The 144,179-nt window shown below is 31.3% G+C and overlaps 12 protein-coding genes across 21 annotated transcripts in view; 7 read left to right on the forward strand and 5 right to left on the reverse strand.

The window, feature by feature from the left end:
• The window catches only part of LOC115879660 (period circadian protein-like), a 36,867-nt gene extending 29,695 nt beyond the window's left edge, over positions 1–7,172 (forward strand). The window contains 5 exon segments of the mRNA XM_030896575.1: positions 432–464; positions 3,440–3,583; positions 3,585–3,608; positions 3,699–3,836; positions 6,967–7,172. Of these exon segments, the coding sequence (XP_030752435.1) occupies positions 432–464; positions 3,440–3,583; positions 3,585–3,608; positions 3,699–3,836; positions 6,967–7,053 (426 nt within the window). The 3' untranslated portion in view covers positions 7,054–7,172.
• A 3,518-nt stretch (positions 7,173–10,690) lies between these two features.
• On the reverse strand, positions 10,691–17,300 carry LOC115879664 (RE1-silencing transcription factor-like). Its single transcript, XM_030896582.1, has 4 exons — positions 16,917–17,300; positions 16,624–16,864; positions 12,827–13,061; positions 10,691–11,226 (listed from the first exon to the last, which is right to left on the reverse strand). Exons 1-4 carry the CDS (start codon positions 17,184–17,186, stop codon positions 10,851–10,853), a joined length of 1,122 nt encoding a protein of 373 aa, XP_030752442.1. The 5' UTR covers positions 17,187–17,300; the 3' UTR covers positions 10,691–10,850.
• Positions 17,301–17,454: 154 nt separating this feature from the next.
• On the forward strand, positions 17,455–29,202 carry LOC115879663 (zinc finger protein 260-like). 3 transcript variants are annotated; one of them, XM_030896581.1, is made up of 8 exons: positions 17,470–17,749; positions 17,801–17,908; positions 18,982–19,230; positions 23,946–24,679; positions 24,733–24,929; positions 28,389–28,487; positions 28,543–28,659; positions 28,716–29,202. In XM_030896581.1, exons 3-8 carry the CDS (start codon positions 19,084–19,086, stop codon positions 29,165–29,167), a joined length of 1,746 nt encoding a protein of 581 aa, XP_030752441.1. In that variant the 5' UTR covers positions 17,470–17,749; positions 17,801–17,908; positions 18,982–19,083; the 3' UTR covers positions 29,168–29,202. The 3 variants fall into 3 exon arrangements, with proteins under 3 accessions (XP_030752437.1, XP_030752441.1, XP_030752438.1); XM_030896577.1 differs by lacking the exon at positions 17,801–17,908 and having other exon boundaries at positions 17,455–17,749; XM_030896578.1 differs by lacking the exons at positions 17,470–17,749; positions 17,801–17,908 and adding an exon at positions 18,742–18,923.
• A 4,466-nt stretch (positions 29,203–33,668) lies between these two features.
• LOC115879669 (chromatin complexes subunit BAP18) lies at positions 33,669–34,603 on the reverse strand. Its single transcript, XM_030896594.1, has 4 exons — positions 34,461–34,603; positions 34,309–34,400; positions 34,138–34,236; positions 33,669–34,067 (listed from the first exon to the last, which is right to left on the reverse strand). The coding sequence occupies exons 1-4, from the start codon at positions 34,533–34,535 to the stop codon at positions 33,845–33,847; spliced, it is 489 nt and encodes a 162-aa protein (XP_030752454.1). The 5' UTR covers positions 34,536–34,603; the 3' UTR covers positions 33,669–33,844.
• Positions 34,604–35,272: 669 nt separating this feature from the next.
• Positions 35,273–53,433, forward strand: LOC115879658 (manganese-transporting ATPase 13A1). The gene is made up of 11 exons (XM_030896572.1): positions 35,273–35,649; positions 35,744–35,833; positions 35,897–36,563; positions 36,616–37,454; positions 41,984–42,305; positions 44,437–45,027; positions 49,179–49,375; positions 49,435–49,574; positions 52,738–52,885; positions 52,958–53,101; positions 53,187–53,433. The coding sequence occupies exons 1-11, from the start codon at positions 35,389–35,391 to the stop codon at positions 53,292–53,294; spliced, it is 3,507 nt and encodes a 1,168-aa protein (XP_030752432.1). The 5' UTR covers positions 35,273–35,388; the 3' UTR covers positions 53,295–53,433.
• A 3,197-nt stretch (positions 53,434–56,630) lies between these two features.
• On the forward strand, positions 56,631–65,263 carry LOC115879681 (meiosis-specific with OB domain-containing protein). Its single transcript, XM_030896610.1, has 6 exons — positions 56,631–57,282; positions 59,300–59,524; positions 59,723–59,876; positions 59,938–60,158; positions 61,300–61,640; positions 64,543–65,263. Exons 1-6 carry the CDS (start codon positions 57,006–57,008, stop codon positions 64,723–64,725), a joined length of 1,401 nt encoding a protein of 466 aa, XP_030752470.1. The 5' UTR covers positions 56,631–57,005; the 3' UTR covers positions 64,726–65,263.
• Positions 65,264–68,176: 2,913 nt separating this feature from the next.
• On the forward strand, positions 68,177–84,927 carry LOC115879688 (mRNA-capping enzyme). The gene is made up of 7 exons (XM_030896622.1): positions 68,177–68,617; positions 68,675–68,979; positions 70,517–70,693; positions 75,585–75,939; positions 77,048–77,359; positions 81,617–81,908; positions 84,700–84,927. Exons 1-7 carry the CDS (start codon positions 68,426–68,428, stop codon positions 84,819–84,821), a joined length of 1,755 nt encoding a protein of 584 aa, XP_030752482.1. The 5' UTR covers positions 68,177–68,425; the 3' UTR covers positions 84,822–84,927.
• LOC115879689 (endoribonuclease LACTB2) lies at positions 84,864–89,970 on the reverse strand. Of its 2 annotated transcripts, none has more exons than XM_030896624.1 (5): positions 89,850–89,970; positions 86,104–86,258; positions 85,877–86,046; positions 85,330–85,637; positions 84,864–85,271 (listed from the first exon to the last, which is right to left on the reverse strand). In XM_030896624.1, the coding sequence occupies exons 2-5, from the start codon at positions 86,223–86,225 to the stop codon at positions 85,011–85,013; spliced, it is 861 nt and encodes a 286-aa protein (XP_030752484.1). In that variant the 5' UTR covers positions 86,226–86,258; positions 89,850–89,970; the 3' UTR covers positions 84,864–85,010. The 2 variants fall into 2 exon arrangements, with proteins under 2 accessions (XP_030752484.1, XP_030752483.1); XM_030896623.1 differs by lacking the exon at positions 89,850–89,970 and adding an exon at positions 86,334–86,414.
• On the forward strand, positions 87,022–94,110 carry LOC115879690 (protein D3-like). Of its 2 annotated transcripts, none has more exons than XM_030896626.1 (2): positions 87,022–87,339; positions 93,455–94,110. In XM_030896626.1, the coding sequence occupies exons 1-2, from the start codon at positions 87,262–87,264 to the stop codon at positions 94,010–94,012; spliced, it is 636 nt and encodes a 211-aa protein (XP_030752486.1). In that variant the 5' UTR covers positions 87,022–87,261; the 3' UTR covers positions 94,013–94,110. The 2 variants fall into 2 exon arrangements, with proteins under 2 accessions (XP_030752486.1, XP_030752487.1); XM_030896627.1 differs by lacking the exon at positions 87,022–87,339 and adding an exon at positions 89,963–90,094.
• A 7,007-nt stretch (positions 94,111–101,117) lies between these two features.
• Positions 101,118–105,451, reverse strand: LOC115879673 (protein D2-like). Of its 3 annotated transcripts, none has more exons than XM_030896600.1 (3): positions 105,287–105,451; positions 104,988–105,224; positions 101,118–101,507 (listed from the first exon to the last, which is right to left on the reverse strand). In XM_030896600.1, the coding sequence occupies exons 2-3, from the start codon at positions 105,206–105,208 to the stop codon at positions 101,219–101,221; spliced, it is 510 nt and encodes a 169-aa protein (XP_030752460.1). In that variant the 5' UTR covers positions 105,209–105,224; positions 105,287–105,451; the 3' UTR covers positions 101,118–101,218. The 3 variants fall into 3 exon arrangements, with proteins under 3 accessions (XP_030752460.1, XP_030752461.1, XP_030752463.1); XM_030896601.1 differs by having other exon boundaries at positions 105,283–105,439; XM_030896603.1 differs by having other exon boundaries at positions 105,416–105,434.
• A 33-nt stretch (positions 105,452–105,484) lies between these two features.
• LOC115879672 (protein D2-like) lies at positions 105,485–110,232 on the reverse strand. Of its 3 annotated transcripts, none has more exons than XM_030896599.1 (4): positions 110,110–110,232; positions 109,811–110,039; positions 107,818–108,097; positions 105,485–105,541 (listed from the first exon to the last, which is right to left on the reverse strand). In XM_030896599.1, exons 2-4 carry the CDS (start codon positions 110,029–110,031, stop codon positions 105,491–105,493), a joined length of 552 nt encoding a protein of 183 aa, XP_030752459.1. In that variant the 5' UTR covers positions 110,032–110,039; positions 110,110–110,232; the 3' UTR covers positions 105,485–105,490. The 3 variants fall into 3 exon arrangements, with proteins under 3 accessions (XP_030752459.1, XP_030752457.1, XP_030752458.1); XM_030896597.1 differs by having other exon boundaries at positions 110,106–110,232; XM_030896598.1 differs by having other exon boundaries at positions 109,811–110,047; positions 110,106–110,232.
• A 2,913-nt stretch (positions 110,233–113,145) lies between these two features.
• The window catches only part of LOC115879684 (centrosomin-like), a 65,814-nt gene continuing 34,780 nt past the window's right edge, over positions 113,146–144,179 (forward strand). The window contains exons 1-2 of one of the 2 annotated variants that reach the window (XM_030896617.1): positions 113,146–113,325; positions 138,613–138,668. In XM_030896617.1, the coding sequence (XP_030752477.1) occupies positions 113,267–113,325; positions 138,613–138,668 (115 nt within the window). In that variant the 5' untranslated portion in view covers positions 113,146–113,266. Of the gene's footprint in view, positions 113,326–114,070; positions 114,548–138,612; positions 138,669–144,179 lie in introns of those variants that run through there. The other variant, XM_030896614.1, reaches the window with a different exon arrangement.

Here is a 144,179-nt window from a genome sequence, read left to right on the forward strand (position 1 = left end):
TATATATATATATATATATATATATATATATATATAGCGCATTACCCTTGTATATAAGGCTATTATCATCAAATAATGCACATTTTAAATATTACCAAAATATAATACAAAAAGTATCTTCCATAATGAGAACGATATCTTTAAACATGTTTATCCATTAGACTTAATAACTTATACGTGTACATCTTCCTTTTTGCTTACATGGCGATACTAAAGAAAACTAACAAGAGGTGCAAATCCAAAATTGGAAGGAAATGTACCTAAAAATATCGCCTTGTAAATTTGGCTTTTAAATTAGAATTAAATGTTTTTTACTCGTCAAATTAAATAAAACTACTAAAGATTATTTTGACTGTCCAAGTTTAAAATGATTGTTCCTACATATTTTATTTATTTCCTATATAAAGCATGTCTATCTTATTTATTTTCAGATGCAGGAAATTCCTAAACCTAAACTAGAATTAGCTACAGAAAAAATAACAACTTGATGAAGAGAGCAGTTGTTACTCTTCCTCGTACTCCTCGTTTCTGAAAACTGACACTGTCTGGATCAAATGACGATACCACATCACAGAACAGGACTAGTCAAATTGACGATGTGAGTATATGTAAAAACAGACGTAGTTATAGACTCTGGTATAACTCTCTATCTACCATGTTCTACTCCATATACAGTATCGTATCGTTTTATTGTCTTTATTGAGGAGAAAACTCTATCTAGAATCTAGTACCATACGATGGAAAAAAAATAATAATTTTGGCAAGATCAAGCCCTAGACGTCATTACTACTACGGCCCGAACTCTTCTTTAATTTTTAATGGCGCTTACTGCCAGTTGTTCTTAATAATGTTGTAATTTATTTTTATATTGAGAAAAGTGATTTTTAAAATAGTGTAGTTTCAAATTCGAGAAAAAATATTTTTTTGGAAATAGATTTGTGTGTCTGGAAACGTTCTATCCTTTTTTAACCTTTCTATAATTAGTGAATTTTAAGTTTTATATCAATTTTTAGTAAATGACGTCTAGAGATTGACCTCGACAAAATTATCATGTATTGTCATTCCCCAGCCGTTTGAAGCTTTTTTTCAATCATATTTCATTATCATTTCTGTTTCAAATTTGGCATAAAATTTCCAAACTGTAAAAATATAAAAATAGCAACAAAAAGTAATTTTAACTTCCCGTGCCTTTGGAGCATATACAGGGTGTATAGAATAAATGCTAAATAAATGCTAAAAATTCTGGCCGTGATTGCTTTTTAGTAACAGAAAAATTCTGTATATGAAACAAACTTTTTCTTTTTACGTTTCCCTAAAAACTTATTTGCTTATACCGGGTGCGTCTCAAAAGAGGCTCACTTTATAACTTTATTTTTTTCACATAAAAACGAGATTTGGATGTTAGTATATGACGTAAAATAGAATTGATTGACGTATTCAATTGTTTCTGGTCACTTCCTGTTTCACCGGAAATTACTACAACTTTTGATTTTTAAATGGCACCCTCGGTATTTTTTTACTTTGTTCATTTAATGACATTGGGAATAGAATGACATATCATATGTCAACTTTTGACATTTTCGCTTTAAAACAAATCGTATTTTAAATTTCAATCTAGAGTTCCATGGCTATGTTAAAAACACTAATTTTTAATCAAGAAGCCTTGGAAAAATAGATTTCAGTGTCTAATGTTTTTCGTGTATTGTCCTGGTCGGTTTAAAGATGCTCAAATCGTATTTTTAATCATATCTTAATTTTTTCAAATGGAACGAGAGTGGCTCATTAGCTTATTTGGAAAAAGCATTTTTTTACGAATAATTTGGTACCACACACTTGCCATTTCGAGTCGAATTGTCGTTATGAACTGCATTTTACAATTTTAAATAAACCGTATGAGAAAATGTCAAAAGTTGACATATGATATGTCATTCTATTCAGGGTGTCATTTTCTATCGAATAAAGTAAACAAAAAATGAGGGTGCTATTTAAAATTCAAAAGTTGTAGTCATTTCCGGTGAAACAGGAAGTGACCAAAAACAATTGAATACGTCAATCAATTTCAATTTATGTCATATACTAACATACTAAATCTCGTTTTTTATCTGAAAAATAAAAAGTTATAGGGGTTTTGAGACGCACCCGGTATAATGTGAACCAAGATCAGTTTTTAAAATAGTTCAAAAAAGTAAGGAAAAAAGTTCAAAATAAGTATTTCAAAAACGGTTCAAGTTAAAAAATTGAAATCTGATGTATGGATCAAGTAAGTTATTTATTATTGATGTTATTTATCAAGTCGTGTTTTTGTGTGGAATAATACTTACAGCTATAAATATTTTGTTATCATATAGAGTGTTCAAACAGCTAGTCCTTTTTCAATGTTTCACTATAAATTTTACTCCTGTCTAATTTTGAAATAAAAATGTTTCTAGTTAAAAGTCAATTTAGGAACTTTTTTGCCTCTACAAATTTTTCTGCATAAACCAGTTTACAAGAAAAAAAGACAAGTTATATTGTGATTTTGGTTCACCCTGTATAAATAACATTTTAGAGAAACGTCAAATTAAAAATTTTTATATGAAAATCGCCTAATATTTTTTAAACGTCATCCCGATTTTTTTTTCGCTCACCCTGTGTATGTTTTATATAATAACTCCATTAAATTATTTATTCATAAATTATCATTAAAGAAATAAAATCTGAATGAAATTTAAGTTTTAAATTATTGATGGTGGCGCCTCCCATACGACGCGACGCAGAGGCTTAGGCAGAGGAACGATAGTTTATATCGAAATGAACTTTAGGGAGTATATGTAGGTTAAATGAAATCATTTTATAAAAAATATATACTAGAAGTTCTACAGCGTGTTCCCAAAATAAGTTACACATCAAAGTTGTTTTTTTTTCTAATGGAACGCTTCGTCATTTCTCGGAACACTCGGAATTTTACGTCCGTAGATATTTATTATTTGATAAAATCTAGGTAGCTGCAATATACTCTTGTTAATTTAACAAAAATAAAAGGATATTGATTGTAATATTCAACGGTAATAAAATATACACGTTTAAAATATATTTTTACTTTATTACAGAATTAAAACTAAATATACACGTATTGTGTGACAAAATTACCTAGATGACATAAAATCAAAAGATTTTTAGTGTTCAGAGGATATGTGGGATTCTACTTCGAAAAGCAGCCACAATCATTTCCCTCATATTGTCGACAATAGTTGGTCGAGTGGTGTAAACACTGTCTTTAACATATCCCACCAAGATCGTTCTCCTTTGACCCTCCGTGTCATATATTATGAGATGCGCCATTTTTAAAAAATGAATAAAATCAGATGTTTTTAACTGTGGACATAAACAAGACATTGATAAACTTTTTGTTCCTTCAGTATTGACGATTAAAATATTCAAATACTAGTTTTCCTTAAAGGACATATTACGACAACACCAAAAATCATACCCTATGAGGAAAAAAGAACCGCCATGGTTGGAATCTGTATCCATGTCTCCAGAACTAATTTATCGATACCAAGTATCCGTCAAAGATCTAGAAGATATACTTAAAAAATCGATTTAAATGTCCTAAAAATGTCAATCAGGTTAGTATTATATAAAATATTTAAGCTTATTTCATCGTTTCTTAACATTTCTAAATAAAATTAGGGGTTCAATTGAATTTATTTTTTTAGCCAATGATGGTCAACGATCAACTGCATCAACTTTATATAGAAATGGAATTGGAAGGTTTATCTAAAGCACTAACACTAGAGGAAGGGTTTATGTCGAGCAGCAGTAGTGGCGATGACACATCTGCGAATGGCGCTGAAGTAAGTACTTAACCTTACATTAATGAAAAATTATAATAATAATATAAAGATAATATATACAGGGTGCTACAAATTCGAGGTACGAGCATTGGTATCTCGGTAACCGTAATAGATACGAACATGGTTAAATTGGGGCGAAGTTCCGCTTTGGAATGTTCACAAAGATGACGGAATGTTCACAAAGTTTTAAAAATATCAAGGATTGCTGAGTTTTTTGGAAAAAACGGATTTTTTTGAAAATCAATTTTATTTTCTCCTGTCGTTACTTTTAAAAATCAAAAACTAATTGCACTTTCTCCACTAGCCACTTTATTAGGGCTATCTGATAGTATTTTTAAATTTCCAAATTAACTGACTGATAATTTATGAGATACAGAGGCCAACTTTAATTTTTTAAATATGGACCTGCACTTTTTATTTCAGGTTTTGAAAGAACTCGATCTCCTGAGTACAACGATATGCCACACTTAATTTTTTTTTGTTTTGGACATTTAAAACACACAATTTATTTAAACTAATTTCAAGTCCGCCCCTGTTTTTTTTAATATTTAATCTATTCATCGTTACAATATTAATAAGCTTTCAAACTTAACAATGACGTGGCGTAAAACATTGAATACAGAAAATCAAATGCAATAATAAAAATAATATAAAAAATAATTTCCCCGGAAGATGGATTGGCAATGGTAGGGCAGTATAATGCCCAGCGAGGGTTCCTTTAGACCTGTCGCCAAGGGGCGAGGAGGACATTACTTGACATCATTTTTAAAAGTGAAATCAATACATCTCACTATTTACAATAAAGAGTACAAAAATACATTCTTGGAAGTATAAGAAGAAAGTTCAAAGAGCTATAAATAAAAATTGAACGAAAAATAAATTTGTGCAAAAGGGTAATCCTTTCGAACATGTAGAGCATTAGAAACTACTACTATTAAAAATAACTACGATTAATATTATGCATATTATTAGATCACACACTGAGATATCAAATTCACAGTAAAAGTTTAAAAATAATATCTTATTGAAATTGCTGACCTGGATATTATTTATTTGAATCTTCCAATTGGCTCAATTTTCCTTATTCAATGTTAATTAGCGCTGATCAATATTGTTGCGATGAATATAATTAGATTAAATAATTTAAAAAACCAAAGTCGGGCTTGAAATTATTTTAAATAATTATTGAATAGTTTTGTTGTTGTTCAGGTACCCAAAACAAAAAAAAAGTATAAAGTGTGGCATATCATTGTACCTCAGTAGACCGAGTTCTTTCAAAATCTGAAATAAAAAAATGCAGGTCCGTATTTAAAAAATATTAAGTTGGCCTCTGTATCACATAAATTATCAGCTAAATTGAAAATCTAAAAATACTAGCAGATAGCCATAATAAAGTGGCTATGAGAAAGTGCAATTAGTTTTTTGATTTTCTAAAAAATAATGACAGGAAAAAATAAAATTGATTTTCATAAAAATCCGTTTTTTCCAAAAAAACTCATCCTTGAAATTTTTAAAACTTTTTTGATGGCATCTTGGTGAACATCACAAAGCTCAACTTTGCCCCAATTTAACCATGTTCGTATCTATTATACGGTTACTGAGATACCAATGCTCGTACCTCGAATTTGTAGCACCCTGTATAGATATTCATACTTAAATCGTCCATTTAAGACCGATTCTCACCTAAACATCGGCAAGTTATTAGCACAGTTAGCCTAGTGATGTAAAATTATCGGTAATTTATAAAAAAAACAGCTTTTTAAATATTATTTCTTTTTCAAAACTGTAAAAACATTACACAAAAAGGCAAGAACGTTTTTTTAAACTAGTCAGAGTGGTAGAGATCTACCAGCCCTGAAAATATTTGTTTATTTAAGACTCGCCCTGTATATTATTACATTTTAGGATATTATTATCAAATCAAATCAAATCAAATCTTTTTATTAGGCCCCAATATAAAAAATATATAAAATACAAACCATACTTTGGCTGACTAATAGCCTAATAACCTAATAAGGAGTGCACCGCGATTATAAAACCGATTCACTGATTGCCAAAGGCATCAGTGTGGCACACTCCCTGTAAAAAATAACTAAACAGAATTTCATTTTCAATACAATAATATACCAACAACAAACAAACCCGTAAGAAAAAACAGAGGACCACCGGCAAAGCAAAAAGAAACCCCGAACGCACAGAACAAAGCGTCTGCAAGACAATTTAGCAAGTTAAAAAGTATATAAATACAATTTCAACACATACACAAATATTTTCCAAAATTGTAAAGCTGAGCAGTGAGCCAGTCAAAACCGTATCAAATTAAAGGCCCGTTCACCACAGTTTGCCAAAATAACAAAAGATAAAAGAAAAATTTAGAAATACGTTCTCTATTATATTCGATTGTAAAACCAGCAAATTATTCTTAACATATTTATTAAAATAATGTGATTTATAGCATTTAACACTGATTGGAAGAGAATTCCATAATTGCGGCGCAAGAAAAGAAAACGATTTCTGAAAGCCATCCGTTCTATGTTGAGGTATTCTGAAACGATGTAAGTTTCTTGTTACATGAGTGTGGTCAAAAGGTATAAACAATGATTTTAAATAAGGCGGTTGGCCAGTTTGTAAGATACGGTAGATAAATGGTAACATATGAAGTTTTCGCCTATTTACGATAGACAGAATATTAAATTGATTTAAATATGGCGTAACATGTGTACGAAATGAGATATACGAAAATCTCATGCAGGAATTTTGAAGTTTTTGAATGGATCTGGCAACCATTTGAGTCAATGAAGAGCCGTATACCAGATCTCCGTAATCAAACAAGGACAAAATTAGCGAATTGCACAGATAATATTTTGTATTCTGAGGAAGATGTTTCTTAAAATAAACCAAACCTTTTAGTCGCATATATGCAATTTTCAATTTATTTTTTACATGTATATCAAATTTTAAATTAGAGTCAAAATATATGCCGAGATTTCTAGCGTCCTTAACTATTATGTAGCATTATACTTTGTCTAATGTTATATAACTAAAATTTAAGTGTACAGATCATTATTTATTAATATATAATTTTTACAAACCTATGAAAATATGTAATTAATAAAAGATTTTTTTCTAGGGAACAAAAAAAAGACGTTCTTATAGTTCACTGATGATGATATATGAAGAAAATGCACCGTTACCACCTCCAGAAGCCAATTGTTGAGTACTCAAAACATAGCACAGCTTTACATCGTTTTATAAAATCGACATAAAATTTTATTTATAACAATTGTATTTTTATACGAGTATATTATATAAAAGTTCTTATCTTTTCTACTTATTTTGGTGGTTTTATGTGTATATTTTTATACAACTAATCTGTAAATTTGATACATTTTTATATATTAGAAATCAATGTTCTCATAAAATTTTATTGTGGTATTTTTACTATGCCTATTTATTTTATTTTAGATGGCAACTAGAATTAACTAATCAACTAGAATTAAGCTAATTTTTAAATGTTTATATAGAAATATACTTATTTCTTAAGAGTTTTATCTTTATTTTTCAACCTCCAAATTTGTTTCTGATATGTTTGCAACCATAAAACCCGGATCCCATTAGCCAACACGCTACGCCACGTGATGCCATGCTACCCCATGTCATGAAGATCTGTGCATATGTTTTTCCATTTAATTACATGTATTGCGTACACACTAGGCAACACGCGACGCCATCCGACGGGTATAACCCGCTATGACACGTGTGATAGTTGATTCGTCGGTCCCAGAACTCACCGACGTGTGTCACGGCGTGTTGTTCCCCTCGCTTGCCTCTAGTCCCCTGGACTAGAGAGGCAGTCCCGCAGCTATCTACTTTTGTAGTTGAAGTAGAGATGCCCCAAAAATAAAATAAATCGATATTTTGAATCGATTCAACATCGGATATAACAAGATAGATCCAGAAAAAATCGGCAACAAAAGATTGATCCCCAAAAGATTGATTTAATAATATCGATATTCGATTCTGAATATATTGGTGTACTGGTATTATGATTATAATCTAATATCGGTATGGGTATCGATACTTCTAGTATTTTCGTAACCCTACTGATAACTTTTTTAACTCCAATAAAAATTTCAGGCGTGTTAACACGTGTTATCTAATGTGTATACCCATTCCCACGTCGCAACATGTGGGATAGCGTGGCATCACGTCAGGTGTTGGCTAATGGGGTCCCGGCTTTAACCTCTTATTTTAATACATACAAGGTGTTTCAAAAAACATGTGCCATCTCTTATGGGGTTGATTCCTCACGTAAAAATAAGATTTATTTTTCATATCAACATAGGTCCGATTCTGCTTTGTTTCGTATCTACAGGGCGTTAAAGTCTTAATATTTTTTCGATTTATTATAATTTTCTTGCGAGTACTTTTAGCGTTTCTAATGAAATTTTGAGGTTAAAAGTAAAGGCGACATATTTTAAAGCTAAAAAAGTGTAGACATATTCACCAGGGACGTGCATATGGGTTATCACTGGAATATTTTTGTAAAAATAGCATGTACGCCACTGACTTTTTTTCACTTGTTAGCGAGATAATGTAAGCAGTTTAATGCCGATTTTGTTTTTTTGTTTTGAAGTTGTGTCTTGATATTCTGCCGATTTCGGCCTCCTAGATGAGATAAACGCAATTTTATTAATTTGCCTTGATCCAAGTCAATAGCAACCTTTAAAAAATTTAATATCATTAACTCGCGAAAGTTTTAAATAAGTACTAATTGATTCCTCACCAAAAAAATGAAAACAGTTCCCATAAACATGGGTATGGAAATGCATAGTTGTAGAGTTACAGGATGTTAAAAATTTTTAAAATTAGTTTTTTTGTAATTATCTTAAATACATTTATTTTTGTATTTGAAATTGCTGTAGGTTGCAGTAATAGTAATAATAACTAGTATTAGGAATATTTAATGATAAATTAGGTAAAATCTAATTTTATTAATTGTGATTAATAAAATTGCGTTTATCTCATCAAGGAGGCCGAATTCGACAAAATATCAAGAGATAACTTTTAAATGGCAATAAACGGCCTACACAATTTTGATATCAAAAGAAAAAAAGTCAGTGGCGCACATGTTTTTGTTTGAAAAAGATTCCAGTGATGACCCATATGCACGTCCCTGATGTATTTATCGACACTTTTTTAGCATTAAAATATGTAGCATTTATAGTAACTTTTACCCTCAAAAGTTCATTCGAATCACTAATAGTACTTTAAGAAGAAAATTATAATAAATCGAAAGATTATTAAGATTTAACACTCTGTAGCTACGAAACAAAGCAGAATCGGACCTATGTTGATATAAAAAATAAATCTTATTTTTACATGAAGAATATCGCCACGAGAGATGGCACATGTTTTATGAAACACCCTGTAAAGTCGGATTCACGAAAGATTATTGCAACACACTCGATATTAACTGACTCGATTAATCTGAATTATTGAATAAAAAAAGTAAGTATTTCAAGTTAAACGTTTCCATTTTGCTGCTAATGCTAGTCAGGACGGGGCCTACTTGGGCGAGTGTCTAAATCGACTCTTATTCGTGAGATATCCGATCTCATCCGACCTCGAACCGGCCTGAATGAGCAGTGTGTGTCAATAGACTTGGTGCATTTCAGTTGATTTCAAAAAATTCTGACCGCAGCGCTGTATACGGCAGAAATCAGAAATTTTCGCTATGTGTTTCACGCCGTCCCGGTTACAGTTCATGTTGATCGCATTAAAATAATATTGAAATCGTGGCTTTGTCACAATATTTAAGTATTTCAGTTTTTTGCTAGTACAATTATTGAGACTATAAAACACTTAGGTAGGAGGTTTGTTGGTTTGTGTGATATAACACTGTTTCAGGTAGTAAAAAATAAGTGAAAAAGAATTCGAACTAGGCGTCGGCGTCGTGTTGTGTTGTGACAATTTAAAATGTTAATAACATTGCCAAAAAAATGTTAACGTGTAAAGGAGAGCGTAAGTAGGGCGTTGTTCGAAGAAAAATTTATGATTAATTTAAAAAACAAAGTTCCCAAATTTATAATTTCAGTCAAATAATTATCTACTCACCATATTTTTTTTGTCAATAATGACATGTATTAACTGTTTCCATTCTAAATATCTTAATAACGGTTGCTCGTAGCGATTTTTACCAAGACATATTTTTTACGTAGAAATGTATATTTTTTCACTCGGTACACATGTAGGTGGCGCCCCTTACAAATAGGAGTCATATTGACATCAAAATCAAATTTTTCAATGTCAAAAAACTCAATGCAGACACCAATTTTCATCCAAATATTGATGTTACTTGAGAAATTATTTGGAAAAAATCGAAATAAAATTGAAACTTCTACACCCTGTATCTCTGAAACAAAGCATTTTAGGACATACATTTATAAGAACATTTTTACTTATTTTTACCTGCAGAATATGCTGCCGAAGTTTCCGGAATACAGTTCGGACCACCCTCTATAATGATTTACGTTTCGGTTTGAAATATGGCAAATATGAAGATATATGGCTTAGAATAAACCGAAACGCAATTCATTATGAAATAATCTTTTATTTTATACGATACCAGGGATTATTTTTTGACAAGATTTAATTTTTGCTTTGAGGCAATATTAAAAAAGAAACAAAATGCAATAAATTATTCTAAATTAAAAAGAATTATAATTCCGTTACTAAATTTGATTAATCTTTATTTGACCCCATATTTTACGTTTTTCAGCTAATATTTCTTAGTTCGTTATAATTTATTAATAATTAATTTCTTAGAAATAAGAAAATGAAACTACTTAAAATCTGTTTCTCTTTGAGAAATATTTAATTTTTAAGCTTTACTTTTGTATGCTATAATATATACACCATGATAATGATACTCGATAATAATTAATTTTAATACACTACATTTTACATCCATGGTAACTAAAGAAAGTGCAATTTTTTTAAAGTGACATTTCACTAAGACGATTGTTCAGGTTCTTCATATCCGCCCAAAACAACCACCTTACTACGTTTCTTATAGTTTCTATCAACCAAAAAATCCTCCTGCTCCTCTTCGTCTGAATCTGCGACAGCTGCTGCCTTTTCTCTTTTCCTCTTAACCACTCCTTTCTTATTGAGCTTATAGATACCCATGTCTGCCCCCTCTAATACAATATAACTCTGACTCCTGTTCGAGACTGTATTACTTCTTTCCTGAGACTGACAGCTGGTCAACACGTGCTTGGCAAAATGGTTACTAACAGAAGTGGAGTAATCGCATTTAGTGCATTTAAAAAAGTCAGTTTCAAATTTATCGCGATGTAGAACAACGTGTTTGTGGAGATCGTTTAATCTGAAAGAAAAACATGTTATTAGACCAGTAAGCGAGGGTTTTGGGGTCCGAATTCTGAACACCTGCACCGATTGACGTGAAATTTTAACAGTGAATACAGATATATGTAAGAAGCAAAAGTTACATAGTAGCGATGTGTGCTTTCACCCTGGGGGCGACTGCCACCCCTTCTCGGGGGTGAAAAATAAATCAACCATTTTAATAGAAAAAATCAATAAAGGGATGAATTCTATAACATTTTTTCAGAAAATTAATATTTTCCTAGTTATTTAGGATTGAAATTTTTCATTGATTTGATTTTTGTTCATGATTGATTTTTCATCTAAAAACTGCATATTTTTCTGCCATTTTTTATAAATCACACGAAAACCTTGCGTTTTATCGCAAAACTCACATAAAGCAAAAATGAAGCATTTGGAATAACTAAACGATTCATTTTTTGCTGATTACCGTAGGTGTAATAATAGCCGAGTTATCACTCTGTGTGATTTCTTATTTTTCGAAAACTAAATTGCAACCTTTTACCGTAAAATAATGGCGAAAAACACATTTTTCGAAGAAAATGATTATGACCGTTTTTAAAGTGCTTGAAAAGACCTTTTGAATGTTTTTTTTAAGTTCATAACTCAAAAACTCGACATAATGTGGATCAACCTGCTCTCACTACCGGTTTCGGGGCCCTACCCCATCATCAGGTGAGCTTGGGTCGTTTCCACAATATGTCGAGCACAGCGCAGAGTATATAAACACGACTTGTCGTAAACTAGCGGTAAGATATTAAGTCCCGCATCGCGAGATAGCGGCCTGTGTGCAATGGTAGTACTTTCGTACCACCGAGGCACAACTATCGATAGTAAATAAAGGCCAAAATATATAATGGAAAATAAATTTCTTGCAGTTTTTAGGTATATAATAAAATTATATAAGAGTTTCTTGACGTGAATAGACGCGTTTTCAGAATGAATAACCTGATGAATGGTTGCCTGACTTATGTTGACCTCGGTATATTGATTTGTTGTTGAAGATGTTGATTTTTTAGCTTACGTTATTTATTATGTTACTCACAGGCACGAAAAACGGGCACCTTAAATTTTTGCTGGATTTTAAAGTTTAATATATTGCGTTTTAGTCGACCGATTTTGATGATCTTTTCAGCAATTTGTAGCTAAATTATTTGACTTTTTCATATCTCTTTCTAAATTAAAAATGAAAATTCCCATCTGTCAATTATATGAGATGAGGGAACATAACATGTTGTTTTGGTGAAAGTTTGGTTTGGTTGTGTGGGATATGTTAAAAACAACACCCTGTGGGATATGTTAAAAAAGCAATGAATTTGAAAATAATTTTATCATCTAGGTGCATCTCTTTTCGCTAGTTTATTTTATGATTCATCTCAATAGCTTTATCATTTTTGAAGATATTGGCTTTTGAAGAAGACACTAACATTTTTTCGTAATTTTTACACTAAAACCTTGCTTTTATTTTCAGTTGTGTTCACGTTACTATTGTCTGTGTATATTTACTTTGTCAATATAAAATTAAAAACAACAAAAAAAATCTTAAACATTTTAAAAATCTATCAGTAAACTGTACTAACCTCTTTGAAGTATAACCACATTCAGTGCAATTATAAATTGATCCATCTTTAATGTAAGGTTCTGCCTCATGAGACATTACATGTTTTTTTAAATCGCCTTTCCGTCTGGTTACGTATGGACATAGATGACAGGTAAATTGATTATCTCCATAACTCTGGTGACCAAGTAAATGTTTAGGCAAATCTCCTTTCCTTTTAGTCGAATAAGAACAGTGAGGACATGGATACATCGTAACTAAAAAAATTAAACAAAAATTTATTATGAAAAGAAAATTGGTGTATTTTTAAGTATAAGTAAAAAATAAGCTATTTTGAAGTCTCTTTACTGCCAGTGCTAATATGCAAAGGAATTACTTTATTTACGGAAACTCCCAACCGCATTCATCAGCCATATAATGTCATATCTCCCATCCACCCTCTAACTGGGGTCTATTCCTAAAGGGCCTCTCAGTAGATTTTTCACTTTTACATACGGGTTTGGCAAATTATTATTAGCAATAAATTTTCAATACGATAAAAAAAGATGACACGGTTGCAGTCCAACCCGCAGTGTAACAAAGACAGATAACTCTGTTTTCCCTTCTAGAAGTGACACGATGAGTGAGAAGATCGCATCTGGGAGAGGGGGCGGGGCTAAAAGCGGCTGCCGTGCGTCGGCGGAGGAACTTCGACGAAAGAAAAAAATCGGGAAAAAAATTTGGTAGAGTGGCCTCAAGGTTGCTAGATTTGTTAGATAGTAAATTTATTTCTTACCTATTTGATGATCTTTTAAAAGCTTTATTAAATAAAATAATTAGATAATTTTTCACGACTTTCTTTTACTAACAAATATCGATATTTCATCAAATAATCAAACAAAATCAAAAGTATAATAAACTGCACAAACAAAATAAAATAAAATATTTAAGTACAAAATTAGCATTTCTATGTGTTTATAGAATTGAACACGCAAATAAAATATAAACAAAAGAAATATAACAAGAATTAGAAATAACCAGGTATAATATTATTTAATATCAAAAAATCTTATTAACTTAAATAATATTAATATATTAATAAAAACATTTAAAACTAATAAGTAGGGGTACCAGTCACTTTTTACCTTTGTACAAATTTGTTCGCTCATATGTAGAATTAATTTCATGTCAATGGACAAGCTTTTCTTTTTATTAAAATATTTTTTAGACAGAAGAAGCACAAAAATATTTATCTGTGTTTAGTTTGTTTCTTAACTTATTTGTTCTTTAACTCGTTATTAACTTGTTCTTTGTTTATTTTTTTTTTGGAGACAAATGCGGGTTCAACTTTAGTAGATGAATGAGACAAAATATTTTCTAGAGATACCATCTTCGGAAATGCCGGCAATACAACACATAATAAGGGATAATAAAGATTTTTGAGAATGTCTCCGTAATACTGCGACCAGATAGAACGATGACCTATAATTTCTAAACAAAAGTTAATAAACTATAATATTTGCGAATGTCAGATTATACGGTTTACGACGCGATGGTCGCTTAATTTTTAGTCCAAATGTGTCAGATTTTTAAAAGTGCTTCAATTGTAAAGACTAAAGACGCAGTTGAACAAATCGTTGGATTTTTATTTAAATTGGTAGATCGTTAGCTTACTGACGGAAATCGGTAAATCCGGCAACACTGTGATGGACTGACGCGCTGGCGCGACGCGGAGGCGCAAAAAGAGAGATAATATTAACGGCGATAAAGGGCAGGTGGATGGGAGGCGGCGTCATTTCCAAAATTTGTTATCTTATTGGAGTTTGTCTAACTCGACAGTCGTTTTGGAAGTGGAAACGGGGAAGTTGTCCATCTCTGTTTAAGCTTAGACTTTTTATAGGTGTTTCATTCCAATGCACGTAAACTGATTCACTTTAATAAATGCCAAATATTTATGACTGGGATAATAAGTGGACTTTTTTCTTTTTCTTATTTCAGACTTACAATTTATCATATAATGTCACTATTCAAACATACTATTTATATAAACCCACTGGGAAAATAAGTACAAAAAAAAATCATTGCCTCCTGAACTATGATGTTCCCTTTTTGCCGCTAAGGCTAATCTGGATGGGGCCCACTTTATTTACGCGGACAAAGAAATAAAAAATTAGGTTAAGATTGAGTTTATAAGTTTACAGATTGTCAGACTTCAAAAATCGCTAAAGCCCCGTTCTCAGAACTTCGTATTGTCGAGCGACACGTCAAAAGAACCAATAAAATTTGCACAAAATTCAAAATTGAAAGCTGTTTGACTTTTGTAACAAATCTCATTGGTTAATTTGACGTGTCGCTGGCGACAATACAAAGTTCTGAGAACGGGGCTTAAGGCGTGCAGACAGCATCTTGCGCCGCGGTATTTGAAAAATGCGCATACGCAAAAACCCAAATGATACTCGGTTGCATTTCAAATGCAATCTAAACAAAAAAAAATAACCCCAGAGATTAACCAATGCAGTCACCTAGACCAACCTTTCGCTACACCTCGACAACCTCCACACCAATGTAAAAAAAATGAAAAAAATTCTATATTTGTAGGATCCGAACTCAGTACATCTCGATCCAAAAGCGACCATCTTAGCAATGGAGCCACAGCTGCTTTTGTAACTAGACTATAGTTAGGCATTACCTACTTAGTTCCACTGTTTCACTGAAAACAAATATGCAAATACCGCGGCACAAGATGCTATCGGCATGCCCTGATCAAAAATTAATCAACTATGTTTAAATGTAAATGTAATAATAACTTCTGCAGCAAAAGTCTGGGTAATTATTGGAAAAACTGGAAATCGTCCGATTTTCACCAAAATTGGTATCCACCCTATTTTGAGGTCGTAGATTACAAATCTGATTTTTTTTTCTCTGGCGGTCTCTTACCGTTTTTCAGAAAAACGAAAAATTATTTCGCCATCGAATTTTTCTTAATTTCTCATATTTTTAAGGTTTTCTAGCACATATTTTGTTAGGTATTCGATAAACAATGAGGTTTTTGCTATTTTCTGTTATTTTTTTAACCAATTCTATGCATAATAGAGAAATATTTGCTAAAATAAATTTGTAAACAATCTGAAAATGTTGGGTTATGTGTTTCTGACATTTAAAGCAACGTTGCCAACGCTAAACCTAAATTTAGTGCGTTTTTTTCGCTCATTCTGGGATTACAAAAGGCGGTTGCCGGAGGAACGGCTCCTTCCCATAACTGCTATTTTACTAACGTGATCTAACTATTATTAAAGTTAGACAGAGTTTGATTGCATTGGTTACATCTTCTATGCGGTGGGGTTAATCTTTTTTTTGTTATATTATATCAAAAAAGATTAAACCCTCCGCAGCAAAGAAGTTGAAACCAATGCAATCAAAACTCTTTCGTGCAACTTCGTGGTTATAAGTAGTCTTTATATAACTCCTTTGCAGAGGGGGTTAATCTTTTTTTAATACAACAAAGATTAACCCCCTCCGCATAGTTGAAACCAAAATGTGGCTTTTAGATAAACTATAATATAATGAAAATATAGTAAAATTATTACTTTATAGGGCCGAAATAAAGAAAAATTAAATGTTGAAATTATTTTCCGTTTTTCTGAAAAACGGAAAGAGACCGCCAGGAAAAAAGTTCAGATTCTTAATCTAGGACCTCAAAATAGGGTGTATACCAATTTTGGTAAAAATCGGACGATTTACAGTTTTCCCAATAATTACCAAAGTCTGTGATAATAACAGAATTATGACAGTATTGGACTTTACTCATATTTCTATTAATATTTTTAAATTTAGTGTTACCATTTCCATCCTTGCAATGTGTAAGTAAATGCTTAGGCATATCGCACTTTCTTCTCGTAGCATAAGAACATTCAGAACAGCTATATATTGGTACTTCTACAGGTAATGTATGAGTCTCCAAATGTTTATTCATTTCACCTTTTCTAGTTGTTTGTAAAGAACAATAAGGACAAACAAAAACTGTTCTGCTTACTGGACTTTTACTAATACCAAGAAATGTATTAGGTCTTACTCTCAGAGGCTAGAATAATAAATATCTGAATAACTAATTTAAAATTAAGTTGTATAATCACCTTCACAGAAAATTCAACTTCCTTTTTTATGTTTGCCTTTGAATTTTCTAATTTGGCGTTTGTGGTTTGGGCTTGAACTTGGACATTATCTTCTTGTCCACTCTCGTCTTCGATATTTTCTTCAAGTACAGCCTCATCGTGAATAATAATATGCTCATCTAATTCATCAATATTTTTAGTTTGAAATTCGCAATATTTACAAGTGAACAACTCTTCGACGTCTTCCTCCTCTTCATGATTTAAAAAGTCTTCGTCTTTTTCAGCACTCATTTTTAAGAAGAAATTATGGAAGAAGAAATATATAAAACGTGACTAAAAATTCATGGCGCCAAGGAAAAAGCAATCAAATCAAAGGAAGATATCACAGAAGATATATTTTACATCTCATGTCTCATGCTGTCATACAGAAGACAACGACCAAGTAGACCACAGAATATAAGCAGATATTCTTTCTGTGGGTGCATCCATACCAGATCCATGGGAACGACGGATTGGCGTATGGACTATAACTTATATATGATTTTATTTGGGATTGTATATGATTCGCTTTGGTATAATGGTATAGACCTCTGGTTTTGCCTCTGGTATAGATTTTGATTATATTATTATTTTAAATTTAAAAAATAGATAAAAAATTAAGAATATTGTGTCTATCTACCTATTCTCTGGTGTCCATTAAAAGAAATTCAATTCTATGTATATTCCTATACTCGTATTATATTATAATATATTATCATTGTTTAAAAATGATATTATGCCCATCTAGAATCTAGAATAGGCTACAAACTTTTCTATCTGCTCCTAGCTACAAGTCTTTAAAAAAAAGGTCTTTGGTAAGTATAATTAGTATAATTATAAGTACAGTTATAGTTTTATCAATATAGGTATATGGATCAATATGAAATGGATGTAAATAACTTTTTTCCATAATCAAGATTGTGTAGCTGTATGGTGGCTGTGACAATAAATATACTTTATTATATACTTTTGTTGTAATATAATCATCCTAATAGATATAGTGGGTGGTGCATCGGCTTTAGAAACAGGAAATCCCATGCAAATTTTGAACTATCCAAATATTGGCTCACCTATTGATTTTATAGCGTAATAGATTTTTTGAAGGTCTGGGTATGCTTGAATACTCGTGCCAACTTTTAACTATTTTGAATAAGCCTTTTTTAACTAATTACTGCGTCTATTTTTTAATTAAAACTGAACAAGTAACTATGCAAAACCAGGCAAATGCCATCGTACCTTAAGTTGTCAACTTATAATTTTTTCCAAAGATTTTGTCATTGTCAAATTATATTTCCTAAATCTTAAGCTTTTGTCTAATTTGAACAACTTTTAAATTATTTATTAAGGGACTTAAATCTAAATTAATTAACTTAACAAAACCAAAACTACTGTACAATGAATGCAATAAGTAAAAAAAAATTGGTTGAATTGAAACTAAAATATACAAAGTAAAAAAACAAAAATGTGCAGATATCTCAGTTCACTGTGATGAAGGAGGTATGATTTAGGATCTTATTTATTTATTTTACATTTGTATGGAAAATATCTATATTAAACTGACTTAACACTGCATCACATTCGTCCGGTATGTAAAAATTAATAATTAATTATAAAAATGCATATCAGGCACATAACTGTAGATACCTACTATAGCATAGTAGCGTGACTAGCATAGACAGCACAGCAAATTGCATTCAATCATAGATTTACAACTTAAGGCAGCTTAAAGTATGTTGATATTTGCTGGATTCACATTGTTACTTCATCAGTTGTTATTTAAAAAAAATGTAGTTTTTCTTAAATTAATTAAAAATGGCTTGTCCAAAATTTTTAAATTTGATATGTGTATTCAGCGTGCGAAGGAAGATAGATAAACCTTTAATAAATCTATTTATGACTTTGCTGTAAAATCGACAAGGAGGCCAATATTTGGACAGTTCAAAATTTGCAAAGGATTTCCTATGTTTGCAACCACCAATGCACCACCCGGTATATAATATCATCAAACAAGAATTTTGTTTATAGAAAGCTTGTATTTTAATTCTAGTTTCAATAGACAAATGTATGGACACGGCTATGTCAGCTTATAAATGGTAAATTATTCAACATACCCTTTGGATCTGATGTGATTTTGAGTTCCAAAATAAAAATGGAATGGGATGGTAAGCAGCCAATATGTAGAGTCTGTCTAAAAGTTACTGGAGAGTTTCAAACAATTTTCACTTCAATAAATACTGACCTTTTGTGTGATAAAAAACATATTTCTGAAATGATCTGTTCTTTCAGTAACATACAGGTAAGGCTGAATTACATTTGGGCTCAAGTTTCGTTTAGCCGAAATCAGTTACATAGAATATCGGTTTACAGGATGATTCTATACAAGAAAACTAGCATTACATAATTTGATCTTTGCCGCGGAAATTCTTTGTTTTGAGAAAACTCGAATTTTTAATTTTTCTATTATTAACTAAAATTTAAAACTTTACAGTGTTTTTAATAGTTTTTCATTATAGAATGACGTAAAAACATTTAATATAACGATGTGAACTAATTTTTATTAGAAAATATATTTTTATCACAATAATTTTCATTGATTTTTCCGGGTTTAGAAGCGCCGAAATGTGATAGGAAGATAAAAACTACATATTTTTGTTTGATTAATAATTTGCTATAACTTTTGTATATAACTTTTTCCGCGGAAATTTATCATAAGGGCGGTGTAATGGAAAATCTTCAATATTTCGAAGTTTACCATCTTTGAATAAAAAGTTTACCATAGTATTCTCAACTTTTTACATACTCTCGGCTTTCGGTTTGGTTTTTTAGTTGTTTTGGTTTGGTTGTTTTTTTAGGGTTTCGTTTGGTTTAGTTGTCGTTTTTATGCTTTATTGACAATTTTTTTTTAAATCTTCGCATTTATTGACCATAGCGATATTAATTTGATAAGAATAGATATTATTCATTGATCTCTGTCAAAGGTCGGGAAGAAGATCACTGCATAATGGTAAAACAACGCATTTCCGCGGATTTTCAGTTTTGTATTGGTACTTAAAAATAAGTCAACAATATAAAATAATAATTTTTTATATATCTCATTTCGTTACTTCTAAACCATATTCAAAAAAAATGGCAACAGCGCATTTTCATTTTCGTATTAGTAGTTACAAAGATGTCTAAAGGAGGGTCCACATTTAGCAACATGTTATATAACATTGCTATTTAACAAGCTACATATCACATGCTAAAAAACCGGGTGCCGTCCACATTATAATTTTCGTAATCATGAATCGTTTTGGCGAGAAAGAGCTTCTGCTAGCAGCAGCGGCGTGCGTAATTATTTTTGAAGAAAGAAAAAGAAAGTCGAGAAAAAAAGCAGTTTTGAGTCCGCCATAGCCTACAAGATAGATCTATATATAGTTGAACTCAATTAGCTTTCCTTTTCAATACCTGCCTCGGCTGTTTCTCGTGGTGTGTTTCTGTCTTTTAAAAACATTAATAACTTAAGAGCAAACCATTTTGAATTATCCACTTCGTCTAAACCAGTACCTGATTTGCATTTCTTTTGTTCCCTCTGGAACTGCCCTATTAGATAACGCATTTTTTTCTCAACTTTTTCTCTTTCCAAATACATACTTTTTGCAATTTTTAACCATGCATCATGCTTTTTTTTATTTCACTTTAAATAAGGGACTACTGATATGCCATAACACTGTATGATCTCTATACAACTTAATCATTTGACAAGTCTGCTCTTGGCTCTACTCCATTAACAATATACGAACACAGAGAAAGTAATAAAAGGTTTTACTTTACTATAAGTTCAAGCTTTTTACTATCTTTCTCTATGTATAAGAACCATACAATCGAAAAAAATGGCCTCAGCGATGGGTATGAAATGAAGATCGCTGTCATTTTATATGAAAAATTATATTGGGAATGTCATCGATCGTCATGTCCAAGCCAACTGGACGGGAGGCCGACTGGACGCAGTTTTTTTTTTCGATTATACGGTATTATTGACCAGTAAATAAACAAACCCAATATCAGCTCACCATACTAAGATTCTGTCGCGCACGTCCCTGAAAATATGAGCGGCTAAACTAACAATTTAGCAAGTCTGGACGCATTGTTTCATGTTACAATAGCAGTGTTGAGCAACATCTTTTGATCTTTACCGACTACAAATGGATGACATCTGGCAAGTTATATAGCAGCGAAATTTGCTACTTCAACTATATCTAGATCTTAGGGCTTATCTAGATCGTAGGCTATTTATTTTTAGATTATAAAAATGCATATCAGGCACACTAACCGTAGATACCTACTATAACGTAGTAACATGACTAGCATAGACAGCATAGCAAATTGGAGCGAGATTTAGTTTCATATATTAGACCGTTTTTTTCTCGACTTTCTTTCTCTTTCTTCAAAAAAAATTACGCACGCCGCTGATGCAAGCTGAACCTCTTTCTTGCCAAAACGATTCATGTTTACGAAAACTATAATGTGGACGGCTCCCGGTTTTTTAACATGTTACATGTAGCTTGTTAAATAGCAATGTTATATAACATGTTACTAAATGTGGTCCACATTTAGAATGTAGTCTGTTTTCGTAGTCATGAATGGTTTTGGCGAGAAAGAGGTTCAGCTCGCAGCAGCGGCGTGCGTAATTATTTTTGAACTAAGGGAAAGAAAGTCGAGAAAAAAAGCGGTTTTGAGTCCGCCATAGCCTACCAGCAAGATCTAGATACAGTTGAACTCAATTAGCTTATCTTTTCAATACTTGCCTCGGCTGTTTCTCGTGGTGTGTTTCTGTCTTTTAAAAACATTAATAATTTACAGTACGTCTCATCTGCTAGATCTGTGTCTATGAAAGGAATGCGGACAAAAAACATTTAAATAAACAGCAATATATTCTATACGTCGATTTGACGAGTGCGTCACCGCAAATCGCTCCGCCCACTCATTTTATTGGCTACTTGCAAATTTGTCGAATTTTTATTGATGGGACGCGTCGTCTATTTTTTACGAAAAACATCGAGAGAATATCGTTTCCTCTCACGGATACCCCGTAGCTACAGAACGGACAGAGGTACTGTAAAAGCAAAAGCAAACCATTTTGAATTATCCACTTCATCTAAACCATGCAGTTCCTGATTTGCATTTCTTTTGTTCCCGCTGGAACTGGCTTATTAGATTACGCATTTTTTCTCAACTTTTTCTGTTTCCAAATACATACTATGAAATCATTTTATATGGGGAATGTCATCGATCGTCATGTCCAAGCCAACTGGACGGGAGGCCGACGGGACGCAGTTTTTATTTCGATCATACGGTATTATTGACCAGTAAATAAACAAACCAATATCAGCTCACCACACTAAGATTCTGTCGCGCACGTCCCTGAAAATATGAGCGGCTAAACTAGAAATTTAGCAAGTGTGGACGCGTTGTTTCATGTTACAATAACAATGTTGCACAACATCTTTTGATCTTTACCGACTACAAATGGATAACATCTAGCAAGTTATATAGCATCGAAATTTGCTAAATATAACTAAAAAATATGTAACATGTTATATAACTTTGCTATATAGCAGTATTATATAGCAAGTGTGGACCGTCCTTTATATAGCAAGTGTGGATCGTCCTTTAAATATAAAATAACGTTAATTTTTCATGTATGTCATTTCGTTACTTTTAAACCGCATTCAAAAAATGGTGACGCATTTCCGCGGCAAATTTTTTTCAGTAATATCACAGAATATCTAGCTACGCAACAGAAGCCTCGTTACATGTAAAAAATCGTAGGTCTCAAAAGGAGACAGGCTTTTAAAGCCTGTCTCCAAATCAGATATTTTGATGCGGTAGTTTCACTACTACATAACAGAGGGCGATAAATTTAAAAGTAAACAGTTTTCTACAAACGAAATTTAAAAGAATTTTATGCAGTGTTGCCATTGTGTAATTTATATTGTAATATTTCCTGATAAAGCCTAGCTTCACATTTTCTACATCATTTAAACATATTAAGAGCTCTTTTTTGAAACGTTTAAGTATTTAACTTGCCATGTTAGTTGGAGTTAAATCTTACGAGCTGAATTAAAATCACTTCCTGACGTTTGATTCTAACTGAATCCTGAATTTTGATTGTAATTCGGCGACAATATAATAAGTATTGTTCTACTATTATGACACCACTTCCTGACGTTCGATTGTGTTCATACCGTATGATCGGGAAAAAACGGCTATGAAATGAAAATCGCTGTCATTTTATGTGTAAATTTATATGGGAAATGTCATCGATCGTCTTTTCCCAGCCAACTAGACGCCGCTTTTAAAATCTACCTAGGTATACATAAATAACATGGAAAACAGAAAAAAATTGTTATTATAGTATTTTTTTAGTCAATTAACATTTTTTGTACTGCATTTTAATAAATCATTTCCATTATTATTAAACGTATATTTCATTACTAACGTTTCAGCATTAATAAATATCACTATCAATCGCCCTGTATATTATTAATTTTAAAGGTAATTAAAGTTATTTTCTTAGTTAACATAATAAAGTAGTGTATATTAAAAATGTATTTTGAGAGCATATGTTTTCTAATTTATTTTTTATTTTTTTATTAATTTATTCTAATTTTAAAAAGCCAAACGAATAATTAATATAAGTGTATCTGCCAAGAAACGAAGAATAGAAAGAAATTATTATACACCAGAAAAACGTGCCGTCGATCTACGTCGATCCAAAACCGAAAGTTGAAAATTTCCAATTATATTCTGATTATGATATTGTCGCGCCATCTAGTATTTTATTTGTGCAATTTTAGCTCTTTCATTTCGAGTATTTTTCTGTTGCGTAGCTAGATATTCTGTGGTAATATACTCCCTGAGGTTACCTAAATGACAAAAAAATTATTTTCTTTTTTAACAGATTTCGTCTAAATGAAACTTGACCCGATATTTGAGACTGAAATTCTGAATAAATAATGAATGTTTTAGATTACTCTAGGGGATGGTTTACCAGAGCAAATTTGTTATTCATGTGTAACTGAAACACTAAAAGTATATGTCTTTAAGAAGCGTTGTGAAGAGAGTGACAAGTTCCTTCGACAAAGAATTTTGCAGCATTTAGAAAATAATGTAACTAAATGTCATTCTAAAGATTATAGTGCACAACATTTCAATGACAATGATTTTGATACTGCAGTGAATTTAAGTGATGATAATAGTGAAACGGGAAATGAAGATTTGGTAACATATTTATATCCTATACAAAATTCAGAGCTAGCGACTACACAACTTGAATGTGATCCATTAGATGCTACTCTAGAAATACAAAACAAACCTTCTAATAATGAAAAATCAAATATTACCATCGTTAAAAGTGCACTGCTTATTGGCAATTTCTCATGTAATTTGTGTAAGTGTGATTTTGTAAACGAGGCAGATTTGGAAAAGCACTTGGAAGGGCATTACAACTCATTAAATACTAATAATTATAGATCTGGAATTGTGGTATTAAATCCAGAAAACTGTCCACCACTATTTTCATGTAGTTTATGTGAAAGCATATTTGTTGCTGAAATTAATTTCGACAAACATTTAAAGGAACATTTACACACTTTGAATAAGAACGAAGTCAATAGCTTTATTTGTAAGTTTTGCGGAAAACCGATAGAGAGCATTGAGATTTTTAAAAAACATATTAAATTTGAGCATACTAGGCCCAAAACGTAATATTATCCTAGAAATGTTTAAACGCTATTATTTTAAATGATATTTTTAGACCTACGGAAACTCCAGTGCCTCTAAAATATCCCAATGATGTATTAAACATTAACCAATCAAAACATTTATCCAGTGTTTCAAGTAAAACAAGTTCGAGTAAACGAGAACTTAAATCTAACAGTAAGAAAAAGAACAGTAATAATAAGAAAAAATCATCAAAGAGGAAGCCCCATGTTTGTGAAATATGTTTAAAAGGTATAAATTGATTCAAAATATTGATATACCTACTATACTCTTTGAATAAGAAGACTAAGGAAGGAGCATAATGCTATCCATGTATTCATGCATGGTGGGCGGAAAAAGCTCTCTAGGGTGGGGATCTTTGACGATTCATTTGACACATTTGAATTTGATTTGAAATTTTGTGGATTTGTGAGTCTTTACGGAGCTTATTTTATGTTATTTATTATTTATTCTACTACTGATAGTTGTATAAAGGTAGCAAATCTAGATGGAAATAGTGGCAGAACTTAAATTAACAGTGACACTATCGCGATTTATCGAAAAAGACTCTAAAATAGTTGGTTGTGTAGCGTGCGGTAGATCTCGGCAAAAATTGAGTGAAATAATGGAACAACTTTTCGTTAGTAAGTGACTATATAATATACATACGTGTAGTAAACCGATCATTTATAAAATTCACTTAAATTAACTAAATTATATATTTTCTTGCATTTTAAAAACTTTATTTACTACTTGTCAAAGATCAGATGTCAAAGAATTTTGATACGTTAATTTGACTTACCTGCTTCAGTAGCGTATCGGATGTTTGTGATAATAAATACTTATTATAACTTATCTATTTTTATTAGAATTATATATTTTTATAACAATTTTAATAACTACCAACATTTAATCACAACGTAAAATAAAATAACAAATTATTGAGTCTACCCCACGTCTACCCTACATCATAGTTTTACATTTTTTAAATAAAATTAGAACGGCACTGATAAACCGGAATTTAAGTCGGCCATATTTGAGGCCCATCGCGGTGTACCTAAGATTTTTGATATGCTTCTTCCTTAGTCTTCTTATTCAAAGACTATACTTTAAGTAAAAATTGAGATATAAGGTTATGCAATAGTGCGTCGGGCATCTATAGCTCTTAGAATAAAAAACTTGGGAATTTAAGTGCAAACCTAAAGTACGTACTAGGATGTATTTTAGGAAATTATTTTAACTTCTACAGGGTGGCTCAAAAAGTGTGAGTGAATCCGGATGATTTTTTATAAATGGTTAACCTAACCTAACACCCTGTATATTATTGCATTTGAGAAAATATTTTCCCATACTTTAAATATACACATGCAGAGATATTAATAAATAAATAAAAAATACATATTTTTCAGCCTTTGTTAAAAAAAATTATTAAGAACACAACATCTGTCCTGAAATCAAAACTTATATTAGGTATTATTTACATATATCGGGATTTTAAATCATACAGGATGTTCAAAAAACTTCGCCAAACTTTTTAAAATATAAAATAATTTTTCTTCGTAACTAAAAACCCTGTATAATATTTTTGTAATAGATGGAGAATTAAAAAATGATTTTTTTTCTATTTAGAGTATTTCAAAATTTATAACGGTTTCACAGATATTCGCGGTTTTATATCTCATGTAGCATTTTCCTGAGTAAATTTATCTTAAAGCCACCCAATGATTTTTATCTCGTATTTTACTGTTGAAAGATCCATATGAAATAATACCGCGAGTATCTGCGATGCCTTTAAAAATTTCGAAATACTCTAAGTGCTTGAACTCACTGACGACCAGGTCGCAACGACCTGGAAATAATTTTTGTTAATAAATACATAACTGGTGTGGTATGGAGTAAGTAAAATCTCCAACCCCGACAACGCGATAACGTTATTTCTATGTTTTTCAAATCCGCGATACCTGTTATTTCATCAGTCGTTTCATAACAGAATATTCTACATCCTACGTCTATGTAATTTAATATGTGTAGAGTGAGACATGTAACTCGTGAGATTTTCAGCATTATATCATATCAATAAAGGACAAAAACAGTATTGTTCCTAAAGGTGCGTTTCAGGCTTGAGCATTTTAGCCCGAACGAACCGAGCGCGCACGAACAAGCAGAACAAATAGGCCGAACAAAAAGCATTGTGTACGCGCGACTGACAAAAAGGGAGATATTCTGTTTCTTTTTTCTACTGATATGGACTTCTACTGATGGCTCTTATCGACTTTAGAAGTAAATATATTAGGGTCATCGTAAAAAAAGGTCGTCAGACACTGGCTCTAAATATAATCAGATAGAAAGTTTAGCTTCCAGTTATTTCAATGTTTACAATCTAAATTCCTCTTTTTTATTGTTACTGAGAATCTACAACAGTAAATACTTCTATTTTTATGAATATTTAAGTTACTTTTACTCTTTTTTTTAAATAATGTACCTAGTAGAAATATAGTCCAATGGACCCTGTTTGAAAAACGTTAAATTAAATATAATATTTAAAATACAGTTAATACAACTAAAAAACTAATTTAATAAAAAAAACAAATGGTTGTAGAAAAAGTTTAAATATGATTTTTTTATTTTTTAACATCGAAACTCGAAGGTAAAATAACAGGTATCATACAACCATAAATAGAGTATGTCATATAAAAAGGTTTTGAATTTTTAATAGAATCGACCCTTGATAAAAAAAGGGACTAGATTTAAGTAAGTTTTCCCTTTGATCCAGTCTGTATACTATTCCTTTGGATTATCTGCACGTGTGCAAAAACTACACTAAAACACTATATCTCATAGAAAATAAAATGTTGTGCGTTGAATTTGAGAGATTTCATGTGAAAAATTATTAATTTGGAAGAAAACCGGCAACAAGCGGCAGAAAATAATAGTATTTTAGTGCAGTCTACTGGTCGCAACGACCAACGCAACGGACGGCCAGGACGTTAGTGTGCGCTGTATCATTTGATTTAATGGTTTTAGAGGTAGCAGCGGTCTGGCCGGTGCGACCTGGTCGTCAGTGTGTTCGAGCTCTAAATACAAAAAATGTTCATTTTTTAATTCTCTATCTAATAAAAAAATGATGTACTATAATGAAAAATGATGTACTATGATAAAATGATGTTTCATATAAAAAAAGCGATGAAAAATTATTTAGGTAATATTTTAGAAAGTTTGGCGTAAAATTTTGAATACCCTATATTAACATTACGATATTTATAGCAAAGTAAGTCTAGACCATCTAAAGTAAATATACCTAATATACTTTTGATTTCAGGCGAGTTCTTGTATTTGTAATATTTTTTTAAGAAATGCTGGAAAATATATAATTTTTATTTATTTATTAATATCTCTGAAACTATCGAAATATATTTACTCATATCTTAGGATTATGTAAAGTGACCTGAAAGGAATCCAAAAATGCAATAATATACAGGGTGTTTCATTTAAAAAAATCGTCCCGACCTACTGACACTTTTTTGGCCACCCTGTAGAAGGTAAAATATTTTCCTGAAATACTTCTTAGTACATACTTTAGGTTTTTTAGCACTTAAACAAAATTCCCAAGTTTTTATTCTAGGAGCTACACATGCCCGACGCACTATTGCCTGACCCTGTAATATATTTCCTATATGGTATATAAATTACGAATTTGAAAAATTATTTTAGCATTCAATCAAATTTCAAATTTAAATGATCATATTAGGACACATAATGGGGAGAAACCGTTTTTATGTCCTACTTGTGGGAAAGGATTTAATCAGCTAGGTACAAATAATTTCTATATATTTAAATAGCGATTAATCTATCATAAATATTACAGGAAACTTAAGGCAACATCAAGTACGACATAGTGGCGTCAAACCTTATATATGTAGTATATGTAATAATGCTTTTGCAAGTAAAGGCGAATTAAGAGCTCATTCCAGGAAGCATACAGGTTAAATTGGATTAATACATTTATTAGATAAAAAATTATTGTTGATCAAATTCTAGGAGTGAAGCCGTTTGTTTGCAACACTTGTGGTGCTGGATTTAGCACTTCCTCATCTTTAACCAAACACAAAAGAATTCACTCTGGCGAAAAACCCTATAAATGTGAAGTTTGTAATTTGAAGTTTTCAAGATCTGGCATATTATCTCGTCATCGTCGTACTCACACCGGAGTTAAACCCCATGTGTGCAAGTTTTGTAAAAAATCTTTCACACAAGCATTTGATATGAATGCTCACTTGCGAATTCACACTGGAGAGAAGCCTTTTGCTTGTGATATATGTGAACAGTCGTTCAGACAGAACACAGCATTGCGACGTCACAAAAAGACTCATAAACGTTCAGGATATACTGTCTTTTTAAATGACTCTAGTTGTGAACCATCTATAAAACCGGAACAACATAATTTTGTCAATAATATGCAAGAACAAGATACCCATTCCATAAGTTTTTAAGTTTATTTAAAAATATAAAATTTATTTAGGAATCATTCTGAATTTAATTAATTTGACCTAATACTGTTTCAGCAAAGTGGGTAAATTTCTCCATTCCTGAATTTTCGATTTTAGCTATACTCTGAATGAATGTGATACGCAACTACTAAAACGTACTAAAACGCAACGTTTCAGAATTATAGAAAATCTAAAAAAACAAGAATTTTGCCGGCCGTCGAGCCAACCGTGCGAACCTTAGAACGCATCTCTTACATGCCATATGAGCCAATCAAAGTAATATTTAGCTTTCCAATACTTTTTCCCAAGTGACCCCTCTAATTTGATTGGCCTAACTTATGAAAATATAAAACTAGCTTTATCTCGAAACAAAAAATAACTATGGATCACCTTGAAAATAAATAAGTAAACAAACGTCTTTTAAAAAGATCATATTAGTTTGTGAACGGTAATGGGAATGATATCCTATGTTGTTTCATTGGAACACAAAGACAATGAGACATACAGTATGATCGAAAAAAGCGGCGTCAGCGATGGCTACGCTATGAAGATCGCTGTCGTTTATATCCTGCTGGTCATCCAAACTATGTGGTCTGGATTTTAATGCGTGTGACAGAGAATAATATAAATGACCGGTTGACAGATAGAGAGACAAAATCAAGAGAGGAGCATACAGTGTTGCCGGTTTTTTACATTTGTAGGAAAATGTGTGTAGAAAATATAAGCAATTTTAAAAACTTTCATGTATACTACTGAAATAAAGATAATACAGGGTGGCACAGCTTATAGACGTATATATAGTAACCAAATTTTTTATAGGTATATGTAGAGAGGCAATATGCATAATTTAAAATTATTTTCAAATGTACAGATTCTGTCAGAACTAAGATCCATACCAAAGTTATATTTTTCCTAATGGAACACCATGTATTTTATTTAATTTTTGGATTCTTGGACATGAAGTAAAGCATTTATTATAAGAGTTTAATATGTTTAAATGCTTTGGTGTATCAGATATTTAAATATGCATGCTATAATAAAAAAGTTTGTCAACACCCGGTACATTACTTTTCAGAGTTAATTCTTGTGCTGACTTTAAATAGAGAAATAAACTTTACTAAAAAATGTTATTGCTTTCTTAAAAGTATACAGGGGTATCAAAAATTGCTGGGCTATTCTAAATATTTATTTTACATAAAAACTTCGTTATTTCAAATACAACACTATGTATTTTTTTAAAAAAGTTGAAGCAGATTTAAATGCTCTTTCTAACTATATCTGGGTGTCCTATACCTATCTGGCTCAGATTTTGAATAAAAAGCGATTTTTCGATAAAATGGCAATCAAGATGGCTGGTGTCGCTATTACCTGATAGACTTTATTTAAATGTATAACAGTTTAATAAGTATTTTTTTATTTATCAAGAAAAATAAAGAAGTAGTTCTTTGATTTAGATTACAATGAATGAGATATAGTATTTTTAATACCCATTTAGAATAACACCATCCTTATTTATTATTAATAAATCAGTTGAAACAAAAAATTACCAACAAAAATGAACGTCGATAACTAATTTGTTAGATGTCACGTTTTTGAAGTTACGTCAAATTTTGATTTCATGTTAATGTCATAACGCAAAATAAGATGTAAAAATGCGATATTCTGATGAATCCAAAAAACTTATGCTTAATGTAGTAAACTATTTTCAAAACGATTTAGGATCTCGATTTAAGGCAATTCAAAAAGCGTACGAAGCACTAAAAGTCCCAGCTTTTCATGCGGGTTCAGATGGTTCAAGAAGTCGCATACGTTAAGTTACTAAAACGACTGGTAGGTACCTCTAAATAGGTATTAAAAATACTATATATTGGGTTTTCTATAAAAGAACCAATTAAGGCAAATTCATTTTCTTCACTTCCAACTACAGGTTTCTGCCTAATAGGTTTTTCACATACCGCACTATTTGGAAATAGTAGTATTTAAAAAAAAAACTCTTGTCAAGAAAATTTCTATATGGATATCTTTAAGCATAAACCCTTCAGGCCAACAAGCAATTGTTCTCACAAAATAAAATCACTGATAACATATCCATTCCTTCCTCCAGCAGATACTGCTTAATTTTTCTTTATAATATAATAAATACTTACTTATACTTATTAACCTTATTGTAGGTAAATTAATTAGAAATAACCTGTTATAAATTTAAATTAAGTCCATAAATTACCATACTCATAAACTAATGTCGATTTTGTAAATAGAGAACAACGGCCTACGGTCGAATCGGCCGCTGCTGGCCCATATACGTAGACGTTAACAATATTTTACGTGTAAAAATATAATAAATGCGCATGCGTACGTAAACGTTTACGTGTTTGTAGGCTGTGCCGTTGTTCTCTAATAGCTACTGAGTGTCACTAGAAAATTGCCATGGCGACATCAGCCATCTTGATTACAATTTTATTGAAAAATCGCTTTTTGTTCAAAATCTGAGCCAGATAGGTATAGGAAACCCTAATATAGTTTGAAAGAGCGTTTAAATCTGCTTCGACTTATTTAAAAAAATACATAGTGTTGCATGTGAAATGACGAAGTTTTTATGTAAAATAAATATTTAAAATAGATCAGCAATTTTTGATGCGCCTGTATACATTTAAGGAAGCAATCAAATTTTTTAGTAAAGTTTATTTCTCTGGCTTGAATATCAGCACAAAAATTAATTCTGAAAAGTAATGCACAAGGTGTTGACAAACATTTTTATTATAACACGCATATTTAAATATCTCAAAAACCAAAGCTTTTAAACATATTAAACCCTTATAATAAATGCCTTATTTTATGTCCAAGAATCTAAAAATTAAATAAAATACCGGGTGTTCCATAAGAAAAAATATAACTTTGGTATGGATCTTAGTTCTGACACCCCTGTACATTTCAAAATAATTTTAAATTATGCACATTGCCTTCCCACATATACCCATAAAATATTTTGTTTCTACATCTTTCCGTCTTCGTATAATCCACCGAGGCGAATGAGGTGCGCCACCCTGTATATCTAAGCTAAATATTGTACAATATATTAAAATCTATTACAGCTGTAGTAAAATGAGTAACTAATAGTGAAAAATAAAGTTTCAACTCTGGATGCAAGATTTTTTGTTAAGGCCTACTTGTGCGGTTTGAAATTTTGATGCAAAATCCGGCAATACCGCATAGAAGAAATGTATCAATCCAACTTTCATCTCTTTTTAATACATTTGATTTTCCATTAAGCTGTCTACATCACTTCGTCTTACACGTTAAAATCCAAACGACGCAGTTTCGATGACCAAATCGGCTTGTAAAATTATATGAGGAATGTTCGTCATTTCCTAGCGAATTGGACGCCGTTTTTTTTGCGATCATACGGTATATTCTGATAAACATGGCATTCATATTAAAGAACACCACGTTATTTCTTATATTGAAAAATGAAGAGATGTAGTTGAAATATTAGATTTTTTTAAATATCAACAAGAGTATTTCATAAAAACCTTCTATAATCAAGGATAAAAGTAACCTTTCAACAGAGCTGCAACGAATCAGTTTTAAAAATACTTAAATCTTATGTCTTAAGTAATTTTTAAAATCAAAATGGTTTAAATTTTAATATTAAATTAATGAAATTCAAATAATTTAAATCTTTGACTTAATCATTTTATTTTAAGTCAAGTAATTTTTGTAGACTTAAATCAATGTAACGTTATTTAAATCCTTTTTATGACTCAAAGTCGTATGTTTTTGACTTAAAGGTAAGTCAGTAAAATGGCTTAAAATACTTAGTAAAATTACCCGCCAGTCAAGGGACAACCAGAATTCAATTTAATAACTACCTATTTTTTAAATGTTAGTATTATTTAATTTTTTTTAATGTTATAATTTCTTGTATTACCGATAGGTTGAGATGAGAATAAAATCACTTTAAACGGGATTTATTTACAGAATAACTATAAGCAATAAACACTAAAAAATATACCTAAGCGTCATGAACATAAACACACTACATGCCGCTGCTAAAAAATGTTCATAAATGAATATAAAAACTCTTAATCTTAGACATAAATCTTTTCTAAAAAAACTTAGATCTTTGAAAAGATTAAGTCTTTTTTGATGATGTAAGCCACCTTCTATTTAGAAGTAATTTTTAAATAAAAAACCATTTTGAAAATGACTTAATTTTAAGTCTTAAGTCAGCTTTCAAATCTTATGATTTTAAAATCAAATGATTTTTCATTAAAATGATTTAAATCAAAAAAAGACTAAAGTTTTCTGTGAGCTTGCAGCTCTGCCTTTCAACAAACTATCCATAAGTATATTGTACAATCTTAAATATTATTATTATGTAATATACCAGTAACACCACTAAGCATTGCAAAAAATATGAGTTTAGCTGTCACCTAGAGAAGCTGTAGTACAGCGAAACATGTATTATTGAAATTATACAGTGGAAAGTAAAGTCCCTCTTTAAAAAAAATAGATATTTGAGCACATAAACTTTATTTTTTTTAATAATCAAAGTATTACTTATGGTTGTCAATATAGATGATTTTTAAACACAACAGGCGTTTATTTAATACAGTATGTTATTGAAAAAAATATACTTAATGATAAATATAAAATACATTCTTAAATAAAACAGATTTCTTATGTGGACACCTCTTCGTTGCTACCATCAAACTCCAATTTAACTTCTTCATGAAGACCTTCCACATCTACTTCTGATTCTGCTGCATTTAACATATTTAATGTGACTTCTTGTTTTATCATAGACTGTTGTAAATTGCTGTGCTGCTGTGTACTAAGTTGTCTAACTGGTAAACCAGCATCTTCAAAGGCCTTCTTCTTCAGAGCAGTCCTAATTTGTGATCTTAATTGTTAATAGAGATGATTTTATCAATTAGAAAATGGACATCATTATAGAAAATGAATAAACTTACACCGTACGCCGTTTTATGTGCTCACTGATTTGATTAAGGCCATCTGAAAATTGTTTTACAACTTGTCGGAGCATTTCAATTTCTTCATCTGTCCATTTTCTAAATAAAATATTTTTGCCGTTATACAACAAATGTTTGTGTAATAGTTACTTTAAATATAATAATAATTACCCAGTAGGTGACTCCGAATTTGGATGAAGTTGCATAGTTAAGTCGCCGAGTCTGTTAAAAGCCTGTCCTGCAGCCGTAAATATTTCCCCAACCTACAATTTAGAAAGATACATATATGTTCGATAGAAATGAATAATGTAAAAAATATATACTTTGCTTGCGGAACTCATATTTAAAAATATAAAATCTATTCTGTAATCATAGAAAATATTGTTTACAATTTTCATAAGCTATCCTAACCTGAAATCACAACATCAGATTTTCTTTTTGATTACAACCTGTGATTACAACACAACCACAGAAAGTATGAATCAGTGGCCAGTGGCCAGTAGCGTTCAAAATCCATGCGTAGGAATGTCATAGATATATCATATGTTCAAAGTATCATATCATCATATACCCAATTGCCAGTAAAAACTTGTTCATATATTTAGATTAAACAAATAGTTTTGTATATCTATTTATGATATTTACAAATTTCAAAAACAATTTGATATGCATAAAAAACGAAACGAGTAAGGGTGATTTTTAAAGCCATCTATAGGAGCATATTTTTATTTTATGTACCTATTTTACGACCTATTTATAACGGTTTAATGGTGGTTTAATGGATTTATGTAGATTTGTGGTAAAGTATTCTTTGTAGAAAACTATTAGGACACCAAGGCTTAACCCCCGGTTCGACAGAAACAACTGCGTACAAATACCTGCAAATACATGTATTTTATTTTGTAGTTTGGCTAGTATAAGTATATAAATAAATGGTAAACCAAATAATTTATATATCTTTGCTTTTAAAAGGCTTTTATCGTATATTACTATACAATGGGCCAGCCCTACATCATATATAAAATTGGTCATGTCCAAAAAAATATGTTTTGTTGTTGGCTTGGCATGTCGCTTGGCATATCTATGATCTTCTGTCTATGGTCAAAATCTATGTCAAGATCATGTCAAAACCATCAGTTGTCATCGGATGACACCTACCTGTCACTGCTGTCAGTTTCCGTATGGATGGGTTTTGTTGAATTTTTAGGACTTTACAATAAAATTCTTATTACATGTTTTTAACATAAGATTATGAGTGTAATACCTAGGATAGACGATTTGGTTCAGTCTGTTTCACTTTATACAAGACTGCCATTTATTTTTCATTTATATTTATTACCTTTCTTAATATTGTATCCAATCTGGATATATTTATGGATAGGATTATGGGGATTCTGGGATCATTACGAAGGGGGATTTGTTGGTCTTGCTATAATAGGATGTATGCAGATTCTATCGTGCTTGGCCTGTTATTGGTCAGTACATATAAATTGTTTTTTTACGTGTAAAAAGGTTAGTATTTTTTTGAATTAAGAAATATGAAATTTATTTATTTCAGTGAATATTTACTTTAAATACACCTTTATTTTTGAATAACAATTTTTAGGAGAAAGATCCGTTTAAAGCAACAATTACCAAAGTTGTTCCTACACCAAATAATGGAAGTTCAGAAATACTGTGGCTTAGGAAACTTAAGGTACTAGCTACTATATGCGTATCACACATGTAATTCGTATTTTAAAATAATAATAATTTTCAGCCACCAGATAATGATAATATGGTATATTTTATTTTCCAAAAAACAAAATACATATGGGATACTGAAAAAAAATTGTTTAGAGATATTGAGTTTCCTATACATAAGTCCTATTCGGAATATAATTCATCAAAAGGATTTCAAGAGGAAGAAGATGTTAAACAAGCCAGTATTATTTATGGAAAAAATGATTTGGAAATGGTTGTACCAGAATTCTCTGAACTATTTCTTGAAAGAGCTACAGCCCCATTTTTTGTCTTTCAAATATTTTGTGTAGCATTGTGGTGCTTAGATAAATACTGGTATTTTTCTATATTTACTCTAATTATGTTAGTCTTGTTTGAATGTACATTGGTGCAACAACAATTAAGAAACATGGCAGAAATTCGAAAAATGGGAAATAAACCATATAATATTTTGGTTTATCGTAACAGAAGGTGGAGAACTATATTTACAAATGAACTTATTCCGGGAGACATAATTTCAATAACTAGGCTGCAGAAAGATAATCTTATACCTTGTGATGTGCTATTATTAAGAGGTTCCTGTATTGTTGATGAAAGTATGTTGACTGGTGAATCTGTACCACAAATGAAAGAGGCAATTGAAACTTGTGACCCTGAAAAAATATTAGATCCTGATGCTGATGGAAAATTGCATGTATTATTCGGTTAGTCTTAATTAGTTAATTTTGCTATTTGATTAAATAAAACTTATTTTAGGTGGTACTAGGGTAGTACAACATACACCTCCTGTAAAAGCTACCAGTGGTTTACGTCCTCAAGACAATGGTTGTGTGGCATATGTACTTAGAACTGGTTTTAATACATCTCAAGGGAAATTGCTTCGAACAATTTTGTTTGGAGTGAAAAGAATTACTGCTAATAATAAGGAAACATTTGGTTTTATTTCATTTTTGTTGATATTTGCAATAGCTGCTGCCATTTATGTTTGGCAGAAAGGAATAGAAGATCCAGAAAGAAATCGTTACAAGCTTTTCCTGGAATGTACTTTAATTTTAACATCGGTGATTCCCCCCGAATTACCAATTGAATTGTCATTAGCAGTTAATACTTCTCTGTTGGCTCTAGCAAAATTGGGAGTATATTGTACAGAACCTTTTAGAATTCCATTTGCAGGAAAGATTGACATTTGTTGTTTCGATAAAACAGGCACATTGACCAGTGATAATCTGGTGGTTGAAGGAATAGCTTTGGCTGAAAAAGATTCTAAAGTAGTAACGATACAAAATGTTCCTTTGGAGACTACTCATGTTTTAGCTTCCTGCCATTCGCTAGCTCAGCTAGATGATGGACTGGTAGGAGACCCTTTAGAAAAGGCAACTATTACAGCTATCGACTGGGTTGTTACAAAAGCAGATTGTGTTTTACCTAGAAAAGGTAAATCTCCTGGATTAAAAATATTTGTGAGACACCATTTTTCATCTCAGTTAAAGAGAATGTCGGTCGTTGCTGGTTACAATCCTCATGGATCCACAGACACCATTTATATAGCTTCAGTTAAAGGAGCACCTGAAATTTTAAGAACTATGTTTACAGATGTAAGTATTTTTATCGTTAGAACGTTTATTTAGATTTAAACGTTATTTTGACATTTACGTTTGTCGAATATGGCAGCACAAAATATAATAGCCTTGATACTTGATTGATTTTTGAAGTCCGACAATCTGTAAACTCGAACTTAACCCAACTTTTTATTTTTGTATTTTCTGATTTATTAATTTTCAGGTAACGAATTTGATAGTTTTAGTTAAATTATACTTATAATACAAAGGAGTAGGCAAGATCTTGAAGTAGTAATTCTGAATTCCCTCCCGTATTATTTACAATAAGTAAATCAAAACAGCAACTGTATTCTTAATTTTCTGATAACATATTGAATAATAAATTCAACTATGCTATTGTACCATGACAGATTGTAATATTTAAGATAACATTATATTTTTAATTAATTATTATTAGACAGTTAAAGCTATGACCTAAGATGTATATGTCAACACGCGTCCTTACGTTGTGGTTAACGTAACGTTTGACATATTTGCTTACGCAGTGAAATTTGCTTGCATATGCGTGGTACTAGGGTTTCCAATTTTCGGGATCGGGATCCCGTTTTGAAATTCCGGGATCAGAACCTATAATCCCGGGATCCCGAAATTGACTCTCAGAATGAGAAATTTAATCTAAAGAAATATTTAATAAAAATGCAGCTACATATATCAAAAAGAAAATGAGTAAAGAGCTTTATTAAAATAGACTAGAGAATAGAGAAATATAAAATTTAGATATTGTCATTCTGCTTAGTATAAATAAAATATGATCATTGAAAGATTAGGCGTTCAAATATTCCAAGATTTTCGGGATCTCGGTTTGGAAACCCTATGTGGTACGTATCTTTGCGTATCTTAACATAACACATCTGGTTCCAACACCTGGCTCCCAGCATGTAAACCTACATAAGGGTGGGTTTACATGGATCCGTGTTGCGTTGTCCGCTGTAGATTTTATGCAATTTTATTGGTTTATTTCAAAAATGACAGATCTAATTTAACTATGATTGGAGTGGCGGAACAACGGACGACGCATGACGGATGCATATAAATTCACCGTTAGTGTGGGTTTACATGCATCCGTTATGCGTCGTCGGTCGTTGATTTTGTTCAATTTTATTGGTTTTCTTCAAAAATGATAGCAATACTTAAATATAATTAGAATGGGGGTACGGACGTACGGGACGACAGACGACGTATGACAGATTCGTCCGTTATACGTCGTCCGTCGACCTACATAAAATTCCACAAAGCCAACGACCAACGACATAGGACGGATGCATATAAACCCATCTTTAGTATGAAAATATTAAGCATCATAATAAACTCATTTTGGAATCTATTTAATTAAATGCTAGTTCTTAGCCAAAATCCATATGCTAATAATGCATATTAAGAGCATTTTAAGTTGTAAGGACTACTTTCTGTAATAAAATAATTGCCATTTATAATTTTCTTCATTTTGAATTCAACATTAAATTTATAAAAGTAAAACTCTTTTATAAATTTAATGTGGAATCAATGGAATAATAGATATCCATTTTCAGTTTTAAAATTAAATAAATTGTTTTGCAAAATAATTTAGAATTACAAATGTACCATTTGCGTTAAGGGCCGTCCAGACCAGATGAGCGAACAGTAACGAGCGCGAGCAAACATTTATTCAAATTCGCTCCTGATTTCTGCTGCTCTCGCGCACATGATCAGCTTCCGTCCAGACCTAGCGATTATTTTTTAGAATTACAAATGTACCATTTGCGTTAAGGGCCGTCCAGACCAGATGAGCGAACAGTAACGAGCGCGAGCAAACATTTATTCAAATTCGCTCCTGATTTCTGCTGCTCTCGCGCACATGATCAGCTTCCGTCCAGACCTAGCGATTATTTGTATGTTCGGCGTTGATCGGTGTGTGGCACTTCATGTTCATAATGTCGGAAAAAATTATTGCTCGTGCATCTCTCATTGTATTTTATAAATTGTTGAAACGTCAAAAGAGAAAACGACTGCAGAGGAGATGGTGGAACATAACTCTTTTTAAAAATCGAGTTTCTCATGGTTTTAACAATTTACTAAACAATGTTGAAACAGAAGATTCTGGAAAATTTAAGAACTTTTGTCGGATGTCACTTACAGATTTTAATACCTTATTAGATTTAATTGACATAAAAATAATGAAAAGTGATACCAATTACCGAAAAGCAATTTCACCTAGAGGAAGGCTAGCTATAACCTTACGGGTCTTGGTAATTTTTGTACTCTAAGGTGCGTATTCATTATCCGAACGAACGAATGGAATTCAGTATATTTGGACGGGGAACCGAACACATACAGTCGTTCGTTCGCTCGACCATCCGTTTCGAGTCGGCACATCAAAGGCATTCGCAAACGAATGGGTTAGGTGTTGTTCGTTCGGTTCTATAATTCGGTCCCGTCATGGTTCCGTCCATACTACTACCGAACGAACGAACAAACGTTTGTTCGTTCGTTCGGATAGTGAATACGCACCTTTACGTACGTCAAAATACTTGCTTTAACTCTTGTTTACACAACAACGCATCGGCAGACGTAACGTAGGTTTCTGCGTTACGCGTCGAGAGATACGTATACGTATTGTGCGTTGCTTTAACTGTCTAATTTCTGCGTTACGTATCAAGAGATCCGTTTAAATTTTATGTCTTGTTTTACCTGTTTATTTATATTTTTAAAAAATATAGTGTCTCTGTTATTGACAACATAATCTTTTCGAAATGTCAAAATACAGCATGGCCATGGCGTCTTCTCTACATATATAGCGGCATACGGTAATAAATGCTTAAAAAAAGTCTACCTTTTTTATATATATTTTTTTCTTTTTGGAGAAATAAATGGCTTATTATTACCATTAATACCGTATGATCGAAAAAAAAGCCGCGTCCAGTTGGCTTGGAAAATATAATTGACGACATTCCCCATATAATTTTACATATCGTCGGCTTTATAACGAAAAAGCGTATCTCGATTTTTGGCAATTTTGAGATATCAACTTTATGACATGCCCATTTTTTAGCATAGAAAATTTGCCATATCTCAATATTATACCGTTGATTGTAAGAATTTACGTCTCAAGTGCTGTACGGTGGAGACACCAAACGTTCTACGGTCAACGCATAAAACACTTGAGCGTAAAACACAACGCATAAAACACTTATCTAATTTGGCGAGCGAAGGCATATCGAAAACGGTGTGGATCTGAAAGCGACAGTGTTGCCATATTAAAATAAAAAACGTTTGACGAAAATATCTTCGGATAAAAAATCCGCGTTAAACCGAAAGATTAACCGAAACGGTTAATCGTTCGGTTAACCGTTTCTAACCAATCGAAGTCTTTAAATTCAACCAGTAAAATTAATATCGTATCATCGTATCGTCGGACAACGGATGCATGAAATCAAGCTTTAACCGCTTTAATAAAATTCATGTTTCAATAAGTTTTTTCAAATTCCATAAATTATTGCAAGTGGTGCAAATAACATATGATCGAGAAAAAACGGCGTCAGCGATGGCTATGAAATGAAGATCGCTGTTATTTTATATGTAAAATTATATGGGAAATGTCATCGTCATTTCCTAGCCAACTGGACGCCGTTTTTTTTTCGATCATACGGTACATATTTATTACCTTGTTATGCTTTTATTGTATATTTGATACCAATTAAACTTTTAGTTACGTAATCGAGGGCGCGATTTTTAAATTCATTGTTGCCACACATTTATTTATTTATTTCCTGACATTGTCATTCGTTTTGACACTTTAGTTTTGTATCACGAGTTTTTGGTTTAAATAAATAGTGTCAAGATACTTTAAGCTTAAAAATGTTTACTAGCGTCGAACATTGTTCTTTTTAGAACCTCTTTTAGTGCGAAGTACAAGATAGCTTAATAGCTACTGCAAAAAACTCATCGCAACCTTATTAGTATATTTCAAACTGGAAAGCGGTAGTAATGACCCTTTATGTCCCGTAAGTGATGTTAAGGAGGTGAGTTTTGTTGATGCAAATAATAACTATTTAAATATTTATAATTAATTTATTTTTGTTTCCTAAAATATTTTGATTAAAAAAAAAGTAAACGTGTGCAACGCTGTGCCGGTCAAGGTTAATCACGTGACTAAAAGTTTATTTGATATGAAATATATAACTGTTAATATACATACATTGAAAAATGTATGATTGAAAAAAAAACGGCGGCACAGACAGCTGGGGAATGATAATATTGGAGAGGTCAATCTCTAGATTACGTCATTTACTAAAAATTAACATAAAACTTGTCAAAAATTAACACTAAACATAGAGAGATTAAAAAGGGATAGACCGTTTCCAGACACGAATTTATTTCCAAAAAATGATTGTTCTTGAATTTTAAACTACGCGATTTAAAAATAATTTTTACTAATAATTTTTACTCTATTATCGGTTGTCATTCCTCGGCCGTCTTTGAGGTCGTTTTATTTCGATCGTATTGTAGTATCAACCTATCTATTTTAGCTTCCTCCCAAGTATGACGAAGTATACCTGGAACTATCCAGACGAGGAGCTAGAGTTTTGGCTCTGGGTTATAAATCATTTGGAAAATTATCGAGTCAGGAAGTTCGTGACTTATCTCGAGAAGATGTCGAACAGAATCTTGATTTTGCCGGTTTTGTCATCATCTCCTGTCCGTTAAAGAGCGATTCAAAACATGCTATTAGAGAAATTCAAAATGCATCGCATAAAGTTGTCATGATAACCGGCGATAATCCTTTGACGGCTTGTCACGTGGCAGGCGAACTGAAGTTCACGTCCAAGTCTATAGCCATACTTACTGAAGGTTAGAGCTAACATTGTATATTAAATAATTGTCAATTAACTACGACGTTCAGGACCGCGTTAAGGTGAATTGGTACCCTAGGCAGCATTTATTTTACCGCCTCCTGCAACTAATCAAAATTCAAGTAAAATTTGTTATACCGAATATTGTCTTACGTTTGTCTAATTTATACATTAGTTATGGTACCACAAAATAGCGTTGAATGCTTTTTGATTTCTAACAGTAGGTATTGTATAAAGATTTTTTTAAAGAACCGAATATGTTTTGAGTTTACATTTCTATTTTTATTGTTTACAATTTGAATTTAAAATTCTTCTTAATCTTCAATCATATGGTCGCCTTCCACACAAAGTCTCGTAACTCACATTTTGAAAAATTTACTGTTAAAGGTACATTCAGGCTGAGAGCGTCGAGCGTCGCGTCCGCCCCATTGAACTCGAACCCCGACGCTCAGCGGATGCTAGCGCAACGCCAAACGCGACGCTGTCTGCGTGAACGGTCTAATTTAAGTTAAGTGAATTGATTCCATTTCGACACGCGGACGCTTTCAGCCTGAATGTACCTTAAGCAAAAAAACGTCTTTTAGTGTGATCTAACAGTCCCCACAGTATCGTAGCTGTAACGACAAAAGCTCTTATGCTGTTAGCAGACAATAGACAATATAAATGGCATATCTAACAAGAGTTAATTTTTAGATCACACTGAAAGACTTTTTTCAGTCTACTGTAAGGTGTCCAAAATATCAGTTACGACACTTTGTGTGGAAGGCGACAATATACCGGGTGCGTGTCAAAAGTGTCTCACCTCTATAACTTTTTTATTTTTTTCAAATAAACAAACGAGATTTGGTATGTTAGTATATGACATTAATTAGGATTGATTGACGTATTCAATTCTTTTTGCTACTACAACTTTTGATTTTTTGACACTCTCTGTATTTTTTTACTTTATTCGATACAAAATTACACTCTGAATATAATGACATATCATATGTCAACTTTTGACATTTTTGCTTAAAACAAAATTGTATTTAAAATTTCAATCTAGAGTGCCAGGGCTGTGTTAAAAACACTAATTTTTAATCAAGGAGCCTTGGAAAAATAGATTTCATCGTCTAATGTTTTTAGTGTCTTGTCCTGACCGATTAAAAGATGGCGAAATCATATTTTTAATCATATCTGATTTTTTTCAATTGGAGCGAGGGTGGCTCATTAGCATATTTGGAAAAAACATTTTTTGCGAATAATTTGGTACCATAATTTGGTATTTCGAGTCAAAATGTCGTTATGAATCGCATATTGCAATTTCAAATAAAACGTATTCGAAAAAGCCAAAAGTTGACATATGATATGTCACTCTATTCAGAGTGCCATTTTCTATCGAATAAAGAAACAAAATATGATTTTATCCATTTACAGTTTTCCTTTTGTAAAATTTTTTAGATACGCCTGTGTTCTGCAATGTCCATATATGTTTTATTTGTAATTTTATGACGTAAATTTTTTTTGAATTGAATTGTATTGTATGACTTTTTTTTTATTATTTGTATATTTGTTTTTTGTGCTTTTTTGTTTTGTGAATGCTTTGTCGATGAAGCTGTTTTGGCTTTTTGTAATAATGCAATAAAGCGTTGTTTTTTTTTAAATACCGAGGGTGCCATTTAAAAATCATAAGTTGTAGTCTTTTCCGGTGAAACAGGAAGTCGAAGAAAGAAAAGAAGTCGACCGAAAATAATTGAATACGTCAATCAATCCTAATTTATGTCATATACTAACATACCAAATCTCTTTCTTTTATCTGAAAAAAAGTTATAGGGGTTAGCCGCTTTTGAGACGCACCCCGGCATACCGAACTTGAAAATAGCAACTCTGCATTTCTTGGCGTCTCTGACTGTAAAAACCCTTATGTCAAAACCTGATATGAACATGACGTTCCTGAACTATGTAATTTGATAGAATAAGAATTCGATTATGTCCTTTACAAGGTAATTGTTCGGTGGCAAAAATCAATATATTTTTTGACATATCGGGTTCTACCTTTACCACAGATCTATGTTACCCATTAAAATATAGACCACCGATTTACAATGTCCAGGCCTGTATAACCTATTAATAATCTTCTATTATAACAGACCAATCACTGAAATTTGTATGGGAGGACGTTCATCAGACTGAAAGAATTCCAATTGATGCCAAAGACCGCGACATTCTTGCAAAATACGACCTATGTATAACGGGCGATGGCTTAACTTACCTTCAGCGGAATCATCCCACTTTACTGCGAGGTATTCTACCACACGTCGCCATTTTCGCTCGTTTTGCGCCAAAGCAAAAAGAATTCGTCGTCACGCAGCTGAAAAGCTTAGGGTTTACGACACTGATGTGCGGCGACGGTACGAATGACGTAGGCGCGCTAAAGCACGCAGATGTGGGCGTGGCGATATTGGCACACGCGCCCGAACGCGCATCTGGCCAAGCAGATAAAGATAAGGAGAAGGAAAAGGAGCGCGAACGGCGTCAGAAAGACGAGCGAGAAAGACTGGTGGCTCGTAGCTCTAGACCCAATCAGGTGCGGCCAATTATTGAACAGAGGGACCGGCTGCAAAATAGGGTTAACAAACTTAAGAAAGAATTGGAAGAAGAAGATCAGCCTCAAGTAGTAAAATTGGGAGATGCGAGTATTGCCTCGCCTTTTACAAGCAAATTGTCATCTATTATGTGTAGTAAGTACAAAAATTTATTAATAAGTTACACTGATTATATTTGAATTCTATGTAAAGGGTTGTGTTTTTTTATATTTAAGTTTTTTACTACACACACACATTTTCTAAGCGATTAATTAATATATAATTGACATGTTTTTTTGTCTAATGTAGTTTTACCTGCTTCTACTTAACATAATCATAATTACTAACCAGGGAACAGTAATAATATAGTGACTCTTTATGGTATTTATTGACACTAACACAAAAAATACTTATGGAAATATCGTTACGACAAACAAAACAACAACAGAAAGGTTTGTTACAGGTTCTCTAAGCTACTGTGTATATCAATTATATTTTTAAAATATGCCTTATTATATGTGTATGTGCATATGTTACGGTTAAAGTTCGATGTCCGATTAATGTCGACATTAACATGTTAATGTTTGGGTTAGGTTATGTTTTTGGTGGATTTATTGTGTGTTATTCTCGAGATTAACCGGGTAATGTCGACATTAACCGGACATCGGACCTTAACCGTAACATATACATTGTTTGGAAGTCAGAGTTTTTTCAAGTTCATCTTGGTTGTACCACCCTTGTATACATTATAAATACAGAATGACACAGTGTGACAGTGTACCAAAAAATGTCCATGTTCCTGTTTAAGATTTTCAGTGTCTATATATACAAGGTGAATGAATGGCCGTCTTATACTAAAGTTGTAGTTTTTTCTATGTGCGAATCCTGTATATTTTTGTTCGTTGGATTTTCTATAAAATTTATGTGTAGGAGGGGGCTTAATCACCGCGACATTACAGATCTATTGTATCTCCTTTTCTTGAATTATAACTCATCACAAAGTCTCAGGGCTTTGACAAAAACCAGAGACGGTTTTACAGAGGTTAGTTCTTCATCTCCAATATCAGTAATACCAAAGTTTATAGGACGAATGTTTGTCGTTTCGGCGCACTCAGTGATGAGGTATTCTGGCGTTTCGCCATTTTTCCTACTACATACATACATACATACAGCCGTTACTCGCTGACGAGTATTCGACACACATAAAGAAGCTGGTCACGCAAGGCGTTTTCTTTCGTGAGCTTTTCTGTGGCTGAAAAGCCCGATACGTGATGTTATCTGCCTACCGCACTTCGGACATTCAAAAATCTCATTGCTTTGTTGCCTCTTTACTTTTTGTTTGTCGCTGTTAACTGAGTTTACAACTCTTCTCCATTGAGTTCTATTGTGCGCTGCTTTTTCCCACTCATTCTGCATGTTAATCCCCTTTAAGTTTTCGTGGAAAATGTACTTGTACCTTTTCAGTTGTCCACCCGGCCTCCTCTTACCGTCTACAAGCTCACCGTAAAGCAGAGATTTTGGTATGCGGTTTTTTTGCATTCTGCATACGTGACCAGCCCATCTTAAGCGGGATTTTGTAACCATGACTCCAATACTCTCGCAGTTAGCTTTTTCAGGGACCGATACGTTCGAGACATGATGGAACCACCGGATTCTTAAGAGTTGTCTAAGGTGTCTCGGTTGCAACTTGTTTAATGCGTTCATGTGTCGGCGGTACGGCACCCAGGTTTCACTCCCATATAACATGGTGGGGATTATAATTGCTCGGTACACTGCAAGTTTTGTTTTTGTACTCAAGTCATGATTGTAGAAAACTCTGTCTTTTAATTTCCAGAATGCTCTTGAGGTGCTACTAATCCTGTGCTGAATTTCAGAATCAATATTGGCCTTTTCAAAAATCAAACTGCCAAGGTGAATTCCGCCACATATTCCAATAGTTCTCCGATTTTTATAGCATTGTTGTGATCTTCAGGGGGAGTGCACATGATTTTAGTTTTGTCGAAGTTTAGCTTAAGGCCCAAAGCCTCGTATGCCCAGTCTTCAACATTTCTTGTAATTGTTGTACCGTGTTTGCAACTAGAGCGCAGTCGTCAGCGTATTGAAGTTATGTGATGAATTTTGTACGTGTTTTTGCCCTGAGTCTTTTTATGTTGAACAGACCGCCGTCGTATCTGTATCTAATGCCCAATCCTCTCTCCTGCAGTTTGCTGTCCACTATAATGGAGAGTGCTGCCATGAATATGTTGAATAGGAGAGGCGCTAAGACACATCCATGCCTAACTCCTGTATTTGTTAGGAATGGGTCGCTCAGTGATCCATGATGTGACACTCTTGACTTGTTGTTATGGACGCTTTTACACACTGTAAGAAATTTGTTGGGTACTCCGAACTTTTTCATAATTGCCCAAAGCGCATCTCTGTTCACAGAGTCGAAGGCTTTTGTTAGATCGATGAATGCAACATAAAGTTTAGACTGCTGCTCTTTTACTTTTTCCTGTAGTTGACGGATGGAAAATATGGAATCGACGATGCCGCGGTTGGTACGAAAACCCGTTTGCGATTCTGGAAGGATTTTTTCTATATATGGGTGCAGGCTGTTTGACATTATTTTTGCAAGAATTTTTCCGCCGATGGCCAATAGTGAAATTCCCGGGTAATTTCCGCAGTCTGATGCACTTCCTTTGTTCTTAAATATATTCACTATATTCGCGTTGCGAAAGTCCTGAGGTACCTCTCCGCTGTTCCATACGCCATCGAAGAGAGCCTTAAGATGACCAATAAGTTCTTTACTTGCACACTTATAGATTTCCGCCGGAATCGCGTCACAGCCAGCTGATTTGTTGTTTTTAAGCTGTTTTATGGAGGTCTTTACTTCCTGTTCTGTTATTGGGATGTCTAATACATCGAAGCTGTTATACTGAGGTATTGTGTTTAGTGCTTCTATATTGGGGTTGTTTTTTTTTTCTTTTATTTTTCCTACTGAATCTACATTGGCCGTTGTTTCTTAGCTTCAATCTACTGAGGTGTTGATTGAGGAGACAGTGTCCTGTTAAAAGCCCGTGAGAATCCGATGATTGTTCTTACATAAATCAAGGAAAATCTTTGATTTTTCTCGGTCTTAAGTTCTGAGTAATTTATTCCAGTGTCTTGCATCTTCCAGATTCTTGAGTTCCGCTTTAAGTTGGTTTCCACTTGGGAAGCAGAACGGTTCTGATCCACTTGTGGAGCGTTCACTCCTTTTCTAGATAGATCATTTGTTTTTTCATTGCCTTCTATTCCTTGGTGGGCTGGCGCCCAGAGTAAGGGGACTTTATTATCTTTGCCTAATTTGTTCTTCTCTAGGCGTTCTTCAACCAACTTAGATGGATTTTTGAGCATCACTAAAGACAAGTTCTGAAAATGTGTTGTTAGAAATACAGTTTTTTTCTAATATACCGGGTGCGTCTTAAATGCGGCTAACCCCCATAACTTTTTTTATTTTTTTAGATAAAAAAACGAGTTTTGGTTTGTATGTATGTATATAATATAAATTAGGATTGATTTTGGTCACTTCTTGTTTCACCGGAAATGACTACAAATGTTGATTTTTAAATGACACCCCCGGTATGTTTTTACATTATTCGATAGAAAATGACACTCTGAATAGAATGACATATTATATGTCAATTTTTGATATTTTCGCATATGATTTGGTTGGAATTGTAACATGTGGTTCATAATGACAGTTTGACTCGAAATACCAAGTGTGTGATACCAAATTATTCGTAAAAAAATGCTTTTTCCAAATATGCTAATGAGCCACTCTTGTTCCATTTGAAAAAATGAGATATGATTAAAAATACGATTTGGGCATCTTATAACGGGCCCGGACAAAACACGAAAATCATTAGATGCTCAAATCTATTTTTCAAAGGCTCCTTGATTAAAAATTAGTGTTTTAACACATCCATGGTACTCTAGGTTTAAGTTTAAAATACGAATTTTTTTTAAAGCTAAAATGTCAAAAGGTGACATACGATATGTCATTCTATTCAGAGTCATTTTCTATCGAATAAAGTAAAAATATACCAGGGGTGCCATTTAAAAATCCAAAGTTGTAGTCATTTCCGGTAAAACAGGAAGTGACCAAAAACAATTGAATACGTCTATGAATTCTAATTTATGTCATATACTAACATCCCAAATTTTGTTTTTTTATCTAAGAAAATAAACAAAGTTATAGGGGTGAGCCACTTTTGAGACGCACCCGGTATACATATTTTATTATTGTTTAATATAGAGTATATAATTTTTTATGTTGTTTTTAGTTTGCCATATCATAAAGCAGGGACGATGCACTTTGGTAACAACATTACAAATGTTTAAAATCCTAGCTTTAAACGCCTTAATATTGGCCTATACACAATCAGTTCTCTATCTGGATGGAATTAAACTTAGAGATACGCAAGCTACCTTACAAGGCTTTCTATTAGCAGCTTGTTTTTTATTTATATCTAGATCAAAGGTGAACAAATATTTACAAATATTTCTGTTTTGAAATAATTTTAAAGAAAATATTTTCAGCCATTGAAGACTTTATCGAAACAAAGACCATTGCCAAACATTTTTAATTTCTATACGATTTCTACAGTGCTGTTGCAATTTATGGTACACTTTGTATGCCTTATATATTTGGTGCAAGCGGCTAAAGCTAGAACCCCAGTGTAAGTATTTTCATTTAATCAGTTTTTTACTGTTAGTAACTGTTAGCTGTACTAAAAGAATGTATTTTACCTTTTATTGATTATGCAATAAGTTATAGTAAGTTTTAACGAAACTTATTCCATCATCATATTGGACTTTATATCAGCTAATATTTAAATAAAGTATGAAGAGATCAATGCCTTCTTCAGCTTAGCTGATTCTATACAGTGTGATTCACGGTCTTAATTGGTTAGACTTTTATGGAGAACTGTTTAAAGTTTTTACGAAAATTTTGTTTTTTGCCATAAAGGCATCATCGGTCTAAATTATTTTCAACATTACAGTGTTGCCGCTTCATACTAAAAGTTATAGCATATTTGTTACTTTAAATTGAAACCCGGTATATTATTACATTTTTTAAAATACTTTTATATCTCATAATTTTTCTATTTTATTGACCTATATACAGGGTGTCCCAATATTCCGTGGACATAGAACTACTATGTATTGTTGGAATCAAAATTAGTTCATTGGACACAATTTACCTCCATACAAAAGTGCTTCGTTTGTCCTTTAGAGGGCATCAAACTTTAAAAAAATAAACACATTTTCCAGATATTTTAAGACCCGTTATTCCGATTTGAATGAGATTTGTGGGTGTCTATGTTTTGCAAAGTGCTTTAACATTTGACTTTCACAAAAATGAAGAAAAAGTATTATTATATGAATTACATATAATAATACTTTTTTACTACTACTTTTTACCTACTACTTTTTACCTACATAAATTTTAGTATATACCAAAAATCTCATTCAACTCGGAATAACGGTTTTTAAAATATCTGGAAAAAATTGTTAATTTTTTAAAGTTTGATGCTTTCTAGCGGACAAACGAGGTATTTTTGTATAGGGGTAAATTGTGTCCAATGAACTTATTTTGCTTCCAAAAATACGTAGTAGTTCTATCTCCGCGGAATATTGGGACACTCTGTATATCTCTAATAGTTTTCGAAATGAAAAATAAATTATGTGTAAAACTGACAAAACATGATCTTGAATAAGCATTGGTTAAATCGTAGATTCGGCATATTGAAGGCTGAAATTTGGTTTATAAGTTAAGGGAAGTAGCACAGAATATCTAGCTACGCAACAGAAAAATATTCGAAATGAAAGAGCTAAAATTGCACAAATAAAATACTAGATGGCGCGAGAATATCATAATCAGAATATAATTGGAAATTTTGAAGTTTAGGTTTTAGATCGATGGCCTTGAAGCTCGCCTAAACATGCACAGTTGCCAGATTCAAAAAGACCTTTAATTGGCATCCCATTCTTTTTCTGGTGTATAATAGTTTCTTTCTATTCTTCTTTTCTTGTCAGACACAGTTATGTTAATTATTCGTTTGGCTTTTAAAAAATATACTCAAAAAATACATTTTTAATATACACTACTTTATATTGTTAACTAAGAAAATAGGTACCTTTTATTAATGTCAAATATGAGTTCAATCGAACGTCAGGAAGTGGTATCATAATATGGTACGATAGAAGGTACCACTTTATATGCATCATAGTTCTATCATATTACAATGTCACCGAAGATACGTAGTATACCAAGTTTAAGCCCAATCGAACGCCATGTACGTAATATGGTACTATATTATGGTACCACTTGATATAGTTCATGGTATCATAATATTGCAATATGTCATCAAAAATACGAAATTGCCTATATATCAAATCTGAGCTCAATCGAACGTCAAGAAGTGGTATCATAATATGGTACTATATAGAAGGTACCACTTTACATGCATCATATTACAATTACAATGTTACCGAATATACGTAGTATACCAAGTTTAAGCTCATTCGAACGCCATGTATGTAGTATGGTACGATATTATGGTACCACTTGATATGCTTCATGGTACCATAATATTGCAATATCATCAAAAATACGCAAGTATATATCAAATATCAATCGAACATCAAGGAGTGGTAACATAATATAGTACTATAGAAGGTACCACTTCATATACTCCATGGTACCACAAAATTACAATGTCACCGAAGATACGTAGTATACCAAGTTTAAGCCCTATATCGACCTCCATGCATCTAATATGGTACTATATTATGGTATGGTACCACTTGATATGCTTCATGGCTTCATGGTACCATAATATTGCAGTGTCATCAAAAATAAGCAAGTATATATCAAATACGAGCACAATCGAACGTCAGGAAGTGGTATCATAATGTAGTACTATAGAAGGTACCACTTTATATGCTCCATGGTACCATAATATTACAGTGTTACTAAAGATAAGTAGAATACCAAGTTTAAGCTCAATCGAACGCCATGTATCGTTATATGGTACTATATTATGGTATACTATTTCCCATATAAAATGATAGCGATCTTCATTTCATACCCATCGCTAACGCTGTTTTTCCCCGATCATACGGTATAAAGTATGAACACAAAAAACCGCATTTTTAAATAAGAGCGATATTTTGCTCGAGTGATCACTCGTTTATTGCAATCGCTTGATACTCGAGTACTCGATTATTGAAATTAATCGGGTTTTCCCATCACTAGTTAAAACAGAAGATTTTAGAAAAAAAATGAGTTTAATTTTTTTCATATTGTTCCACCACAAAATTCTAAAAAAATTCTGAGTGTCAAAGAATATAAAAGACATTTTCTGACGATTTTTAGTGAATGACATATTTCACAAGGGTTAAAAAAATGACGATTTTAATTTTCTTTCCTCCGTTAAAAATCGGCTTTTCGTTTAAGAATCATGATCATATAATTTTTTCATGTCTCAAACTTTTAAGAATTAGAAAAAAATCATCATTAATTAATTTTGAATTTTACTATAAAAATAAAAATAAAATTGAAAAAACAGTTTTTTTTAAATCTCGAAAACCGTTTGAGTTAAAGAGCTAAAAATTTAAGTGAATTATTTTGATTCGACACCAAATCGATCCCTTGAGTGCGAGTCAAAAAAGCGGCGGGGGCAGATTTCCCATATTTATCTGGCTATACCCTTTTCAAAAAAATTCTATCGCCGGTTCTCCATAAACGTCTAACATACGACCGCTGTGAATCATCCTTTATAGCCTTATTGATAATCCTCTCTGTGACACTTGATTTATTACATTATTCCTTTTTAGAGAAGAACCTAAATTAAATGCTACAGAACCAGTTCAGAAATTAACACCGGAAGAAGAAGATGAACTGTTTCAACCTAATATTATAAACAGTACTGTTTATATTATTTCAATGGCTTTGCAAATAGCTACATTTGCAATAAATTACAGGGTAAGTCTTATAGCCCTCTTTCATATAATTTCTATAGAGTATTATGAGTAATAGGATTTTTATGTCTCTTAGGGTAATCCATATATGGAGAGTCTGCTTCAGAATAAGGCACTGTTGTACAGTATTCTTGGCTCAAGTTCCGTTGTTTTAGCGCTTACTTTGGGCATCATGCCTGATCTTTCAGCTCAGTTTGAAATCATAGAATTTCCAGAAGACGTAAGTAGATAATCCAAAATTTATTATCAGTTAGTTTACTCAAAATTATCATGTCAAAATACAACAAATTATTTTTTTCTTTCAGTTTAAATACGTTCTACTTCTAGTATTATTTGCCGACTTCTTATTTTCATTCTTAGTGGACAGGGTTTGTTTGTGGATATGTGGTGAAGGAAAGTCAAGAATATCGTAGTAATTGCTTCAAGTTTTGAGTTTTAATTCAAAATAAGAAAATAGAATTTCATTCCAAATGAACTACTTTAAATTAGACTTGTGAAGTATTTTAAGTAAATATGTAAAGAAGGATTAATAAAGTTTTGTTAAATAATCGATTAATAAGTTTAATATTTTCTATTAACGTATTTTTTAATATTCATTTCTACAAACTTCCGGGAATATCGTCACTGAATCAAAAAATAATATCGTTGATTGAAGAAATAAGATGTGCAATCTTATGGCTGATTTCCTAGCACAAAAAAAGTCCGAGATGTAGTTGGCGTTACCGGCAGCGTATCCGAGATTTAGTTTAGCTCTGCGCCGCTGCGCGCTGAGAGGCGTTGACAGCGCAGCGGATAAAGAATACTGTACCGTAGTTCTGCTTTCAGTCGACAAGTGAACAGAGTAGGTGGTTGCCGGAGACTGTTGATACAACTACGGATTAATCCTTAGATTTACGAATTTCAGGTACGGTACGTTAATAATACGGATTTTCTGTCATTAAAATCTAAGAGTTTCCATCGTATGATGGGCCCATAGAACATAGCCAGGCGATGGATATAAATATAATATATACATATTATAATAAAGAAATACGGTTAAACCTAATTTTAATCAAGATACATTGCTTTTTGTTTCATCTACTCTTTTACATGAAATAAAAATACTGAAGGACAGGAATATTTTGTTATATTTAGAATATTTATTTTTGTTGTTTATTTTATCCCAACTAGCATTTATAGTGGCAGATACGTAACTGCTACTATCAAAGCCACTACAAAGTGGGCGGTGTCCATCGGCGGCTACGTCGTATATTCGTAGCTGCTAAGTAACTGCGACCAAAATGGGGAAAGATTTTGAGTAGCCGGGTAGTGTCTTGGGTAGTTTTTGCCACTAATAGAGTTAGACTAGTAAAATACTTTATAATTCCATATGCTTCCACAAAGTACTGGGAACAATAACATATTAGGCCAACCTTACCCGTTTGGACCTTTAAAATCTTCGGGTTGATAAAGTGACAATTGTAGCTATCCAAAGGCGACTTTATAGAAACAATACCTTTTTTGGAACTACATGGTCAAGGATTCTTTGGAACCATAAAGTGATTTTTTCGAAGAAAGTTCCCTGCGCCACCATATTGCCACACTTAATTGGTGCGTTATGCTACACCGATCGCGACGGTGGCGACTATATATTCCATTGGTGCCACTATAACGTTCCGCCTTGTCCTTTGAAGTCATTTTTTACTTATTGTGCATTTTCTATTATCAGTGTTTCTATATTATTCAGAAATACATGAGATATAGAGTATTTTAACGCCCACTCTTTTAGCTCTTGTTTTATATTGTTGTTGGTTCTTAAATTAGTTCTCCTCTGATATTCAGTTTCAGATGAACTAACACTACACTCATCTACAGAAACATCTTCAAAAATGTCTTAGTCACTACCTGATTTATGATGTTCATCAGTAGGATTATAGAAAGATGTAGTTTTTGTTCCTGATGTTGATGCATCGGCTCGCAGTGATTCCTTTTGTTTAATTCTTCGGTAGAAAGTACTAGAATAACTAAATTTCTTTTTATTCACCATAGGGATTTTACAAAATTTTAATAAAGCTTAAAAGGAAGTAAAAGAAAACGCTAAAACAGAGCAGCACACGATTTAATTCTGAGGCAATTTCATTTATTAGGGTATATTAAGTTACGGTCACTATAAAGTAGCCGTTTTTGACCCCCGTCACTTTTTAGTGGCAATGGATGAGCGACGGCTACTTTATATTGACCTAGGAAGGTAGCAGTAGCCATTTTGCTACTTTCAGTGCTACTATAAATTAGAAGTAACTAAGTGTCGTGGCCGCGACTACCCCGTAACTTAAATTGTTACTATAAAGTAACAAAAAATTAATGGAGGCATTATGGTAGCACTTGTTAGTAACCCCTACTTTGAAAAGTTACTATAAAGTTTTTGGTATTTTATGGTGTCATATTCAAAGATTCGGGTAGTCCCAGCTACTTCCTTAAATTAAATGTTTGCGACTTGCAATCGGGGTGTTTATTTTCTACTTTTATGGTAGGTAGGCACTAACCGATCACTCTCGAAATATACTTCAAAGCGACTATTCCTTATAGAGTAACATTTTAAGTGGCAGAGTGGGCCTAGGAACTATACTTTAGGCAACTTTAGGGGCAGTCACATTTTAAAAAGGACTGGGAACTATATTTGCTAGTTGGGATGTTCAACAGAAATAAATTTTCAATACATAAACGCCGATTTTTCGTTTCAAGATATTTTCGTCAAACGGTATTACAGATATTACATATTTTAATCCGGGAACATTGTCGGCTTTCAGTTCCATACCGTCTTCGCTGGCCGAAATAGAGAAAATGAATGTTTTATGCGTTGGCCGCAGAACGAGTTGGGGCTCTATCGTACAGCACTTGAGACGTAATAAGGGGAAATCAAATCAGCCTTGTCACGAATTCGCCCATTAGGTTGAGTATCTTCCTTTGAATAAGAAGGTATCTTCCCAATTCTTTCAGTCAACGATAGTATATTGTTTTATTAGGAGTAAAAATGTAAAACCACAGACTTTGCTACAGAGCGCGGCTCGTAAAAAATATGTCGTTTACAAATCTGTCCGCGAAGCGTCCGCGCGGATCTTTTTTCCAAGAGAGCCGTCGACGGACTCATCCGGACGGAGCATACGCGACCATGTGAAATTGTTCATATAAACTCATGGTACTTGCTCGAAGTCGCGGACGTTCCGCTCGATCTGATGAAGTAAGAAGCCACTTCAATTTAAATACATTTTTGTCATAATGATATTTAACAATTTCAACAAACTAAACTATAATTTTGATGTAGAGCAATATAATTTAAATGTTAATTACATAAAATTAGATATGCATTAGTTATAAGTATATATATCCACTTATAAAGCTTGATTTTCATTCATCCGTTGTCCGACGATACGATAATACGATATTAATTTTATTGGTTGAATTTAAAGACTTCGATTGGTTAGAAACGGTTATCCAATCGAAGCCTTTAAATACAACCAATGAAATTAAAATCGTATCAACGTATCGTCGGACAACGGATGCATTAAATTGAAGCTTAATTCTTAGTTTTAATGTATATTTATGAATTCCAGAAATGTTTTCCGTCAAAATGACACTGATTTTCGCGCTTTCATGGAGCGAACCGTCCGCAACTTCGAGTAAGTACCATGAGTTTATATGAACAGAGACATATGAACAATTTCACATAGGTCGCGTCATGGTCGCGTATGCTCCGTCCGGGTGAGTTCGTCAACGGTCATTTTTGGTCGGTAACTGTCAGATTTGTCGTTAATTTTTCAAAAGTTTTGTGTCACAATATTGTTTTTCTTTGAATATTTGCGAAATTCGTGTATCATTAAAAGCCCCTGTAAATTGTAATTATATTTAAATATTGCTTCGTGTAGTTTTTATAAATCATATTTCTATTCGATATAGTAAAATATCACCATAGATTAAAAACAAATTGTAACTATTTTATATTTCAATAGTTCGTTGACAGAGCGGTAAAACCTGGGTAAAACAAAAGAGAGTGCGGGACGCGATATTTATAAAAAAAGATAAATACGGCTGCAGCAAATTAACATATTTCTCTGATATTTCATAAAATAATTCCTAATTAACAAATCATGAGTACAGAAAACAATGGTGCAACTTTAGTAACTCTAGAGCGAGTTATTTTAAAAAATTTAGATCCAAACTTAAGTAATATTTTAATTGTGGGCATAATCATCGCAAAACAACGTCCACGGATAATTGAAGCACAAGAAAACCAACAAGGCGCCTCTAGAGCTGTCTGGAATTTTACTTTTCGAGATTCCTTAAAACATTATATTAATGCAACGTACTGGGGTAGCGCAGAACATATTCTACAGGAAAGTGAGAAATATCATACAGGAGACGTCGGTAAGGATAATTTTGTTTATTTTTGATGTAGGTACATATAATATTCTTTGGTTTTATTATTGATGTAATATGTAATAGTACAGGATCCGGCTGTAGGATTATTACGTTCATCATATTTTTAGCAAAACTCTAATTTGTACGTACATTTATGAATAGGAGAATACACTTTTAACAGAGTCAATCAAAATGTTGCCGCAAATAGAGGATACCAAGGGTCAAAGTTTTTCTTACTACTTTATACGCGTTCGGCAACAATGCCTCGGGCATCTGTAGCTCCCGTAGGGATTTTTCCCTTTCCTATACGGCTAGCGCAACCTATTGCGTTAATCACATAGGAAACGGACTCAAGACCGAGTTGCAGGTCGTTTACTAAGTGGTCATCGCAACCCATGCAAAGAAGCGCTTGCAATGAAATGTCTAGGTAGGTATGCTCTATTTGTAGTCACTTAGGTCACAGAAAATGGGACATTCAATATTACTTGTAACCACTACACTATAACAAAACTCTAAGAATTAAGATTTAAACAATTTAATTTGAGAATTAATCAAATAAATAAAGTTACAAAAATATTATTCCAACAATGAAAATCATAATAATTCCATTCATTGATTTATATAGGGTGGATTGCGATAATTGTAATGCCATGTACGTATACACATACAGGTAGAAATTTAGATATAAGGATTAAAAAACATATAAAATCTATTAATAATCTCCAGCAAAGTTCCGGTCTATCAACTCATTGTATATTAAATAGTCACACAGTTAATGAAAACTCAATTAAGTTATTAGATAGAGAAACAAAAGGCAGACGCTTAAATTACCTAGAATAGTTAGCAATATTAAAATCAGCTAAAAAGGACAATAATGTAAACGACCAACAAGGATTTTTAAACACATTTTTTATTACCTATATTGTAAACTCCTTAAATCCACCACCATAGCAAATATATATATATATATATATATATATATATATATATATATATATATATATATATATATATATATATATATATATATATATATATATATATATATATATATATATATCCTTAAAATGTAGTCAGACGGTTAGTTTTTAAAGAACTCTTAAAAATGCCTAACTAAATTACTCTTTTTATTTTTTTTTGATACATCTCAAAGCGTGTTTTATTAAAATTCTAATACTTCAACGATGTTTCACAAGGAACCAACCACTGACTCAGCACTATTTATTAAAAAAAAACAGATTGACATATCAATCACGTCTTAAAGCTGTGTTGCCGAACTGCCTTGCCAATATTAGCATATAAAACGTTAAAAGTTACCTATTAGATTTATCTTTCAATTATATTTTTTTGGAATCCAGAATAAAAATACCTCATTATTAATTTAAATTTATTAAATTTAACACCTATGCAGGTCCACCTGTCATAATAATAATATTATGGCTCATAATAATATCATTTGCATTGGTTGCGTTAACCACTTAGTGAACGGAGTTGCAGGTCTCGAGTCCGTTTCCTATGCGATTAACGCAATCGGTTGCGCTAGCCCTATAGGAAACGGAAAAATGCCTCCCGTAGCTCCTATAATCAACATTTATGAATTTTGGATAAGTGTAAACCTGAATATGCATTAGGATGTATTTCATGAAAATATTTTAACTTCTACAGTGTGACTCAAAAAAGTTTGAGTAGATGGGATGATTTTTTTTTAAATGGAACAGCCCGTATATTATTGCATTTTGGGCTTCCTTTCTGATAACTTTTACATAATTCTAAGATAATATTATATACCTATGTTTTGATAGTTTCAGAATATTAATAAATAAATTAAAAAAAAATATTGTTTTCAGCCTTTTTAAACATTTTTTAAAAAAACAAGAAATGTCCCTCTTTTTAATTTAAACAAGGTCTCTTTGAGAAGAATGGACGCCTTCTTTAAATTAAATAACGTTGATATTCGCGAATATTTGCAAATGCGAATGTTCGTTATATCACTATAGTATGTATTAATTATATTTTTTATTAGTTGAAGTAATTAATCCACAAGTGATGGTAAGAAAACTAGATGATCGTTCTGAATATTTCCACCCAATGGTTACATCGCCGTATAAGTTATCTCTGAGTGATAGGTCATATTTATCTATTCATCCAAACCCAGAGGCTTACATAGGATTATTGAGATACCCGACTAAACCTACCACCGTGTTTGTTCCTTTTCAAAACATTCATAATAATGGTTCTGGCCTGAACTGTGAGTTTTGCACTGCTTTTATTAAAGATAACGAAATATTATGCAGGGGTATTCACGATAACATTTACTCCGCGTCTAAGAGGGTGCATGAATAACCCTGTATTATTTATAAAGAAATTAATTAATATTATGTGTTTGTTAAGAATTATTTAGTTATTTGTTATTTAACAATATTGGTATTTAATATTCTTCATATAGATGTTGATATACTCGGCGCTGTTCGAAATTTAGGACAAATAAGAATGATTAATTCCAAAAATGGCGAACCTATCCAAGTTCGACAAATAGATTTGTTTGATCATACTTGTTCTAGTCTTAAAGTCACTTTATGGGAACCTGATATGATCAATCGGTAATAGATATCTACTGTTCTCAAACTATTATGTAGAATTTAATAAGTATATATTTTGTAGATCAAACAACTGGAAGCCACGGAGTTCTATTTTATTTTTTACCGATGTTAAGATCGAATGGTCTAGTTTCTTACAAGCTTACGTTGCCAAAACAACGGGTCGTACAATTTTGACAGAGAATCCTATAAGCAAAGATGGCGAATCTTTATTTGAGTATGCCCAAACTGCTCCTATAGAAACCTTCGATATTGTTGCGCAGTTAATAGCTTCTGTGCCTACCAGTAAGAATCTTTAAGGAATACAAAAATGTTTTGCATATTTTTTTTGTATTCTGGGTGGTCCGAACTGTATTCCGTAAACTTCGGCAGCATATCCTGCAGATAAAAATAAGTAAAAAGCTGCGTATAAATATATGTACGTCCTAAAATGCTTAGTTTCGAAGATATAGGGTGTAGATGTTTCATTTTTATTTTGTTTTTTTTTTCAAATAATTTATGAAGTAATATCAATATTTGGATGAAAATTGGTGTCTGGGATTTTTTTGGCATGAGATTTGATTTTGATGCAATATCTCACTTGTAGGGACTCGTACTCGTAGGGGGCGCCACCTACATATTGTTTTACTGAGTTGAAGACTAATAACTTTTCGTCCGTACGTGTATAAAACCGATAAAATTACCGAGTAAAAAATATACATTTACGATGTTTTTTACGTAAAAAAGGTTGCTTGGTCGCTACGAGTAATGCTTCTCGAGATATTTGGAATCGAAATGAATTATCAATACCTATCATCATTGACATAAATTAAACATGTTGACTAAATAGTTATTAGTCTCAAATCATAAATTTGAAATGTTTTTGTGCTAAAAGTTCAACAGAAAAATTTATGATTTATTTAAAAAAATAAAAATTTCCCAAATTTATTATTTCAATCAAATAACTATCTACATCTACTCAACGTGTTTATTTTTTGTCATTAATGACGTATTGACTATTTCCATTCTAAATATTTTGTGAACGGTTGCTCGTAGCGATTTTTACCAAGATATTTTTTTACGTAAAATGTCACGGAAATCTATAATTTTTCACTCGGTAGTTTTATACAGGTACGGAGGAAAAGTTATTACCCTTCAAGACAGTTAAAACACATGTAGGTGGCGCCCCGTACAAATAGGAGTCATATTGACATCAAAATCAAATTTGTCATGTCAAAAAACTCTCTCCCAGACACCAATTTTCATCCAAATATTGACGTTACTTCAAAAATTATTAGGAAGAAATCTCTCTCGAAATTAAGTATTTTAGGACATACATTTATACGAACTTTTTTACTTATTTTTATCTGCAGAATATGCTGCCGAAGTTCCTGGAATACAGTTCGGACCGCCCTGTATAATATAATAAAACTTATGATAATGTTAGGTACTTTAAATGATGATATACTAAGCGTAAAACAACTACAGGACCGGATTAATAGTCTTCTTGACTCCAAACTTAGCGGCAACAAGTCCTTTACAGCCACGGTACTTGCTTTTGTCAGTCACTTAGACTTGGATGGTCTTTCTCAGACCTTGTTAATTAAGTGCGGTTACTGTAAGACGACTATTGATACCACGCGATGTGCTAACCCTTCTTGTCCAAAAGACGAGCATGTGCCCCCAGAAGTAACGTTCGATATTCAAGTGATGTTGACGGATCATACTGGTACTCTTACTAACTGTCGCCTTACCGGACACTCTGCAGAAATAGCATTATGTTGCACAGTAAGTATTTTTAATGGCTATTTCCTTTTATATTTTAAAAACATACCTACATGATTATTAAAATATAAGTCTTTTTTTTTTGTTGAAATATCGAAACGATAAATAAAGGTTAATTCTCAATATACCTTCCGTATCAGCTCCCTTCCGTTTACATAAAATATTATATCATGTAATAATACATTTTTTTGGCGGACGGACTGAAGCGTATCGGAAACAGCGTTGTCAAGTTCTTACATTTGTACCAGCTCTATTAACATTTTGCTGATATTTATTTATTCTTTCACCTCGTAATTAAATCATTACCTTTTTCAAAAATTACAAATTTTTAAAATAAAACTTTCGTAATGATATACATAAATTGTACAATAAAAAGTATGGAACTGATACGAAACGTAAGCATTTACGTATAGCGTGAATACAATCAAAAATACGGAACGGATATGGAATAGAAACGGAAGGTATATAGTGAGAATCAACCTTTATTCTCACTATATATTCCGTTTCCGTCCCATATCCGTTCCGTAAACGTTTCGTATAATTTGATTGTATTCAAACTATTAAACGTAACCATAAGAACGGTACGGAAACGAAAAGTAGCGGATACGGAACGTATAGTGAGAATTAACATTTAATGTCACCTAAAGACGACGGCGACGAATTCAACCTTCAGTCACCTTTGTCTAATTTCGTCGACCCGATTGTTATACAGGATGTTTCAAAAAACATGTGCCATCTGCTTTGTTTCGTAGCTACGGGGGGTTAAAGTTTTCATTTTTTTTTTATTATAATTTTCCTTCTCGTAGTATAATTTTCTTCCAGTGATGCTAATGAAATTTTTAGGGTAAAAGTTACTATAACTGGTACATATTCTAATGTTAAAAATGTGTCGACAGATTCACCAGGGACGTGCATATGGGTTATCACTCTGGAAAGCTGGCCTCTGTGGGGAGATTCCTCACGTAAAAAGAAGATTTATTTTTCATATCAATATAGGTCCGATTCTGCTTTGTTTCGTAGCTATAAGGTGTTAGAGTCTTAATATTTTTTCGATTTATTATAATTTTCTTCCAAGTACTTTTAGCGTTTAGAATGAAATTTTGAGGGTAAAAGTTACTGTAAATATGACATATTTTAAAGCTAAAAAAGTGTCGACATATTCACCAGGGACGTGCATATGGATTATCACTGGAATATTTTTCTAAAAAAAGCATCTACGCTACTGACTTTTTTCTGGTTAGCGAAATAGTGTAAGCAGTTTGATGCCGATTAAAAATTGTCTCTTCATATTTTGTCGATTTCAGCCTCCTTGATGAGATAAGCGCAATTTTATTAATTTGCTTTGATCCAAATCTACTAGCATAGATTATACAGATTATAAACTTATCGTCAAAATCATAGTTTTTCGTGGTTCCGATTTTCGGAGTCGCGCACTATCTAGGTTACTAGTTTGCGCACAAGCATGCCCACTTATGGCCTCTAAAATTGTGCACAGCGCCTGACCGGCCTCGTGACCGACCAAGTTATTACGCTGTTTGAACGGGACTTTATTTTTGCGCACAAGAAAATTTACTTGTTTGCTCATCGTCATAAAAAACAATTTTCGTACCACGAATTAGGGACAAGATTTTTATCTCAATACTTATAGTATAGGTACCTAATCTGTGCTACTAGCAACCTTTTAAAAATTTTAATATCATTAACTTGCGAAAGTTTTAAATAAGTACTCATTGAATACTCATCAAAAAATCTGGAATGCATACTTTTAGAGTTTCAGGATGTTAAAACTTTTTAAAGTTAGTTTTTTTTAGTATTTATTTTTAGGTAATTATCTCAGATACTATTATTTTTTTATTTGAAATTTCTGTAGGTTGGATTAATAGCAATAATAACTAATAGTAATAATATTTAATAATAAATTATGTAAAATATATGATTTATTAATTTTATTTTTATTTCAATATTGATTAATTGTGATTTATAAGATTGCGTTTATCTCATCAAGGAACCCGAATTCGACAAAATATCAAGAGATAACTCTTAATTGGCATTAACGGCCTATACAATTTTAATATCAAAAGAAAAAAAGTCAGTGGCGCACAGGTTTTTTTTTGAAAAATATTCCAGTGATAACCCATATGCACGTCCCTGATGAATTTATCGACACTTTTTTAGCATTAAAATATGTAGTAATTATAGTAACTTTTACCCTTAAATTTCATTCGAATCACTAAAACTACTTGGAAGAAAAGTATAATAAATCGAAAGATTATTAAGACTTTAACACCCTGTAGCTAACAAACAAAGCAGAATCGGACCTACATTGATATGAAAAATAAATCTTATTTTACGTGAGGAATCTCCCCACGAGAGATGGCACATATTTTTTTAAACACCCTGTATAAAAACCAATGATATTAGATGTCCATCACATGTTTTATTAATGTTATATAAAAACCAATGACATTAGACGTCCAGAACATATCAAGATCGACGTCATGCATTTAACTAACGCTTCGTCCTACGTGGGAGACAAAAGCGCGCGATTCGGGCGGTGCGAGCGACGCGTATTTATCAAACAACGTTTTCTTACGAAGCTGTCCTAAGTAGGAGATGCGCGCGACTGAAGCGGCACCGCACGCGATTGAAATATGTCGCGCGAGTCGAGCTCATCGCCCTCTGTAGTCGCACGCGTCGCCCGCTCGCCTTTGTCGCCCACGTAGGACGAAGCGTGATCCCTTGAGCCTAGATCAATTTCCCATATTGATATTAACCCAATTCGGCCTAAATTGAAGACTTAACAATATACATTCATGTCGTATCGTGATTGAAGTTATTTTTTGCTTTCTGGAGCTCTTATATTGTCCAGGTATATGCTAAAGATATTTGCATTATCGCATTTTAGGCTACAGAATTTTCTTCGATGTCAGACGACCAAAAATGCGCATTAAAATGGAAGTACTTACTAGAGCGCTGTAAAGTCCGATTAGCAGTGGTTTTTATGATGGCCCCAAGACCTGTTATATCTATAGTACAAATTCAATCTGCAGCTTTGGATGATGTGGCTAGAACTTTACCGCTTTGCTGATCCGTATGCTTTTAAAATAATTGAAAATAATATATTTCGTTTTAGTGTAGTTTATTTTATAGACAAATGTATTATTCTTTATCTAGATACAAAATAATTTTTATAACCGTCAATCAATCTTTTATATAATCAAAAAAAAACAACGTTAAAATTTATGATCGACGATGTTAACCGTATAATTTTGCATAAAATTCCCATCGGCCACCAAACGTCACTTTTAAGTTTTAAGGCACATTGACGCTTTTTCTCGATCATATGCATATCATAGGCTTCTGAGTTATGACAAATAAGTGACGGTTATAAAAAAATAATCGAATTTTAAGTTAAATTCGTGTGTTACACTAGATTATAGATATTAGACATTAAATAATGGGTTATTAGATACTAAAAGGAATTCGATTTACGTTAGAACATATAGTTTACTGTTAGTTGCACTAAAATTGAAAACAGTTAACTGATTCTGGATAAAATTAATTTTAAACGATTTAATAACCAGGTTTATCACTACCATTCCATTGTCAAAATATCTACTGTTTACAATATAAATCATATTAATACAAATTAACTTTTTCTATTTACTCCCTCTAGGCTGGGTATGCCCACAACCAACAGGTAGGGTTTACAAATCGGGATCCCGGTATACGTTTAATCCCGAAATCCCAATATTAAATCCCGGGATCTTGAAAATCTCGAAAAATTTAAATGTCCAATTTAAATTAATGATTCCACTTTATACAGTTTTGTCTTTCAAAGATCATATTTTATTTATACTAAGTAGAACAAGGGTAGAACGTCAATATTTAAAAGTTATATTTTCGTGTTTGCTATAAGTATTTTATTTTTTTTAAACAATAATTGATTTTTTTTTAAATCACTAAATATGAATGTTACTTTTTTATTTTGCGTCTATTTTAATAAAGCTCTTTTCTCATTTTCGTTTTGATATACTATATAGCTGCATTTTAGTAAATATTTCTTTAGATTAAATTTCTCGGATTATAGGTTCTAATCCCGGGATTTAAAAACGGGATTCCGATCCCGAAAATTGGAAACCCTACCCACAGGGTATATGCCCTTATTGCACAAACACAGTAGGCCTCACAGGTCGCAGTCTTTCCGGCAGGGGATGGCCATTTATTATTGGAAAAAATACCCTTTATTGTCGTAATATTGGATGTTGGATTTTATAAAGTGGGTTTTATGAACCATAACCGTATAATTGAAAAAAGCTGCGTCCAGTTGGCTTGAAATGCCGATCGATAACATTCTCCATATAATTTTACAGACAAAATGACAGGGCGCCGATCTTCATTCCAAAGCCATCGCTGACGCCGTTTTTTTTTTCGAGCATATTGTATTTAACGGGGCGATTCATGGAGTTGTTTTAAGAAAACTTCATATGTATGTGAGGTTTGAAGAAATCTTGAAGAAGTGTGAGGAAAACTACAGAATTACTGTCCTCCATTCACGCAGTTGTGTAGCTCTGAACTGTTCAAGAACGCGATACTCTCACCATACTCTCACCATTCAATTGTGTCATAAAGTTCAGAACTGTTCCGCGCCATATGGAGGCACCAGGCTATCGCGCACAGCTCCTTTCAGAACCGTTCTGAGTAGCGGCGTAAAGCTCTGGAACTTGAAATTCGCAAATGTATGTCCCTTGATTATGTATAAATATAAACAAGGGTATGTCTTAATCATCTTGCCTTTTAAGATAGCGGGCGGGAGTACCTTTTCTAAAATTTGAAATTAAATCAATAGGTGTCAATAGATGAAAATTGTTTATAAGTACAAGGTAAGTCTTAAATAAGTGCAAATGTTTTCAGGGCTGGTAGCTCTTGATAAAAGAAACGTATTTCCTTTTTACCGTTGTTCAAATAATAAGTCCAAAATAACCGAGTTATTTTACTTTGAAAATTAAATTTTGAGAACCCCTAAGCTGGATTTTTCCTGGGTTTTCTTTCTTGTAAAATTAATCTACTACCTATGTTGCCATATTATTCACAAATTATTTTTTCAAACTAAAAACTAATTCCAAATCTCCAAAAAAAAAATTCAAAAAATATCAAATTTTTTTTGTTCACCAAAACCCACAAAAAAATTCTTAAGCTTGTTTCATATAGACGCGAATCGCGAATTGCGATTTTGCGAAACTGCTCTCATTGGTCCAATTTTAATGATCATGTAGCGCTGTCAGAAATTTTAAGATTCGCAAGATTTAAAATTTGGGGGGCGGGAAAGTTAAAGTGTTTTCAACTTTTTGCGAATATTCGCGCGATTTGAAGGTTCGCGTTTGCGCAGAATGGTGTTGTGATCCGGTTATCGATTATTTTGACGACGCTGCCACAAAGTACCAAAGTGGTACCAAAGTACAAAGTAACTGAAAGCATTTCTCCAGGTGAAATGGGTTTGATTTGGTTTGGTTTACACGAGGTATATGTTTTTGATATAATATGGTGACAATTTTTCAACCAAGTTATCAAACTCCTATACAGACAATCTGTGAAAAACATAAACACATCATAGTCAGTAGACTCAATCTGTGAAAATTCCTAAATTTGTTCTCATCTTTTTTCCTCATTTCTTGAATTAAATTGCGATAAGCACCTTGTTGCTTACGAAATTTAAATATTTCACATGTCCCAAATGACCTATAAACCCGTTCTTTTCTACGTTTTAACAATAAGTAAATGGCAATTTTGCACCTTCTGTTCCAATCCCACAATCGTAATCAATATTCATAATCATTAAACAAATTTAAACTCATATTGTATGCTATATGCTATAAAATATAAAATAAAGATCGTAAACACGAATAAAAACAAATTAAGTTATCTCAGGTTATGATTTTTTTTAGTAACTTTCAGTTGAGCAAAAATGAAATGTCCCTAAAAATTCGCGACTGTATGAAATAGGTCCAAATTTTGCGAATATTTTTTGGCGAATCGCTTTTCGCAATTCGCGATTCGCGTCTATATGAAACAAGCTTTAATCATGTTTCTTGGGTCGAAATCAGAGATATAGAAGAGATAACACTGGTCGAAATGTACTATGCCTAAAAATTTTTGCACTTCTTTAAGACTCACCCTGTATAATATAAATATAAAGATAAGATATTTAGCATATTTAGGGTGTGCAATTTTTTTCTAGAGAACGTCCGAAATTGGAATGCATGAAAACCTAGTACATTAGTCTCACCTTTTATCCATGAGTCCATCACTTTGAATCTTTGAATAAAAAGGTTTCATAAAAAGCACTATTCATATATAATTCATATAATTAGCCAAGTGAATGTTCATATATAAAAATATATTATGAACATATGAACAGTCATATATTTTAAACGTAAACATATAAAAGATAATATTATGATATTAAGTGAATATGATCCATAATATGATCTATGGAAAAAATAGTTTGAGGTTAGTTTCATTATTTGTTGAAGAATGGTGGAGTACAGCGCATATGCAGCGCATTACAGCCTGTTACAGCGAGTACAGCTGTGGAGTACAGCTGATCCGTTAACAAAAGCATAAAATATTGCTCCTCCAGTATGGTTTTATAAATAATGAAAACGATTTAAAAGAAAATGAGGTATTTATTAATTATTGTAAAGAAGTAGTAGTTCTTTCGTAACTTTTTGGTTTAAACCAAAAAGTTTTTTTTTCTCCGTAACCTCAATACGAATATCCGTTTAAAAATGAGTGAAATGCGAAGAGGTCCTGGTCCTGTGCCTAATCGATGGTTGCATTGTCCAAGAAAAGCAAACGAATTGATTATGGCGAAGTTTATGGCATTCAAGACGCCCCTTAGCGCAGATTTTGATACGCAAGTTCCTCCTGATTGTAGATTTCATCCTAAGATGTTTTTCGATATTTGTAAAATGAAAAAGGTTTCTACATATTTCATATAAATTCACAGTGAAAATACTTATTTTAATTTATTGCAGATTAAGATTGGTCTCTGGATAGATTTAACATTTACAAGTAGATTTTATAACAAAGCAGAAATTGAAGAATATGGTTGTAAATATGTTAAACTCCAATGTAGGGGTCACGGTGAAACTCCTTCTAAAGAACAAACACATGTATTTATCGAATTAGTGCATAAATTTATTTCACAAAATCCATTAGAATGTATAGGAGTGCATTGCACTCATGGTTTTAATAGAACTGGATTTCTTATTACTAGTTATTTAATAGAAAAAATGGACTGCAGTTTAGATTTAGCATTACAAATGTTTGCTAAAGCAAGGTAAATTGAGATATATATATACCATGTGCTGGCATTACTGATCTGAACATAGGAAATTGCGTGCGTTTTTAAAATTTGTATTTTGAATAGTTAGATTATATTCAATTTTTTTTTTTCAAATTTATTGTGGTCTTCTTTCTGATCTCCAATTTTATCCTTCCAAAAATCTTATCTTTCTCTCCAAAAAGTGTAATAACTTGGAGTCTGAAATGGAGGGTTGTCTCTATAGCTTTTTGATAATGGCTTATCATTGCTTAGTACAAAGAACTGCACATTTCCCAGGCTGTTGCACTGACATAAAATTTATTTTACTTACTATTACTCTTTTTCATATTGGAATATTCTAGTATGAACTTTCTTGCCTGTCACTGCCTTGGTGAATGTCTCATCATTCTCGAAATTTGTTAGCAACCCACTATTTTGTGGCCATTCTTATCACTTCATTTGCAGCAGCCCAAAAGGGTCCTGGGCCTATATTTTGAATAGTTACTATGATAGTTTTTATTCAGAATATGATTTAGAATGTTGTCTTTTGTCAGGAATAAAAAAGTTATTCATAAATGCATGAAAAGAGAATATGCTTTTATTTAATGAGCTTATTTAAAAAGTTTTATAAGCTTTTCTCAGGGGCGGTTCGAGCCTATTTGACGCTGGGATGCGGAAAATACCTCGGCGCTCTCCCCACCTTTCGCTAAATAGTTACTAGAACCCAGTTGAATAATAATCCAGTCTTAGTAATCAACACCTGATTTTATTTTCATTTTATTAAACCGCTGTATTGTAATATTGTCTTTTTGAAGGCTTAATTTTTTTGTCAATTTATAATTTATTTTATAAAAACTAAGATATTACAATATTAAAATCTAGTTTTTTTGCTTTTACATTAACAAAAATTCCTCACAATACCAATGGTTTTAATTTGATTTTATGTTCAATACTGATTAGAGACAAGTTAGTTCATTTAGTTTGTGATAATGTTGACCGGAGATAATTTTTAATTAATTTTAATTTAGAAAAAGATCTTTCACTTTGTGCCACTGTAACTCGTAATGTTAGGTAAATTCTAAGTGCAGTAGACAAATTTGGAAATACTGAGATTAAATTTTTTGAAAATAAATAGTTTAAAATTTCAGGGTTGTGCAATCATCAATGAACATTGGTAATTGATTTCATTGAACAGATTGTTTCCATCTATATCCGAATTTGAATCAACAGCATTGCTCAATTTATTTTGCAAATTTGAACAATCCATTTTTTTCATCTTTAGCTGAAGCTTTTCAATTATTAATTTTTTGTAAAAAAGAAAAAAAAATATTGCTTTCATTTAACAATTTAAAATGCTCGTCGACTTGTTGAATTGTAGCAGCCCTAGCACCCACGGTAGAATCGCCCCTTGCTTTTCTCAAAAATTCCTAACTTTAACTCGTAGTGTTTAAATTTATATCAGGTTTCCTACACTCATGTTGGTGATGCAACACTCTATGCATTTGTTTTTTTAATTTTTTGTTAAATTAATCAAAATGTTATTTGTTATTAGGCCTGTAGGTATTTATAAACAAGATTACATAATGGAATTGTATAAGCGTTACGGTGATGTTGAAGACATGCCTCCAGCACCAGATCTTCCCAATTGGTGTTCAGAAAGTGATGATACAAATAGTACTGATCATTCTAATGGAAATTATGAACCGCTTGCTTCAACATCTTCTCATAGGTAATAATAATACTACCGAGTTTGGGGCGAAATTGATAACCGGGGGCGAAATTGATAATTACATGGTTTAGTCACATTTTTAAATTTAGCTCCAAATTTATGCAACTAGAAGCAGTGGTGTGCATCAGTCTTGTTTAGTAAAGCTTTGATGACAAGACGTATGCAGTCAGGTGTGCCATTTTTATCTATTTTTTGCAAAAAACGCGGTTAAAATTAATTAACTAAAATTAAAATTTTAACCCCGTTTTTTGTCATCAAAGCTTTACTAAACAAGACTGATGCACACCACTGCTTCTAGTTGCATAAATTTGGCGCTAAATTTAAAAATGTGACTAAACCATGTAATTATCAATTTCGCCCCCGGTTATCAATTTCGCCCCAAACTACGGTACATCTTTATTTCAAAATTGTATAACAAAGGGAAACAGCGTTAACTAGCGAGAAAAGAAAAACTAAATCATTAACATACATAATATACATTTACAATTTACAATTCCATATTGAAATAATCATCTAGAATCCAGAGTATAGTGAAGAGTATGGTTCCAATATCATTAGCAATTAACATTTTAATTTATTCCTATACAATTTCTTGCATTTAAACCTTAATTTTCTTGCATTCGTTATACGTTGATACGATGGTTCGACAGTGCTCTGATTGGTTATAGTGTTTTCGCGCCACTTTTCTTCCGTAAATATTTTCATACCTTTGAATAAGAAGACTAAGGAAGGAGCATATCAAAAATCTTAGGTACACCGCGATGGGCCTCAAATATGGCCGACTTAAATTCCGGTTTATGAGTGTCGTTCTAATTTTATTTAAAAAATGTAAAACTATGATGTAGTAGGGTAGACGTGGGGTAGACTCAATAATTTGTTGTTTTATTTTACGTTTTGAATAAATATTGGTAGTTATTAAAATTGTTATAAAAATATATAATTCTAATAAAAATAGATAAGTTATAATAAATATTTATTAACACAAACATCCGATACGCTACTGAAGCAGGTAAGTCAAATTAACGTATCTAAATTCTTTGACATCTAATCTTTGACAAATAATAAATAAAAGCTAAAATGCAAGAAAAATATATAATTTAGTTAATTTAAGTGAATTTCATAAATGATCGGTTTACTACACGTATGTATATTATATAGTCACTTACTAGCGAAAAGTTGTTTCATTATTTCACTCAATTTTTGCCGAGATCTACCGCACGCTACACAACCAACTATTTTAGAGTCTTTTTTCGATAAATCGCGATAGTGTCACTGTTAATTTAAGTTCTGCCACAATTTCCATCTAGATTTACTACCTTTATACAACTATCAGTAGTAGAATAAATACTAAATAACATAAAATAAGCTCCGTAAAGACTGACAAATCCACAAAATTTCAAATCAAATTCAAATGTGTCAAATGAATCGTCAAACAGAACTGTCAAGGATCCCCACCCTAGAGTGCTTTTTCCGCCCACCATGCATGAATACATGGATAGCATTATCACAAAATATACACCATACAGAAGCGACAAAGAGATTTGCTTCAAAATTTTTAGGAGGGGATAATGCTGGTTAACTGTCAAACGTGACGTCAAGGAATTATACACCAAAAAAAAATTCACGACCGCAGGTATAATTATTTCTAGATATTATGCATAAAAGACTAAAAAATATATTTCATAATTATTTATTTATTTTTAATTCTAAATAAAAATACTGATTTAAATCCCTCTAGTTTTTAAAAATTAGATAAACCTGCCTTTCATCATTTTCTATTAAAATCCAACAATTTTCTTTCAGTGTGAAATGCTGTTCAAGGCGCACGGATGTCAAACGTGACGTCACGCAATTAGTTCCCATTTGACCAATGCTATTCAAAGCTCTTTGTCGCTTCTGTATGGTGTATATTCTGTGGCATTATGCTCCTTCCTTAGTCTTCCTATTCAAAGGTTCATACGATAACGGACGTTTTGACACTTTTTTGACAAATTTAATCTAACCTTAATAAAAATATAAGTAAAATAGCAAAATCGTTATGGAAACGAAAATATAAAATGACACCAACGTATATCCGATAAACGGAGGCATGAAAATGCAATAAATTTAAAAACTGCGTTATTTTCTAACCAATCAAAGTCTTTAAATTCTACCAATAAAATTATTATCGTATCAACGTATCGTCGGACAACGGATGCATGAAAATCAAGCTTAATTTGTTACACTTTTTTTATATGCTGTATACAGCGTATTTAAAAAAACATGGCATCTCTCATGGGGAGATTCCTCTTGTAAAAATAAGATTTATTTTTCATATTAACATAGGTCCGATTTCGCTTTCTTTTGTAGCTATTGGGAGTTAGTCTTCATCTTTTTTCGATTTATTATAATTTTCTTCATAAATGCTTTTAGTGATTTTGAGGGTAAAAGTTACTATAAGTGTATATATTTAATGCTAAAAAAGTGTCGATATATTCTCCAGAGACGTGCATATGGGTTCATCACTGGAATATTTTTCTAAAAAAAACGCCACTGACTTTTTTTTCTTTTGTTAGCAAAATTGTATAGACCGTTAAATGCTGATTAAAAGTTGTCTCTTGATATTTTGTCGATTTCGGTCTCCTTGATGAGATAAACGGAATTTAATTAATTTGCCATACTTCAATTCTAAAAAATGTCTATATCTATGTGGCGGATTCATCTCTCCAAAAAATCCTATATGGGTATTTTGTCACTGCAAGAAAATCTACAAAATAAAATAGTTATTTTTTGTAAACACTGCTGGCGTTAATCCAAACGGAAGCTACTTGTCAATAGTTAGGTTTACAGATATACAAATTTGCCTAACGAACAAAAAAATGCTTAACGTTTCGGAAAGTGTATCTCTTTCCGTCGTCGGAAGCAAAAAAATACAAAGAATAGAGAAAAAAACTATTTAAAATATTTAAATTCAACTATTCGAGAACACTTTGTTTTCAATTCTAATAGCAACCTAAAAAAAAATTTAATGTCATTAATTTGTCAAAATGTTAAATAAGTACTCATTGACTCCTCATCAAAAAATATAAAATAAGTTCCTATAAATATGGTGTTTCAAAAAACATGTGCCGTCTCTCGTGGGGAGATTCCTCACGTAAAAATAAGATTTATTTTTCAAATCAACATAGGTCCGATTTTGCTTTATTTCGTTGCTACAGATTGTTACGTTTTAATATTTTTTCGATTTATTATAATTTTCTTCCAAGTACTTTTAGCGCTTCGAATGAAATTTTTGAGGGTAAAAGTTACTATAAATATGACATATTTTAAGACTAAAAAAGTGTCGACATATTCATCAGAGACGTGCATAGTGCATATGGATTATCACTGGAATATTTTTCTAAAAAAAGCATCTACGCTACTGACTTTTTTCTGGTTAGCGAAATAGTGTAAGCAGTTTAATGCCGATTAAAAATTATCTCTTGATATTTTTTCACTTTCGGCCTCCTTGATGAGATAAGCGCAATTTTATTAATTTGCCATGTCTCAAGTCTACTATAATAGCAACCTTATGCAACCTTTTAAAAATGTTAATATCATTAACTTGCGAAAGTTTTAAATAAGTACTCATTGAATCCTCATCAAAAAATCTTAAAAAAAGTTCCTATAAACAAGGGTATGGAAATGCATAGTTTTAAAATTACAGGTTGTTAAAACTTTAAAAAATAAGTCTTTTGTAATTATCTTAAACACTATTATTATTTGGGAGAATTATTTTTAATAAAATTTAGTAATAAATTAGGTATATATGAAATAAATAATTTATTAATTTTATTTTAATTTAATAAAAAAAAATTAAAATAATTGTGATTAATGAAATTACGTTTATCTCATCAAGGAGATTGAAATGGGCAAAATATCAAAATACAACTTTTAATTGACATTAAATGGCCTACATACTTTTGTTAATAAGAGGAAAAAAGTCAGTGGCGCACATGTTTTTTTAGAAAAATATTCCAGTGATAACCCATGCACGTCACTGGTGAATCGGATAATACTTTTTCTAATATTAAAATATGTAGTACAATAACTTTTACCCTCCAAATTTCATTCGAATCGCTAAAAGCACTTGTAAGAAAATTATAATTAATTGAAAAAAAAATGAAGACTTTAACCTCTTGAAGCCACGAAACAAAGCAGAATCGGACTCATGTTGATGGGTAATAAATATTATGTTTACGTGAGGAATCTCCCCACGAGAGATGGCACATGTTTTTTGAAACACCCTGTATAATGATGTAGCAACACTGTTTTTTACCAAAATATACATAACATCAATGTGTAAAACATCAATGATCGATAAAAAAACGGCGTCCAGTTGGCTGGAAAATAACGATCAATGACATTTCCCGTAGAAATTTACATATAAAATGACAGCGAAAATTCGTAGCCATCGCTGACGCCGTTTTTTTTTCGATTCATTTCAAACAACGTTAAGTGGCAACTTAGTAAGTGCCAGCCTTAAGCCAGTCCCATGCGATGCGCGATATTGCAAACAGCTTCTCCAACCTTGGAGACATGAATATTTTTCACACCGTGTAGTAGACGCATTTCTCAATTTTACAAGAACGTCATCTTATTTGAATTTAATCAGTGACTCATCTAGAGATTGAGTCTGGAGCGGTAGTGGTAATGTTTGTGGAAAAAAAAACTTGAATTGGCCTGGATTTTCTTTTTTGATTGGTATTGGTGGAAAAATAGTAGGAAATAGTTTATTTAATAAAATGCGATTTTTCTCGTTTTTATAAAACTAAATTTCTTATGGATAACAGCCAGTAGCGACAGACTGACAACATTTCATTTTTAACAATAAAAATGTTGTCATCAGTTACTACAGAGGGATATTTTTTAGTTCTGCATCGGAAAATGTTCCATTTTTACCGGGAGTTAAGGGCGTCTATCATTTCGACGAGCAACCGAAAAAAACACAAATACAGAAAAAAGTCCAGCTAATGTGCGGTTGGAAGAACAAAGGTTTCCCAGGCTCGCAACCCGTGTCAATGGACAGTGAAAACCTCGCTTTGCTGCATCAGATGCCGTATCGAGTGTCGTGGAAGGCTGACGGTACAAGATACATGATGCTGATCGATGGAGAAGACCAAGTATATCTGTTTGATAGGGATTTCAGAGTTTTTAAAGTAAAGAATCTTAGATTTCTACATCGTAAGAACTTAAATACGCATTTAAGAAATACATTGTTGGAAGGGGTATGTATTTTTGAAATTTACTATTTATTTTTGTTTAGCAAAAATTATTGAACAAGCAAAAGGTAGATAAAGTCTGTCCAACGAGAAAATACATAACAGTGACACTTGCTGTCTGTCATTTTAATTTATAGATATATTGTATTGTCTATCATTTTTTCATGTCGTCTGTCGAAATCTTCCCTCGATCGTTGGACAGACTTTAGATAAGAGAACTTTAAATGTACAACATTTTTTGAAAATTATAGTTTCAAATTTATTATTTATAAATATAAAAATCTAGATTTTTTAATTATAACAATATCTTATAAAAATATTTATATGGATTTTACTTCAACGCTAGAATATTAAAAACTACTAGCTTGATGTGACAAAGCACATTTTTTGGAAGGCAGCTTTGGAAAAAAAATACCCAAAAAGTATGCATGGTGGCGATTTTTTACAAGAGACAAAAAATGTAGTAAATACTAGAGGAACCATTTTACGAAAAGAAAACCGGCCGTCAATGTAGTTGCAAAATATTTATACTAAGATTTATGTAGGGTTGGGGGTAGTTTTCACCTTCTCGTACTTTTTCTGGATTTTTCTGAAAGTTAAATGTTAAAGTTTGATGCCTTCTAGCGGACAAACGAAGCACTTTTGTATATAGTTATTCCAAAAATACGTAGTAGTTCTATTCGTCCTAATCATATGCTAGTCTGATTAGTAAAATATGTGCTTAGAAATGCAGTGTCGCAGATAAAGCAGATTAAAAATGACAATAAAATATAACTTATTCCACTCTAGTATCTGTCAAATTTGACATAGGGCAGAATTTTGAAAAACTATTTGAAATAGTTTTTTTTATAATATTACATGTTTTAGCTTTCTATGTGATTTTTACGATTTTTTTAGCCAATTCTAGGTCTTAAGAAAACATTTGACGTAAATCATTAACAAAAAAATTAATCCCATATGATGCAGACACTTATTGCGCACTTTATCTGTGACACTGTGTGTCCAGGGTATTGTTATTTTTCCAATATGTTACATTTGTTACAACTATTGCTTATCCATGAAAATGAAACGAAATAAAATATTTCTATTGGGATTATTTTAATTTAAATTTCAGGAAATGGTAATTGATAAAGTCGATGGGAAAGATATTCCCCGATACCTAGCTTATGATATTATAAAGTTTGAGGATCAAGATGTGGGAAAATATCCGTTCTACCCTACAAGACTTCAGATTTTGGAGTCGGACATTATTAAACCTCGGTACATTGCTATGGAACAGTTGATAATTAACAAAACTTTGGAACCATTCAGCGTACGGAAAAAAGACTTTTGGCCGATCTCACAAGCTGCGAGCTTATTGGGCGAAAAATTTGCAAAGAGTTTGAGTCACGAGCCTGATGGACTGATTTTTCAGCCTTCTGATGAGGTATTTTTCATAGTTGATTTTTATAATTTTATCAATTTCTAATAGTCTATAACGCTTCTCTATAGTCTGCTCTATGATCGAATCTGATAGTGATAGTAATAGTGTCTGTCATTATTTTAATTCATAAGTAAATATTGATTTGACTTTCAATTTTTGGATGTCATCTGTTGAAATCAAATATATTATAAAGGTGCGTTCACACCGGCTGCACCGCTCCGCGCCGCGCAAAACATTTTTTTAACGTGTACTTTTGAAGTGTATTTTTTTTAGCGCGCACGAAAGTATAGTCTGTCCAACGAGAAGATCCTTGACAGTGATAGATGTGTCTGTCATTTTAATTTCAAAGTAGTTTATTTTATTTTACAAAGAAATAAGTTGGTATAACTGGAACGCATAGCAGGATATATTTAAAATTTGATTGACAAGATGACAAGTGATTACTTCAAAATATTGTGAAAAAAACTGTATAAAACTGAAAAAATGTAATCGAGTTATTTTATTTAATAAAAACGGTATATGTTAATACAAAACAAACAAGAACAAGACACTACATACCAAAAAAATATAAAAAAGAACTATTATTTACTTTCAAGCTTTATGAAACTACCCGCATTTATGATTATATTTATCAATATAACTTATGTACAAATACAAATTTGTAATATTTCACAGGAATAAATAAAACAACATAGGTAAATAAAACAAACTATTTTATTAATAATAACACCTACCAAATTTTATACCTTAAAGGTTGATTAATTAACTTTAATCATAATTTTTTTAAACCAGTACCTTTTGACATTATTTTTCTGCAGTACTAAAATCCATTATTTACCTATCGTGTGATGTCGATATTTTACAGCTACTCCAGTTTTTAGTATGTGTTTAGTTTGATCCTTCTACCATATACGAGATGCACTTATCTACGACGAAATGGTGTACAAACTTTATCGATGGCAACTTCATTGGTGTATAAGACTTTCTGCCTGGGCAGCGAGTATTAACCATAAACTGTGCTCTGGGTCTACAGTTAATTTTCACTCGATTTTTCCTCCAATTGACTTCAAAAGACACAAAACACACGTATAATACGAATCAAAATGCATAATCTTCCAAAACGCAGGGTATTTAACAAAAGTTGACACAAAATTATAACCTATAATTTGGCAAGACTTTGACAAGCATCAAAAATGACAAAAATCTAAAGGCGAGTTCATACGCATCGGCGTCCGTTTGTCGTTCATCGTTCCGTCGAACCAATAAAATTGAAATACGATCTGTCATTTCTTAAATAAACCAATAAAACTGGTTAAAAACAACAAGACACGACGCATGACGGATTTATATTTAAACCCATCCATAGATAACTTAAAAATTATTAGAAACTTTTTTTAGTAAAATAAATAGATTGGTATGGGACGTCACCTGCTTTTCTTCTGTCATCGTCTGTCGAAATCTTACCTGAGAAAAAAAACAGAGTATATATGTTAAAAAAATGATTTGCGAGGAGGCGCAGCCGGTGTGAACGCATCTTAAGACTATATTGCTAGTACCGCATTTACACTGAGTGGAAAGTGATGACAGGAAAAGAAATAGGAATATCAATCTTGCAATTCTATGCTTTTGGTTCAACAGGATTTTCGTGCGCACGCGCCAAATAAAACGATTTGATTCGTCTACTTCATTCGTCACCTGCCCGCGCACTATTTTAAACTCTAAATATTAATAACATATAATATAGTATTTTTTTATTGGTAATGGCATTATTTCAACCTGTTATTTTAGATATTTATCGTATTATCTATCCGTTTCTTGTTTTTGTGTCATGTCAGAGATTAAATTTAAATTTATAAGTAAAGGCGCGAATAGGCAGACGCTAAATTGATTTACGTGGTAGATAGAAACTTAAAAAACTACTTCTGTTGGTGAGTACGAAATAAATCAACTAATCGCGAAGCACTTCTCACGCTTGTATAGTTCAAAGCTGTTGAATGAAAGGGGCCGACTTATGTGGATTTTGTATAGCTCCATCTAAAAAATTGGCTTTAATTTCTGTTCCTTACTAGCAATATAGTCTTATAATATATTTGTTTGAAATCATCTTTTCTATTGTTGGCCAGATTTTACATGTTTTATGGCTCATTAAGTAATTTATATTTACTTTTCGCTGTACTGAAACTGCCGTTAAACGGTAGCCTACTGAAATGCCGTTAATAGATATGACGTCGTTGATGTGACGCACTTGACGGCGTTTTAATGCTTTGGTTAAAATGCCGTCGAACGGTCGCGTACTAAAATGCCGTTAATCAATTTGTGTTCCGTTTTCCGTTGCCCTTTTGGTATGTTTTTTCGATGTACTTAAACAGCCGTTAAACGGTAGCCTACTAAAATGTCGTTAATAGATATTGTGACGTCGTTCATGTCGGCGGAAAGTAATGCCTGGCCTTAAGCCTTTTGCAAGAGCACCTGTGGGTCAGTGGCTGAGGCTATCGCTTCGTAAGCGGATGGTCTGTGGTTCAAATCTCACGCCGACCAAGACTTTTTTATATTTTTTTGCTTATAGCGCGATCTTATTGCATTGGTTTCACACTTTTTGGTTGGATTGGTTTAGTTATTTGGCGGGTTGGTTAGCGTGGTTATTTGGAGGGTGTTAATTCATTGGTTAGTTGGTTATTTGGTGGGGTTGGTTGATTTTTACTAATTTATATTTGTTTTCTATATTTTTTATCAGTGTCGAGGTTAGTTGCGTTGGTTAAGTTGGTTATTTGGTGGGGTGGATAGCGTTGGTTAGTCCTTATAAAATTCCTATATTTCATAAAGCCGTCAAGTGCGTCACAATCAACGACGTCATACCTATTACCGGCATTTTAGTAAGCTATCGTTTAACGGCAGTTTAAGTACAGCCTTTTTATATTGGTGTTCCATTTTATCGTTTTTTTTTCTCTTGAAATTATTTGTTCAAATTTATTAAAATATAGCACTTATACCTACCAAATCACTGTCTAAGCCACTGTTTTTTTTTGAACAGGGATAAATGTAGAAAGAATTTCTAAGAGAATATAAATTTAATTAACATTAAGATTTTATTAACCTTATAGTTTAATAAAAACAAAAAAAATAACTCGGTCCTATATAGAAAAATATGTTTGTCAATAACCTTAGAACAATGGATTTTTCTATTTACATCTTATTTCGAAAGATAAATAAAGGTGTAATGTAAAGAAACATTTGTATTTGTTTAAAGCTTGTTACAAATACAAAAAATGATTGCATCATATTATTTAACTTTTTCATATATTATAATTATTTAAATTTTGATATGGGGTGGTGAAATTGCATTTTGGGTGATATATATTACACTATAGATACGTTTTCCACAACTCTAAATGGTATTATTATTAATTAATACTGTTTAAAATAATTTGTTATTATAAAATATAAATTTACATACCAGGTGATGCAAACAGAAAATTTCATGCAAATTTTGAACTGTACAAAAATTGGCTAACGGGTTGGTTTTACAGGGAAGTCGTAAATAATTTTTGTATAGGTAACATTTTTTGCCTTTTTTTTTCAAAATTGTTCGAATTTGGCATGTGTCGCTGTAAAACCAACAGGGGAGCTAATATTCAGGACAGTTCAAAATTTGAAATTGATTTTCTATATTTCCAACGATTATTGATGTACCACCAGGTATATTACAGTTGTTCAGACTATCAAGTTATAATATATTGCACTTCCTTTAAGAACACTTAAAATGTTTTTAATTAAAAAGTATATAAAGGATTGGCAAATGCAATATTTTGCACATTTATGTTACTTTTAAATTTATAATTTTATGTGCAAAATACAGTCTGTAAAAAAGTCTAAATGTCCCCGGATTGCCTTTTGTCCCTTTGATTGCCTTTTACCCGGAAAGGAAAAACATTTTTATTATTGACATTTTGACAAAATGCATTCAAAATTTTTGCTTGTTCTAAAATGGTTAATCCCGTTTATATTTTTCCAAATTTCCATACCGTTTTAGAGAGTGCGATTTTCACCATCATGTTTTTGATAAAAATTGAGCTCCAGACACTGATATTAGTTTTCGTCCATCTCCTATAGAAAAGGGTGTTTTCCTTTAAAAGCGACCAGTTTGACCCACCCTGTACATATGAAAGTATTGGAGTAAAAATGTGATATATAAAATCTGATATGGATTTTTTAAGGAAAACTGTATATCTTATTTATTCAATATCTTTAATACATTTTCAGCCTTACGTCGCAGGTCGATGTGACAATGTGCTGAAATGGAAGCCTCTAGATCTTAATTCGATCGATTTTCGATTACGCATAGTTACAGAAGGAGGGACAGGGATCGTAAGTAAAAAAGTTGGCCATCTTTATCTTGGTCAGTACGATCAACGAATCGCCAAAATGGACTATACAAAAGCTTTAAAAGACTTGGATGGTAAAATTATCGAATGCAAATTAGAAAATAACAAATGGAAATTTATGAGAGAACGGACTGATAAAACATTTCCGAACAGTTATAACACGGCTATGGGTAAGATTAAAATTTGATAATAACGTAGTGTTTTCTATATATATGATTTAGCAAAATAAAAAAAATATGCATGATATTGACAGTTATCGTTTGACGAAATCATATCGCTAGACAGTAGAGATGAGCTTAACGATTTTTAAGTCACCGGTATACCAGTGACAGCCACCAGACGGTCGCTGGTTACTTTTAGCAGCGACTTAAGTCACCGGGACCGTCGGGACTCACCGATACAAAATACCGCTCGTCTTCATCCGATTCCGTTTGCAGTTTGCGCTAGGAGCCGAGACGGTGACCGGGCGTATATCGATGTGGGCCAGCGACCAGCGACCACTGGATAATTTTTACTTCTACCAGCGACCAGCGACTGGGGTCGCTGTTTCAGTCGCTGGTTAAATTAGCTCAATCGATACGCCGCTGTACGTCTATTAAATAGTTGAAATGTTTATTATTGTGGAAAATAAAAAAAGTAAAAAAAGGAAATAATTGTAATAAAAGGATGACAGAAAAAAACGTCAACGGATTATTAGCTTTTATTAATTATAATTATTTAAATATACGAATTGCGAAATATTATATCTAAAAGTAATATATTAAAATTATGTTCACCAAAAAACAAAGATATAACGTTTTAGATAGATGTTCCTTTAACGGTATATATCCATATCGGTAGTCACCGTCGATAGTTTTCTGTTCATCGCAGCGACTTTTCAACCAGTCCACGAGCTAGGGTCGCTGGTCGCTGCTTGCCGGTGAAATAGGTCGCTGGTATTACATGGTCACCGGTAAAAGTCGCCGGTACAAAAATATTGCTCATCTCTACTAGACAGGCCAGATTTTATAATAAGTCATTCCTTTTATATGTCAGTTGATTTTATGCAAAAATCAATAATTTTTGTTTTTTACAGTATTTAAAAGCACTTAATTTTTGGTGAATTCACTTATTCTTTTAAATAATAAATACTTTTAAACGAGCCTAATTCTATTTTTATATTCATGCATCAAAGACAGAATGACACCAATGACTAAATAATACAAGGACACGTAATGTTCATATACTGGCTACAGCAAAATTGTGCTGTTAGACGCCATTTTTTGGATGTAACGATTGAGTCATCAGCGACAATTTTAGCGATTTTTAATAGTTTGTGTCTAGTGAACTTTGTATAAACTTACAATGGTGATTAGTTGTTCAGCTTTCAAGTGTAAAAGCTGCAGCGATAAGAAAGAGCCAGGAGTTACGTTTCATAGATAAATATAAACACTCCACTCCACCTTTTTAGCTTTTATTTATTGAATTCGATAATTATTTTTCTGATATAATATGTACTTGAGATGTCCTATACGCTTTTGTACCGTTTGTTAACATTTTAATACGTTTTTTTTTTCGTAATTAATTAGTATGATACCACCGCATACACCATAGGCGTAGTCAAAATTTCCAAAAATATAAATATCTCTTCAAACAGCTACGTTAAGATATGTGCCACGGCACTGTTTGGAGGTATGGTAACAATTTGGTCTTGGGTGTTATTAGTCCTTGTATTCTTTAGTCATTGATCGACACCATCCAAAAGGTACTAGAGATGAGCAAAAAATCGCAAACTGCGATCCAATTGCAGCGATAATCGCAGCCTGCGATTGGCTCTCATAGGAAACTGCGATTGCGATTTCTTCTATTGGCAGCATATACATATCAAATATTGGCAGTTTTCAATTTAGGCAACAAGTATTACTATAACTGCGATTTGCGATTTTGCTGCGATTGTGATTTTGTAAACTGGGACCGTGATTTCTATCTGCGAGTTCGAATTTTTAAAAGTTGCGATTTGCGATATTGTTGCGAATGTAATTTTGTGGTCTGTCGAAGCATTTTATAGTAAACTGCGATTGAATTTTCTCTCTGATTTTATTTATTTATAGAGAAGGTATTATTTTCTAGGGCCTCGATCAATAAATATATCGGGTGTTTCTCAAGAGTGGTTTACCCCTATAACTTTTTTATTTTTTCTGATAAAAAATGAGATTTGGTATCTTTACATAAATTAGGATTGATTGACGTATTAAATTGTTTTTGGCCACTTCATGTTTCACGGGAAGACATTTTTTTACATTTTCCCTTATAAAATCGTATTTTAAATTACAATCTAGAATATTATGGCTGTGTTAAAAACACTAATTTTTGATCACGATGCCTTGTCCTGGTCAGTTAAAATATGTCCGAATCGTATTTTTAATCATATCTCAAATTTTCCAAATGGATTGAGGCTGGATCATTGGCATATTTAGAAAAAACATTTTTAAGAATAATTTGGTTTTGTAAATATTATAATCGCAATCGCAGGTTACGGTCGCTGTGATTTAAGAATCGCAATCGCAGTTTCAATTGCGATTGGAGAATCGCACTTCTGCTCATCTCTAAAAGGTACCATCTTTTTCAGTTTTATTTGGTATTTCACTCGACACAGTATGTGAATTTGATTTAAATTTTTGGCAGGTTTGTTGTGCTTTTCTAAATTTATTTTATGTCATTTCTTGTTTCTTTTATAATTGGTTTTATGCAAACTGTACAAATTCGGAAAGACATTGTGTCAGGACTTGAATTAGTTAAATAATTATGAATCTTAGAAAGAGGCTTAAAAATATTTACATGTGCAGCGTTACATGTCGTTTGGAGATAAAAAAAATCATTGAAAAATAATTAACTTTCACTTTTCATTAGTAATTATATTTGAGAATTTGTATTTAAAACTACTGTTATTTTAAAACTAAGATTTTTCCTCTCTTTTATTAGGTGTGATGAAGAGTATACAAACGCCTGTGACTAAAGAGATTCTTCTTAATTTTATTGAACAACATGGATTTAAAGATGACAGTGAACTCATGCCGCATCCATCAAAGCGGATCCGAAGTTGATAATTCTCAATCAATTTTTAGGGTTGGATAATAAAATAAGCCTTTATTTATAAATTAATATGTATTAAAATAACTTTTTTAACATTAAATACATCATATGGAGCAGTCTCTCGAGTCTTACTAATATTAGATTTATACTAAATACTTAATTATAATTTAATATCACAATAACGAACAAAACAATACTTATTACATGATTTTCGCTGTAGTTTTAAATTGCCACCTGTTATTTACTATCTTAACTTTATCTTCTTTGAGTAGTTTATTTAAATGATGATTTACATTGCCTTCAGCAGCTTTAATTAAATTCGAAGATAATCCCTTATATATTAAAGTTACTAGATCGTATTCACTAAAAGACTGCGTCTGATTACTATTTAATACATTAACTATTTGTTGCTCCCTTTCTTGTCTGTGACTCAAATAATACTGGATTCTTTCCAAAGGATCCTATAATAAAGTATCTTATTAGTAATTATTATTTAGTCAAAAGCAAAATTACACTTACATATATGATATTTCCATGACCAGGATAGATAACATGAGGTTGGACATATAATATAGTTCTTAAGGATTCCATATAATCATAAAGATCTTCAAACACTGCCGTGCCTTCTCCCAAGATACAGTCCCCACTAAAAATGGCATCTTCTTCTAATAAATGGAGTGCGACATGATCTTCTGTATGTCCTGGTGTATGTATGGTACGTAAAGTTGCCCCCTCTACTGAGATTTCATGACCATCTTTCAAATGTTCGAAATTGTTTGATATTTTTTCATCTTTATGAAGAGGAAACTTCCAAATTTCACAATGTTCTAAAAGACAAACCTTTAAGTAAGTACTCATTGATAATGAACGAGCAAAAACAAGCAAATATGGTGAATTTATAATAATTAGTGCCAAGAAAATAGTTTGGAAAATAAATTAGTTACTTTTTATAAATTTTATTTTGCTGACATGTTCTTAAAAGGGATTGTTCCCTTGTTTTCAATGGTCAATCCCCTGATCCTTTATAGCCAATCTATACACATACAATGAAATTATTTCAACTTACTAGTTTGTTCTGGTAATTGTTCTAAGATATCCTCAAGCCCGCCAACATGATCATGATGCCAATGAGTCAAGAAAATATGAGCCAAATCTACATTTTCTTGTTCCAGAACGTTTCTTAAGTGGTTGATATATTGCGGTACATCAGAATCACCTGTGTCTATTAAAATTCTCCTAATAAAATAAAAGCATCAGTGCGTCATGTAAAAAAATCTAAATTAAATTAAATACCTTTTTCCAGTACCAACAATATAAGTGTTGGTTCCTTGTAAAGTCATTACGCCTGGATTACAGCCCAACACTCTTATTACTCTTGGTGATATTTTCGTAACGGCCGGAATTACTGAAGCCATTTTTTGAAAAAACCTACGTGCTATTGTAGCGATCTGAAATAACATAAAGGTAGTTACAATCATTTTAATATCCTTTTTCGGTATCTTTATAAACTAGTTTTTGATTACCGCCATTTGAGAGCTTTAAAAATTTTTAACAATCACACCGCACAGCTGTTTTAAAATCAGTTGTCATTGTCAGAGATAAAAGATAAACAATATTACCATATGTATTATTAGTTGCCTAAATCAATAAATTCTGAAGACTCATATAATACAGAGTGACACAATAAATAATTGAGAAATTGTTTATTTATTAATACGCTTATAAATAAGAACATAAAGTTTGTCCAATAAGAGGATTTCTGATAGTGACAGTTATAACTCATTCTAAATTCACAGAAAAATTGAATTTTCTGTCGTTTATTGGAGGTTATCTGTCGAAATCTTCCATAACTCGTTAGGCAGATTTTATAATACCGTATGATCGAAAAAAAAACGGCGTCCAGATGGCTTGTAAATGACGATCGATGACATTCCCCATATAATTTTACATATTATAAAATAACAGCGATCTTCATATCATAGCCATCGCTGGCCCCGGTGTTTTTCGATTACATTGTAGTTTATGTATTTATTTTTACTTGTACAGTAAATATATTTTTTTCTAAATTTTGCACTGTGATCATAAATGTTAATTGTAATATGTATAAATATTATTAATATAAAGACAATATTCCAAATATTTGCAATTCTGAAAAAGAATCATCATAAAGAAAAACTGTATCTTGGAGAACAAATTATTCTATTTTTTTCATGAAAAGTTTGCTTTTAAAATTTATTAGAATTATATGGTTGGCCTTTACTTTGGCTATTAAATATATTCTTTAGTGGTAGGGACTTATAAAACAGCTACAAAGTATGCCAATCCAACAACCTGTTTGTAATTATTGTTATGTCTTAAATTGTTACCGTTACGCGCTAGCGATTTCTTGTTTATGCTTGAAGTATCAGTGTTAAAAAATAATACTTTTAGTATTTAACAGTCTTCAGAAAAATGATATTCAACTTTGTAATTTTAATGTCCATCACCACTGTCTTTGGGCATGCAGGTCATGATGATGGTATAGAAAAGGTAAATATGCATGCATTTATTTTTTAACAGTTATTTATGTACCAAGGGCGTTAGTAGGACAATAATTCAAAGAAAGGTGAAAACAAATACAACTTTTTGCCTTTAGCCCAAAGAATATCTGTTACAAATTCTTCTTCGGTATACTCTAAAGCCCGTAGTTTTGTTTTGAGATTTTAATTTTACTTCATTATTATTCTGCATATATTTTATTGCAAAATGCTCGGCAAAATGTAATAATTAAGAAAAAACTTTTTACCGAATTTAATACTTATTTATAGTTGTTCTGTCACAAATTAATATAATAATTCAATGCTTTTCGCTCTAAATATTTTCTAGTGACTTATTAACCAGAACCTTTGTTCAAAAAAATTTGAAGTGCATTATAGATTATAATGCCGTGTAATGTAGATCAAAATGCCATAATCGGCGTTATAGGATTGTCTTTACGCATTTGGTATTCGAGCAGCAAAAGCTGGTAAAATTTGATGTTATATACTGGGGTTGTCAGATTGTTATAGCAAAATTCCGGGATAGTAAGCGAGGACAAAAAATAGCCGACGAAAAAAAGGGCACTTTAAAAAATTACACTTCACTATCCCCTTCCTAATCCACACTTGCCGGAAAGTTTGTCAAAACGATTAAAAGAAATCATAGTCGGAACTTGTTTATTGGTATAATTAAGCACAAACAGTTAACATAAACGATGGTACCTATACTACTGGATAAGTCTTAAATAAGTGCAAATATTTTTAAGGAGTAGTATGAGGTTTTTTTCGCCAAAATTTTTTTTGAAAATTTGAAATTTTTTGAAATTTTTTTTGATTATTTTAGTTTTTAACACAGATGACATAGTAAAATGTGTAATCTGTGTTTTTAGTTTAAAAACATAATTTTTAATAATATGGCAACATAGGTAGTAGATTAAATTTACAAGAAAGAAAACACAGAAAAAAATTAGTTGTTCTCAAAATTTAAACAAAAAATCATTATTTTTTAGTTTTCAAGTTTTCAAAGCAAAATGTCTCGGTTATTTTGGATTTATTTGAAAGACGGTTGAGAGAAAATATGATTCTTTTGTCGATAGGTATATAATAATAATAATAATAATCGTCTTTATTGAAGAAAATTATATTCTATTATCTTATTATATCTACCAGCCTTAAAAAATGTTGTACTTATTTAAGATTCGCCCTGCATAAAAGTATTAAAATAAACATAAATGAAGGTAATTAATTACGGTAGACATAAACGAATGAAGCTAAATCGAAAAATCTGATAAAATGAATTAATGTCACATTTGGTTTTATAATTTGACTGACGCGACGCTTTCCGGGATAGTACACTGAAATTCCGGTATCCGGGACAACTTACCTAAATCCGTGATTTTCCAGGAAATCTCGGACTTATACTGACAACCCTAACTATATCTCTGATTCTGGGTATTGGACCCGCACCAAATTTTAGTGAGTTAACAGAGCCTACCAGAAGCATTTACTAATACATAAATGTTTCTGGTAGGCTCTGTTAACTCACTAAAATTTGGTGCGGGTCCCATACCCAGACTCAGAGATATAGTTATAGGGTTGTCAGAAGTCTGGGATTTCCTGGAAAATCCCAATAAAAACAAATTTAAAATTGCTATTTTTATTTCATTTTTGCGTGTGTACCATCAGCGTTTTTTTAATATCAAAAATTAATTTTGTTATTTTTTTTGTAATTAACTGTTGTCACATTTTATCGAGAAATTGTAAATTCAAGTGAATCAGAGTGATTGTGAAATTACAGGGTTTTATATAATTATAAATTATTTTAAATTTCTTCATATAAACAAAAAAAAAATTAAGCGTTGTATTTTCACAGCGGTTGTGATTTTTTGACGATATACGAAATTTTTGGGAAAAAAAATGTACACGCAAAAATGAAAAAAAATGCAGATTTTAAAAGTGTTTTTAATAACACAAAAATGTGTATGCTAGACCATAAGTTAACTCACTCAAAATTTGGTGTGGGTCCCATGCCTAGAACCAGAGACTAGGGATGGAATATACAGGGTGAGTCTTAAATAAATGAAAAAAAGACACCAGAAACACGTCTATAAGGTTTTTTTCGCGAAAAAAAAATTGAAAATTTGGAATTTTTTGAAAAAAATTTTTGGAAATGTTCAAAGGGAACCCAGAAAAAATCCAGTGATTCTCAAAATTTAAGCGAAAAATATATATATTTTTTTTTAATTTTCAATGTAAAATAATATCTCGATTATTTTAGACTTATTTGAAAAAGGACTAAAGAGAAAATATGTTTCTTTTATTGAGATTTATCAGCCCTAAAAATATTTGCACTTATTTAAGACTCACCCTGTATAGTACATCGAACTTCTCTACCAACCGCCGCTGCAGCACCCTTTTTATGTATAAATAAACAAGGCTAGACTAATGATGTAATGATAGAGTAAAAAATAAATAATCTTATGTTATAACAACTACCCTTACACTACTTATGAATAAACATACCTGATAAATCAAACAATTTTGCGGTTGTAGCCAATATATGGAAATTGACGACTAAACTGCTCTGCTTCGCGTCTTCCACTTTTTATATACCACTTCACATGCTCGCCAGATTACTTATCAATAATTTTATCATCGTCTTTAACGGTTTATGATTTTAATTGAGCTTCAGTCTCGTACGGGTCAGCTAGTAGTGGAAGGTCATTCGAGGACCAAAAGTAATTAAAATGGCATCTCTGGTTAAAATCGTACGTTTGTTTTGTTTATGTTTATACTTTTATAAATGTTATAAGGTTGTGTGTTCCAAAAACATAAAAATATTGCGTATTATTGGGCCAAATTATATTATTATTTTTAACTATCTCAACCGCCAGACATTTCCTGTTCAAACTTTGTTAAATTGTTTGTGATGATTTTGTGAAACTGTGAAAAGCTGTTGAAAATGTGTAAACAAGTTTAAATGAGAAAAAATACAGTAATCGATTATGGTTATTTAATTATTTGAGGATGAGTAATATTTAGAATAATTAACAATAAAAATCATGTTGGGATATTGTAAAACGAACGAGATTTTTTAAAACAAGATATATGTGTGCGTGGCAAAATAAAAACTTGGGTATGTAATTTGATTTCAATTTGGTCTGGATTGGGGGGTAATTTTTTAAATTTATTTATTGGGATAATCCTCGATTTTTTTTGAAATTATTCATGTTTGGAATCTTTCATATTTATTTTTCAAAACATTCTATAATTTGTCTTTTAAAAACGTTTCAAGGATTATAACAAATAATTGCGACATATCCATTGTTCTAATACTATATTTATATGACCTTGCCGTTTATACAAAAATTTAATGAAAAAAAATAGTTTTATATACCCTCGGTTTTACCCGATTTTTTTCATCTAGTTTTTCATTTGTGTTTTTCAGATGCAAAAAAACGTAACGGAAACATTTTTCGTCGTTTTTTATTTTTAGCCCTATTTTCATGATTTTTTTAGTAAACTGTATATAAATACAGTAGGTCCTCGGATGGTCTTTACACAAGAGGGGGGAAAATATTTTTTATTATTAGCATTTTGAGAAAAATGCATTCTTCATTAAAAGTTTTGCTTGTTCTAAAATGGTTAATCCCGTTTATACTTTTTCAAATTTCCATACCGTTTTAGAGAAAATTAAAAAAAACATTCATTGATAGATTCTTATCGATACAATTTTAATTAACGTCATATTTTTCCCGTTTTAATATGTTTAAAGAAGCACAAAATTTATTTAGTTCAATGTTACGGGAACGAAACCAAACGGAAACCTACGGAAACCATGACGGAAACCAAACTAAACAAATTAAACCGCGTTTCTATGGTAATATAATTTAGACTTCATTCTGTGATAGATGGTTATTAATAATTTTGATTAACGTCATAGTTTTTGTTGTTGTTAAAGTTTCCCATTTTCCGATAACTATTATCACCCTTTCCGTAGCATTGAACTAATTAAATTTTGTGCTTCTTTAAAATTTTAGAACAGCAAAAAATATGACGTTAATTAAAATTTTATCAATAACAATCTATGCATAGAATCTATCCAAATCTATCAAAGAATGAAAACGAAATTACATTACCACACGCGTTTTGATTTTTGGGAAAAATTCTACCATATTTTCATATTTTTCTTTTAATTTTCTTTAAAACGGAAACAGTATGGAAATTTCGAAAAGTATAAACGGGATTAATTAATTTAGAACAAGCAATTTTTTTTTTGATGAATGCATTATTCTCAAAATATCAATAATAAAAAAGTACCTAGTAGGGGATATTCTGTATATCTAGTTTAATTGATTTTTTTTTATTTTATTTATTTACTCAGTCTTTTTAAGGGTTAATCGCAAGGTTGTTTTTTACAATAACATTAAAACACCCTGTGCAATAATTTCGTGAGTTGAACCCTGTGCATTATTTTTCGGTTAGAACCATGACTCCTGACTCCTGATTGACAACAAAATTACAAATTTTTGGTAATAAGTTCATTTCGCTCTTAAAAATTAACCAAAGTATATGCTGATATGAGCCCAAAAAATGCTCTAGAGTCACCTGAGTGTAATATAAGTAAATTAATTTTTTGATTGATGATTGATTTGTGATTCTCTCACATTTTTTTACTATTTTTGGCCGAAAAAGATTACGTGATATTTTCCGAAACGCCCTCTCTCCCTCACGTGAGATTCTAGTGAGATTCGGTTGGACTCCCTCCTGTAATTAATGGAGATAACACCCATATTATGTTACATATACATCATATACATACAGGGTGGCCCATTAGTGCGAGGAAGTCCAATATCGTCGTTGTTGTCTAAGATATATGAAAAAAGTTTTATACAGATATTGCATGATTTATAATAGTGCATATCCTAAAAACATTTTGTGAAATACAGGGTGTCACAAAAAAAGTTATGATAAGGTTTTATTTTTTTTAAATTCCACCCCCTGCTCATTTTTCTGTACAGAATTGGATTCAGCATAAAATTCTGAATATAGTACACTATTTTTATTTGAAGCACTATGCGGTGTTGCAATTTTATTTCTTATTTACTAAAACTTTGTATAAAAACTCTATATCTGATAAATGGTTAAAAACTGAAGTGAATTTAACTTTATTAATACTTAGCTATATTTTCCTAAACACCATGGATAACAGAATAAATCCGCGAAGAAAAATTTATTCTATAGAGTATTTCTTATGGCGTCACCAAAATCGGAATATTTAAAATGCTATATGTATCTCTATTTTTTAAATGCAACACCCTGTATTTTATATTTCGTTTAGCTGCAAACTTAAATAATGAAGATTTTTTGTATTTAAAGTTTTTCTAAATTTTTAGCCGTTTTTAACGGTAAAATACCAGACAAAGATCATATTAGGTTAGGTGGTTTTGATAAAAATTAGCTGTTGGAAGAGCCATATACATATGTAACAAAATACCGCAAATATCTGCGAAACTGTTAACAATTCAGGAACACTGTAAATACAAGAAATGTTTACTTTTTAATTCTGCATCAGACAGAAAAGTAATATACAAGGTGTTGTATTTAAAAAATGAAATATAGCATTTTAAATATTGCGATGTTGGCGACACCGTAAACTTGTATAAGATAATGTAAACTTTTCTTCGCGGTTTTATTCTGTTATCCTTGGTGTTTAGGAAAATATAGCTAAGTATTAATAAAGTTAAATTCACTCCAGTTTTTAACCACTTTTCGGATATAGTATTTTTAACCACAGTTTTAGTAAATAAGACATAGAATGGCAAAACCGCATAGTGCTTTAAATAAAAATAGTATACTATGTACTATATTTTATGCTGAATCCAATTATCTATACAGAAAAATGGGGGGAGGGGTGCAGTTTAAAAAAAAAACTTAAAACTTTATCATAATTTTTTTGTGTCACCCTGTATTGTGTATTTTTTTGTGTCACCAAAATATTTTTAGGATAGGCCTTTATAAACAATGCAACATTTATATAAAACTTTTTTTCATATCTTTGATAACAACGACGATATTGAACTTCCACGCACTAATGGGCCACCCTGTATAGTAGATTATTGTTATAGGCTTTTACCAAGAACGACATTGTTCCCGATGTGGTCGACCATCCCCCAACCCACGTAGCATCAGTAAAGTACTCCAAAGGAGATGTGAACCTAGGAAACGAATTGGCCCCAGTGGACGTCCGCAAGCAACCAGAAATAAGTTACCCCGCCGATGAGAAGAAGTACTACACTTTAATAATGACCGACCCCGACGCACCCAGCAGAGCAAATCCGACAAGAAGAGAATTTCGACATTGGTTGGTTGTAAACATTCCCGGATCGGATGTTTCCAAGGGTGAAGTGATTTCCGCTTATGTAGGATCGGGACCTCCAAAAGACACGGGACTGCATCGATACATTTTCTTAGTTTACGAGCAACCAGGAAAATTAAGTTTCGATGAGAAATTTACTAGCGATCGTGAAGTCGGTACGAGACCGTTATTCTCTTCGAGAAAGTTCGCTGAAAAATACAAGTTGGAGTTAAATGCCGGTAATTATTACCAGGCTCAGTACGACGACTCCGTACCTGATCTTCATAAACAGCTAGGATTAGGACAACCAACCCCTGCAAAGGTTTAATAAAGGAAAACCTGTGTATTATTTTACATCTAGTTTTACTTATTATTTTAAGTAATATGTTACACACAGTTAAAAATAAATAGACCTATACAAAATTATTTCCCTTTAAATTTTTTTGGAGAAAATTATCATCATCATGTGTGTAGCCTCTTTTACATATTAACCCTTGAGCGGGCGCGTCTGGAATTTTGTACCGCCATTTTACTAATTTTGTTAAAACAAAATATCCATTGGACGTAGGGCGATGAGTGGTGCCATTAATTATTCTTATTTAGGGATATTGACCCTGGGTCGTAGTAGTTACGTATCCAGCGATTTTGGTTTAGTAGCAATTCTGTGGTAAACCTGGTAACTACAGAAGTTGAGGTACTCCGTGCCGCTACGCGCCCGGCTATGTAAGTTAAATAGTTATCATATTATTTAATTATTTTGTTTTATTTGGTGTAATTTTAAATTGTTAATTAATTTTTTCGATTGCGTCGATACAAAGTCTTCCCAGAGATTTCCAAGTTTTCCTCGTTAAATATGCTCCAGATGTAAAGGTAGCAGTTAGAGACAATACGAAGCGAGTTGGTTCCTGCCGTGTATATGAAACCCATAAAACTACTAGTTTTTGCAACTAATGCAAGAAATTTGCTCGCAAAAACATTGGCCGGTAGACTAGACAATTGTATTACCGGTAGATATCCACCTATAGCAGAAGACTAAACATTTAGATGATAGTTTACTATAGTTGTATAAAGGATTTTTTGGAGTAATAATAACATATCTCGAAAAAAGCCTGAGGATACACCCCACATCGATTTTCAATAAGATGTAAATATCCGGTGGGTTTCTATTAGTTCGTTTCTATTTTTAGAGTTCATTTATTGGCGTAACCTCAGAGGGACCGGGATTGCCGGGCTTGTGATGTAGTAAAGATTACTTTTCCTAGGTTTGTTTACTTATTATTTGTTTTTGTTTTGTCCAAAAAATTTGTGTTAGTTTTTTTTGTTTGCAAAATTTATAGGTATTTAGGTACTCCACGGGAACACGGTTTCATAACCAAGTCTATCAAATTTATTGATAGAGAAATTCATATAGATAAACGTTTTTTTTTTCAAAAAAATGTGTTTAGTTTTTAATATTATCATTCTAAATTTTTTAAAAACGAAAGCCCTAGGCTCTCCTGAATTCAACCCTACCCCCCTCCCCCTAGCACATCCCTTGAAACCGACCTCTAAAAGAACTTAAAGTAGCACGTGTTTGAAACGCGCTGTTTTACTTTCGTAATAATTAGTCATTGTTAATAGTATGATAATGAATTATAAGAAATTATAATATTAAGAATTGATTCTCTATCGATGTTACTACAAACTCTCCTTATCTGAAATAAAACAAAGTCTTGCGAGTATTATGCAGTTCCTTTTTTCATTAATTTATCTAACACACACGTATACCAAATCGATAGATGATTTTTGAAATCGGTGATAAAAATTTGAAAAGAAATGAGCGATAATCAAAATCGCGCGCGTAAACTCATCGTATTCGAATGGTTAAAAAAATTAAAAGTTCAACGTTCATATGGGCGTAGTTATAGAATTAAGTATAAATTAGAGATGAGCCAAAACTGCGATTCAATCGCAAAGATTCTAAAATCGCAATCGCAACCTGCGATTGGGTCACTGGGTTTTATAGTAAATTGTGACTGCGATTTCTCATATATGCAAGTTTCAGTTTTTAAACAACCAATATTTTAGAATTTAGAATGAGCGTGAGAGGGGTTAATCATTGCGACCTTACAGATCTATTGTGTCCCCCTTTTTTGAGTTATAACTCATCACACAGTCCCAGGGCTTTGACAAAAGCCAGTATCTGGGACGGTTTTACAGAGGGTAGTTCTCCATCTCCAATATCAGTCCTACCAAAGTTCATGGCACGAATGGTTGTCGTCTCAGCGTACTCAGTGATGAGGTGTTCCGGTGTTTCCCCATTTTCCCCACAGAATCTGCATTCGCCATTTCTTCTTAGTTTCAATCTACTGAGGTGTTCATTGAGGAAATAACAGTGTCCTGTTAAAAACTCCGTGACAATCCAAAGATTGTTCTTACTTAAATCAACAAACGTACCAAAGTTTATGGCACGAACGATTGTCTTCTTGGCGCACTCAGTAATAAGGTGTTCTGGTGTTTCCCCATTTTCCCCACAGAATCTGCATTTGCCGTTGTTTTTCTGCTTCAGTCTACTGAGATGCTTGTTGAGGAGACAGTGTCCTGTTAGAAAGCCCGTGACAATCCGAAGATTGTTCTTACTTAAATCAAGGAAACTCTTTGATTTTTTCGGTCGTAAGTTCTGAGTAACATTTTCGAGTGTCATAGACCTTTGGATGATTCCCATTCCAGGTTACGTATGGAGTCTTCCAGGTTCTTCAGTTCCGCTTTAAGTTGGTTTCCGCTTGGAAATCGAAACGGTTCTGGTTCAATTAGCGGAGTGTTCGCTCCTTTTCTAGCTAGATTGTTTGCTTTTTCATTGCCTTCTAAACCTTTGTGAGCGGACGCCCACAATAGGACGATTTTATTTTCTTTGTCTAATTTGTAAGGGGTAAGGGTATACAATGTTAAAAAGGGTTTCAAAACTAATAAACAACTCTCTACAAAACTTTAACAAGAAAGAGTTCTTAAACAAAAAAAGATTCTAAAACTGGTATGACTAAAAGATAGATCAAAGTACATTAAAGGACATTAACTGCTATGGTGAAGCTGAGTGTTTTATGTTGTTTATAAAACATGACAGCATACAGCTAAAATATAAAAATTGTTTTGAAATTATTGTCTAGAATGCCTTTCTTATCGGTATAATTCAGTGTACAAAAAATGTCTAAATGATGACCGAGTATATCTCATTACTACATTTTGTTGAAAACAAAATGAAAATATATTCAAATTAAGAGTCTGCTCGATAGCGTATATCAGAAATCTAGTTCCAAGAGGTCTTAAATCCACTGGGGGTCAAGAAAAAGATTAGTCCACTAAGAATTTTCCAGTTCATTCCAGATTACACTGCTCACTGCCCATGTAGAACGAATGTAGTAATGCTTATGTAGAGAGAAATAATTATTAATTCATTTATAAATAATATTAAGAAATCAAAAAAGAGCAGGTGAGGAACAAAGTTTCAATTAGAACGAGTAAAAACAAAAATATATAATCAAATCAAAAATGAAACGAAAAACAGACAAATTTATAGAAATTATAAATAAACTTTGTTTTTTATAAACATATTTTTTTCCTTGAAATATTTGATTATTTTAAACAAATCTAAATGTTTATTTAGTAAATAAAGATATTCCAGTAAAAATATAAATACATGGAACAAAATGTACCTAAATATTTACTCATTTGATTTTCAGTATTATTTTATTATTATATTGTATGTGCACGATTTCCAGTGCTCTTATTTTTGTATTAATAGACAGATATATTTTGGTATTTTAAAAAAAACGGCGTTAAGTTACCTTAGAAACGCTGATGGATGACATTTGTACATACAAAAAAAAAGTGTTATTGAGCGGCATTAAGCTAAAGCTGTGGCTAAAGTAATTTCACAATTATTTTAATCCTTTGGCATTTCTACATCCTTAATAGAAATTGCACAAACTAGAAAATGCCCATCACCACAGCAAATTACAAAAACATAATAGTATTTGAGATAATTACAAAATACCTATTTTTTTGGTTTTAACATCCTGTAACTTTAAAAACGCTATGTTTATAGGCATATTTTATTTTTTGATGAGGAATCAATGAGTACCAATTTAATACTTTGGCCAATTAATGACATTAAAAAATGTTAGGTTGCTATTAGACTTGGATTAAGGCAAACTAATAAAATTGCGTTTATCTCATTAAGGAGACCGAAATCGACAAAATATCAAGAGACAAGTAATCGACATTAAACGGTCTACATAATTTTGCTAATAAGAAAATAAAATCAGGGGCAGTTTTTTAGAAAAATATTCTAGTGATAACCCGTATGCACGTCCCCGGTGAACATGTTGACACTTTAGTGTTATAAAGAAATTTGTAACAAAATCGAAAAAAAATTAAGACTTGTACTGACCCCCTGTAACTAAGAAACAAAGCTGAATCGAACCTATATTTTTATAAAAAATAAATCTTATTTTTACTTTAGAATCTCCCCATGACAGATGGCACACATTTTTGTGAAACACCCTGTATTTTTCCCAGTTAAAAGGTAAATTTCAAAATATGTAATATTATAAACAATTAATATATAGACCTTAAATTTTCTGAATGTTTTGAATAAACTATTTCCAATAAGTTTGATAATAGTTTTATAAATAAATTGTATACGATTTAAATGTTATATATTATCGGGACAACCTTATAATTTAATATCAAAATGTATAAACAAATAAATACATAATATTTCATAATAAGATACAAGGAATTACACGGTTCAAACTTGTTTATTTACAAGCAACAATGTTTATAAAATTTTTAAAGAAAATTGGCTGAAGACATATTTTACACAAATATTATTTTTTTAATAAGATTTTTTAATTAGGTAAAAACAAATTTAAAACTTATTTTTATTTAAAACAAAATTTATTAATGATAATGTGAATTATTAAGTAAAAAATAAAATAAATCTTAAAAATTTAATGTTTTCAGTTTTTTTGGGCTGGTCAAGCAGGTCAAGCTTGATTAACTATATGATTCAAGTTGTTATTTTAGATTTTAGGTAACTAAATAATAGCTGGTAAACACTAAAGCCTCATTCAGAACCTCGAAATTAGTGGTTTTAATTATACCATACGATCGAAAAAAAAACGTATTAGAGACGGCTGGGGAATGACAATCAACGATAAGTTTTACTACGTCAAGCCCTAGATGTCATTTACTTGACAAGGTTGTAATTTATTTTTACATTGAGTAAAAATGATTTTTAAATGGTGTAGTTTAAAATTTGAGAAAAATAGTTTTTTTGGAAACGGATTTCGGTGTCTGGAAACGTTTATGTCATAAAGGTCGTCTGTAAATTTTATGTCAATTTTTAGTAAATGGCGTCTAGAGATTGACCTCGCTAAAATTATTATTGATTGTCATTCGCCAGCCGTATTTGACATAATTTTTTTTCGATCATACGGTATACTTTAACGAATTTACAATGTCTGAAAAATCCCATTAACATTAATAGAATATCTTAGCAACAGCTTACGGTGGTCAGTTGTATTCATAGAGAAAGCCTAATAATCTACATATATAAAATGCTAATGTTTATCTGTGTCGTCTCTACTGAAGTAACGACTTGCTCTAGAAAGTTGCTTTTTTACTAAAAGATAGCTAATTGGCTCTTCTAAAAACTGTCGTCGCCGGATTTTTTGTTTTTCATTTAATTAAAAAAAAAATAAAGTATTTTTCTCTTGATGTCGTGGCGGATGCGCCAGGCTTCAGTTAGCTTATAAAACAATAAAAGACTTATTTCTAATTTCTACTAAGTAAGTATAATTAGTGGAAAAAGTAAAAATTTATTAACTGAATACTTAAATTGAAATTATAGAAACAAACTTCTAATAGGGTGAATGAAGCTTAAAGCTGACCTATCATTCAGAAACTCGAAATTAGTGGAATAAATTAGTGGTTCCAATTGTACTTTTTATACTTAACAGTTTACGAGTATTCACAATGTCTAAAAAAAAAATAAATAGAATATTTCTTACAACAGCTTGCGGTAGTCAGTTGTATTCATAGAGAAAGCCTAATAATTGACTTATAAAACAATCAACTATTTTTCTAACCACAATTTCTCTTGACGAATGATGATCAAAGGCCAAAATGACATTACTCGAAAATGTTAAGTATAATTAGAGGAAAAAGTTTGTTAGATTTTTCCTAAAAATGAAAACGCGTTTCTATGGTAATATAATTTTGTTTTCATTATTTGACAGATTTTTATTAATAAAATATTTTGCTGTTTTACAATGTTAAAGAAGCACAAAATTTATTTCGTTCAATCTTCAATCCTACGGAAAGGGTGATAATAGTTATTGGAAAATTTGATACTTTAACAACAGCAAAAAATATATGATGTTAATCATAATTATTAATAACAATCTATCAAAGAATGAAATTTAAATTATATTACCTGAGAAACGACTTTTTGATTTTAGGACTTCAAAAAAAAATTAAACATATTTCATGTTTCCTTAATTTTCTCTAAAACAGGTAAAAGTATTAACGGGATTAACCATTTTAGAACAAGAGTTTTTTTATGAAGAATGCATTTGTCTCAGAATGTCAACAATAAAAAAGGTTTTCTCAGAATGTCAACAATAAAAAAACAATCCGGGGACATACTGTACAATATATAAAAATTTTAAGTTGTCTGTTTTTCGGGCTGTTAGTTAATGTCGACATTAACAAGTTAATGTTTGGGTTTGGCTATCTTTTTGGTTATTTTATCGAGTGTTATTCTCGAGATTAACCGGGTAATATCAACAATAACCGGACATCAAACTTTAACCGTAACATTATATACAGGGTAATTAAAATATATTTTTACACTAAAGTGTGCATTGCTATGCTAAATGGAAGGCTCAGTATGGCTCAGTCAATAACTTGAATAATAAATTTATTTAATTAAATACATTTTTTTAAATAATGACGATTATTTAAATGCATTATTTAAAAAAAATGGTTTACCACGATATACCAAAACAGATTACTTTAAACTCTGGACCCAAGCTTGGTTAACCATCTTCAGTAAATTCTTAAAACCAAAGCTTAAACTAGTTTTAATAGTCAACTTGTATTTTAAAACAAGTTGACTATTAATAGTTGACTATTGTACATTATACAATGTTTTTTTATAAAATGCGTGCTATTATTGCCTGTATGCTTGTATGTTTTAAAAAAATTGATTAAATCTTTGAAATTGTGAAAATACTGGGTTATATCTTGTATATGTGTAATATTCTATAGGCTATAGGACATAGCTACTTGAACATCTTTCAGTGAAGTAGTTAATAAATGTAGATAAAAGATTAGAACAAAAAATATCATCACGAGGACAAATTTCAGAAAACTCAAAATAAAACAAAACATAAAATAAATTCGTATATTCTATAATCTCATGCAAATATTTATTAATACCGATAGAAAAATATTATAACAATTAAACTTATGTACTTATAGTTAGGTATTATTAACGTACCAGCGGTACTGACGAATCCCATTGGGCCTGATAGTAATTTCCTGCGTAAGGTAAGCCCAAATTATACTTTTTCGCAAATGCTCTTGCAGAAAAATTTCTTCTATTATTTTCTAAATCGGGTTCGTTCACCGTTATGGGACCATTTTGTTCATGAACGATAAAAATGTAGCGATGAAGACCGTAACCTTTGGGTGGCCTGGAACCTCTGTAAGATGTCAGTGTTTGGCCAGTAGCTATGTCATTTCCTTTGATATTGATCACTAACCAGTGGTTAATTTCCCTACAAAAAAGATAGACATTAATTTAGTGTAACCAGTATGTTATAAACATAGTATAATCGAAAAAAACGGCGTCAGCAATGGCTATGAAATGAAGATCGCTGACATTTTATATGTAAAATTATATGGGAAATGTCACTGATCGTCATTTCGAAGCCAACTGGAAGCCGTTTTTTTTTCGATCATACAGTACTTTATGGATAAAAAAATTGTAGAGACAAAATCATTCTAAATTGGGTGTTTTACGCTAATTTTTTTTATTAAGGTATGAAAATTAGCTGGCGAATATAAAAAATATAGTAATATATTACAAGTAATAGAGTAGCCGAATATGAATCTATATATAAAGACCTGATTTTATTAATGATATCCTAATACCAAATATCAACGTTTTGGTGTGAACCAGTTTTGAAAGTCTTTGGTTCCATTTTCTGGTACTTGCGATGTAACGGGAAAGGAGCTGTCAATTTGCGTTATTACGCAATATTTAAAAATTATAATTTAATATATTTTTTATATAGGTACAGTATGTCCCCGGATTGTTTTTACAGGAGGATTTTTTATTATTATTAACGGTCCCCATGCCCCCCCCCCTCTATTTCCGCCACTGGAAAGGGTGATATAATATGGAAAATGTGGCACTTTAACAACAGGAAAAAATATGACTTTAATCAATATTAATACCGTATTATCGAGAAAAAACGGCGTCAGCGATGGCTATGAAATGAAGATCGCTGTCATTTTATATGTAAATTTATATGGGAAATGTCATCGATCGTCATTTCCCAGCCAACTGGACGCCGGTTTTTTTTCGATCATACGGTATTATAATAACCATCTATTGAAGAATGAAATCGAAATTATATTACCATAGAAACTAGAAACGCCTTTTTATTTTTAGGACTTTTGGAAAATTAGAACATATTATCATGATTTTTTTTTAATTTACTTTAAAATCTAAAACGGTATGGAAATTTGGAGTATGAACGGGATTAATCGATTAACCATTTTAGAACTAGCAAAAATTTTTATGAAGAATGCATTTTTCTAAAAATGTCAATAATAAAAAAGTTTTTTTCCTCTTGTAAAGACAATCCGGGGTCATACTGTATTTACTGTATAATGTAATAATGTAACAAAAGTTTCAATACTCGGCAAAATGTTGATAAAATGGTGAAGGAAACGTACAAAATCAGTTTGAAATTTAACAACCATAATTATCATAAAAAAATAAACTACTGTTTCGATTAATTAATAAATCTAAATAGTGCACTTAAAGTATGTATTTTACAATGCACTTAAAGTATGTATTTATTATATTATTGGCAATTGTCACGTCATTATGGATTTTTTAATCTTTTTGAATCCTTTGAAAATCTGCCTTTTGAGAAAAGATGCAAATTCTTAAAGAAATGGTTGCATATTCATATATTTTTTTGGCAATAACCGTGGTAAAAGTATAATCCTTGATTATAGATATGATGTATAATCAAGACGAAGCTCTTATAATTTTTATCTACTAGCCTTGTACCTATACATATAAGGCTACTGGTATAGTAGGCAAATGAAAAATATAATACTTAATAAAAAATAAATTTAAAAATATCAAAAATATAGCAATATTCGAAATCAAAAAATATCTCTGTATATTCTATATTTCTATAAATTTTTAAGGTCTATATTTTTATTTCTTATTTTAATTTTACTTTGGGTATCTACCGGGTGCAAGAACTTGGGTATTTACCTAAAATGCAATAGTCTTCTAGTCAATGGTCTGCTAGTTTTATATGTAAAATTATATGGGAAATGTCATCCATCGTCATTCCCAAGTCAACTGAGCGCCGTTTTTTTTTCGATCATAGGTTACTTTTAGGATAAAAAAATTTGTAGAGACAAAATCGTTCTAAATTGGGTGTTTTTCGGTAATTTTTTTTGTATGAAACTTAGCTGGCGAATATAAAAAAATATAATAATATATTTCTAGTAGTAGAGTAGCCGTTTCAACATCTTTATTATGAGAGTAGCGTGTACCAGCAACTTCGTTCGCGTCGAATTAATCGTTTGTAATGGTGATGATAAAGCAAAGCAAGAATTTCCATTAACATACAAACTGGATAAAATTTTCTCACATTTATCCCAGCATGAGAAAAAACAATATGGCGATATTATTATATAACTTGGTAATATTTGAGCGGTAGTTTCATCTCGTTGGAATTTGACTTTCGAAAAATCCGTTTGCCAAAAATAAGCTTTTTACGTCAAGCAGTTTAAGCAGAATCGTGGTTAAGAAATTACCCAACTTTTTGGAACACCCTGTATGATTTTTTCAAAAATTTCAAAATATGTAAAAAAACCAAATAAACTATGCTTGTCCAAGCGTTTTCCCGAAAGACTAACCGTTTTTTAAATAACAAATATTGTAATATTTGAGGCGCGTTTTCACCCTCTTGGAATTTGAGATTCGAGAAACCCCTCCTGATCGAACCTCTACACCCCACAGTCAATCCGTTTGCCAAAAATTAGCTTTAAACGTCAAGCAGTTTAAGCAGAATCGTGATTACTCAATGGTCATATTTTATGAATCATCCTGTATAAATTTATAAAAAATCTTAAAATATGTAAAACAACGATATAAAATATACGCGGTTAAGAGTTTTTCCGAAAAACTCACCGGTTTTTAAATATAAAAATATTTTAATATTTGAGGGATAGTTTCACCCCCTTAGAATTCGAGTTTCGAAAAATCCCTTCTTATCGAACCTTTACACCCTAAAGTCAATCTGCCAAAAATCAGCTTTTTACGTCAAGCGCTTTAAGCAGGATCGTGATTAATCAATGACCAGATTTTTTGAAACACCCTGTATACATTTTTAAAAAATCTTAAAATATGTAAAAAAACAAAATAAAATATACGTGTTTAAGCGTTTTTTCGGAAACTTGGCCGTTTTTTAAATAAAAAATATTGTAATATTTGAGGGGTGGTTTCACCCTCTTGGAACTGGAATTTCGAAAAATCCCTTCTTATCAAACCTCTACACCCTAGAATCAACCTGTATGCCAAAATTGAGCTTCTTACGTTGAGTGGTTTGAGCAGGATCGTGATTAATCAGTATGTCAGTCACTCAATCAAGGATTTTATATATTAGTATAGATATTATAAATAATAATTGTTCTAATAAAATAATATAATATTTAAATTAATTTTAAAATAATTATTTTTATTAATGAAATCCTTACACCAAATATGAATAATAACAGCGATCTTCATTTCATAGCCATCGCTGACGCCGTTTTTTTTTTCGATCACACTGTATTATCACTGCATATATTTTCTTTAAGTGTTTATACATGAATCCTTCAGACAGATATAATATATTTATTTCAATATCTTTGATAACATAAAATATTGCATAATAATTTGTCATATGTAGAAATAGGATGAAATAACTATACAATAAAAAAATACTAAATGAATATTGTACCTGAAAGTAGGGTTTTCTCTGCTCGGTGCATCTGGATCTACCATCAACAATGTATACAACTTTTCTGGATCTGCTTCCCATGATATTTGGGGTTGTTCTAAAACATCAGTAGGTGTAAGTTCACCGCCAAAAATCACTTCTTTATTTCCGGGATAAATAACTGTAATTTTAGCCGAAGGGACGTGGTCAAGTGTATCCGGTACGATATTATTTGTATCCATTTTTATTACTTAGTAACTAAAACAATAATTAAAATCGTAATCGTATATAAATTGATAAATATAAATTATTCTACTTGCCACCCAATTGCTTCTTTTTACTAGACAGCGATGAGAACTACTATAGGTACAGACTGTGGTATTGTTTTGTTTATACCGTAGCGGCTGTATAGGTTTTTAATTATTACATATATTATTTATATCTTTTACCTTGTTTGTATCAGTGTTATGTACACAGGACCTTGAAATGATTTGTCATGCGCATACTGGTAACATTTAAATAAATCAAGTTTTGAAGAGGATTTCGGTTATCTCACGTAGTTGCCACATAAATTCCTATAAAGTACCTAGATATTTAAAAAAATGGTGTTCTGTTTTTAACCACAGTAATGCTAGCATCTGTCTATTATACGAGATTTACGAGATCCACGAGATTCAACAAAATGTTGACATTTTGGCGAAGGTTTCCATCCTGTTGAATTGTTTGACAAACATATGGAATTTAAAAAGAAGAAGGGTGCATTTTTTCTCGATAATCTGTTTTTGATTTTTTGCAATTTTAACATATACAGTAGTATGTCCCCGAATTGTCTTTACAAGAGGAAAAACTTAATTGTTATTGACATTTTGTTAAAAATGCATTCTTCATAAACATTTTTGCTGGTTCTAAAACGGTTAATCCCGTTTATACTACTTTTCAAAATTTTCGATACCGTTTTAGAGAAAATTAAAAAAAAACATGAAAATATTGTTGAATAATTTCTCCTAAAGTCCTAAAAATGAGAGCGCGTTCTATGGCAATATCTCTGGTAATATAATTTCGATTTCATTCTTATAGATTGTTATAATCAAATATATTTATTTAAACTCACACGGTTCAAAATTGTTTATTTACAAGCAACAATGTTTATAAAATTTTTAAAGAAAATTCGCTGAAGGCATATTTTACACATATTTATTTTCTAATACGATTTATTAATTAGTTAAAAACAAATTTAAAACTTATTTTTATTTAAAACGAAATTTGTCAATGATAATATGAATTATTAAGTAACAAATAAAATATATCTTAAAAATGTAATGTTTTCAGTTTTTTTGGGGCTGGTCAAGCAGGTCAAGCTTGATTAACTATATGATTCAAGTTGTTATTTTAGATTTTAGGTAACTAAATAATAGCTGGTAAACACTAAAGCCTCATTCAGAATCTCGAAATTAGTGGTTTTAATTATACCATACGATCGAAAAAAAAACGTATTAGAGACGGCTTGGGAATGACAATCAAAGATAAGTTTTACTACGTCAAGCCCTAGATGTCATTTACTTGATAAGATTGTAATCTATTTTAACAATGATTTTTAAATGGTGTAGTTTAAAATTCGAGAAAAATAGTTTTTTTGGAAACGGATTTCGGTGTCTGGAAACGTTTATGTCATAAAGGTCGTCTGTAAGTTTTATGTCAATTTTTAGTAAATGGCGTCTAGAGATTGACCTCGCTAAAATTATTATTGATTGTCATTCGCCAACCGTATTTGACATAGTTTTTTTTCGATCATACGGTATACTTTAACGAATTTACAATATCTGAAAAACCCCATTAACATTAATAGAATATCTTAACAACAGCTTACGGTGGTCAGTTGTATTCATAGAGAAAGCCTAATAATCTACATATATAAAATGCTAATGTTTATCTGTGTCGTCTCTACTGAAGTAACGACTTGCTCTAGAAAGTTGCTTTTTTACTAAAATATAGCTAATTGGCTCTTCTAAAAACTGTCGTCGCCGGATTTTTTGTTTCTCATTTAATAAAAAAAAAATAAAAAGTATTTTTCTCTTGATGTCGTGGCGGATGCGCCAGGCTTCAACTAGTTAGCTTATAAAACAATAAAAAACATTTCTAATTTTTTTAATTTTTTTTCTACCAAGTAAGTATAATTAGTGGAAAAATAAAAATTTATTAACTGAATACTTAAATTGAAATTATAGAAACAAACTTCTAATAGGGCGAATGAAGCTTAAAGCTGACCTATCATTCAGAAACTCGAAATTAGTGGAATAAATTAGTGGTTCCAATTGTACTTTATACTTAACAGTTTACGAGTATTCACAATGTCTAAAAAAATACAAAAATAAATAGAATATTCTAACAACAGCTTGCGGTAGTCAGTTGTATTCATAGAGAAAGCCTAATCATTTGCTTACAAAACAATCAACTTTTTTTCTAACCACAATTTCTCTTTACGAATGATGATCAAATTGTTGTTTATGAAATGTTTAAAAAAAATGATTAAATTTTTGAAATTGTGAAAATACAGGGTTATATCTTGTATATGTGCAGTGATCGATATGACATAGCTACTTGAACATCTTTCAATGAAGTAGTTAATAAATATAGATAAAAGATTTAAAATAGATAAAAAAAGATTTAAATATAGATAAAAAACAAAAAATATCATCACGAGGACAAATTTCAGAAAACTCAAAATAAAACAAAACATAAAATAAATTCGTATATATTCTATAATCTCATGCAAATATTTATTAATACCGATAGAAAAATATTATAACAATTAAACTTATATACTTATAATTAGATAATTAATTTAACGTACCAGCGGTAGTGACGAATCCCATTGAGCCTGATAGTAATTTCCTGCGTATGGTAAGCCCATATTATACTTTTTCGCAAATGCTCTTGCAGAAAAATTTCTTCTGTTACTTTCTAAATCGGGTTCGTTCACCGTTATGGGACCATTTTGTTCATGAACGATAAAAATGTAGCGATGAAGACCGGAACCTTTGGGTGGCCTGGAACCTTTGTAGGATGTCAGTGTTTGGCCCGTAGTTATGTCATTTCCTTTAATATTAATGACTAACCAGTGGTTACCTTCCCTACAAAAAAGATAGACATTAATTTAGTGTAACCAGTATAAATAACTTATGATAAAAAAACGGTGTCAGCGATAGCTATGAAATGAAGTTCGCTGTCATTTTTTATATGTAAAATTATAAGGGAAATGTCATTGATCGTCATTTCCAAGCCAACTGGACGCCGTTTTTTTCGATCATACGGTACCAATATCATTAGGAAATATGAGGAATTTGAGAGGACATTCGACACTAACTTTGAATATTTCAAGCTTTAAAAGTTTCAAGATATAGTTACTTCTAGGTTTGCTTCCTTTTAATAGTATATTGTTTTATTAAGAGTAAAAGTGACATTTTTTTTGTGGCGAGGTTTTACGTTTAACATAATATATACAGGCTTATTAATACAGGCGAGCCACAAAAATTCATTTTTACTCCAAATAGAACATGCAATTTTTTTTCAAACGCCACAAATAATTTCAATCAAACAATTTCAAACGTTTTAAATAATATAAAAAGATTTAAAAGTAATGCCTTGTATATGTACAGGGTGGGTCAAATTCGACGCTTTTAAATGGAAACATGCTTTTCTATAGGAGATAGACAAAAACTAATATCAGTGTCTGGAGCTCAATTTTTGTCAAAAACATGATGGTGAAAACTGCACATGTTACCGCATCTGTTACCGTTTCGGAGTTACGGGGTGGTTTTCAAAAATATGCATTTTTGACAAATCGCTGTAACTTTTTTGCTATGGAAAATTTTGTATTTTTATGAAAACATTTCCAAAGCACCTTTTTACGTAGAATTTAATGGCTTAAGTATAAATTTTTTTAAATTAATAATTTAAGAATTATCAACAGAAAATTTGATTTTTTATATGGGACACTCTGTATATTTTTAATTTATTAAAAAGAACTTAAAATTACCTTTCCAAAAATATAATACACTCGATATTTTGCTCGATTCCTCTTCGAGATATAGAGTATATAAAAATTCGCCTGTTTTAAATAAGTAGGCTTTGAACGGCACCGGCTGTAATGCAAAAAAAAATTCTAGCTGTGAGCATCAATTAAAACGAAAATAATATTTGCTATGAGAGATGCAGAATTTTCTAACAATTTAAAATATATTTAACAAACATCAACACATTTAAACTATATCTAATAACAATAAAAATAAATAGCAGACCAAGACATGAGATTTTGCTACAGGTGTTCGACATATCGACCGTCTTCTGTTATGGACAGACGGGGCAGTTTTTGAACATTTCTCGCGTGGTTTTGAACAGTTAACTCAGTGGGGGTGAAAGATATATATCATAACTGCTAAGTATTTTTAATTCTTGTCTAGATTATACGGAAGAATAAGGAACCTTTATTCTTCCGCAAATATCCATAGGAATAGATCCACGGGCACTAAGTCAGGCGGCCTCGACGGCCAACGGCTAGGGTCTTGGTTAGCTCTCCAATTATTCTTGAAATTGGCTGCAAAAATTTGCTGATAACTTCAGCGTTCAAAGGCGGTGAGTCGTCTTGCTGGAAAAATATGTTTTCGAGTTCCATATTATCACTGCATATATTTTCTTTAAGTGCTTATACATGAATCCTTCAGACAGATGTAATATATTTATTTCAATATCTTTGATAACATAAATTATATTGCATAATAATTTGTCATATGTAGAAATAGGATGAAATAACTAAATAATAATAAACTACTAAATGAATATTATACCTGAAAGTAGGATTTTCTCTACTTGGTGCATCTGGATCTACCATCAACAATGTATACAACTTTTCTGGATCTGCTTTCCATGATATTTGGGGTTGTTCTAAAACATCAGTAGGTTTAAGTTCACCGCCAAAAATCACTTCTTTATTTCCGGGATAAATAACTGTAATTTTAGCGGAAGGGACGTGGTCAAGTGTATCCGGTACTATATTATTTGTATCCATTTTTATTACTTAGTACATAAAACAATAATTAAAATCGTAATCGTATATAAATTGATAAATATAAATTATTCTACTTGCCACCCAATTGCTTCTTTTTACTAGACAGCGATGAGAACTACTATAGGTACAGACTGTGGTATTGTTTTGTTTATACCGTAGCGGCTGTATAGGTTTTTAATTATTTCATATATTATTTATATCTTTTACCTTGTTTGTATCAGTGTTATGTACACAGGACCTTGAAATGATTTGTTATGCGCATACTAGTAACATTTAATCAAGTTTTGAAGAGGATTTCGGTTATCTCACGTAGTTGCCACATAAATTCCTATAAAGTACCTAGATATTTAAAAAAATTGTGTTCTATTTTTAACCATAGTAATGCTAGCATCTGTCTATTATACGCACGAGATTTATGAGATTCAACAAAATGTTGACATTTTGGCGAAGGTTTCAAACATCCTGTTGAGTTGTTTGACAAAAATATGGAATTTAAAAAGCATAAGGGTGCATTTTTTCTCGATAATCTGATTTTGGTTCATCTCAATAGCTTTATTTTTATTGGAGATATTCGCTTTTGAAGAAGATGGTAACGATTGTCAGTAATTTTAGCATATACAGTATATCCCCGGATTGTCTTTACAAGAGGAAAAACTTATTTGTTATTGACAATTTGGAAAAAATGCATTCTTCATAAATATTTTTGCTGGTACTAAAATGGTTAATCTCTTTTATACTACTTTTTAAAATTTCCATACCGTTTTAGAGAAAATTAAAAAAAACATGAAAATATTGTTGAATATTTTCTCCTAAAGTCCTAAAAATAAAAACGCGTTTCTATAATAATATAATTTAGATTTCATTCTTTGATAGATTGTTATAATTAATTTTGATTGGTGTTATATTTGTGCTGTGGTTAAAGTATCACATTTTCTAATAACTATATCACCCTTTCCGTAGCATTAAACTAAAAATAAATTTTGTGCTTGTTTAACATTTTTGAATTTTTTTTAACAGCAAATAGCACATTAATTAAAGTCAATAATCTATCAAAAAAATATATAATCAATAACAATCTATCAAAAAATGAAATCGAAACTATATTACCATAGAATTTTTTAAAAAAAAAAATTTGGACAATTTTTTTTTTGATTTTTAGGATTTTTTAGAGGAAAAATTCAACTATATTTTCATGTTTGTTTAATTTTATCTAAATAAACTAAAACGGTATGGAAAATTTGAAAAGTATAAACGCGATTAATCATTTTAGAACAAGCAATTTTTTTATAAAGAATGCATTTGTCTCAAAATGTCAATAATAAAAAAGTTTTTCCTCTAGTAAAAACAATCCGGCGACATACTGTATAATATAATAATAATATTTTTTATTTTATTTATCGAAAACAAGTTCCAGTATTTTTACCAGTGGCGGATACAGAGGGGGCCCATGGGGCCCGGGCCCCCCCCCCCTAAAATCTGTAAATTGTGTAAAATATTAGGCTTTTGGGATAAAAATGGCGCCCTAAAAACGTATTCTACATTGCTTTATATTTTGCCCCCCCCCTAAAATAAATTTCTGTATCCGCCCCAGATTTTTACAATACATATAAATAACACATATATCTATTAATATAACAGACAGTTACAGAATCTTCCAAATAACTGCAAATAAAATTCAGGTTCTAATCAACACACTGACTGGTTAAATAGTGTTTATCGTTTATATAATTTGAATTTTATATAATTGAACAAAAACATTCCATATCTACTAATAGTGATGTATTATTATTTGCATTCACAAAATTTATATGTATATTTTGCAAGTATCAATGTTCGAAAAATTATATTTGCAAATAATACAAAATCATAGAAAAAAAGCCGTCAATGATGGTTATGAAATAAAGATCGCTGTCATTGTATATATTGGCTGTTCTATTAGAGACGGCATTGCGTCAACATGACCGCAAGTTGCTAACCTAATAAAATTAACACTAGAAAAGCCCGCGGGAACTGTCAAATTCAAAGTTATTCGTTTCACAGACTATATAATGTCATATTATAATGTCACTGCCATTAAAAAGTAAAAACCACATACCTATAATAAAAATATTTTCCAAATCAATATATTAAAAACATAGATTAATAATATTTTTTGGTAAAAAAACTATATGCGCTATTTCACAAAGTGTTTCAAACTGTCACCAAAATAGCAGCATTTTGTTTTTCCGCGTTTAATAAGAGATATTGGAACATAACTATATGAATGTTAAATGAAGTAACACCTATTCATTACATTTGATCCTTTCTAAATGTTTATCTGTTTTTAATTCTTTGTACTGTTAATTTTATATTTGATTATTCATTTTTTTATTTCTTACGTTGATTCTAGATTTATTTTTTATTATTGTAGTTATTATTTACAAAAAATAACTACTTTATTTTTTAGATTTTTGCTTCAGTGATGAAATACGAAGTACTCAAAGTTTTTTAGAGAAAAAAAGCTGTAATGCAAATTAAACCGTTAATAAATAGAATACTATGTATTTATTGTACTTAGCAAATTCTTACACCATATGTAGGAAAATAATTTATATAAAATTTTTACCGTAAAACACCTAAAATACTCTATCAAGTTAGCTAAGTCTTTATGTTATCACATACTTTTTATTTTATTATGTTCTTTATTATTACATTCTTTATTTATTTTCTATATTATATATTCTTGAACAAAGGTAAAATAACGTACAACAATCTAAATACTTATTTTTACTTGGAGAATTTATTAGAAAATATTGATTCTGTTGGAGACACCCTGTAAGAATAAAATATGTAATAAAGTCTATAGGCAACCAACATAACACATTACAAACTATTTCAGTGTTGCATGATGGTTACAAGATGTTAAAATGCATAAGATTTATAGAGTATTTATTAATGTTATTACTTCTTCTGCGTACAGGAATATAGTCTATTAATATGAAATAGGCGTATTATGTGTTTTTCATTATAAAGAAAATATCCTAAAAATACAAACGTCACTTTAGCACCTTTTCAAAAATTTGGCAACCGTGCTTTATATGTCAACCGCTTCTTAGCAACCACCAATCAAAATAAACCTGTTTGCTGTTTGAAGTTAAAGTTGATTGAGAGACCGTTGGTTTTGATTAAAGAGTGTTAATTTCGTATATTTAAATAAGTATTGTTATATAAATAAACTGTTCTGTAAAAAATCGACATGGACGAAGATACAGCTACAAATAATTCTATTGATTATACAGTATCAGCAGCTGATCTGTAAGTATTCTTTCCCTTGAAATTTTTTAGTAGTTAATTGTTATTTTTACTTCATGAATTGTTAATATTGTAGACAAACGTTATCGTACTTTTTAGTTATATTTAAATATTATATAGTTTAGTTAATTTCGAAAAACTATGCTGTCGTAGTGTCTTAAAATTATGCTTAATGTTATCTGGGTTAAATAAATAAGGGGTTAAATGTGTACATGCACCTATGCATGCACCTCTATTATACTGGTAATAGAAATCTATTTATTCTTATTAACAATATGTTTTTTAATCATTAGTCTTAGTCTACAATGTGTTTAATGATATTTTACTCATAACATCTAGAGTAGGTTAGGAATGCTATTAATTTATTCATATTCTATAGTGTTTTTGTTATCTATCCATCTTGATTTTTTGGCTACATTATTTGGTATTATTTTTACGCAAAAAATTAAAACATTTATTTTTTTCAAGATTTTTTGTTGATATTGTACTCGGTAGAATATTATATTTTATTTACCTACCATTAGTACTAACGAATTATGTCATTAGGTATTTGTTTATTTTCCTACATAAACGCAAAGACAGTTTTCGATTTCAATGATAAAATCAATAAATTTTCATCGTAATCTCGCAGACTCTCTGGATCTTTAACTTATCTGGATCGCTTTGGGGTAAGAGAGACGCACATAGAGCACTCCTGTCGTAACCCACGTGGACCAACAAAACAGAGGCTGTGTCTGTATTTAAAAATTCCCACTCAGTCGAGTTCGGTCGTTCGTTGTGTTCATGTTACGCATTATTTATCAGTTTATTTATAAATCTACGTTGTGTTTGGTTTATACAGATCGTCTTTATCGCTTAACAGTGGTTTTCTTTTGTTTTGAGACTGTGTCGTAACTGGATAGTGCTTGTGGATTTTTTACAGTTCAGTTATAAAATATAGCTAGGAAATAAGGGTATTTTCGGCAAGCATGACGCGAGGAAGTTGTGTACCTAAAGGACCTTATAGGGCACAATATTTCGAGGGTTTGTGGTGCGATAAAACTCGATGATATTAGGACTATTAAAATAAAACTAACGTAGTGATACGGAGACTATTTTGCTGATGATAATCGAAATTCAGTGGGACGATGTCTTTTTTAAAATTTTCAGAAGGTTTTTTTGGCTCACCCATAAGGGAATCGCAGTCTGCTAACAATTTAGTTCGAAGTCCCTCTAGCCCTTTTTGGTGAGTACCTACACGATTATTATTATTTTCTTGGATCGCGTATACGTAATAATGTTTACACAGACTTAACTGAGTCATTGCACTGGCTAATTCGTAAAATCCAGTTTATAAGTAATATAAATTGACATTGTAGATAGGGTAATAACTAAGTACTTCCCGCATAGTAAGCATTTATCAGTCAAATTAAAACAGTAAACATTTGAAGTAGATACATAAATATAAACAACAGGTAAAACTAACGATTTTTTTATAATTAATAGCGTTCCTGTATAATCGAAAAAAAAACGGCGTCCCCAGTTGGCTTGGAAATGACAATCGGTGACATTCCCCATATAATTTTTCATATAAAATGACAGCGACCTTCGTTCCATAGCCATCGCTGACGCCGTTTTTTTTTATCATACGGTATATATTTTTTTTATTTTTGAAAGAAATTATCCTGGAGTTTTGAAAAACCACCTTTACTTGATTATTATTCTGTATATTTATCTACCACCTTTCCGTAGACACAATGCAAGTAATTTAACCCAATGGGCTGAATACATTGTGATACATTTTTATTAATAGAGTAATAAAATTTTAGTACCAATTTACACAGGAATAATGTACACTTCTATTCTAGACTCTAGAGAGGCTACGTTTTAACATAATTTGTCTGTCTATTGCTTTTATTATCATATTATTTTCTATTCTTTGCTATAAAAAATGTGTTTTGGAATTTTAGTAGTTATAATGAAAAAAAAACTTCTTGAGGAATTGAAATACTTGTTTACTATAAATGAAATAAAAAGGATGATCTAGTTTAGATTTACAAGTTATGTACAAAAGGAAAATACAGGGTTGTTCACCACATACGACACGGAGTATTGTAGCTAAACAATTAGATTTATACAAATTGTAAGTTTTGGGTTCGTTGAAGGACTATTAGAGCTACAATTTAAAAATATTTTTAAAAGATACAGAGTGTCCCAAATAAATAAAAAATATCAAAGTTGTATTTTTTTAAATGGAACACCCTGTATATTATTGCATTTTTAGTTTCTATGATTAAAATAAAGGTAAATTTGATTAAGGTTTATTACACTTAAACCTTACCGTTTTTGAAATATTTTCAATTTTGTGAAATTGCAGTATAAATTTTAAGGCTTCATTTCTCCGAGGGTATCACAGTTTTTAATACTAAATATTTACTGAAGTTTATTTATTGATCAGTTATTGTGTTGCAAAAATAAAAATTATACTACCTTATACAGAGTGTCTAAAATTTTATTTTAAATAATTACTAGCTTTAAACGGCAATAACTTGTTTAATTTAAATGGAACACCCTGTATATTTTATGAGAATCAGATGCACAATTTAATTGTCTATCAAATTGTGTTATACCACTTTTTACCTATCCCTTCAAGTTTTCGTAGAAAATGTATTTTCTTATAATTTAGACCTCATTTTTCAATATACCCATGGAATATTGACATTTTAGATTGTTTTTAAAACAACAAATGTACAAAATGTCCAGTCTAGTAATATTATCGTTTTTATTAAAACGATAATATTACTAGCCCATTTGTATGCAAAAAGAAAACTATTTAAATCTTTATAAAGAGTATATCATTAATTAAATATACCACCAGTATTTCCGCCTAAATATTAATTAATTACATACTTAATTGTGTTCGTTAATAAATTATTCTAAATAAATGTGGATTTGAATCAGAAATCAATATAATAATAAGTTATGAAAATGAACGTTTCTGTTGTTATAAATAAGCATTTTTTGTCAAAAAATTAAATATCATTTTTAAGGTGTTAGTTTTTTTACCACACTGTCTAATACACATACATAATTCAGTTTTTTAGTATTTGGAGCAATTATTATTAATCAAAGCAAACAGCCAATTAATGTAGTTTGAATACTGGAATCATATTAATTGGTCCTCTTTAACAAATATTTAAAGAGTTTTTTTATTTTTTAATGAAATAAACGAACTATATCGACAATATTAGTATCTGTACTCTTTAAAAATTTGGTACATCTTTAAAAATAATCTGAAATGTCAGTATTCCATGGGTATATTGATAAATGAGTTCTAAATTACAAGAAAATGCATTTTCTACGGAAACTTGAAGAGATAGGTAATAAATGGTATAATACAATTTGATAGACAATTAAATTGTGCATCTGATTCTCATAAAATATACAGGGTGTTCTATTTAAATTAAACAAGTTATTGTCGTTTAAAGCTAATAATTATTTAAAATAAATATTTAGACACTCTGTATAAGGTAGTAAAATTTTTATTATTGCAATACAATAACTGATCAATAAATAAACTTCAGTAAATATTTAGTACTAAAAACTTTGAAACCCTCGGAGAAATGAAGCCTTAAAATTTATACTGCAATTTCACAAAATTGAAAATATTTCAAAAACGGTAAGGTTTAAGGGTAATAAACCTTAATCAAATCTACCTTTATTTTAATCGTAGAAACTGAAAATGTAATAATATACAGGGTGTTCCATTTAAAAAAATACAACTTTGATATTTTTTATTTATTTGGGACACTCTGTATCTTGTAAAAATATTTTTAAATTGTAGCTCTAATAGTCCTTCAACGAACCCAAAACTTACAATTTGTAAAAATCTAATCGCTTAGCCATAATACTCCGTGTCGTATGTGGTGAACAACCCTGTATAAATAATGTTGGATGTGGTCAAAGACAAAGTCGTTTGATATATTTGTGCTATTTTTACGTCAACTTATAAAATCGTCTTAAGATGAGTGGATTATGAAAATAGTTCTATTGAAATTAAGGACTAAGGAATTAAGATTTGTGAAGGGTCGGTCATAAAGTCGTGACACATCAAAGTTTCATTTTTTTAAATGGAACCCCCCTATATTATTGCATATTTCGGTTTTCCTTCAATTCTGAGCAAAAATCGAGATACACACAATGTATCTCAAACCAACCGTTTCCGAGTTATTGACTTTTGAAAATATCACTTATTAAATCGTCAGAATTAAATCGAATTGTTTAAGTGATATTTTCAAAAGTCAATAACTCGGAAACGGTTGGTTTGAGGTACATTGTGTGTAACTCGATTTTTGCTCAGAAGTGAAGTAAGAACCGAAATATGCAATAATCTACAGGAGGCTCCGTTTAAAAAAATGAAACTTTGATGTACCACGACTTTATGACCGACCCTGTATGCTTAAATTTATTACCCGCTGTAGATATTTAAAACAAAACATAACTTTTATTTTTAACTTTTTGCGGTACCTCTTATAGTTTACCTAATAATCGATCGTTCCCATACATATCAGCGACCCTGTATATCCAATAGCATTTCCACCAAGTAGTATGGCAAGTGTTTACAGTGATATTCATTTCCCAGCCGTCTTTGATCCGTCATATTTTCATTGTTTTGGCTTAAAAAATATATACAGGGTGAGTCTTAAGTGCAAATATTTTTAGGGCTAGAATATTTCGACACCAGAAAACACTGAAAATTTGGAATATTTTGGAATTATTTTTTAAATTTTTAGTTAAAAAACATTATATCTTCATAATATGGCAACCGAGATGGCAACATAGAGAGAGATTAAATTTACGAGAAATAAAACCCACTCGAAAACGCAGAAAAGATCCAGTGGTTTTCAAAATTTAATTTTTTTTTTGTTTTTTTTTCGAAATATCTAGTAAGCCATGGACTTTTTCAAAAATCTAAAAGACGCATATTTATGACCCCACAAAACTGCAATTCTTTCCCCATTTAACCGACTTTAGTAGTTTCCGAGATACCCATAGAGAACATCGTAGGAAACTCATCTTGTATAAGATGATGGTTGAAAGGTTCAAAATAAACATAAATTTCACTTAAAAGGGGTATTTGGTATTTAATTCATTTTCTTACCTTTAAGCGGCTGCGATACGTCAATCGAGAATGTTTATATCTCCTTAATAGCGTTAATTAGATTGTGTAAAAGTTAATCTAACTTAAAAGCTGCCATTTGTTTTATTTTTATCATGACTGCTTAGTAAATTTCAAAGAAAAACAGTTTTAAACATTTATTTTTTTGGAAATTTTGGAACTCGTTCCCGCAATAGGTTGATCTCTATTACGACACTTTGAAATTGACGTTGTAATGAAAAACACACTAATGCATAGTTAACAAACGTCCATTGACCCAATGTTAGTTCATTTAAATAATTATCCTTAAATGAAAGAATAGAAGTCACGAATTTTGACAATTTTATTATTTTTTTTATTTTGTTTTTAATTTTTTACAAAAGGAGGGGTTAGGTTAACGACTAGTTTCGACACAGTTACATTTCATCATCAGGCCCTAAGCTAAAATAGTAACAAAAAACAGTCAAAATAGTCAAAAAACAAGTCAAGTAACAAAAAAAATACACATTACAGACCGGGTGGTGCATCGTTGTTGGAAACAGGAAATCTCATGCAAATTTTAAATTGTCCAAATATTGGCTCCCCTATTTATTTTACAGCAAAGTCGTAAATAGGGGTTTTAAAGGTCTGCGTATGGTAAATACACATGCCAAATTTAATCAATTTTGGACAAGCCAATTTTAACTAATTTAAGAAAAACTGCACCTATTTTTAAATTACACTGAACAGGTAGCAAAGCCAAAACCATACAAATACAAAATAAAAAATATTAAATATATCTTAAGTTGTCAACCTATGATTTGATTATTGTCAAAGGTAATTTAAAAACATTAATATTTAGTCCCGTATTTAGTAATTATTGTTGTGCTGTGTACACTACTACATCACAGACTACATCATATTACATTACTTTGAATATCAAATTGCGAAATACAATTTGACAATAACAAAATCATTAAATTCGTTAAAATCAGATTGTCGAAAATTGTTAAAATTTGACATGTGTATAATAGCATACGCAGGCCTTTCAAACGTCTATTTACAACTTCGCTGTAAAACCATTAGGAGAGCCAATATTTGGACAGTTCAAAATTTGCACTTGATTTCGTTGTTTCCAACGACGATGCATAAAAGTGTTTTAAATTGTTTAAATTGTTAGAGACAATATAAAACGATTTAAATAGAAAACGGATTATAAATTTCATAAGAAAAATGTAGTAGTGTGGTGGAAGATGACTTTGATCTTATCGAGGATCTTATCTAATAATTTTATTAAGGGCAATTAAATTAGAAACAATTTGTAGAATTACTTCAGCTGTTAAGAGGAACAGTTATAGACAGAGTGCAATGATTTAAATCAACTTGATTTAAATCAACGGATTTTTTTACACAAGTATAATATTAGTCAGTAGTAATATTAGGTAGCCATATTAGTCAATAGTAGTCTTATCTATTTCAAATCCTTACCTAATTTTAATAAAATAGCATATCTAATAAATCAAGTTAGGATGCAAATATTTTGCTATATCAACTGCAATATGTATTTTGTAAAATAACGCTTTAAACATTTGCTAAAACAATTTTTGGATATTTTCTCGAAACAACGTTTTTGGGATAAGATAAGGTTTTGCAACTTGACGTCTCAAATATTTTTAAGAAAGTCAGAAAATTTACATAACTTTTTGGTAAATTCTAGACATTTGGGCGAGATTTCTAAAAATGATTCGTCTGTGTCTCTTTTTTACCCTCTCGTCCTCTCGTTTTTACCCTCTCGTCCTATTTTTTTATTTTGAAAGTTGGCAACCCTAGATTTGACTATCTTTCAGTCTTCCTGACTGTTCTACTTTGAACTTTTTCGCCTGTCTCAGCACTGGTAAACTTATCCACCATTCTAGAGATAAAAAGTTATATTAGTAATTAATCATAGTGTATTGTTTCGTAAAATCGATCAGCATAGTACTTGTTGTCTTAAGAAATTTCAGTTGAAAGCACATGGTTTTCAATTAGAGCAGTAAAATTGTCAACTCCCGGCGCGACGTTGTCACCGAACGGGAGCTAAAGAAGAGCTCGTCTCTTAAAAGCGTCTAATTTTAGATGCTCTTCTTCCTGCTCGCCTGTGTGCCGTCCCTCTTTTTTAATAAAAAGATCAGTCTACGGTGTCCGCAGGTAAGCAGGACGTTTCAGTAGAGATGGGCAGTTTCAAAAATATTTCGATATAATTGTATTACTCCATAAATAGTGACGATCAATTTCGTTAGGTATGAATAATTTTCAAATCTATGGGTATGGGGGGGAATGTGGTGAATGTGATGGATCGTTATTTCTAAAGTAACTCGACTCTTTTTTTTCGATTATGTGGGATTGTTGTGCGTTTTTTTTGTGTTTTTTTCGAAATAGTTTGAAATATGCGAGTGGTACAATATGATTGAAAAAATAACGGCGTCAATGATGACTATGAAATGAAGATTGTTGTCATTTTATCATGTAAAATTATATGGGGATTGTTATCGATTGTCATTTTCAAGCGAACTGGACGCCGTTTTTTCCATCATAGTAGAATTAATTTATCTCGGCAGTGTATACTTAGATAATATATTATAGTGTGTTCCTGTGAAAAAACCGTTAAAAAGGTATGGACATTATTAATCGTAATAAATTATTTTGACATAATATGACAATTCTCTGAACACTGATATGTGACAAATGTCATGGATATTGGTGGCAATATACTGAAATACTTTTAAAGGTACTTTTAGACGATTAGTTCAGTTTTCTGTTCAGTTTCAGTTTCAATTTAGTTGTCAGTTATCGTATGTCTAAACACAAAAAAATACTGAAAAACTGAAACTGATACGGAGCTGCGCTGCGGTTTGATGGATTTGCCAAAAGTTTTTGTATCAGTTCTTAAAATGATGTCTAACCAAACCTGCCAGTTCACGTGTCAGTTTTCGTGGTAGCCTGATCAGACGTCTGATCTTGCGTAATGTCAAAACACGACTTTCTAATGGAGTTTATTGAGCTTTGATTACGGATAAGCTTTTTCGATAAATTAAAAGAATGCCATTTGTTGTGCGCATTTCGGCACACACTGTATAGTTAAATACGATAAATAGTTATGCTAGAATGTAATAGACATATTAGCTTAATAATTGTTAATGATATATTGATATATAATCTAATACATCTATTCATATCCATATATCCAAATCAAAGTATCGACTTTATTAGGTTATATCGATATTTTGTTTTAATATGTTATTCTTGTCATCCCTACGCCCGAATTGCAAGTGTCTTTTCTTAGTCATCGTTTCAGGGGTATTCAAAGATATGTGGAAGGTGTTGTCCGTAAAGATCGTTTTTATTTAAAATGAAAAAGACAAAGTGGTTGGGATAGAAAATGATGCTTGATTTTAACCAGACTCTTCCATATTTTGCATTTTTGTTTATACATATTAATATTAATATGAAAAAGTGTTACAAATATACCCATATTACAAGGGTAATACCGAGGACACCGAGGATAATACCTAAAACTATATAAATATGTCGTAATTATTAATATGCATTAAAGTTATTTTAGGTATTTGTTACTTTAGGCATTTTATAATAAAGCGTTTTAATAATTGCCTAAATTTTAATAGAAATACGAATTGTTTTCTATTTATTTAGCAATATTAAAAAAAAATCGTATATGTACGAGCATATTGAGCTGCATTGTGAGATGAACACTTTGAATCTTTAAACTTTGGATATACCTATAGGTACTAAGATTTTCAAAATTTGAAATAAAACCCTTTTTTCAAGATTTTTTCTTAATTTCCTTAAAATTATGTTATTAATATTGTAATAGAAGATCGAAGTACATATATATCTAAAAGAAGAAGGAGATAACAATAATTATTATTTTAGTTGTTACGTAAGTGTACAATTTAATTAGAATGAAAAAATATTTCTTTTAATTAAATTATTAATATTGTGGTGCTTTTGTGTAAGCTATATATCGAAATAAAAATATTAATTAATGCATACTTGATATATTTTCCATAAATTATATTTGAAAACTTAAACAAATTTTGTCGATTGTTGTGAAATTACATGCATTAAACGAAGATTTTTAAAATTATTGAAATATATAGTTAATAGGAATATTTTTAATTACATGAATATACAGGGTGAACCGAATTGTATTAGGAAAACTTGCAATATATTCTGTATACTGGGTGCGTCTCAAAAGTGGTTCACCCTTATAACTTTTTTATTTTATCAGATAAAACAACGAGATTTGGTATTTTTTGGAGATTTGGACATAAATCAGAATTGTTTGAAATGAATGTTTGAAAATGACACTCTGAATAGAATGACATATCATATGTCAACTTTTGACATTTTCGCATATTAGGGTTTATTTGAAATTGTAACATGCGGTTCGTAACGAAAATTTGACTCAAAATACCAAGTGTGTGGTATCAAATTATTCGTAAAAAAATTATTTTTCCAAATATGCTAATGAGCCACCCTCGTTCCACTTGAAAAAATTGAGTTATTATTAAAAATACGATTTGGGCATTTTTTAACTGGCCAGGACAAGACACTAAAAACATTAGACGATCAAATCTATTTTTCCAAGGCTCCTTGATTAAAAATATGTGTTTTTAACACAGCCATGGCACTCTGTGACTGGAAATTTAAAATACAATTTGTTTTTGAGCAAATATGTCAAAAGTTGACATATGATATGTCATTCGATTTAGAGTGTCATTTTCTATCGAATAAAGCAAAAAAATACCGAGGGTGCCATTTAAAAATCAAAAGTTGTAGTCACTTCCGGTGAAACAGGAAGTGACCGAAAACAATTAAATACGTCAGTCAATCCTAATTTATGTCATATACTAACATACCAAATCTCGTTTTTTTATGTAAAAAAATAAAAAAGTTATAGGGGTGAGCCACTTTTGAGAAGCAGTCGGTATATAAATAATTAAAAAAGTTCGTAAAAATGTATGTCCTAAAATGCTTCATTTTGTACATACAGGGTGCAGGGATTCAATTCAGATAATTTCGGAACTATATGAGTATGTCAAGGACACACGATATCTTAATATCTATCAATTTTCCCTTAATGCCCGTTAAACTTACCTGGCTTAAATAAATGTACTCTTTCTAATTCTATCTTAAAAGATGTTGCTTTACGAGTTTTCCAAGTAAAATATTAATATTTTGTAAAACCAACATTTATCGTTTTGTGGAGTAATTATGGAGGAATAGGAATTTATAATCATTATAATTCAATACTATATTATGTAATAATATACTACTATATAGTTCGTATCAAATTAACTTTTAGTCACATTTATTAATAAAATTTTATTTTTACATATTTTCTTTTAATCAAAATATTTTCGGAAACAAAAATACATTAATTATAAATATATAAACTGTTATTATTTACATCCACAAAACTCCCCTTAACAGCGCTTAAGAGACATAAAGGGCCGTTACTACCGCTTTCCCATTCAAAATATTCTAATAAAGTTGCGATGAGTTTTTTACGGCTATTAAGCTATCTTGTACACTTCGCACTAAAAAGGTTTCTTGGAAGGACAATGTTCGACTGCAAGGTCTGCTAGTAAACATTTTTAAGCTTAAAGTATCACATATATTCAAAACTAAAGTGTCAAAACGAATGACAGTGTCAGGAAATAAATAAATTAATGTGGCAACTTGACATTTTTTACAGCAGAGCTACCACCTGAATCCCTAGCGGGAAATTTAAATTCCAGTTAATCAGCACGGCGCCGAATATGTCCATGATTGTCAACAATGAATTTAAAATCGCGCCCTCGATTACGTAACTAAAAGTTTAATTGATATCAAATATAGTTGATTAGTCTATTTTATTTAAAATATATTCTTTGTTGGCGTGATTTAAAAAAGTAATTTTTACTTGTCATAAATTTGTTTTTTTAATCTCTTTCATAGTATGTCTGGGCGGCAATAACATACCCATTTCGTAATCTCCTTGTATCACAACCAGTGTGAGCTTAAAATCGGCGTTCACATCGCTGATATACATACTGTATGCTGTATGTACGAGCTAAAGCGAAACTTAAAATTGATAAGATAATTGAACTTATGACGCAATAATTTATTAATAAGCTAACATTTAAAATGGAAAGCTTAAGATCAACGCTTATTTACTCTTAATATTACTTGTTAAGTCGATGACATTGTTTCTCTGATTGTAAAACAGAAAAAAATATTCTTTAGAATTATACATCAAAAGTATGTTCTTTTGCATTTATTTATACGTACTTTATTGAAGGAATATTTCAAAAATAATTATAATTTTATACTTTTTATGATATTAGTATATTTTCAACCATTGTTAATAAGAAATGCAATGATTTGTAGATATTTGGTAGATATTTATTTTATTGATGAATATAGAGTCATTTTTTTCCTTCTAACAATCAAGATATCGATTTTGATTAAACTTCATTAGTTACAGATACTTAAAAAGGAAATTTTTGTTTCAAACATGGACGTGGTATAAAATTCTTTATATTTGAATTATTTAAATAGGCAGAGTTTTTTTTAGTATTACTTTTTAAAATGTTTCTTAGCTTGATTAATAAACGAAAAACACCTATAACTATATGTATAAGAAATTCCCATTTTGAATTATTTTATCCCAGGCAGGATAAATTAAAATCCTCGTTGAAATCAGTGTTCTTCATTATTTTTGGTATTATACTGGGTGCGTCTCAAAAGTAGCTCACCCCTATAACTTTTTTTATTTTTTTCAGAAAAAAAACGAGATTTGGTATGTTAGTTTATGACATAAATTAGGATTGATTGACGCATTCAATTATTTTTGGTTACTCTCTGTTTCACCGGAAATGACTACAACTCGACTACAACTTTTGATTTTTAAATGTTACCCTCAGTTTATTTTTACTTTATTCGATAGAAAATGACACTCTGTATAGGATGATCAACGCTTATCAACTTTTGACATTTTCGCATTTGGTTTATTTGAAAATGTAACATTCATAATGACAATTTGATTCAAGTGTGTGGTCGATAGAAGCCGCATATAAATCACGTTTTTTAAAACTTTTTTTCTGGATAATTTAGTATATCCGTCATAGTTTTTAACTGATGCATCTGGCTTAATATTATTTTCTTTTACTATGCATGTAACAGATGTTTCATACTATTTGTCTTTTACTTATCGTGTAAATATTAAACAAAACGTAGACAGTTTCTGTAAAGTTAACGACCTGAATTATCATATTTTTGATATCATATGTTTTTGATTGCTACTTTATTAATTTTATTCTTTGTTAGAAATCAAACAATAATTAAGAAAATAGCTACTATAAAATACATATTTCAATTTTGTTTAAATATTAGTTCATACACAAATGAAAGCACAAGAATTTTCAGAATAAAAGCACAAGAACAGGATCGTTTCTTGGATTGCGGTAGTTGTGACTAAATAAGTTGAAATATTGTATTTCTAAAACCTTTGTTTATGAGGTAGAGTAAAAATTAAGTACAGCACACAAGTTTATTTGAAAACTAAAAATAAACGTTAAAATAACACTGTTTTAACTCGAGTTTGTTGTAATACACACAATAGCGAGTTTAAAATAGAACGTAAAGATCTTTCACGAATAAAAGATTGATTTTGGACTTCCAATGATTTATTTTTATATATTTTTTTTTTAATTATTGTACTTGAAGTACTACAAGGCAATACTGCCGAAGTTTCAATATTTTTATTTTTTTGAAATAAATTTCTTCAAGGAAGAACTTTAAGTAGCATTTAAAGTTTTCAACCTTAAGTCTTAAAATAATATTCCTTTTTGAAATTAAATATAAATAATAGAATAGAAAAAAATTATAAAAAAAATCGAAAAAAAATAAAAGAAGAAAAAAGAAAGAAAAAGTAGAGAGGAACAAAATATAAAAACATATAATGAAAATTGGTGCTATAGTCCATCCAAAATTGGTATCTGCACAACGATATACATACATACAGCTGTTTCAAAAAAGATATAAAACAGCATATTTTCTAACAACGACTATAGATTCTTGGGAATGAAGATATATAGTCTAACATCAGAAGAACCTAGTTCCTCACTAGAGTTTGCGAATAAAAAATTTCGAACAGGGGATTTTTGTCACTTGTACATAAATTTCAAAATAAATCTCTGCCTTTTAGAGGTCTAATGGATTCACACGAAATTACTTCAAAAATTGGCCCAACATTTTAATTGATGAACTGATATTTACAATAATTATTTTTCGATATATTAAAAGTATTTAAACGTTACAATAACAAATGTAACATTTTATTTGATGAATAGATATAGAGTATTACTTACTGACATTACTCGCTGACGAGTATTTGTATAATATAATAATGTAAGTATATATAGAGTAGATCTGTTCTGTTGTAGACATATTTTTTATAGTTTTCTAGGACACATTTTTATAACTTTTACAGTTATTTTTCGATTTATTATAAAGTTTTATATGACTTTTTTTATTTCACTTGATTTAAATCATGCCAACCCTGGTTTAGAATTTACCGTAGAATTAAGAAATATAATAATGTACAAAGTGTTTTATTTAAAGTAATCATGTTGACATCTACTTCCGGTGTATCCGGAAGTACTAAAATCTTTAAAATTCTTTGGTGAAATCCAAACGGCACCCTTTAACATTAGTTATGTCTAAAATTTTGAGACTTCCTTATTTATTTTGAAATTATTGATACTATATTAACAGGGGCGTATAAAGGTTTATTTTAGGGGGGGGGGGGCAAATCGAAAAAGTAATATATAATTTGCTTTTTAGGCGCAATTTTTAACTCAAAAGCCTAATATTTAACACAATTTACAGTTTTTAGGGGGGGCCGGAGTCCCGTGGGTTCCCCCTCTGTATCCGCCGCTGTATAATAATTAAATTTATTGTCAATACTGAAGTATTTAGTATGTAGTATTCATAGATATAATTTATTTAAAGTTTTGAGCCTGTTTATAAGTCATAAACACGTAATACGTACTTGTGTTTATTGTGTTTTCATTGATGTGTGTTCGATAGTGATTGGGCCATTTGGACAAGGTGTTGAAGTTTGTTTACAATCATTCTTTAACAGCTGCCTGCGTAAGTCGTTGCGTCTGAAGTACCCAGGAAGATTGTGATACTATTACAGTAGTGTAAATATAATGCATAATATGATAGTTTAGTCAAGTTTGTTATATTAATAATGTTGAAAAGAAACTTTGCATTTTTTTATTATAAAATATGTACCGGATGTTCCATTAAGTATTAGCCGTAGAGTCCGCGAAAAAAATATTTATAACTAAAGCGGCCACGAGAAGTTGCTGCAAATTATATCCAAGTTTGTAGAATGGTCGTTAGAGGGCAACTGCTACGGTAAATAAGAAAATGGGATTTTTACAAAATTTTGTCTAGATAAGGGTTACTATAAATAATGGTTTCATAATCTTCAGCAAATTTAATTTTTTTTTTGCTTGAACAATTTTGCCTCCTCTGCTAAAATGAAGTCGTGGGAGAAGATTAGATCTGTTTTTAATTAAATGTTAATAACTCCGGACCGGTTAATCCAAATCCAACGAACTGGGGTTCGTTGAAAAGAGCATTCCTCCATATTATACCATATAAAGAATAATAATAAGCGTTTAACAGTAGACGTTAGGGGGTGCTGTCTTTTAGTTCATAGTAAAGAGGGATAAAAGCTTAAAAAGTTAGCGAAAGCAAAATTGACAGTTTTAGACTGACCGCTCAAAATTGCACTTTGTCTACTACCCATACCCTTTATTTGTTAATGGCTGATCTGCCCTAAAATTATATGAAACAAATATTCAATTCGCAAGAAGCTAAATACGATCCCGATATCATTATCAAAAAAAAGCTTGTAAGTTTGCTTCATTAATTTATTAACAGTAGTGGGAAAAATATCAATCTTTTGGTGATTTTGATTGTTCTGGATTGAATATGTAGTAATACATGGTAAATGGTAGCAGAATCGTAGAAATTTCTCATTAAAGCAAGACAAATGAATGCATCTCAAATCTCAAACACTGGCTGATCCCCATTTTGAAGCCGACAAAACTGTATCTGATCATACCTATGCTGATTCTGCACGAAATGATTGATTGTGAAAAAGAAAAGAAGTTTTTCTTAAATTCTTATAGAAAAATAATGCAATTGCTTGGAACTAAATAATAATGTTTTCAAAGATCACTTATACTTATCATTTATATACCGGGTGCGTGTCAAAACTGGCTCACTCTTATAACTTGTTTATTTTTTCAGATGAAAAAACGAGATTTGGTACATACCAAATCTCGTAACTATATGCTATACCGTATACTATATGCTATACTAACATTAGTATACGATATAAATTAGGGTTAATTGACGTATATTCAATTGTTTTTGATCACTTCCTCTTTCACCGGAAATTAATAAAACTTTTGATTTTTAAATGTCAACCTCGGTATATTTCTACTTTATGCGATAGAAAATGACAATCTGAATAGAATGACATATCATATGTCACCTTTTGACATTTTCGCATAATATGGTTTATTTGAAATTGTAACATACGGTACATAACGACAATTTGACTCGAAATATCAAGTGTTAAATGATTCAAAATGATTCGTAAAACATTCTTTTTCCAAATATGCAAATAAGCCACTTGTTCCATTTGAAAAAATTGGCATAGGATTAAAAATACGATTTGGGCATTTTTTAACCCACCAGGACAAGACACGAAAAACATTAGACTTGTTTAAAAATTAGTGTTTTTAACACAGCCCTCTCTTGGCACTCTAGATTGAAATTTAAAATACGATTTTTTTGAGCAAAAATGTCAAAAGTTGACATATGATATGTCATTCTACTTAGAGTGTCATTTTCTATCGAATAAACCAGAAATATACCTACCGTCGGTGCCATTTAAAAATCAATAGTTTTTCGTTGAAACAGAAAGTGACCAAAAACAATTGAATACGTCAATCAATCGTAATTTATGTCATATACTAACATACCAAATTTCGTTTTTTATCTAAAAAATTAAAAGAGTTATTGGGGTGAGTCACTTTCAAGATGGTATAGAAGAAACAACAACCGCGGACTAAGATTGAACGAAGAGAAGAATTTTGAAGTACCTTTAAGTGAAATTTTATTGTTAAAGTAGAATAAATATACTTAGTTTTTATGTTAACAACTAAGTAAATAATAATACGGTATGTATAAACTCATCCATAGTTTACTTAAAAAATATTAGAAACTTTTTTAGCGAAACAAATGGATTTTGGTAAGGACGTCATCTGCATTTTTTCTGTCATCGTCTGTCGAAATCTTACCTGAGGAATAAAACAGAGTATAGTAACTCATTTTCACAATACAAGTCCCAACGACGACGCCGACGTTCCAGTAAATTCCCATTTAATTTCTTGGGATCTCTCTTAAGCCGGATCTCCACCAAAGCAACATATGTATGTCGACGACATTGTCATCAACTTTTGTTACAATTTTCATAAATATTGTCGAGAAATGTAGATCGTACCTACCAAAGAAATATTGTTGCTCGACTTCATTTTTCGACTAAAGAGCGAAAGTTTATTTAGTGTTTATCAACATGTGGAAGGACGAGGATGTAATTATAATCTCAGCCTCTCCACTTCTAAACTAGTTGCAATATCATTCCAGGCATCATACTTTCTATTTCTGTTCTTATACTAAGTATGCTTAGTGTCCCAAAGTTCGGGGTGGGCTTGATATTTTTCAATCAGATTTCTTGTTTTATCATTGCTCCACTCCATACCAAATTTATTTTTAGCAACAGAATCAAAAACAAACTTCTGGCCTTGTGAACTACACGAGTACAAATGGCAAAAAATACCCGATAAAGTTTTTAGAATTTAGAATGAGTGGGAGGGGGGTTAATCACTTCGACCTTACAGATCCATTGTGTTGTGTCCTTTCTTGAATCATAACTCATCATACAGTCCCAGGGCTTTGACAAAAGCCAGTATCTGGGACGGTTTTATAGAGGGTAGTTCTCCATCTCCAATATCAGTCGTACCAAAATTCATGGCACGAATGGTTGTCGTCTCGGCGCACTCAGTGATGAGGTGTACTGGTGTTTCATCATCTTCCCCACAGAATCTGCATTCGCCGTTTCTTCTTAGTTTCATCTACTGAGGTGTTCATTGAGGAGACAGTGTCCTGTTAAAAACCCCGTGACAATCCGAAGATTGTTCTTACTCAGACCCAGGAAGATATGTGATTTTTCTTGATCATAAGCCCTCAGAAACTTCTTCGAGTGTCTTAGACCATTGCAAGATTTCCATTCCAGGTTGCGGATGGAATCTTCCAAGTTCTTGAGTTCCGCCTTGAGTTGGTTACCACTTGGAAAGCAGAACGGTTCTACCCGATAAAGTTACTGATAGGAGTTGATTTGGTGGAGACGCCTTTCGACATGTTTGTAAACATTCTCGTCGACACGATTTTTCTTGGATGTACCGCTCCTCAAGCGAAACATGAAACAAAGTCGGCGACTTAAATCTGCGACATAAAATATCGACGACTTTACTGAATCTTCAGCAACATTGTTGGCAACACTAGTCGGCGACACTGTGTCGCCGACAAATGTTGCTTTGGTGGAGACCCGGCTTTAGGGATCTCCTGCTTACTAATGGTTTGTGCTATATTGTACATTCATTTATTGTATTTTATTATTTGATAATTTTCTTATTGTATTTGTGACTTTCTAGAGACTTCGTTGTGATTTTTGTGTTATTATTGTAAACTGGAAATTAAATGAATGAAAATGAAATTAAAGCTTAAGCTGTGGCTTAGGTAATTTCATGTTATTAGTCAAACTTTTTATGTAAACATAATAAATTATAACGACAAAATTATCTTAAGCAATATAGTAAAGTACATTAGATAGCAGAGCTTAAGGCTGTTTTAGAGATATCTATGATAATTAAACCTTTAGATATTTGTATATACCCGGCGTATGTACATTGGAACATTAGATAACTCAAGCAGATTCAAACCAAGCCAAACGTTTTTTTTTCACGATATCAATTATACACAAAATAAAAATGTATTCCATGTACAGTACCTGTATATTTTATGGGACATTAAAAATCAGTATCCGGTTTTATCTTAAAAATAGCTATGAATAGAATTCTAGACATTTTTTAATAGTCCAATAAAATAGGCCTTCAAATACGTAGTTTTGGTAAAAACTTGAATTTTTGAGTTACTTTGAAATATCCAAAAACGAATTGTGGAAGATTTATTAAAATATTTAACTATTTAATAAAATATTTTAGAATATGTGATCACAATTGTATGAATGCAGGAACACATTCCTGTCTGTTCATTCGCATATTCTATGTAATTTTATTACTGATCTAAAATTCTAAGTCTATCTAATTTTGTCACTAATTTAATGACATAACTGTCAGCGTGGAATGCTGGAATGTAGTCCAAGACAGTTTCGGAATTGGTGCCTGAATTATGTTTGTTTTTAAATCTTTGAGAATTTTTTATATCCTACATTTTCTTGTATCCTCGTATTTGTCTATGAACCTGAATATAATATGGACATATGTTAGATGCAAGTGTCATCTTCTGTTTTGCAATATTTTATATGTTGTTTCGGAGCGTTTGATGTTTCAATCAACATCATAATATACAGGGCGAGTCAATATTAGTCCAATAGAGTGCAAATATTTACAGGGCTGGTAGATCTCGATAAAAGAAACATATTTTCTCTGTACCCAATCTAAGTCCAAAATAATCGAAATATTTTACTTTGAAAATTAAAAAAAAAATATTTTTCGCTTAAATTTTGAGAACCACTGGATCTTTTCTGTGTTTTCTTGCTTGTAAATTTAAACTACTATCTATGTTGCCATATTATGAAGATAATATGTTTTTAACTAAAATGAAAAAAAAAATCATTTTTTTAATTTCTCCTGTTTTTGCAAAAAAAAACTCAGAGACGTGTTTCTGGGGTTGAAAACTACTTTTAAAAATATTTACACTTATTTAAAACCCACCCTGTATGGTATGTCGCCGGATTGTCTTTACAAGAGGAAAAACTTTTTATTATTGACATTTTAAGAAAAATACATTCTTCTTAAAGAATGTTGCTTGTTTTAAAATGGTTAATCCCGTTTATACTTTTGCAAATTTCCACATCGTTTTAGAGAAAATTAAGAAAAACGTGAAAATATGGTTGAATTTTTTCAGTCATAAAAATCAAAAGGCGTTTCTATGGTAATACTATTTTGATTTCATTCTTTGATATGCTGATAGATAGTTATTATTAATTTTGATTAACGTCATATCCTTTGCTGTTGTTAAAGTATCACATTTTCCATTAGATATCAACACCCTGTCCATAGTATTGAGCTAAATAAATTTTGTGTTTTTTTTACATTTTAAAACAATAAAAAATATTACGTTAATTAAAAATGTCTGAATAACAATCTATTAAAGAATGAAAACAAAATTATATTACCATAGAAACGCCTTTTGATTTTTAGGATTTTCTTCATGTTTTTATTAGTTTTCTCTAAAACGGAATGGAAATTTGGAAAAGTATAAAGGAAGTTAACCATTTTAGTAGCAAAACATTTTATGAAGAATACATTTTTCTCAATATTTTCAAATTTTTTCAATTTCAAAATATAGTTTATCAAATTTTATATTTGCCATAATTTCATTAGATATTGGATACATTATATTCAAATTGCATATAATTTCTATAGGGAATTTCTTCATTCTTGTGTTGTGGTACAAAAATTGCAAATATATAACTTCACACTCAAATATGTAAATAACTATGCTGTCATACAGTCAAAAATACTGTCCAAAAAGGCGTCAGAGATGGCTTGAAAATTGCTGTCTTTTATATTGCTAAATTGATGCCTTTTTCTTTGGTCATATATGATAAATCCGTCATGCGTCACTTTGAAGTATGATCACTTTGAAAGCAATCACTTTGAAGTATGATCTGCCATTTTTTCAATAAAGCAATAACTTGACTACCATTTTTTATTTTATTTGATTAAGTATACAGTATTTTGAACTTAAGTTTTCCAATAAAAATCAATGGAACAGAACAACTTTGTGTATAACGACCACCCGGTATAAATAAACGCTTTTTAACGCCAACAGTTATTTTTTCATAGATCAGAATAAAACCTTTTAGCTTGGACGTGGAGGAGTTTACTTATTGCATCAAACGAATTATAGCGCGTTGCAAAATATCATGTATCAATGTCACTACAAATTTGGTGTTTGAATTTGCATTTTATCTTATTAAAACTTCTGATTTGCAATAATGATATTAATATATGGAAGAAAAATATAGATTGTATAACAGAATAAACACAGTGAGTATTTAATCCCGGAAGCGCCATAATTATAAAATCAAATTTTCATACATACTTATGCTCTTTTCATCACATTTTTCTGTTTAGCTTAGCTCGTTTATATCTAGTTATTTACCGTCATTTATGTTATTTTGATAATTACATAGATAAAGGAAATAAATTTAGATTGGAAAGACCGTCAAAATATATAATTGTTTTGGGTCGCGACCGTTGTACGCGATCTGGCGCTGCTATAGCGGTTGCTCAGAACAACCGCAAATAGTAACAGAAATATAATTTTCTCTTGTCAAAGTCAGAATCTTCAAAAATTATAAAATCTTTTAAAATTTAAACCGCCCTTATTGAAAAAATACCGAAAAGTGTTTAAAGCATCCATTCTCAAAGTAATTATTGCTATCTTGTGAGTTTAATTTAAATTTTACTTACTCAAACCCTTGATAATTGTGAAAAAGTGGCATAAAAAACTAAAAAACTGTGTTGTGAACTGTGAACTGCAAAAACCATCGTGGATCGTGGCATAACATCGGTTTCCAATGTTTCATAGGTATTTCACATACACGTTCCTGACGTAAAATAAGTTTTTTGCATGCATTACACTGTATTTTATTCATAAAATTAAAAAAAATATAATAAATTTGAATAAATAATATTTGGCGACATAATTCCGGAAGAAGCCGAACCGATCCGAAATTATCAAAAGCTTTGGGTCGCGACCGTTGCAAAAATAGCGCCAAATAGTGTTTACATTTTACATTGTCCTTACGGGCATTTTCCAATCTAAACTTGTTTCATTTATCTATGGATAATTATACATAACAGATCATAAAAGAGCTGTCATATCAGTCATGTACCTTCGTTTTTAGAGAGCGTCTCCGTTACTTAATTATTTTGATCTCGTTTTTTTGCCCTCCTGAAATCTTGCTATACAAATCTGGAGACCCTGTTAAAGATAATTTTATAATCTTTATGTTCTTGAGTCATATTTCAACAAAATTTTACTTAAATTTCTATACCCGGTGTCCCAATATTCCGTGGACATAGAACTACTGCGTATTTTTGTAAACAAAATAAGTTAGGTAAGTTGGATAAAATTTACCTCTATACAAAAGTGCTTTGTTTGTTCGTTAGAGGGCATCACATTTTAAAAAACTAAATACATTTTTTAAGATATTCTTTGAACCTTTATTCCGATTTGAATGTGATTTGGGGTGCCTAAGTTTTGCTAAGCGCTTTAACATTTGACTTTCACAAAAATCAAGAAAAAGTACAGAAAGGGGAAAACTACCGCCACCCCTACATAAATTTTCGTATAAATATTTTCCAACTCCACTGACGACAATCATAAAATGGTCCTTCTAGTATGTACTACATTTTTTGTATGTAAAAAAACGCGCCACCGCGCTTATTTTTCGGGGAAAAATATTTTTCTGAATCCCAAAAGCTATGTAGACGCATAAAATCTATTGTGCGCTAATTCCACGGGGTTTCTATGTCCACGGGGTATTGGGACACCCTGTATAAACATATAAACAAGATACAACCAATTATTTATTTTATTCTTATTGATACAATGTAATGAATTTTCTTTTATTCTTTTTACTACATTTATCCATTAGGTATTATTATCCGTAGTCCGTAGCATAATTTTTACGGCAAATGTCTCTCAATTCACTTAAACTAAATACAATACATAATGCAGCAATTGGCTTAACAAATGGCTCCAATTGCTAAATGGCACTGCCTACACGAACGACGAAAAAAGCCAGCCTTGGAATTAATTATTGACTTGTGTCAATTTGTTTTCTTCGCGCCCGTTTATGTTTTATTATTGTTATTCCGTTAAATTTTTCTATGCGATCGGCGTCTGCCGCCCGTCTTCGTAAGATTTCCGTCGTGACGTTGTTCCAGAAAACTAAAAATAAGTTTTCCCGGCCCGTTTTTCGCTTTGATCCGCCTTTTTCGTCAATTAAGAGGAAATGTGAGTCGTTTCTATCTAGCCTCTCCAATTTTATCTCTTCGGCTTTGACTGTTTTTTCTATCGATTATTTTTGGACAAAACAACTACCATCCTCTCTCAAACGAATGAGATACTGCTCAGTCTTCAGATGAATGACTTTTTTCAGCGTTGTTCAAAATATGAAGACCACACAGGAAAAACGATTAATGCTAATTTCATTTTAATGCATAATATTTTTCGTTTTAAAAAGCTACACCTTTTAGTACCTAAATAAACGGGAATATCGATAACGGTCATATAGAAACAGGCATTTAAAAATGGGAAAAACGATTAAAGTCCATGCGTAATTTAAATTAAAAAACGTTTTCCTGTGACATTTATCCCCCGTTTTTGGACACCCATCGTTTTTCCCGTGTGCTCTTCATATAGTATAGACAGAGGTACCTAGTTGGCATTTATATTTCTCTCGCACAATTTGATTTAGGAATATATTCTTATAGAAGATTTCATAGAAAAAATACTCTTAAGATGATCTCAGATACCTGTCGGAGATTTGGAGGGGGACCGGAATTGTTTATGTATTTGACAGGTTTATGGCAAAACTTTTTAAAATTTTGCTTAAATGTACCTTATGATGAAAAAAAAACCGCGTCACAGATGGCTGGGTGACGCTGACAGTCGATGATAACTTGCGAGGTCAGTCTATAGACGTCATTTTCTAAAAATTGACATAAAACTTGTCAAAATTAACACTAATTATAAAAACATTTAAAAAGGATAGATAAAATTACAAAATAAATACCACAAAAAAAAAATACCACAAAAGAAACATATTTTCTATTTACCGGTTTTCAAATAAATCTAAAATACCCGAGATATTTTACTTTGAAAATTTCTAAAAAATGATTTTTTGCTAAAGTTTTGAGAGCTACTCGATCTTTTCTGGATTTTTACACAATTATTTTATTTATTGTTTTCATTTAGTTTCTAAATACACACCGCTAATTGAGAAAATAGTATCGTTTGGTAATACTCCATTAAATATAATCATGTAAATTATTAATTTAAAGATATTATCAATATCAATTTATAGATATTAGATTTTTAGAAGTGACTTTCTTATCAAATTTGCTATAATACAATAATACTTCGGGCGCTTCGAATTATTGTTCGGGAAACTTTGGCAGCATATTCTGCAGATAAAAATAAGTAAAAGTGTTTGTATAAATGTATGTCCTAAACGATAACTCAAAAACCGCTAAACCGATTTTAACCAAATTTGGCTTGGTTTGGTTTGCTCAAAAATACTGTGGCACCCGAGAATTTGGCCATTAGTTTTTGGTGGGGTGGGGGGTTGGTAAGGGGGTATGGGAGGGGGTTAAAAAATTTTAAAAATCGTAACTCCAAAATTACAGTAGCTAGCGAAACGCGGTTTTCAATTTAAGATTAGGAATAATATTTGCAACAAAATTTGTAATAACATCAAAATCAGTCAAAGTCTCAGTTTTTGGGATAAAAAAAAATTGGAAAAATTCCTTTACTTTGAAACTAAAAGAACTGCCTACCAACTTTTTATTTACATATTTTAGTATGGGCGGCTATACGTGCCTCCCGGCACCAATTTTTTACATTAATCATAATTTTTTTAGACAAAATTATGATAAAACAGTTTCTGTTGAACCTTTCGTACAAAAATATTTCAAATTTATTATTTGAGTCTAATAACTACCTATCTAATTAACATGTTTAATTTTCGTCAATGATAATATGTATTAACTATTTCCATTCTAAATATCTTGGAAATCATTACTCGTAGAGATTTTTACCAAGAGACCTTTTTTACGTAAAATACGACGGAAATGTATATTTTTTCACTCAGTACTTTTATACAGATACGAACGAAAAGTTATTATTCTTCAAAAGAAGTTAAAGAACATATATGACGCCCCCTATAAGTAGGAGTCAAATTGACATCGAAATCAAATTTCTCTCCAAAAAACTGCCAGGCATCAATTTTCATTCAAATATCGACTATAGATCAGAAATTATTTGGAAAACCCCGAAACAAACATGAAGCTTCTATACCCTGTATCTCCGAAATGAAGCATATTAGAACATAAATTGATATGAACTTTTTTTACTTATTTTTATCTGCAGAATACGTTGCCGTAGTTTCCCGATTACAATTTGGACCCACCTGTATATAATATGCATATTATTTTTATTAAATTTACATTTACACACTATATTTTTCTTGATACATTTTGACTTAACAGGTAAGACTGACAGGGTAAAACGTTATGTGTAGACGTGGCTTAAGTTATAGTAATTCTTGATTACGAAGGAGTATAGTAATTCTTGATTACTCTTATTGTATTACCTATTTAACAGTAATTATCAAGTTAATATTCAAAGGTACCACTTCAGTATTTTTAAGGCTGATTTGCACTTATCCAGTAGCTGGCGCCGTGGCTGGCGCTAGTTTTATTGGTACGCCAGCGCTGCTGGTATGGTAGTGTACTACTGGTGGCTTCTTCGTACCAGTGATTACGGAAAAGTGTTTACACTGTGCCGCCACCATACCACTGCTGGCGTACCAGTGATACTGGCGCCATGTACTGAATACGTGTAAATTTTAGCTATTACACCGCGACAATCAATTTTGTTTTTTTTTGCGTATTTAAAAAGTTTATTAATTTTATACTAAACCTACATAATTTTTGTTACAGTACCAGTCCAAGTCAGCTACAAGAAGTCACTTTGGATCAGGATGGCTCGTTCTCAAGTAAGTATCGAACTGGAAATTGGCAAAGAACCAATTTTTTAACCTTATGCTTGTTGTTTGATTGTGCCAAGATTTTGACGGGGTCGTATATTGTTTGAAAATAGAACCGATATACGATGCTACACTATAATAAAGTCTGGCGTGAATGAAATATTTCTTATAGAAAATGCGTATAAAATTTCATAGAATTAGGACATATATTTTGAATTTACATGCCTCTTTACATTTTTTTACGTTTTATTTAATAGAAGTATACAGAGTGTTTCAAAAAACATGTGCCATCTCTCGTGGGGAGATTCCTGACGTAAAAATATAATTTATTTTTCACATCAACCCTTGGTCCGATTCTGCTTTGTTTCGTAGCTACAGGAGGTTTAAGTCTTTTCGATTTATTATAATTTTCTTTCGTGTGCGTATTAGTGGAGTGCCCATAGACTTTTACCTCGGAATTCAATTACTGTGAATGTATTAATGTGAAACCTTCTGTATTGTGTTTTATAGATAAAATACTAAAATGTTTACCCATTTTTTTTCGTTGCTTTTAATTTTTTATTTTAGTAATTTTAATAAATTCTTAATTATTTCCTTCTTAATTTTTTGATTTTTTTATTCTTTTCCTAAGTAAATTTATTGAAATAAATGAATCTAATGCATAAGCTTTAACTATTCTGCTTATATTCTAATCATTGAAATTTTGATTGAAATCGAATTATACAGGGTGGCGCGTCATATACAACGCAGTTTTTGCAAGGAGAACAAAAGTTTGTATTGAAATGAAATTTTGTTGGCTTATGTAAGTCAATTTAAAGCATTTTTTAAAATTGTATAGAGTTCTACAGGGTGTCCCTAAAAAAGTTACACATCAAAGTTATGTTTTTTGTAATGGAACACCCTATATAATAATTGACTTTTGGATTCTAAAATAAAAATAAAGGAGTGTTTCGTTAGAAAATTATATGACTAGAATGTATAGTTTTTGAAATACATTCACCGGCACTGAAAATGGGCACCTAAAACTTTGATGTATTTTAAAGAGTTTAATATATTTTGTCATTAGAACAAAATATATTTTTTTTTATTTGTACAAAATTATTTTTTAAGCAGTGTGTAGCCAAATTATTTAACTTTTTAGTGCCTTTTTCTAAATTAAAAATTAAACTCCCCATCTGTTAATTATACGAGGAAAAACAAAATGTTGATATTTTGGTGAAAGTTTGAAGCACCCTGTGAAATATGTTAAAACAGCAAGAAATCAATTATATAAAAATCATTTTATCATCGAGATACATCCTTTCTCGATGGTTTGTTTTTTGGTTCATCTCATTAGCTTTATTTTTGTTGGAAATATTCGGTTTTAAAGAAGGCACTAACATTTGTTCGTAATTTTTACATTAAGACCATGCCTTTGCTTTTGGGCCTAGTCAACACATCTAGTAAGTTCTGGTCCCAAAGCAGGCCTTCTTGACATAAGATTTGCTTCATTTAATCTTCTTCTTGTAGTTGGTTAGTTAATATGTACGGTCCTTCGGTGCAATTTCTGGCAAACTTCGGTTTCTTAGCGATAAACTTACAATAAGTCGATCGTCTCGATTAGAAGTTCTCATACGAAGGTTCCTGGACGTCTAGATTGACGTCCTCATTGACGTGGTCATAATTCAAAGGCCATTTAGTATACTTTATGGTATTAAGGTATTTTTGGAACTGCAATTTTATAGCAAATTCACTGAACTCGAATAAATAAATAATATACAGGGTGTCCCAGAAATAAGTGCAAATATTTTAACTGGTAGTATAGTTCAACCCCAGAAACACGCCTATGAGGTTTTTTTCGCGAAAAAAAAATTTAAAAATTCGAAATTTTTTGAAAAATTTTTTAGAAATTTTTTTAGTTTTTAGTTAAAAAACATAATTTCTTGATAATATGGCAACATAGGTATTAGATTAAATTTACAAGAAAGAAAATCCAGAAAAGATCCAGTGATTGTCAAAATTTTAGCAAAAAATCATTTTTTTGGAAATTTTCAAAGTAAAATAACTCCGTTATTTTGAACTTATTTGAAAAACGTTTTCAAAAAAAGAGAAAATATGTTTCTTTTATCGAGATCTACCACCCCTTAAAATATTTGCACTTGTTTCTGGGACACCCTGTATATTTGACTCACCCTGTATATCTATAAAAATATTTTTGAAATGTCAATTACCATTAAACATATATTTTGTAAAAGGTTTGGAGTGAAAATCTCACATAGGAATCCTGATACATGATACAGAGCTTTTCCGAAATACGGAGCCATCTTGTATGTATGCATTTGTATATGTGTGTTTATTTAAATACTAAAGTGAAAGCAACTAATTTAAATGAGTAAACTTTGTAATATATTTTCTTAACAATACAATGCAAAAAGTTTTATAATAATTCGTTCACAGTAAATGAATTCCGAGGTTTGTATCCCATAAGGGCTTAAAGCACTCCACTATATGTATATGTAGCACTTATAGTAACTTTTGCCCTCAAAATTTCATTCGAATCACGAACAAATTTTTTTATAATAAAAAGTTTTATAATAATTCGTCACAGTAAATGAATTCCGAGGTTTGTATCCCATAAGGGCTTAAAGCACTCCACTATATGTATATGTAGCACTTATAGTAACTTTTGCCCTCAAAATTTCATTCGAATCGCGAACAAAATTATAACAAATCGAAAAAAAAGATTAACATTTATAAACTAATCGACTAAAAGACAACCACTGCTTTGATTATTTTATTGGTTTTCATACTCGATTACAGAAAATAGCTAAAATATGCAAAATCTAATACGGAACGTCAGATAAGAAGTTACAAAACGAGCGGTGTCCCACCTAGACTGACTCTCAAGCAACGACTCTACAACGACTGACTATTCAGTCCCTACTCTCCGTCAATAAAACTAATTATATAACACCTTATCATTTAACATACAATCGTGGCCAATAATATTTATACATAAAATATATAGTTCTTCTCCACAAAATATTATGTTCCATGGTCGCCGAAAATTACTGCTCACACATTTTAATCCGGACCTATAATAATATGAGAAATTTTTTTTTCTCTGGCATCGATCGCCAGGATCATTAGCCATATACAACTCGTATGTTAATAATGCAATTACAGGGATCTATCTCAATATCCTCAAAGGGTTCACTCTTACAAAGACAATTCAAAATTTAAAAATCCACATTGACACAAACATTTCAAGTTGAGTGACAAAGGATCAAAAAACTAAACACAAAAAAGTAGAGATACAAAAAACAAACAACAAGAAAATAGATAATTATTATTATTTACATCACAGTATCACAGTTAGATTAGAGTATCATAGGCAAGTAGCACAGTTGGTTGTATATACTAATGTCTTTCATAAAGTTCAAAATATTTTTAATTTTTTCTTCTTCGGTTAAATTTTCTCGAATTTCACCACGTATATTGAATCTACTTCTTTCTATCGTATATTGAGGACATTCACATATAATGTGAGTTACTGTCAACTCAACATCACAGACTAGTGCAAGATGCAAGGATGGTGTTGACGGATCCTGTTTTATTGCGCGAAGCTTTGACGGTTTACCTACCCACTCATCCTGCCATTCCCTTTCTGTTCTTTTATGCAGTAGAACTTTATATATAAGGGAAATCAATGGTATCTCCTCTAGCAGCTTCATCTGCCATTGTGTTGCTAAGTATATTAGTGTGGCTTATTGGGACCCATACAAACGTGAGTTTGTTTCCTTTTTCGCTGCACTCTTGAATAAGCGTCTGGATTTTTTGTTTTAGAGGATCATGGACAAATATGTCATTAATTTTAGACACGATCTCTAAAGAGTCAGAAACAATTGAATCTTATTTATAGGAAAGGAATCTCCCCACGAGAGATGGCACCCTGTATCTATGGAATACGTTCCATACCTATAAATGTGAAATTTTGAAATATAAGCCCTAACATTAAACATTATAGTTTTAATGTATCTATAAAATGATACTAAATGTACGGGTGTTATCTTACGCTATTATTCGTTTAATGCCCTCTAACGGACAGACGAGGCACTTTTTTGTATAGAGGTAAATTGTATCCAATAAACTAATTCTGATTCCAAAAATACGTAGTAGTTCTATGTCCCCCTGTACATTATAATTGATCTATTTTATTTATTACTGAATATTGCCTAAATAAAAATCGGATTATATAAACCAATCAATCCACTTAGCACAAATTCTAAAATTACTTTCAGGAGATCGTTTTTTGCTCATTAAGAATTCTTTTCCAAATGTACATTTTTTCGCAGCTATTTTAAATAGCATTCGTGCCATTCTTAACCCCAAATTGTTAAAATTGATCAAATATCTTCCACAATTGAGACGTAAAAGATATTTTTAAACTGAAGATTTTTTATTGGCGTCTTCTAAAAAAACAAAATTATAACTATTATAATATATTACTATTTTCCTGTTGATAAACACTGCTATTCTAGAATTCAATATGTAATAGAACTAATTATTTTTAAATTCGAGAAAAAATAATTTTTTGGAAATAGATTTGTATCTGGAAACATTCTATCCTTTTTTAATATTTCTGTAATTACTAATTAGTGTTAATTTTTGACGAGTTTTATGTTAAGTTTTAGTACATGACATCTAGAGATTGACATCGCCAAAATTATCCGATTTTATCTGAACAATATAATCTAATTATCGATTGTCATTCCTCGGCTGGTTTTTGACGTCGTTTTTTTTTCGATCATACGGTACTTGTGATATGTGACACATCAGTGTGTTTTACAAGTACCGGGTGTCCCACTAAGAATACCTCTCGACTGTATCTCGGAAAGTATTAGCCGTAGGGCTTACGGAAAAAAATATTTATAACTAAAGGGGCTATGAGAAATTGCTGGAAATTATTTTTAAGTTTGTAAAACGGCCGCTAGATGGCGCAACTGCTATGGAAATTAAGAAAATAGATTTTTACAGAATTTTGCCTAGATAATGGGTACTATAAATAATAGCTTCATAATCTTCAGTAAATTTTGGATATTTTTTGTTAGACCCATTTTCCCTATCTGCTAAAATAAAGTGGTGGGGGAAGGTTAGATCTATCTTTATTTAAATGTTAATAACTCCGGACTGGATGATCAGAATCCAACAAACGAGGGCTCGTTTAAAAGAGCGTTTTTTACTCTATATTATACCATAAAAATAATAATAAGGTTTTGAACGTAGACGCTAGGGGGCGCTTTCTTACAATTTAACAAACATAGCGCGTTTTTTTCAAAAAAATTAAATACGATAGTATGTGTTATTTTAGCTGATAGTAAAGAGTAGTAAAAGCTTAAAAAGTCAGCGAAAACCGCATCTTGATATCTTCTTTCAAACCGAAGATATTAGCAAAATTTTAATAAATACCAAAAAATAAGCCCCTTAATTACATTCTTTTTACGATACAGTATCAGTAGCCCTCTTGATTAGGCCCATTCT

This window comes from Sitophilus oryzae, unplaced genomic scaffold, assembly GCF_002938485.1.
Source record: "Sitophilus oryzae breed Bouriz unplaced genomic scaffold, Soryzae_2.0 scaffold_1583_pilon_pilon, whole genome shotgun sequence".
NCBI classification, from domain to species: Eukaryota; Metazoa; Arthropoda; class Insecta; order Coleoptera; family Curculionidae; genus Sitophilus; species Sitophilus oryzae.

Bases quoted from the DNA above. Each gene is read 5' to 3' on its own strand.
- LOC115879669 (XM_030896594.1), bottom strand. From the start codon at position 34,535: ATGAAAATTGTAAACAATATTTTCTATGATTACAGAATAGATTTTATA. The intron at 34,401-34,460 runs GTATATATTTTT...TCTAAATTGTAG, and splicing joins ATATGAGTTCCGCAAGCAAA to GTTGGGGAAATATTTACGGC. The intron at 34,237-34,308 runs GTAATTATTATT...TATTTTATTTAG, and splicing joins AATTCGGAGTCACCTACTGG to AAAATGGACAGATGAAGAAA.
- LOC115879681 (XM_030896610.1), top strand. From the start codon at position 57,006: ATGAGTACAGAAAACAATGGTGCAACTTTAGTAACTCTAGAGCGAGTT. The intron at 59,525-59,722 runs GTGAGTTTTGCA...TTCTTCATATAG, and splicing joins TAATGGTTCTGGCCTGAACT to ATGTTGATATACTCGGCGCT. The intron at 60,159-61,299 runs GTAAGAATCTTT...TGATAATGTTAG, and splicing joins AATAGCTTCTGTGCCTACCA to GTACTTTAAATGATGATATA.
- LOC115879673 (XM_030896600.1), bottom strand. From the start codon at position 105,208: ATGGATACAAATAATATCGTACCGGATACACTTGACCACGTCCCTTCG. The intron at 101,508-104,987 runs GTACAATATTCA...TCTTTTTTGTAG, and splicing joins AGAGAAAACCCTACTTTCAG to GGAAATTAACCACTGGTTAG.
- LOC115879688 (XM_030896622.1), top strand. From the start codon at position 68,426: ATGAGTGAAATGCGAAGAGGTCCTGGTCCTGTGCCTAATCGATGGTTG. The intron at 68,980-70,516 runs GTAAATTGAGAT...ATTTGTTATTAG, and splicing joins CAAATGTTTGCTAAAGCAAG to GCCTGTAGGTATTTATAAAC. The intron at 81,909-84,699 runs GTAAGATTAAAA...CTCTTTTATTAG, and splicing joins CAGTTATAACACGGCTATGG to GTGTGATGAAGAGTATACAA.
- LOC115879658 (XM_030896572.1), top strand. From the start codon at position 35,389: ATGAGTGTAATACCTAGGATAGACGATTTGGTTCAGTCTGTTTCACTT. The intron at 42,306-44,436 runs GTTAGAGCTAAC...CTATTATAACAG, and splicing joins TATAGCCATACTTACTGAAG to ACCAATCACTGAAATTTGTA. The intron at 45,028-49,178 runs GTAAGTACAAAA...TGTTGTTTTTAG, and splicing joins ATTGTCATCTATTATGTGTA to TTTGCCATATCATAAAGCAG.
- LOC115879689 (XM_030896623.1), bottom strand. The intron at 86,047-86,103 runs GTATTTAATTTA...TTATTTTATTAG, and splicing joins ATTGTTGGTACTGGAAAAAG to GAGAATTTTAATAGACACAG. The intron at 85,638-85,876 runs GTAAGTTGAAAT...TTTGTCTTTTAG, and splicing joins ACAATTACCAGAACAAACTA to AACATTGTGAAATTTGGAAG.
- LOC115879664 (XM_030896582.1), bottom strand. From the start codon at position 17,186: ATGAGTGCTGAAAAAGACGAAGACTTTTTAAATCATGAAGAGGAGGAA. The intron at 16,865-16,916 runs GTGATTATACAA...TTATTATTCTAG, and splicing joins AAGTTGAATTTTCTGTGAAG to CCTCTGAGAGTAAGACCTAA. The intron at 13,062-16,623 runs GTAACACTAAAT...TAATTTTTTTAG, and splicing joins ACATTGCAAGGATGGAAATG to TTACGATGTATCCATGTCCT.
- LOC115879690 (XM_030896626.1), top strand. From the start codon at position 87,262: ATGATATTCAACTTTGTAATTTTAATGTCCATCACCACTGTCTTTGGG. The intron at 87,340-93,454 runs GTAAATATGCAT...TTATTGTTATAG, and splicing joins ATGATGATGGTATAGAAAAG to GCTTTTACCAAGAACGACAT.
- LOC115879663 (XM_030896577.1), top strand. From the start codon at position 19,084: ATGGAATGGGATGGTAAGCAGCCAATATGTAGAGTCTGTCTAAAAGTT. The intron at 19,231-23,945 runs GTAAGGCTGAAT...TGAATGTTTTAG, and splicing joins GTTCTTTCAGTAACATACAG to ATTACTCTAGGGGATGGTTT. The intron at 24,680-24,732 runs GTAATATTATCC...TGATATTTTTAG, and splicing joins GAGCATACTAGGCCCAAAAC to ACCTACGGAAACTCCAGTGC.
- LOC115879672 (XM_030896599.1), bottom strand. From the start codon at position 110,031: ATGGATACAAATAATATAGTACCGGATACACTTGACCACGTCCCTTCC. The intron at 108,098-109,810 runs GTATAATATTCA...TCTTTTTTGTAG, and splicing joins AGAGAAAATCCTACTTTCAG to GGAAGGTAACCACTGGTTAG. The intron at 105,542-107,817 runs GTACGTTAAATT...GGTACTTTATAG, and splicing joins GGGATTCGTCACTACCGCTG to GAATTTATGTGGCAACTACG.